Source organism: Neolamprologus brichardi, chromosome 3, assembly GCF_056152115.1.
Source record: "Neolamprologus brichardi isolate AB-2024 chromosome 3, ASM5615211v1, whole genome shotgun sequence".
Lineage (NCBI taxonomy): Eukaryota > Metazoa > Chordata > Actinopteri > Cichliformes > Cichlidae > Neolamprologus > Neolamprologus brichardi.
Genome location: NC_142106.1, coordinates 604,854 through 749,032, shown reverse-complemented (window position 1 = coordinate 749,032; position 144,179 = coordinate 604,854). Strand labels below are relative to the sequence as shown.

The following is a 144,179-nucleotide window of genomic DNA, read 5'->3' as shown; positions in this document are numbered from 1 at the left end:
GACACACTGATCTACCCCAACATCAGAAGCACCTTGAGGAACCACCTCCTGATCTGGACCAGAAGAAACAGCCTCTCAGACTGACCCTGCCGGTCGCCATCAGCCTGCAGGTGTGACAGGTGCTCTCACCTGTGCAGTGACCGGGCTGGAGTCACGCCACGCTCAGGTGCGACTGACAGGCGTCTCTGTCCGATAATGGAAGCTTATTTACGACAGGCTGATGCTAACAGCTAGCAGCACACAGGCTAACGCAGCTGTTAGCACGGAGAGCTAACGAGCAGCTAGCTGCAGCTAACCAGAACCAGAACCGAGCGCTGCTGGGAAACGGACCAAACCGGAAACACGACCAGAACCGTTAAGTGAGAGTACAGAACCGGGACACTCCTCACCTGCTAACTCCAGCTCTGCGCTCCTTTCTTCTTCTTTTACGCCACCGCTTCTTCTTCGCTGTCGGAGGTGGAAGGGCGTGAGGCCGGTGCGTTGGCGCCGCCTGCTGGTGTGGAGGACTGAGGCTACAGATTCCTGTTAAAGTCAGGCGGTCCAGCCTCGAGTCTGTGAAGCTGATGTTCTCCTGTCAGATAAACACAGAGCAGTCTCCCTGCAACACTGTGTTATATGATTGGTCTGTACTGAAGCACCACAGCATTAAAATGATGAGCGCACGCTCAGTTAACAGGGCGGCTGCAATAAACACGAACAAACACAAAGGTAAACACTGATAAATGTGAACTTTATCGGTGGTTACACCTGGATGCACCTGTCTGCTTCACTCTGTGGCCTCTGAGGCTGTGATTAGATAACACGATCTTTCCGTTTTCCAGTTGTGGACATGATTTTGGAGTAAATCTTTGCAGTAGCGATTGACCGCAAAGTAAAGCTACCGGAAATGTACAACCCCACATCCGGTCTCAAACCAGGAAGTTAGCATTTTCTCGTGCACAGGATCTATTACAGTCACTGGTCCTGTAGAGTTCTTTACCAGGTGGTGTTGAAGAGCTCTCATGGACCCGGGACATGAAGGTGATGTAAGTGGCCCCAGAGATCTGAACCCAGTTCTGCTGGGTCCACGGTCGGTCTGAGAGCACAGCTGAAGTTAAATATACAGGAGATAAAGTTTAAGACGTGTTTGTTTCAGCTCCTGTGGGAACATCTTGTTCCCTCGTTGGCCTCTGGGACGCCCTATCTTCTCACATGTTCTTCACATCCAGTTGTTGGCTCGGTGTCTCGGTGCAGGAGATATCTGATCGTGCTCTCGTCTTTGTCGCTGACGCCTTGGTTCTGCTCGCGCCCAACTCGGGTTTCTGTCCTCAGCTTTTCTAGTTTCTGGATTCTGTGTGTGGAGTGTCGTCCTCTTCCTGTAGAGCGCAGCGTCACCCTGATTGTACACATGTACATGTTGATGGTCAGTGGGCCGGACGAGTGAAGCTCCTCTTTGTGTCAGTGCAAAGATGTTTAAGTCCCTGTTGATTCCTGAGACATGTTAATATAAAGGAGCAGCTTCAGCAGCACGTCTCAGTGTTTCTACAGGACAAGGACGGCCTCTCCCAGTCACCACGGGGGGAGAGGTGGGCTTCCCCTGGACAGCTCTTCAGTCTGTCGCAGGGCGCTGTAAGACTTATTTAATATATTTAAACTTACAGCCCAGAAACTGATGCCCTGCTTCATATTTTCCAAAGCTGTCCAATGGGCTGAAGTCTTTGGCCGATTCTGGTCCCCGGGCCTTATGTTTGACAGCCCTGCTGTAGAGGAGGCTGCCACTTTAAAAACATTTAGTGTTGCAGAGTTTTCATTGGACCTATAGGATCGTGGCCACGCCCTGTAAGCCGAGTTAAGGCAGCAGCACAGTTACACTAACAGCAGTCTGAAACTACAGGCTCAACAAACACAGTCACACAGCAGGTTTACTCTCAGCATCTGCAGCTGAAGGCAGCGTATCAGGGCTGCAGCTGGACTGTGGTTGGCTCCAGAGAAGAAGAGCAAACACATCTTCTCTTCCTCCTGAATAAATCTCAGACGCAGCAGGAAGCAGCTGCTCGACCTTCTGCACAGTTACACGACTGCTCAGGGTCACAATGTCAGCAGAGAGCAGGAAGCAGGTGTGTGCTGGACTCCTCACATATCACAGGTGAGGGTCCGTGATAATAAAATCACAGGGATCCAGGTGTGTTACAGTTTAAACAGATGAATGTAAATCAGCTCCAGATGTTTGGATCTCATTCAGTCTCAGTTTCTTTCTCGCAGTTTTACGCTAGTTTGTCTCCTTCTGAGAGTTCAGCTCCGCTCACAGTAGTGACAGTGATGTTAAAGCTGATCACACATCACACAGGGATTTATTATGTTGGACATTTGAGACAAAGCTGGTGTGTGTGAAGTATTAATGATGTTTAGTGAGCGTAGCATCAATATGAAGACGAGGAGAATGTGAGGAAGAATCGTGTTTCATTAAATGAACGTTTAAATTTGAGTTTTGATGCTGTTTCACGCTCAGAGTAAACTTAAAAACAGAGTTCACAGGCACAAAGGTCATCAAAGGTCATCATCTGTCTGTCAGAGGCAGGATCCTATATTACTGCTTACAGAGCACACTGTTAGCCTTTGCAGTAATTTCCATAGCTTAGCAAAATCAACAGTACAAAACTCTAAAGGATGTTAGCAGTTTGTAATTTGCATGTAATTGTGGGAAAATTCCATGAAATTCCATTATTTTTACGGTAACTCACCGTACTCATGGAAACAGCTGTAAAATACAGCAAATGTAACAATTGGTGATGTTACTGAGATTATACTATTACACCATCCGGATTTCTGTTGTTTTCTACTGTAGATCTGAGAGTAATTACTTAAATCCTCATTCAGAGTGTATTACTATAAAATGCAATTCACTGTGAAAGTAGTATAACATATAAACTACAATATACAGCATCATTTTCAACTTAAGGAGTAAGTTGCAGCCACACTAAAATTTAATTCCTTGAACTGAATGGAACCTCATATATTAATAAATGTATTTGTTTATTCAAACAATGTGAAACATTATTAATACTATTAATTAATAGTATACTTGTAAGGTTAGTATTGTGATAGAGTCGAGTATATTTTAATTATACTCTTGTAGACATTATGACATTATGCTAGTACAATTATGGTGAACAAAAAGTACATCTAATAGTTAATTTCAAGAATACTGTTATGTACTAAAACGGGGGACAATGTAGTCCCAAGAAGCATTATTAGTATACGTACTAGGTAAGGTATACTTGGGAAATATAATTGAAGTATACTTGTTTGTTGAATGGCCAGCAACAAAAACTGATGGCTACTTTTAGAGTGATGTTTAAAAATGACTTCATTTAGCAGGGTGTTCCTTTTTTCTCTTCTTATTCTTTCTTATACTGGACCTTCATTTGTTTTGTATAAGGTGGTACTTTTTAAGACACCTCTGCCTACAGTGAACTAACCTAATAATATGCTCTGGTCGTCATTTTACACAAGTTAAGGTGTCACATCCATGAAACCTGCACCACTAACCAGCATCAGTCCTACAACTTCACTCTCAAAATTAATAAATTCTGGGACAAGCAGAAACTGTATTTTTAGCGGTGCATTATGTTGCAGGCCAGACTGCTATTAAATGCACTCTCCCAAAGAAATAATTCCTTTGTAGCACCACTTCGTCTTGGTTCAGAAGAGATGTCCTGGATATACGTGATAATGTAACACGGGTGTTTATGTTTGTTCATGTTTAGCGCGTTGGGTTGTGTTTTTAAAGCGATTGTTACGTTTTTAAAGCTTTTTAATGCGACAGGTGCGATAGCCGACTCCACACCTTCACCTGACGTACAACGTGACGTATGACGCACACGTCGGGTATTCACTTTCAAAACAACAATGGGATAGAAAATATTGCTCGAGGTTGTTAATGCTCCTTTCACTGGTTGCCAACCACCATTAAATAACAACAAGAAGAAAATATTGATCTGCTTCTCTTAGTTTTGCACGTTTAAGCCGCAAGTCAGACTCAAACAAAGCTGCAAAGCAGGAGAACAACATGACCATCAACTACTCTGTGCCACAGATCCAGTTCGCTGCAGCACAGAGTGATGATGAGACCGTTAACATGTGCAACTTAGAAGTAGTCAGAGGTAACTGGATGTTCAATCGGGTTAAATGCAAGGTTGATTGGATTATATCTGAAGATCGTATGCTATTCGTGATAACTCTGCTAGACTCCAAATTGCTCATCCATGCGCGAGTATCTCAAAATTAAATGAAACCACTTAACACTTTTTCCCTAAAACAGACTGACATGGGACACATTAAAGTTGGATCGGAACCAGCTAATCAGTCTGAAGGTAAGTGTGTTTTTTTCACCTATTCGAGAGAAGTCCGAAATGCGTTCTTATTACTGTTTGTTTTGACTTTCAAGCTACCCTACCAGGATATTTTCATTCAAATGCAAAGACAAAATGTCAATATCTATGAATGTGGAGACTCAAAAGACTAGTATAATAGTTGCCGATGGATTTATGAGACTTGATAGAAACTTGGACGTTTGCAACAGGTGAATCGGTGAGCTACCGAGGTTGGGCCCAAATGCTTAAAGCTGTTAGCTGGTCAGTGTTTTCAGGTGTGCTTGTACTACCTGTACGGTGCGGAGTGCTGACTAAGTCATGTTAAACCCATTAAAGCGTCGAGCTCAAATATCTTGTCATTTTTGTGCACTGTTCTCTTGTCGGCACACGTTTTCTGTTTATTGAAGCCTTTTGTGAATCATTTTGATCATGTAAAAACTGGGAATTGGTCCATATTGACAATACTCTTAATTTTTGCATTGCATGTGTCATTTAGGAAAGGTAATTGGTCACTGAACTTTTTGCAGCTATGTGTATTTCTAAATTTTGTGGCTTCAGTGCACACAAATTTATATTGTTCAGTTTGCATGTTAAAAGCCTGCCAAGCACCCCAAAGGTTAATTATGCTTGGTAAGAAGTCATTTATTAAATAGAGCTGATTAGATCATATTACAATCTCTGTTTGGCACAGGAGCTTTTCGTGGACACAGGTATCCAGTCTCTGTTTTGTTAGCTCAAATTTCCTTGATAAACCAAGGTTGTTGGACATGTGTCTCAGTGAATCCAGCAAAGTAACAATATCAAATTTCACATTACATATTACTGATCAACATAGTAGTCTAGCTACACCAACAGCAGAAATACTGAAGTCAATACTGTAAAGTTTAACAGCAGCATAAACTATAAACTCCAAAATAACCATACAGTTGATTCATCTCCGGTAATTTAATTGGGCTGACTCTTTGTTAGGTGTGTTTAATGTTCAGAATAATTCCCAATTATGTACAATTATAATATGTTAAAACGGACTTGTGTACATAAGGCCATTAATAATTAACTGTACGTAGCTATTTGCTTTATGACTATCTAGACAGTGTGAAGAAGTGAAGTATTGAAATTATTTTTTGTTGCATAATGACAATGACAATGTTGCCCCTATACATTTAAGGACAAAGTTCAATGACCACCACCTGCTGGATGGTGAGTACAGAGGGGCGTGTAATAGTTGAGCTGGACAAAGAGAACATCTTTGCTGATGCGATGTCATCCATCCATCCATCCATCCATCCATCCATCCAATTTTTTTGGAACCCTCCAGTCTCTTACAGTATGTTACTGTTAACTGAAATTACGGTCAATTACGACCTGTTAAACAGTAAATGGCTGCCTGTTGGGACACGGTGTCCTCTAGCAGAGATGAATATTTTTGGCACTGATGATGCGTGATGATGGTAAGTTACTGGTTAATATACTGCAGTTTATTACCTTGCAGCGGGCTTACAGTGACATACCGTGAATAAACGGTAGTATACCAATTTCTTAATCACAGTATGTTGTTACTTTGTTGACGTAATTTACGACATAATGACATAACGGTATCTCACTGGCGTCACTGTCGCCAGTGAGATACCGTAAAAAAGGCTACGGTGCGTTACCATAATTTGTCCAAGAGTATTATACAACACCAGCAAAAAACGGTATCGTCCTGCAGAACGGTAAGCTGCCGTAACACGGCGTCACGGTATGACGCTGGCAACAGTGACGCCAGTATGTTACCGTAAAGTGGCGATGAAAAGTCTAACAGTGTATGCTTTAGCAAAAAGGAAAGTTTGAAGCCTAATCTTGAAAGTAGAGATAGTGTCTGTCTCCTGAATCCAAACTGGAAGCTGGTTCCACAGAAGAGGGGCCTGAAAACTGAAGGCTCTGCCTCCCATTCTACTTTTAAATACTCTAGGAACAACAAGTAGACTAAAACATGTCCTGAAGCACTCACTTTTAGAAAAAAGAGACTCCAGAAGCAAACTTTAGGACCAAAGTTCACATATTTGTTGTTGTTTGGTGGTTTATAGTTCAAATTGCAAATTCTAAATGTTTTATTCATGTACATTCTGAGAGCCTTATTCTGTAAAATCTGTCAAATCTAAAATTTTCTTTTTGTAAAACAAAACAACTAACAGATGTTGAAAGGAGTAGTGATCCTGAAAAATGGACATGTAGCAGATTTGATGACACTTTTACACCTCAAACAACAAATTATTTCCAGGTGGCGTGTTTAGCATAAGATCGTTTAAAGGATTAAATTCAGCGTCTCTCTGCCGTTCTCTTTACCACTACACTCTCTGTCTTGGCAGTGTCTTATTCTAAGTGGGCGAGGAACGAGATATGTTCACTTATCTGTGTGTGAGAGAACTCCCTCAGTGTCCGTGTAGCACTGGTGTAACACAAGTAGTGGCCTTGTTAGACCTGTTAGTGCTACTTCGTGCCTTCTTTGCATGTGGTATAGGCAGTGTAGTTACATTTAACCACAGTCTGAGGACAGATGGGAAATATACAAAAAATTCCACCACAAAAGAAGATTTCAAAGGATTTTAATAGATTAGTTTCAGATTTTGAGCAAACAACAGAAATAAGTGTGTGATAACAACATCTCACTCCTCAGAATTATGTAAGAAGGCTTCATTTCGTAATGACAATCGGTTTTTAGACAGTAAAGCAAATACAGACAGATGTGTAGAGAAAATAATCACATAAAAATAATAACTTTGCTAATAAGAAAAACCCTCCTGATGTCCATAAATCTAGTGAAATAAAATGTTCTTAAAGTTATAAAGTAACATGTCAGGTAAAGTTCTTCATGTTTGTACTTGAACTTGAGTAAATGTGTTGATCTAGTTTCCAACAGTTGCAGCAAACACATGGAGCAACACAACGAGAACACACAGTGAGGTGAAGTGAGTGAAGTGGATCAGGTTTTCACCACTGCAAAACACACCCACACATGTCGGGGAAGTGGGAGGAGCAGTGGGAGGAGTGGTGGAAGTGGTGGGAGGAGCAGTGGGAGGAGCAGTGGGAGGAGTGGTGGAAGTGGTGGAAGGGGTAGTGGGAGGAGCAGTGGCAGGAGCGGTGGGAGGAGTGGTGGGAGGAGCAGTAGGAGGAGCGGTGGTTTGTAATGAACTGTCTGGGGAGGGGAAGGTAACAAAGCCTGGTGGTGTCCCTGTAACTGTGTCGCTGATCCATTTCTGGTACTGGGACACAGGAGTGTAGACTGAAGGATAATAAAAGCATCCAGCAACAATGATAACTCCACTCTGCAGCCAGACGGATCCACTCTGAGTCATCAGTGGTGCCCCAGCAGTTGACTGTGGAAAGACAGTGATAAAAGTTATCAGGACAGATGTGTAACTCTTAGAGGTCGACCTTTGTCACCCACTAAAGTTTGAACTTTGTTGGTAGTTTTGTTACAAACTGCTGAAATAAATTAAGTAATAAATAAATTGATCATCCCAGTATAACACAGTCAGTAACACTTCATGGATATCAGTCTGTCCACTGAGGAAACATGAACCACTGTGAATCCACTTCAGCTGCTTTGGTGCAAATGAAAGTGACGATTCCACAGACAGAAAGTTTCAGACAGCTCGTTTAAAGGAATCAGTTTCATCAAATAAATTAGAGGCTTTAGAAAAAACAACCTTTGATAAACATGAATATTAATATTTATGGTCAATTACAGCAAAACAAGTAAATCAAAGTGTGACTAAAGGTGAGATTATCTCAGTGACTGTCAACAACAGATTATAAGAAATAAACTTGTGCTCACCAAACATGAATCTGTCTCTCCAGTACAGATGATGCTGTCTGGGAGCCCTGGATATCTGGCTTTGCACTCATTGTTTCCCACTATTGGTACAATTGCCTCCTGCAGGTTATTGCTGTTTACTAGTTGGAGAGAATTTAAACATCAGGCTTTTCTAAAGACTCCAACACAATACTGCAAAGTAAAATAAAATAAAATATTTTATGATTTACCAAAGTCGATGGTCCAGCTGCTGGTCTCATTGTTGAAAGTGCTGTTTTGTGAGGCTAAGCAGATCGGCTGAATGTAGTCTGTGAAATTCACAGGAGCCGACAGCTTCAGAAGACAAATGTCGTTCTCACCAGTCGACGGGTTGAATCCAGGATGGCAGGTGATGTTTACCACTGTGCGATTCACTTCATTTGGGTTTGGACCTGAGCGGCTGTTGCGGCCCAGATAGACCACCATGCTCCTGAAATTCCTTCACACACAACAGATATTTTTATTGTGCCTCATGCTGATCATCAGCACAGGGAAAAGCAGTCGATGCCACGAGTTTCCTTTTTCCTTTCAGTCCTTTGTTGTGTGTGTTTCTGTGTGTGTGCGTGCACAGGTGGTTGAAAGTCAATCAAAGTCAACTTCTGCTGATCCTGAAGGTCTCTTTTAAATGCCAGCATTACAGAGTGCAGGCTTTGGATATCAGCCACAGAGCTCATGTAACATCTGTTTACATGTTGTTGAACTGAGCAGTGACTGTGACGTGAGGTCAGCTGATCACAGCTGCACACAAACAAAACACATGACTGTGACTTTTCCTCACTGAGTCTTTTCTCTCCAATCTCAGTTTCCCAGCATGTGTTCATTTTAGAGCCTCACAGGGGTGTGTAGTTGTTTTTAATAGCAGCAGCTTCCCCATTTAAAGTCTTTATGCTAAGCTAACCATCTTCTGTCATCAGTGGACAGAAAAATCAATGCTTCTCAAATACAATGAAATCTATGAAATGACTTTATAGTTGAAATTAAACTAATGTGGCGTCTGGTTTGATTGTTGTGCAGACAACTTTGCAGTTCAGCACTTTGGTCAACAGCTGTTGTTTTTAAATGTTAGAAGAAGTGAGGAAATATTAAAAATATCTCTAGTGCACATGAATGCTACACTTCACCTTCATCATCATATTAATATTCAACAAAGTGTAAACTTGCAGCACTGACTCACAGTGACATGATGGATGCAGCTGTCAGCACCCACTGGTCGTTGATCAGAGACCCTCCAAAACCAACTCTTATATCAGCGAACCAGGGCCAACTTCCTGGTGCAGCGACAGTAATACCTCCGATGCTGCTGCTGCTTTCCACAGTCCTGCTGCCACATGCTGACAAAGCAGAGAGAGCACAGCTAAACATTAAAACCACTGAGAGAGAAAACACTGATCAACGCTCTGCTGGGAGATCCTGAGCTCTGACATTCATGTGGAAGTTACTCAGACTGTGGTTTACATGTGATCCACAGATGTCCCTCCTCTGTGTCAGAAAAGATTTTACTGAACAAAAATCATTTCACAGGTTTATATGTGCTCATTGCTGTACAGCTGACAGAAGGAAGACAGGTTAAATGTCTTTGGATGCTTACCGGGCTGCTGTGAGTGACAACCTGAAAATGAGAAAACACAGACAAACCTGTGAAAGTAAGCAGTGATTGTTTTCTTCAACTTGAAGAACTGATCACACTAAACACAACACTTTAATGCTGACTGCAGTTACAACCTTGATGAACTGGTAGGTCAGAGTCACCTGTGTCGTTACTCTGGCATCAAACCTTTGCCTCGGTGTTCCTCATCAAATAAATGTTTTCAGTGTACTCAAACATCAGTAACTGTAATATAAAGTTACTCTCTGCTGAATATCAGCTCATCAACTGTTAGAAATCCAACACAACAAAGTAAACTAACGAACACGACAACACGTCTGTAAAAGAAACTGTTGATATCAAATAAAGAAGAGTGAAGACGTCCACTGACTGTGACTTCGTTACATTATCATATTAAATACGATGCTGAATGACATTAATGCTAAATGGACTCTTTCCTTGTATCCAGGAGCAACATTTCGTTTAGAAACATTTGTACCTGTAATTAATCTCGTTCTTCTTCCACCCCTGATAAAACCTCAGCAATGAGAGGAAGGAAATTCAAACAGTTTCTCACCTTTGCAGAAGAAAATGATCAGCACAGTGACACAGCACACAAACTGTTGCAGAGCCATGGTTAACTGAAACTGTTTCAGCTCATCTTAGACTTTAAATATGTCAGATGTATGCTCAGCTCCACCTGTTTCTAGAAGTCATCAGGGCCCCACCAAAGAATCAGGTCAGACTGGTTGGTCTTTGTGCTGTTTTCAGTGCAGTTATGCAGAAGGCACTGAAAGTTGGAGCAGGTTCAATTTTCAATCACAACAACAGTCAGCTGATGCTGCTTTATACTGTAAGGTAGACCCTACAGTAGCAGGTGAAAGTCCCCACACAGCAGACTGCAATCAGACCTGATCAGTTTGTTACTGGTATCATGTTTTTGGGATTTGTTACGCACACTTTGGGGCAAACATGACACTTTGTAGCTTACAAATAATCCTGTTAAATTAACACCACAGGAGAGAGAGGGGGGCAGTGTGAGTACATGGGTCTTTATGTCTTTGTGTGGGTCACTAGTGGGTGGGGTGGATCAGGGGCTGGCTGACCCTTGGCCCCAGTGGGATATGGTCACCTCTCCCCTCTGGACACTTCAGCCCCTCCCTGGGATGCGGGGGCTGGATTGTCCCCGGGGTCTCCCTCCATCTCCTGCTGGGATGGACACCTGGATGTCACAGAGATGTGTCGGGTCTCTGGTACTCTCGGGGGCTGTGGATGGTCCTGGTTCCATCTCTGTCTGCCTCCATCTCCTGCTGGGTGTCCATCCCTCATTATCACGTACATTTGTGACACTCTCACACACACAATAAGAAGATTGTTGGTTTATGTATGTTCTCATTTTTGTGTCCCAGGTGTCGTATCTTTGTTTTGGTTTTCGGTCTCTTACAGGTGCAGCAGTGGGCGATACATTTTATTTGTTTCTATCAGAAAGCCCTCAGACAGGTTTCCTTTTTGTTTTTCCTCTGCAATGTCTGCACTCTCTGTTCATATGAAATCATTTAAAGAACATATTTTAACATCGCACTCAACAACAAACAAAAAGTCTCTTCAACAGCTAAACTGCTTTATATTTCTTCACGTCAATATACGAGCCACCAGTAGGAGTGACGGGGGCTGCGAGTTTGAGACCTCTGCTCTAGAAAGTCCTACTCAAAGCAGAAAGGTGCTCAAAAAGCCATATTTAGTTTGCTGTAATGTCATCAAATGTCATTTTTGTCACATGTACCAAGACAGAGTAGAAAGCACTGACCACGGCACTCTTTCATGGAAGTTCAACACCGTGACCCAAACCCACTGCCAGCACCCAGCATCACACACCAAAGGACACACTGAGCAGGTCCACCAGAGCTCCCACCAGAGCTCCCACAGCTTTGCTCTCATGGGGTTTTTGCTGGTTTTGAAGCAAAACACAAACTGTGACGAGGAGACGTCCAGGTTACTCAACAACAGCCACTTCTAGAGGGAGGTAGGCAGAGTTTGTTGACACACACAGGTCTTTTTAAAGGAAAACAGCCATGATTAAGCTAGAGATTAATAATATTTTTCAAAGTGGACTGACAGGGTAGCATAACAGATGGATGAGCTTACAGATGACTGTGTTGCTTTGGTATTTAGTTTGTTACCAAGCTAATATGCAAATGAACGACTCTTCACATGTGCTGCCAAACACACCTGTGACAAATATCTGGAGTATCTGGTTCTGCACGTATAGTGAGATGTTCTGGCATCCTTTTAATGAATTCTCTGAAGTCTTAAACAGATGACGCATGCTTCTCATCTTGGAGGTTCAGAGAGGCTTTGGAGCCCTGAGTTTTGTTCAGGTTTTGAGGTGAGGGTGGTGGGGGGAGGACAGTGGGGAGGAACACATCATCTCGGGAAAATCACCAACCACAGGCTTATGCTGTTCAGCATTAACTTTATTTACACGCACAGTTGTTGTTCTAACACACAGCTGCAGCTCTCCTGCTACCAGCTCCACATACCAACAACAACACGACAGGACCCAGTTCAGTCTTTGTGGATGACCTGCAGGTTTGCTTGTAACAACTTTGCTTGTAAGCCACGAAGGAGCACAGAAGATGCAGCGCTGTTGTCAGTTAATACAGCTACACATCACTGACAACAAACAGATGCTCAGACAAGACGTTTATTTGTTGATTTGACTCTAAAACAATGAGGACACGCATTTTATTGCAGTGATTAATTATTCACTGGATCAGAGACTTTCTTACTGATCGTCCACAGAAAGTTTGTGTGAATGTTTTATCTGATGAAATCATTGTTAGTCCTGCAGCGTGTGTCAAGGGTGTGTCTGAGTAACAAGCTGAGCTTTATTAAAACTCGAGGGGAGTAACAAAGATCACAAGACGAAACAAGAAGTTATCTATAAGTTTTCAATTACATTTGCTACACACATCAGCAAAAGCACCACTGTGTGTTGGAACAGGAAGTGATGCCACAGAGAGAGCCAACACCAACTGACAGCACCATCCACTTTGTCCATGTGCTCTGGTGAAATGCTGACCTAATGAGGTCCTTGCCAGTGTGGTCAGACTGGACTTCCATTCACCAGCTGACTCCACGCAGGATGCCCCTCAAACCAATCTTTGTGTCATTGTGGGATTTTTGTGTTTCCACATGTGACACGTCTAAAACATGTGTTGAGAATAGATTCCTTGATATAGATCAGAGTTAAAGAGAATATAGTTTGCTTGCAACATTATAATATTGTGGTTAATGAGTGTAAGAATACAAAATAGAAAAAAAGGCCTGAGATGGGAACAAAGAACTGAGGTACAGGCAGGAGGACAATCAACCCCCAGGACAGTAGCAGGAGTTACTGACAGTGAGGAGCAGACAAAGGGCAAACGGACACTACCTTAAAAGGAGGTGGGGGTCAGGGTGTCAGCACCCTTGGCCACTGTACTAGTGTATTTCCATTGTGGGGGTGTTTACTGTAGGGGGGAGGAGACCAGAGGTTATAACTGTAACTGTGGAGTTCTTTAGATCAGCCTTCAGCAAAGGACTGCAGTGTGCTGATCTCCAGATGGATCTGTAAGAATAATGTTAATAAAAGGATTGTGTAAAACATGGAAACATCTCAGCGTGATCTCTACCAGGACCAAAAGAATCGCAGAGACCGGCGTTGTCTCAACACATGCACACAATTTGAACACAAACAGGGACTCATTTGTTAGCACAGCCAGATGCTGAGAGCCATTTCCTTGTAGTGCTGTGTCTATATATATGTACCATTAGATGTTATTGGAATGATTGTCAGCTTTGATAGTTTCATGTATGTTTAGCTGGACGGCTGTTTGATCCTCGACATGTTTAAAGGTGTCCAGTCCTGAGACACTGGGGGTGGAAACAGCTGTGATGTCATTGGACTGTCACAAAGACAGAAGTGCATGAAGTGAGCAGCCAAGGAGCCGCTGATGTTTTGGATTCAGCAGCATTTGAAAGGCTATGGAACGCCAGGACTGGACACGCCTTTGTTCTTGCTTCAGGCTCTCATGTGTTCACTCAGACTCATGCCCTGCTGTCCTATCATGCCAAAATATAGAAAACTGTCAGGTAATGAGTTGGAATAAAGTTGAATAAAACCTTGAAACACAGAGATGATGATATTTTATACTTCTTGCTTTATAAACAGTCAAAGCAAACGGGGTCATTTTTGAGCCCAGAGGACAACAGATGTGATTATTTGCTGCCAGTAAAAAACTTGTAGTTTAAAAACAGCTTCCTAAATTAACTTTGACATAAACCCGTCTGTGATCATCTGTTAAAGCAACCGACTCTGGTTGTGAAACGATAATCACGATAACTGATGATTTAATTTATTTTTTACCCAAAAACAAAGAAAAAATTCATTTTTATGAGGTTTTTATCAGACTTCAATTTGAAATGGAATAAAAAAAATGTTTAAAAATGTTTAAATTAAGTTTTAATTAAAAGTGGGGGAAAATCCACTTCATATTAATTAAGTATCAATCAAACCAGATGGGGACATTTTTGACCCCTGAGGACCACAGGTGTGATTATGTGCTGCCATTTAAAATTTATAAATGGTTCAAAAAAACCTTTCTCACTAAAGTTCAACATACAGCATTCTTTAGTTAGACAAATAGTCAAAATTATCTAAACAATTAAATATTTCATTTTCTTGTTTTATTTCCACTCCAATACACAGTGTACTTTATGTAAACAAGGTGTGGTGGCCCTAAAATGTAAAATGTTGGGTAAATTATGTGTTAGTGTGTTGGTCTTAAGTAAAACTAAGGTGTAACACTGAATTGATTGACAATTTATACTTTATACTTTAAAAAACAGTCAAATGAAGTGGGACATTTTTGACCCCTGAGGACCACAGGTGTGATTATGTGCTGCCATTTAAACAATTTAAATGGTTCAAAAAAAAAAAATCTCACTAAAGTTAAACATACAGCACTCTGTAGTTAGTCAGATAGTCAAAATTATCTAAACAATTAAATATTTAATTTTCTTGTTTTATTTTCGCTTAAAAAACAGGGTGTATTTTTTGTAAACAAGGTCCGGTGGCCCTAAAATGTTAAATGTTGGGTAAATTTTGTGTTAATGTGTTGGTCTTAAGTAAAACTAAGGTGTAACACTGAATTGATTGACAATTTATACTTTATACTTTAAAAAACACTCAAATGAAGCGGGGACATTTTTGACCCCTGATCACCCCAGGTGTATGGAAATCGGGAGGACATTATGAGGGTTAATTATTGACACATTTAATTAATTATTTAATGATATATTTATTTATTTCATTTTGGCAGTCCTGGCGCCTGGCTCTCACCATGAAATAATTTTATCTGTCAACCTCACCCATCAAACTCAGGGGGCGGGGTTAACGCTGATCGACTCAAAACCATTGCTTTGGCCTGGTGGCCATTGTTTTTAGCACACAACAACCAGCATGTGGAAACTAACAGAACTGAACTTTGAGAAACCCTGTTTGTGTGTCACCACCGGGATAGACCCGCTCGCCCTGCAAGCAATCGATCTGTTATTACCGCCGACAAAGCGCAGGCCCCGGTACACAGCTGTAATAATCCCCGCTGACACGGACTTATTTTACTGAGGTTATATTTATCAGGGTTTTATTTCCTGATGTTCTTATGTGTCCTACGTGTTTCAGTCGCCAATTCTGAATTGTAACTAACATTAAAAACATGTTTAAGGAGGAGAGAGAGCAAATAAATTTGATTAACAGCTGATCTTTGGGCTTTTGTTCAGTCATCAGCGTGACCTGATAAACGCATAAAAGAGATAACGTTGGTGTTTCCTCATGTAGTAACTGCTTTAACTGTACAAAGGTTGTTCGACACTATGACACACATACAGACTTCATGATGTTCGGCTAATATTTTTATTGTGAATATTAATCATGAGGGTAAACGGACCTGTACACCACAGAGCGAGGTCAGCATGTCCACGATATCTTCAGCTCTCTGAGGTAACACAGAGTTTCCCAGCTGACTAATCTAACTGTCATCTACAAATAATTCACGGCTCATATCAATATGATTTTACAGAAAATCATCCTTAATACTGCCAACTATTCCAGAGACGTGAACATCTACAGCATAAAGAACACACAAATATAGCAGTCTAACAACACTGTAACAGAGATGAACCGTCAGTTTGTCACAGATCAAAGTGGAATGAAAGCGATTGGTTGAACAGGTGTGATCTGTGTTTTCTACATTTTCATCAGCGTAAGAGACTCAGCAGTTATAACAGTTATTATTATACATTTAACTAGAAAGAGAAAATTTCAGAAGAAATTTAAAGTGTGCCTATGCCGCTGCTAATCAGTGTAGTTTGCCATTCATACGGCTACAGAGAGTAAAACTCACCAGAGCAGCTATTCTCCACCAACAAACACCGCTCACGCCTCACAGATGACAGCTTACGGTTTTGTGTAAAGATGAGGTGACTTCGTACAGCCCCGATTTGTAGACGCTGTGCACAGAGGTTCATGAGCAGAAGTCCCATTGTACCACGGCAGACCCGACAATGTTTGCATGAACACGCTTTGTAGCATTACTTTATTGACCACTTTTCACACATGGTTGCTGTACCCACACAGCCGGCTGTAGCTTTTCATCTCACAGCCCGACACACACCAAAAAAACACCCGAGAGAGCACAGACTTTACGCCTGAGAGGCGTGATTGCAGATGCCGCTGAGATGGGTCCACCTCCCCTGCAGCGGCACTGCAGACCACGCCACACACATCAAACACGTAAAATATTTATTCACTTATGCATTCACTTATTTTTACACAGTGTTCTGGATGATTAACAATGGCCTACAGCCAATCTTGTGTATTATTATACAAACTTTGGTTGTAAGATTCAGATAACTATTTAATAAAAGCTAAATATTTTATATGAGAGTAAGAAAGAAAAGTATTTCTTTGTGCCCCCCTTTCCCTGTTAATGCCCTACCTGCCCCCCTGGCAAAAGCTTTGCTAGATCCGCCCCTGCACAGTTACCAGCTGTCAGCTACTTAGAAAAGGATCCTGGTGTTATTCGTCTCTCAAAAACAGTTCATAACTTCAACTCATTCATGTCACCTAAAAGGTAAACCTGTTTCTCCATCACCAGTTCAGCTCTGATGATTCAGTAAGGACATCTCCTGGTTTGGACCAGCCCTTTCTTTCAGCTGTGTCTCCAGCAAACATCAGCTGATACTAGAAATTAAAATCAAAGGAATTCTAACAACAGCTGATCAAGCTTAAACGTGCTGCTGTTGTTTAGCTCGATAAACAAACAAGAGAGAAAAGCCGATCATTGATCAGTTTCATGACTGAAGTTTCAACAAGCGAGAGAATGACAGGAGAGGCTGTCATAAAGTTCAACATCAGTAACTTAGCACGCACACAGCTGTATAGAAACTCCGTCGTGCTACAAATAAACTACACCTAAACTCGGTTTATATCTGACCCAAATAGAGTGCAGTACATAACTTCTTACCTTCCTTTTTGCTAAGGCATATAGTTAGGGCTGGACCAGGTGACCCTGAATCCTCCCTTAGTTATGCTGCAATAGATGTAGGCTGCCGGGGGATTCCCATGATGCATTGAGTTTTTCCTTTCCAGTCACCTTTCTCACTCACTATGTGTTAACAGACCTCTCTGTATTGAATCGTATCTGTTATTAATCTCTGTCTCTCTCCACAGCATGTCTTTATCCTGTCTTCCTTCTCTCACCCCAACCGGTCGCAGCAGATGGCCGCCCCTCCCTGAGCCTGGTTCTGCCGGAGGTTTCTTCCTGTTAAAAGGGAGTTTTTCCTTCCCACCGTCGCCAAAGTGCTTGCTCATAGGGGGTCATATGATTGTTGGGTTTTTCTCTGTCTATGAAGCGCCTTGAGGCGACTTTTGTTGTGATTTGGCGCTATATAAATAAAATTGAATTGAATTGAATTGAATTGAAATTCAGTTCACCTCACGCTCCTGCCTTCGGTTTCCCTTATCCACGATTGAGCTCCGCGTTAGCCACCACCGGTCGATCGGCGGCCGCCTCGCCGCCTCGTATATCTCTTTCCCCACATGTCCTTTCTGTCAGGGCTAGCTGCCCTTTGTTGGAGCTCCGCGTTAGCCACCACCAAACAACTCAGTTATTTTTCCCACATCGACCAGCATCTGGACAACCACCTTTCACTGTTTATACCGTTACTAAAATTAATAAATGAATTATCGGCCATATAAACGAAAAATAAGTCCAGCTGAAAAACAGTCTCTTGGCGATCAATCGGGTGGTGAAACGAGTGTCAGCCGCCTCACTGTAAGCCAAGCCCGGGTGCTTTTTAGCGAAGAGACGCTAGCCACGCTAGCTACTTAGCCGCTAGCAGCAACATCGGCTACTTAGCCGCTAGCAGCAACATCGTAAATTGCTAATATGGGATGTTTTGACAAAATGAGCAGATATTTGACGTTTACACACCTACATTCTCACCTGAAAAAATCTTAAAAGTTTATTTTGTGACCTAGAAACAGTAATAAAAGCAATATATTAAACGAAGTGGTGGCCGCCATTGTTTCATTCGCTAGAGGCGTGCTATGAATTGTGGGATATGGAGTTTTCCACCAAGCATACACCCTTGAGGTTACCGTAACTATTCAATGGTTCGCGCAACCTTAAAAATTCCAATGGTTCCTGAAAGCAGCGACGCTGTGCGCGCCGTTGATGTTGTCGTCATTACGGTAATCCAAATACGGGTAGACAGGCCGTACCACCCCGACATACCACTAGAGAGAGCCAACACACCACAAATGAAGTCTGTTTCTATGGGGCCAAAAGTTGAATCTTTCTCATGGGCCTAGAAATGGGCCTAAATTTGCACTAAAATCTAAATATTTAAAAAACTATAAAAGTCATGAACACCAAAAGTCATAGCATAGTAGTCCAGAAAAGTCTCTTGAACAGCTAAACTGCTTTATATTTCTTCACGTCAATATACGAGCCACCAGTAGGAGTGATGGGGGCTGCGAGTTTGAGACCTCTGCTCTAGAAAGTCCTACTCAAAGCAGAAAGGTTCTCAAAAAGCCATATTTAGTTTGCTGTAATGTCATCAAATGTCATTTTTGTCACATGTACCAAGACAGAGTAGAAAGCACTGACCACGGCACTCTTTCATGGAAGTTCAACACTGTGACCCAAACCCACTGCCAGCACCCAGCATCACACACCAAAGGACACACTGAGCAGGTCCACCAGAGCTCCCACCAGAGCTCCCACAGCTTTGCTCTCATGGGTTTGCTGGTTTTGAAGCAAAACACAAACTGTGACGAGGAGACGTCCAGGTTACTCAACAACAGCCACTTCTAGAGGGAGGTAGGCAGAGTTTGTTGACACACACAGGTCTTTTTAAAGGAAAACAGCCATGATTAAGCTAGAGATTAATAATATTTTTCAAAGTGGACTGACAGGGTAGCATAACAGATGGATGAGCTTACAGATGACTGTGTTGCTTTGGTATTTAGTTTGTTACCAAGCTAATATGCAAATGAACGACTCTTCACATGTGCTGCCAAACACACCTGTGACAAATATCTGGAGTATCTGGTTCTGCACGTATAGTAAGATGTTCTGGCATCCTTTTAATGAATTCTCTGAAGTCTTAAACAGATGACGCATGCTTCTCATCTTGGAGGTTCAGAGAGGCTTTGGAGCCCTGAGTTTTGTTCAGGTTTTGAGGAGAGGGTGGTGGGGGGAGGACAGTGGGGAGGAACACATCATCTCGGGAAAATCACCAACCACAGGCTTATGCTGTTCAGCATTAACTTTATTTACACGCACAGTTGTTGTTCTAACACACAGCTGCAGCTCTCCTGCTACCAGCTCCACATACCAACAACAACACGACAGGACCCAGTTCAGTCTTTGTGGATGACCTGCAGGTTTGCTTGTAACAACTTTGCTTGTAAGCTACGAAGGAGCACAGAAGATGCAGCGCTGCTGTCAGTTAATACAGCTACACATCACTGACAACAAACAGATGCTCAGACAAGACGTTTATTTGTTGATTTGACTCTAAAACAATGAGGACACGCATTTTATTGCAGTGATTAATTATTCACTGGATCAGAGACTTTCTTACTGATCGTCCACAGAAAGTTTGTGTGAATGTTTTATCTGATGAAATCATTGTTAGTCCTGCAGCGTGTGTCAAGGGTGTGTCTGAGTAACAAGCTGAGCTTTATTAAAACTCGAGGGGAGTAACAAAGATCACAAGACGAAACAAGAAGTTATCTATAAGTTTTCAATTACATTTGCTACACAGATCAGCAAAAGCACCACTGTGTGTTGGAACAGGAAGTGATGCCACAGAGAGAGCCAACACCAACTGACAGCACCATCCACTTTGTCCATGTGCTCTGGTGAAATGCTGACCTAATGAGGTCCTTGCCAGTGTGGTCAGACTGGACTTCCATTCACCAGCTGACTCCACGCAGGATGCCCCTCAAACCAATCTTTGTGTCATTGTGGGATTTTTGTGTTTCCACATGTGACACGTCTAAAACATGTGTTGAGAATAGATTCCTTGATATAGATCAGAGTTAAAGAGAATATAGTTTGTTTGCAACATTATAATATTGTGGTTAATGAGTGTAAGAATACAAAATAGAAAAAAAGGCCTGAGATGGGAACAAAGAACTGAGGTACAGGCAGGAGGACAATCAGCCCCCAGGACAGTAGCAGGAGTTACTGACAGTGAGGAGCAGACAAAGGGCAAACGGACACTACCTTAAAAGGAGGTGGGGGTCAGGGTGTCAGCACCCTTGGCCACTGTACTAGTGTATTTCCAGTGTGGGGGTGTTTACTGTAGGGGGGAGGAGACCAGAGGTTATAACTGTAACTGTGGAGTTCTTTAGATCAGCCTTCAGCAAAGGACTGCAGTGTGCTGATCTCCAGATGGATCTGTAAGAATAATGTTAATAAAAGGATTGTGTAAAACATGGAAACATCTCAGCGTGATCTCTACCAGGACCAAAAGAATCGCAGAGACCGGCGTTGTCTCAACACATGCACACAATTTGAACACAAACAGGGACTCATTTGTTACCACAGCCAGATGCTGAGAGCCATTTCTTTGTAGTGCTGTGTCTATATATATGTACCATTAGATGTTATTGGAATGATTGTCAGCTTTGATAGTTTCATGTATGTTTAGCTGGACGGCTGTTTGGTCCTCGACATGTTTAAAGGTGTCCAGTCCTGAGACACTGGGGGTGGAAACAGCTGTGATGTCATTGGACTGTCACAAAGACAGAAGTGCATGAAGTGAGCAGCCAAGGAGCCGCTGATGTTTTGGATTCAACAGCATTTGAAAGGTTCACACAGACACATTTGCACATAGAAAGCTGAATTTGTCATATGCCACAGTGAACTCACTGTTCAGTGTTTTTCAGGAAGCTTCTTAACTGCCTCTGCTGCCAAACAAGCAGCTGATGTCCTTGAGAAGAAGCTGAAGAAGTCTTCAACAACAAATACAGGAAGTGGACTTTCAAATACTAGATTCACTTGAGACTCACACAAGAAATGACTCAACTAGCTGTGTTTGATTGACTCCTTTGACTATATGAAAGCTCAGTGTGTGTCTGTACTCAGACTGTTGTGTTGGACTATTATTCAGTTGTCTGCTGACTGTTTTCAAATGTCTGCATCTCAGTGTAGATGAGGCTGGGGGTCATGGGAGGCCACCATAGCAGTCTCTTCAACATCATGACATCATCATAAATGCTGGGGCCTTTTTCAGCTGTGGCCCGGGTCAGAATCAAAGCCAGGCCAGCTGCTCTCCACCTCGTGGCACATGGTCACCTGCTCATCCTAGTGAGCTCCACCAGCAGCCCTTTCACACAGTTTACACTGTCAAACACTGTGTGTGGACCTCAGCTAACAATAGGCTACATTTAAGTCTGGACTACATGCTTTTATATTGAGGAGATTTTTCACTGTTTTTATTCCATCAGCAGCTCAACATCATGAGCAGCTTTGACATAAAGACATCAAACTCAAGCTGACTTTAAACTACTTTTAATACAGGGGCTCAAAAACAACTAACATCTTTATTATATATCAGGACAGAAAGTCATTTCATCTCAAATGGAAAACAGCTTTATTTGGAATAACCAGCACTATCAACTGGTTTGGGATCTCCACCAGTTTCATGTCTTTACAGCTTCTCCAACAAAGTTCCTGTAAAATCAGCATTTTTGTCTTTATTGGTTTGATAGTGATTGATTATTCAGTCCCAATCTGCTGTCATCTAAAGAACAAAATGATGTTTCTATGAGTCAAAAAGCTCCAGATGTTGTTCACAAAGAAAACAAAGATTAGGAACTTAAACACAAAGTGTTTGGAGCCAAAATGTTAGCAAGCTGCTCTTTTTGAAATGGCAGAGGTACAGTGGTGTCTAACAGCACACTGTGGAAGGCAAACATGTTGTTGTTGGATGAAACTTCATGAATCCTTTGTAGATTTGAGCTTTTGGAGCCTTTCTTTTCTCTTCAGGTGTACAGATGCTGAGGAGGCAGGTGAAGCAGGTGGAGCTGTTGTAATGCTGGCAGAGGGTGTGTCTTAGTAACTCTGTGAGGTAGAACTGGATCCAACATTGTGGATGTGTTGATGTTGGAGCCATTAAGATTCTCTGGCCACACTGTAGGATTTCCCTTTGATTCACTGTGGGGGCATTTTGGAGTCTGTCAATGAAACTCTTCATATTTGTGTTTGACTCCAGTTTATAGAAACAGAGAAATGTGTCATGCTTTTGTTCGGCCTCCACAAATACACACATTTGTTCATTGGTTGGACTTTTTGTAAGGAGACACATTGAAAACCATGTTAATAAGATCTTGTTGTTTCCTGTGGATCCGACACAGAGAGTGGACTTCAGACAGAAACCGTGGAAGAGATTTTAGAGGCCGTGTGTGGCAACAGGAAGTTTGTGTATGTTTGCTGATCTTACATGTGGAAAACAACACGTGATGTTTGTGAAGTTCTACAATGATCATTGTTCTCACAGCATTTTGAGTGGGAACAGTTCAAACAGAGTAGTGGGAGTTATTTACTGATTGAAACAAGCTGAATGTTTCTGTGCACGATGAAGATCAGCAGCAGCAGCTCAGCTGATCAATGAATTGACATCTATCAGTCGTTTCATGAGATGAAGTCATCAGCAGACATTTGTTCTAACTGTGTGATAAATGTCAGAACGTCAGGGCTCTGCTTTAGTCACTACTTGATGATCATTGGCTCATTGTTGAATCCAGTGGCCCAGTCTGACCTCTGACCCTTTGCTGCAGGTATTCTGTGTTATCTCCACTTTCATGTCTGATCTTCTGCTGTATCGTCCAAAATAAACATCTGGATCATTTCCAACACTTCAGCAGATCTTCAGTATGGGCAGTACAGTACAAAATAACACATATTGTACTATACTGCCCACTTCCTGATCTTATTGGATCTGTGTGTGAGGTTGGTGAAGGAAACACATGTTTACTGAGTGAATCGCTGCCATTAGGAACTAGTTTTTATATCACAGCCTAGAAATCACACAGGACCATTTCTGCAAGTGAAAAGTCGTCATTGGAGGAAAATAATTGTGTAGTTTGTGCGACTGTTGTTTGTAAATGAAGAATTGTCCCAACTACATGTGCTGCTGACCTTTGACCTTTCCTTTAGGTGCACAGAGGAGTGTGTGGAAACATCCAGAACTGAGGCAGTGCTACAGATGTCTTCAAATAAAGTGGAGTATTATCCATGTTTTCTATGGATCATATCCAACATCCTGATCTAACAAGCCCCCTTTTTGTGGATTTTAGAGCCTCTTACTTTTGCTGCGTCTGCGTCTCATTTCAAGCACAAGAGCAAGAAGTGGATGAAGAAATGGGGCGAGTGGGGTCAGTGTAGTGCATGTCAGCTGTGCTCACACATGCTTTCACAAAGAACATGTGTATTCATTGGCAGCATTAAGGTGCACTTTAGTCTTCATAATAAAGTATTCTGACTTTATTCTTCTGAATCCTCACAGTCATGTTGCAGCTCTGCTTTGCTTTAAGAAAATGTTCTACCAGGATGTTACTTTCCTAAACGTGTTCTCCAAATGTTCCCAAAGACTTTGTTCTAAGTAGTTCTACATGATGAAACATTCACACTGAGTTTAAGAAGGACACACAAACACCATCTGTCCTTTCATCATGTGTACAAACATGTTCAGATGTCAAATGTACCGTGAATGGATGCAAATGTGGATCGTTGCAATAAAATGAGACAGTTTTGTAAGTGGATCACAGTTTGAAGTTCATTGAAACCTATAAGAACATGTTCCAAACCAACTTTATCCAACAGGAAGAAGCATCAGGGGAACAGGAAACATTCAAACATGTTTACTGTAAGAACTGCACAAAGGAAGGAAACACAATCCTACACACGACCACTTTAAAATGGACATTTAGCTTTTCAAACATCAGGGAGTGCTGCAATAACAACTCTGTGCCCATTCTGATCAGACTGAAAGATTTATAGAGATTTATCCATGTGCTGGAAAAGGATTTGATATCAACATATATGCAGATTAGTAGGAGCATTTTCTTCATATTGATTTAGAGTTCAGTTCTAGGAATATGTAGAATTAACATCTGTGTGCATGACGAGTGATGAAAATTCAAAGTCAGGCTTTCATAGGACATCAGAATTGGTGTCTCTATCTGTGACTGTCCCAGAGGAACCTACCTGAGGGATTATTACAGATCTGTCTATCTAGAAAGACTTGGATTGATCCACAGTGTACAATTCTTTCTGATCTATTAACATCTTCCTCCAAATCCTGTTTCTGCTGCATCAGAAGGGCTCAAACCTCCTGCTGTTTCTACTGGACCATCAATTCTACTTTATGATGATCTTCAAAGATAAAAACGTGAATTTATTTGTGAACTCTGTGAAATGCGTCTGATGTTTAGTTTGAACCAATCCTGTGTCAGCTGCAGCCACATCATTGCATACAAATGGGTGTGTTCCTGTTCAGACCTGCTGGCTGTCAATGGGCTTCATTCCATTTCAGACTGCCGGTGGTCGGCTGTAAACTCAACATGGCTCCTGTGTTAGAAGAGACGATGATTTAAATTTGCACATTGAATAGTTTCTTTCCAACACTATGGAGCTACCAGCCCAGTATATGTAGCCCACAGTAGATGGAGTTATCAAGCTGCACTGACAAACATCTGGACTCATGTAATCCCTACATGTGGACCTTTCACAGATGATCCAAGTGCAGATTCAACTCTGCATCACATTTGACTTCAGCTGTTACACACTTTCATTTTCTAGCTGTGTCACTTCCTGCTTTGTGGATCAGAGAGTTTATCCATGTCCACAAATGTTTGCTGCATATTTGTATCATCTATATTTCCAGTCTTCATACAGCCGATATTTCATGTGGACTCCAATCTGCCAGCTGCCATCACGTTTTCAGGGTTCATTCAGTGTTGAAATGTAGGACAAACAGCAGCACATGTTCTCTAAATGTTTGCAGTCATTTTAAATGAAGCTGATACTACATGAGACATTTTCCACATGTATTGTCTTTGAACAGAGAATAATAAAGCCATCAAACATATACAGGCTGTGCAAATACAAACTTCTGTGGTGCATTTGATGACCTGCAGAGGAGAACAAGTCGGGCTTTTCAGCCCTAACACAACCTCTTTGTTCTCAATACTACAAAACCTTCAAAGGCTGATATGCAAGTTTGCATGAATCACCAACACAGTTGTGTTTGTTTCTAGTATAGTTATAAATAAGCTGATCAAATATCTGCTGACTGATTAGATCCAGTATCTATTACAGATGAACTGGATATCACAGCATGTTGTTAATCCGTCATATCAAACTAAACAGTGTTGCTGGTGTAAATATCCTCCAATAAAGATGAGGGCTTCTGTTGCCAGGTAACGATGATGTCACACTGGATCTTCTGATCTTTAGCATCGTAGCGCTCGGAGTCTGATGTTGGCTCATGTGTTGTCACCAACATGACGTTCTGCTAGTCAAGGCCTCACCTTAACCCACTGATGCTGATCACACAGACCCACTAATAGAACTGTTTTATCAGGTTTATGCAGCGTCACCATTACTGTCACATTTAATCAGACAACATTTACATTACAAGCCCACTACAACCATTATCAACATGTTAAATTACATTATACATCTGCACTGATTTAAAGTATTTTAACCTGATTCATTTTTTCCACCTTAACAGTTCATTCCTCAAATCAAGCTTAAAGATATTTGACCCTCAAAAAATGTACCAACAAATAATTTTGCAATAAAATATTTTTCAACTTTTCCAAGTGAAATCAAACAAGTGTGTTTAACAATGAAACCAGAGGTGAAGCTGCTCATATAGAGTCCAACCCAGGCTAAAAGTAAGTTGAGTAGAGCAGCATCATCAAAGTGTCTCTGAACACGGTGCAAGATCGCCATCTGCAGGACTAAACTAGTTTTTCTCCTCGTCAACGTCAAGATGACGTCATCGTACAGCAAAACTTGCAGATCAGGTGACGTGACTGTCTGAGAGGCGGAGTTAAACTGTGGCAGGTAAGTATGTGGAGGAGGAGCAACAACATGACGCTGGAACATCATCATTGCATTATACAGTTTCCTCTCTAACTGGATGCAGCTGTGAACAAGAACAGCTGTGGAACCAGGGTCCTGAGTGTCATCTATGGATGAATGCAGGTCAGTGTGTTGCTGATGGAGGTGATGAATCACAGCGTCCATCTCACAGTGGAGTCACAGCTTTTCTTCAGCTGCTCTGCTCTTCAAATTTAAGGCATCGACGGCTCTCCTTTTCAGCTCCGTTGGAATATCACCTTCTTCATGAAACAAACCTGACAAAACACAAACAGCAGCAGTAACAGGAAATTGTACTTATAAACTCACTGAAAACCCACATTTGAACTCTACCTACTTGTTCATCAAGGCATGAGTACAAGGACAAGGAGACGTCACAGACATGTTGAAATTGTGATGTGAAGACGGTGGACTGTGGTGGCCACTGCAGACTGTTGGACTCCGTTACAATCTTCTTCAGTCTCCTGTTACAGTCGTGGATTTTCTTGGACAGATATATAAATATATATATAGATAAATATATATATATATATATATATATATATATATATATATATATATATATATATATAAAAAACAAAAACACCCAGCACGCCCCTGCGGGCGGTTTATCCTTTAAGCTCGGGTCCTCTACCAGAGGCCTGGGAGCTTGAGGGTCCTGCGCAGTATCTTAGCTGTTCCCAGGACTGCGCTCTTCTGGACAGAGATCTCCGATGTTAGTCCCGGGATCTGCTGGAGCCACTCGCCTAGCTTGGGAGTCACCGCACCTAGTGCTCCGATTACCACGGGGACCACCGTTACCTTCACCCTCCACATCCTCTCGAGCTCTTCTCTGAGCCCTTGGTATTTCTCCAGCTTCTCGTGTTCCTTCTTCCTGATGTTGCTGTCATTGGGAACCGCTACATCGATCACTACGGCCGTCTTCTTCTGTTTGTCTACCACCACTATGTCCGGTTGGTTAGCCACCACCATTTTGTCCGTCTGTATCTGGAAGTCCCACAGGATCTTAGCTCGGTCATTCTCCACCACCCTTGGGGACATTTTCCATTTTGACCTCGGGACTTCCAGGTTATACTCGGCACAGATGTTCCTGTACACTATGCCGGCCACTTGGTTATGGCGTTCCATGTATGCCTTGCCTGCTAGCATCTTGCACCCTGCTGTTATGTGCTGGATTGTCTCTGGGGCATCTTTACACAGCCTGCACCTGGGGTCTTGCCTGGTGTGATAGACCCCAGCCTCTATGGATCTTGTACTCAGAGCTTGTTCTTGTGCTGCCATGATTAGTGCCTCTGTGCTGTCTTTCAGTCCAGCTTTGTCCAGCCACTGGTAGGATTTCTGGATATCAGCCACCTCCTCTATCTTCCGGTGGTACATACCGTGCAGAGGCCTGTCCTTCCATGATGGTTCCTTGCCTTCCTCCTCATTCTTGGGTTTCTGCTGCCTGAGGTATTCACTGAGCACGCTGTCAGTTGGGGCCATCTTCGTGATGTATTCTTGGATTTTCGTTGTCTCATCCTGGATTGTGGTGCTGACACTCACCAGTCCCCGGCCCCCTTCCTTCCGCTTAGCGTACAGCCTCAGGGTGCTGGACTTGGGGTGAAACCCTCCATGCATGGTAAGGAGCTTTTTTGTGTTTATCTCAGTGGCTTCTATCTCCTCCTTTGGCCAGCCTATTACCCCAGCAGGGTACCTGATCACGGGCAGGGCGTACGTGTTGATGGCCCGGATCTTGTTCTTACCGTTCAACTGACTCCTCAGGACTTGCCTGACCCTCTGCAGGTACTTGGTGGTTGCAGCTTTCCTAGCGGCCTCTTCATGGTTCCCATTCGCCTGCGGGATCCCCAGGTACTTGTAACTGTCCTCTACGTCTGCAATGTTGCCTTCTGGTAGTTCAATCCCCTCAGTTCTGGCTACCTTCCCTCTCTTTGTTACCATCCGACTACACTTCTCCAGCCCGAACGACATTCCAATGTCATTGCTGTATAGCCTGTGAACAAGAACAGGCTATACATGAATAGGATGAGGGACCTATGGATATATATATATATATATATATATATATATATATATATATATATATATATATATATATATATATATATATATATATAGATATAGATATATAGATATATATTTATACGCCAGAAGAAATGCTTTTATTTTCTCACTTTTATGAAGCAGAAAACTATTTCTCCAGGCTAAATGATGATCTTTGTGAAACACCATTTCATCTCCAGCTTTCAAGTTATCTGCTTTAAGGTTTGAGAGCTATACCAGGGACTCAAGTACTTCTGATATGAAGCTCTCTTTTTCACGGGAGCTACAGTACCCAGAGTCACAAGTTTCTGTACTAACAGAAACTTAGAAGAGAGAGACCTAATGTTTAATAATCCACATTTCACTGTTTTACTCTTTGGTGCTGTCGTGGATACTGTTACTGATACTGGATACTCTTTCTTTGTGATTTTTTATGTTTAAGTTGTTTTTTTGTTGTTTTTTAGTTTATTTCTTGTCTGTTTGGGAGCTGACACAGTCTCTATGGAAATGAGGTTTTGGGGGGATAACAGGAGGAGAGAAGAGAGTCGTGTAAGACTGCATTTCTGAGAGACGACCTTAGTTCATGTGATGAGTCACATGATCAAAAGTGGGTCGGCAGCCTTCTTAAGGGAGAAATTCCACCAGGGCTTAAATACTCTCCACCATTTGGTCTTAGAAATGAAGAAGTGTCTCTGATGAAACCTCTTTAAGAAACCTAAAGAGGTCCAGTCCCTTCTTTTCCCAAGCTCCTCAGATTACCATGACCTGGATGACTGAGAACCTACGTAGACACTCAAATCCCCAATTCTGAAGAAAAAAAACCCTCTTTCAAATGTAAAATAATTCTTGAACTACTTCTAAGGGACAAAATCTAAAGAAATATCTCTATTAACGTCATTAAAAAAATCTGTGGAAGGAATCAGATGTTCCTTTAAATTTAAATAATAATAATAACAGGCTTCTAGACCATCTTCATGGGAGATGTTAATTTATACACTCATATCCATTGTACACATAAGACCACTATTTTTTATTTAAGTGGCCCAAAGATCCGACGTGTCCAGTACAAATGAAGGCAGCTGGATCATCAATGGACGAACATGAAACAGACCATAACCTGACACTAGGAGGCATCCTTGCACAGGATCCATGCAACTTGTAAAAATATCAGGCATGCAGAACGCTCTTGTAAGAAACCTTTATATTTATTCATTGTTATGAAAGACTATATCTTATCCATTTCTAATTTCTTCCTTAAAGCAGCCATCTTTTATATTTCAATTCTGAAAAATGTCCTGGTGGATCATATAAAGTGTCATCATTTACATATGTGGTGTAGTGGCTTTAGCCTGTAATGATGTGGTGGTTAATGAACTGTTAGATTCACATGTTATTTGTGTATTGATTATATGTATATGTATGTATATGTACTGTGTGGCTTGTATTTATATGTAAGTATGTGTGAGTCATTGTCTTAGCCTTAATCGCAGTCATTGTTAAGAAGGATTCATGTGATTATCAGAACTATAGATAGATCTCTGTTATTCCATTAAATACCATTGTAGCTGTAGTTAGGGGGATGATAATTTCCCAGGCATGAAATATCATTAGACATTCATAAACTGAGGGTGTTTGCAGATGATATACTTGTGTTGATTTCTGATTAGGTGAGCTCAATACTCTCATTGTTTTACACTATTAACACGTCTTTGGGGTTTTCAGGTTATAAAATTATTTGGAGTAAATCAGAAGCTCTTCCCTTAACATTACATTGCTGAGCTTCCAGGAGGGTACATTTAAATGGCCTAGGTAGGGTCAAAAATGTCTTGGAACTTCATTTCCCCTGAATGAGATGGTATTCTTACAGTTACCTGTGTAAGTGTCATAGAAATGGCTTATGTATAAAGACGTTTAATAGATGGTTGCAGCAGTTAAAATGTTCTTGCTTGTACATTTCTGTGGACAATATTGTAAAGGTGTGTTTATCTTGTATAGGAGACATGTTTATCTTGTCACAAAGAACAAGTTTTGTTACACCGCTATTATTGCGAAGTTTGGTCATGATAGTATAGCCTGTGAGCCCACGTTTAATAATCACGCTAAGGAGTTCAGCGAGCTATCTGCAAAGGCCTGGTTAGTCTACCAGCTGTACAAGGTATTTGTCATTTGCTATAACTGTATTGTAATGTGAAAATTTATAATGTATGGTGTTCTAATTATTTTATGTTTTAATTTAGAATGCGCAGGACTGTAAAGTTATTGTTCTAGGACCTCCGAAGTGGCAGGTGGCCACAAGGTAATTTTTTGTTGTTGTTAAAGCACAAGTGTTACTTATGATAGACCAAAGCGCTTAAAGCCTTTGTGTTCTGTGTTTGTAGTTTTAAATGCAGCAAAGCGCCCGTCTTGAAGAAGCCGTGCCTGTGTTGTCACTTTGGAGTTACAACCTGTAAGCCAAACCTTTTAATTCAGACAGGAAATATTGATGGGAATTGTTGGTCAACACTAAATTTGTGTCTATGGTTGAAAGATTGAAAGACAATTTCTTGTTTTTGATTTATGTATGTTTTGTTTTGTTTTGCTTTACTTTTGTTTCATATGTTGTTTGTTTAATTTAAGACTAAAAAAAAAAAATTAAATGAATGAGAGGTAAAACTTGAGGGGGTAGGGACAAATAAGTAAATACTTCTGCCTACTCCTTTTCAAACAAATAATGGAATAATATTTTGTAATGATTGTGAAGGCTCATGTTTGAAATGTTTGAAATAAAAATGAACTGAACTGAACTGAAGATCAATGTTATTAAAATAAATTTCATCTCCAGTATTATTTATTGACTTCATTCCATCTCTGTGAATATTGCAGATAGTTGCCACAAGAGGTCACATGACAGATTAGAGAAGCTAACCTGTGGGTCAAACTTTTCAGTTAAAAGTAAACTCCAATCAGCCAGAGACAAATTCACACAAAGCTTTACTGGCATGAGCAGACAAGACAGAAAACAGTCAGCTTGATGCTACATGTGGAAATATTTAGGCATAAATGTTACAGTGCAGCTCCTTCAGATTTGAGTTCAGAACTCATGCTCAGTGGTGACATCAGTGGTGACAGCAGCAGTGACATCATCATACATGGATATGGCAGGTTCCTCTCCTGTAGGCAGAGTTAAGATGTTATAATGGAGGTGGATTAGAGTCTGTGTTGGTGCATATCTGAGTTTTCACCTGAGTTCCTGTTCCTGCTACAGCAGATCAACAGCATCAGGATGGTGGAGATGCAGTACAGACTTACAACCAGCAGATGGCAGAAGACTCTGAGCATAGACACAGACAGAGGAGGAGAAGGAGATGTGGGATCAGGACGAGGAGCTGAGGAAGAGCAGAACACATGGAAATAAGGACAAGTTTGTGTTTCAGTCACATTGAGGTGCTAAATACTGGAAGGTCAACACTCTACTTCAGCATGAGCTGTCACTCAATCAGAAACAGGTGTTGCTGTTAGCTTTAAATACCTGCAACAGTCAGCCTGCTATGACCTGATACCATCACCATATCAGTGTAGATTACACTGCAGCTGTAGACGCCTTCATCAGACCTTTGCACATTATAGATGGTGTGGACTGCAGAGAAGCTCTCCCTGTCAGACTCCCTGTCGATGGACATGACTCTGTAACTGTCATAACGAGGTCTGCAGCTCAAAGTGACATTACTTCCTGCCATCACTGGCAGAGCAGGCATTTCTAGGATCACGTGATCTAAACAAGTACAGACAGACAAAGAAACACAAACTCATGAAGCTAGTGGATGATTGTACAGCAACTCTGTAACAGACTTATAAACAACATGAGCAGCAAATAAAAGCACCTGCAGCAGGTCAAAGTCTCAAATCACCACAAAAACAACAGAAAAAGACACCAAATCATCACAAAGATTCTGTACCTGATACATAGATGTTGAGCTCGTCACTCTTCTGTCCTGATCTGTCCTCACACCAGTAAGATGACATCGCTTCCAGATCTGAGATGATGCATGAGGAACCATCAAACTGGCCAAAGTCTTCACCACAGCTCTTTATTTCTATGTAATTTCTTCTCTTCAGGGTCCAACCATCAGGGCTGTGAACCCCCTCACAGGTCAGAGTCACAGACTCTCCTGAGAAGAACTGAGGACGGTTTGGACTGACATTCAGAAACACTGGAGGACACACACACACACACACACACACCATTGCACTCAGTATCAGGGTTGCATGTAGATGAACCATTAATTGTTTCCACTGGTGTCTATTAGGGATCATGTCCTGACTTCAAAAACCTAATTATCAGTCGACTGCCAGTGGCGGGTCGTGGTCTGTGATGCTGCTGCAGGCGAGATAGACGCATCTGCGCAGCACCTGCAATCATGCCTCGCGAGTGTTCTGTTCTTACAGAAGACGTTACAGGTCTGTGAGAGCCAGGGATTTTCCTTGTTTGAGGTGACCAAATACTTATTTTCCACCCTGATTTACGAATAAATTCTTTACAAATCCTACCATGTGAATTCATGGATTTTTTTTTCACATTCTGTCTCTCACAGTTGAAGTGTACCTCTGGTGCAAATTACTGACCTCTGTCATCATTTTAAGTGGGGGAACTTGCACAATCGGTGGCTGACTAAATACTTTTTTGCCCCACTGTATAAGTAAAAGTCAAAAACCTGGTTCAGTGTGACTGGCTGAATCGATATATTGTTGGGATGACCTTGAGGGCTGATGGATAAATGCTCATATGCTTATACACATAATTAGGTTAATCCTTTTGATTAGAGAGTCCCAAACATAATAGGTTGAACCAAGATTTAATAATTAAGAGAACAATTGATGAACATAATAAGTTAGGAAGGCGTAGCAGGGAAATGTGTTTTTGTTTTGCTTTTTCCAGGAGCAGGACCCTGAACAATTAGAAAAAGCAGATTTAAAAACACTTCATGTCATTTGTGCTCATTAAACTGACATCATGCAGTTCATCTTCTCACCAGCAGAGGGCCACAAATCACCATCAATGAAGAGTTCAAGGAGATGATAGGCTGCGTTCACTCTGCAGGTCTTAATGCTCAATTCCGATTTTTTGATCAAATCCGATGTTTTTGTCTGCTCGTTCACACTACAAATAAAATGTGACAGCAAACGCGCTCTAGTGTGAACCCTCAAAGCGCCCGCATGCGCAAAAGAAGACGTCACACACAACGTGCTCTGACCCAGAGCAAACAGTATTGACTGATGGCTCATATAAAGACTTGTTTCGGTGCTTCAAAGGATAGTTGCAGATTTCTGTCAGAATCTGCAGATTATACAGTACAAATAAAATGTTCACGTTATCTCCCCAACAGTTTCACTGGATGGCCAGGAAGCGTTCGCGATGTCTTCTCCGGAGCTGATAATTGGCGTCTGTCTTGTGTCAGTGACGTAAAAGACGGATTTAATGTGACGTGACCATCAAACAGCAGCTTTCTGAAACATCAGATATGTATCGGATTCAGCACCACATACGATAGTGACCCAGATCGGATTTGAAAATATCGGATTTGTGCCGTTCACACTGTCACACCATGATGGATAGATGGGTCGCATAGGGTTAGAAAAATCAGATTTGATGCGCTTTCGCCTGCAGTGTGAACGCAGCCTCAGAAGCTTCAGACGCCAGAGCGAGATCCGGTTTCTGGGTTTTCAAAATTAAGAAAAAAAATAAAATAAAATTCATACTTAAAATAATAATTAAGACCAGGTAAGTACATGTTTTTCCAGCTGTATTTTTAACTTTTATACATGCATCAGTACATTTCCATATTTTTATATCTATAAAAGAAAGTTGACACTTGTGAGACTTTATCAAAGGATTTTATAAAAATATATTCTGCAGTAGATCAAAAACAAAAGAAAATCATTAATCAACACATGAACATTACCTGATGCTGCTGAAGTGAAGCAGAGCAAAGTTACAGAGGTTTTAGAGACACAGCGTTTTGCAATTTTACATAATTTTAAAAAGTTTAAATTTGTTCAGTATTGAACGGCAGAAATGAGGCAGCGGCCGACAGTGCTGTAAACAACAGGTAACAAGCAAGCGAATAATACAGAAAACAGATTTTTAGACGGGAAACTGTTCTTGAAGTACAGAGAGAGAGAGAGAGAGATAGGTCGTGTCCAAATTCATGGGCTGCATCCTCCTGAGGACCCGGCCTTCGCGGTCTACGTGGGCCGGGTCCTCAGAAGGTCGGGTAGGCCGGAAGTAAACGGCTGTGAAATTGGACGGTCTAGCCTTCAGATCAGTGTCACCGCTGTCTCGGTGGAGTTTAATAAACTCGGCCGTCTGCTCCTTGCTATCTAACATATAACAGGACACTGGATTAAACTCTCGACCGTCTCACACTTTTAATCAGTTTTCTGTTTGACGTTTATTCAGCTGTGTGAAAATCCCGGAGGAACCCACCTGGGGGATTAATACATTTTTATTTTATCTAATTTAATCTAATAACTTTAATCTCAGCCAAACCGATTTATTCACAAACAAACAAAACACTGAAAAAAGTCCAACAATAACATTTTTAGGTTGTCTAAGTGACTTATATATTACGTTTAACCCGAGTAGCGAAACTCCGCGGTGATCTGAAAACGATGTGCCGGGAGTTGTGCCCCACTATGAATTCTGGGATATGGTAGGCCACGAAGGACACACCCGACCCATCCTTCAAATTCGGGGAAAAGGAGGACGCAACTGCATTCGGAGGAGTGTATGAATTTGGACAGCCTTCGGCGCGTTGCTGTGACGTAATCGGTCTACAAATGCAGCCTCAGGAGGATGCAGCCCATGAATTTGGACACGACCACAGAGAGCGAGAGAGCTGTGCATGAAGTGTGATTTTATTGTGGTGGAAGCAAAACAGCAAAAGTCAGAGCGAATTCATGACGATGTTTATGTGAAGTGTAGTTTGGATCTTCTTTTGCTGCTGGTTCAGTCAATATTGTTTGGAGAGAGATCAAACTAACAGCTTTAGAATCAGCGCAAAAAGGGTGCCGACATATCAGAATCGCCTTTCTCACCCGACGACTGTGTCCGTGCCGTCGGCTGAGAAAGGCGATTCTGATCCGTAAATGGTTTCTGTTTACGTCTCTGTGCAGAATCCGTGTTCCTGCTCTCATTTACTGTTTTAGCTGTTTGGTGGTTGTAGAAATTCTGTGAGGTTTAACCTGAGATTCTGGCGTTTCGGGCAAAATAAATTTGTATTAAAAAATTGATTCAGGATTTTAATGAATCGATATCACGTTATCCAAGCTAGAATCGATTTTAATCGATAAATCAATCATCAAAACCCACCCCTACTTGAGATGTCCGGGAATCCGGCTGCGGTGAGGAGCCCCGGCGGCACAAACGTCGTTTCCGTGTAGATGTCGGGTCAGGCTGTGAATCCACCGGCTGTCCGGGCCGGTGAGCAGCCTGAGTAGGAGAGTGGAGGGTTGAGAGCAAGAAGTTCATGACCATTGGTTTGAGATCGTCAACCAGCCAGGGAAATTTAAAAAGCGTCTCCTGCAGCCGCCTCTCCACGGCATTGATCAACAACCACTGATCAAAGACCACTGATCAGAATTTGCATAATTATGATTAAGGAACTGACCTCACAGCCCATTGTTCCTTCAGTGGGCTGGTTTCAGTCATTATGCAAATGTCCTGTTTATAAGTTTGGGGAAACCTGCAGTCAGCTGAGACTGAAGACGTCACCTGGATAACTGATGAAACGTTTCTCCCACAAAACGCTACGTCCAGATGAACAGAATCAACTTTTTGGAGATTTACTTCCCTGGATGATTGAGATGCATCAAGACAAACTAAGTAAACTGTGTGTCAGTGTGATGTAGTGCAGAAATATATATACGGATTTAGCTGGCAAAGAATTCAGACCTGAGCCTGTGTGTTTGTGTTCAGGTCTCCATTTCCGGAAATGTAAAATAAAGATCATTTTTTGAGCTGTGACCACTCTGAGTCCAGTCTTTCTCTGTCGCCAAAATAATTCAAAAGAACAGAATTTATTATTATTATTATTATTATTATTATTATTATTATTATTTAGACTGATTGGCTGGCATAGAAACACACAGGACACTCCATGCTCTGTGTGTGTTTCTCTTTAAATCCTTGTGTGTGTATGTTTGTATTGTTAAAGAATAAATATATGTTATTAGTAGAGATGGACCGATCCGATATTACGTATCAGTATCGGTCCGATACTGACCCAAATTCCTGGATCGGATATCGGAGAGAAATAAAAAATGTAATCCGATCCATTAAATATCAAAAAAGTACCTCACAAAACTTGCTACAAGGCGTAATCCGGCTCATAACCGTAGCACGTAGCAGCGTGGTCACGTGATAGAGCGGCTGTGTGCTACCAAACCAGCATTTCATCTCCGAGGACGTTTTCCCAGAGAGAAGTAAAGCAAGTGTGTAAGTTCATCTCTGAATGTCTGTAAAGCATTCCCACGTTAAGCTTAACAACAGATATATGGAGCGACTGCCTCTCTCTCTCTCTCTCTCTCCTGCTGCTACTTCAAACGTGAAACTGATCAATGATCAGCTGATCGGCTTTTCTGTAGCGAGTCCGTCTCTCTTGTTTGTTTTTGGCCCACTTTGCACCAAAAGAGGAAACCAGCGGCTGAACAACAGCAGCATGTTTAAGCTTGATAAGCTGTTGTTAGAATTTATTTAATATTATTTCTACACCAGGATCTTTTTCTAGTAGCTGACGGCTGGTAACTGTGCAGGGGCGGATCTAGCAAAGTTTAGCCAGGGGGGCCGATAGGGCATTAACAGGGAAAAGGGGGCACAAAGACATACTTTTCTTTCTTATTCTCATTTAAAATGTCGAGCTTTTAATAAATAATTATCTGACTCTTACACCCAAAGTTTTAATCTGATGTAAAAAAATATATATAAGTCCATTACTGTATATAGTAACTGTTAATTCTAATATACCCTAGTAAGCTGTAGTACTTTTTCCTTTGGGAACCATCTGTGCAGTCTGCAATTTTGTTGAAGAAAGATGTTGAATCTATTTAATTATTCTTGAAAAATAATTTATTTTTGTGCATTTTCCTCCCTGCATCAAATTAAATTTGATTACGTCGATTAAGCATCATGAGGTGGAGGGTGGTTCCCTATTTTTTTTTGCTGGGAGTTTGCAACCCTATTAGTTAGGTTGCTTAATATTTCTGCTAAGTACTCTTTAAAACACCAGAATAGGGAGGATGGAGCAGGTTTAAGTTTATTAGATTGATCAGTGTTGCTGAACTATGAAATATTTTGGGAGCAGTGTATTTTTTACATACAGGTATAACAGTATAGCTTTAGTGTTGTTATTTATTTAAACTTGAGTATAAACTTATACAAAATGCAGCAAGATATTAAAAAAACGTTTTATTGATTAAAAACACACTATATCGGATTCATATCGGTATCGGCAGATATCCAAATTTATGATATCGGTATCGGTATCGGACATAAAAAAGTGGTATCGTGCCATCTCTAGTTATTAGTGCTTATTTTCTGTTTATATTGTTTTATAGAGGCCAGAGTAGGAGAACGCCACTGTGAGTGGAATGTGGGTAGTACTGACAGGAAACTGCATGCTTTATGCAGAGAACAGGAAGCGTTGCAGACAGAAAGTGAAACTAGGCAGGGTGCAGTGTAGAGTTGTTTTGATCGAAACTGTGTGTGACCGTGTGTAACCTATGAGAGAACTATATATTCATTCGGCTTGTAATGCTTTTCGACCTGTTGATGCTTGCTAGCGTCCGCAGCTCTCCTTTTCCGGAAATGTAGAATAAAGATTTTTTTTGAGTCGTGTTCTCTCCAGAAAAGAATGAAAAATAATCGGATTTAATAGTATGTGTGTGTTTATGTTTGAATGTGGTCCATCTACCGGCTGTTTAGCTGAGTTGTTCTGGTGCTTTCTTACCTCTGTACATTTTCTGCCAATTTCTCCCCATTCAACAACAACTACTTACTGTTTTCCTTGTTCAATATTTCTGCTAATTCATTACAGTTCTGTACAAGTCTAGTATTTGTGCCAAATGTAGTGCTTCTGCTAAATTATAGTGTTCCTGCTATGTTATAGAATTAGTGCTAAATGTAGTTTTTTGCCAAGTCATAGTATTTTTGCTATGTTTAGTATATGGACTTGTTCTTATATAGCGCTTTTCTACTCTGTCTAAGCACTCAAAGCGCTTGACACATCTAATTCATTCACACTCTTTGACACTTCTGGAGGTAGTTCTTCCACAGCAGGGCCGTGCAGAGAGGTTTAAAGGGGCGGGTGCTCAAAGTTAAAAAGGGGCACATTGAACCAGGCTGAATAACAACAACACACATTCATCAAGAATCTAATATGGGCAACAAGGCAAAGCAAACGTAGCCGATGTTTTACCTGATGGGTACAATGTTGCTGTTGAGGGGTTGCTGCTGATAGTGCTGGAGGGCAGGGCTGTGTTGATCTGAGACAGTAGACAGTAAAAAGTCCATAGGAGAGATGGTAGCTGATTAAACAAGTATCATGAGATAATAACAAAATGCAAAGATTGGTGACAGCGCTTGGAACCATAAGGCAACAAAAACTGTGAGAAATAATTTAGGCTCTGCCTGTGAATCACTCTTTGCTTCTCTTCTTCCTTCCATCCCATCATCTCATATATCACTCTCCACTTGCTGTCTGTCTGAGAACAAGGCACAACTTGCTATTGCAATAAACTATAATCTAATTATCCACACCTAACAACTCAGCACTTAATCTATAATAAAGTGATGACAGAAAAATGTTATAGCCCTGCCTTTAGTAGCCTCACACAGCTCTACTGTTTCCTCCTCATGTCCTTACCAGCCATGTCTGCACAATGTTATATCATGAGTAATATATATATTTTTAATCCATCTAAATAAAACACACACATGCACACACAGTGACATTTTAGACCTTCTTCAGAATACTGTATATACTATGGGCATCATGGTGCTGATCCACAATCCTTACATTATTATTTATTACTAGAGCTACAATAATAAAGCAATGAGGAGGGGGAAGTAATAAATATGAAATAATGTATTTATGATGATTCCATTTGTTTCAGTATCCACTCTGTGCAGGGGCAAAGCTTATTACATTTTAAACTGTAGAGATACAATAATTTTACTGCTGTAAAATACAAATGTTGTCTTATTTAAAATATCAATCTAATATAATCAGCTTCTTAATGTATGTTCTTTAAAATACAGCGTGTGTTTTTTAATATATTATAATTATAATAATGCATAATTATGTGGACATGCATATTAGATCGTTTTTAGTGAAATATAATCCCTCCAGAAAGGCAGGAAAAGCCTGGAAACTTTAAAACTAAATCTGTTCCCTAAAACGGTGACAGAGCTACAGACCCATGACAGCCTTACACAGGTAGCCAGCAGCTGTGACCAGCACTACATGTGCAGTTAATAAAAGGACAGGTAATGTTTGTCACGCTGTTGCACACACAGCACGCTCGTTTGTTTCAGTTCGTCAGTTGCAACAAGACAGCTGACCAACGTGTACGTAATAAGCTAATACTCCGGTGTGCTATAGACTACAGTGTACGCTGTACAACTACTTACTGGTTTTGTCGCATCAGTCTGTGTCTCTGAGTTAATTTGTGTTTCTCCTGCAGCTCCGGACCGCAAAAAATGCGCGTGCTCTTTGTGAGCTCGTTCCCGGCTCGTAACCAGCGCGTTCTGCCGTCAAGGGCGATCATTGGTTAGATCTGATCATGTGACTGATGCAAGCCAGATCCTTTTATTTAGCAAAACTGTGATTAATAGTTAAATATTATTGTTGAGGGGCCCAGACAGGACTCCACACGCACACACACATAAAAAATAAATACTTTTTTTTTTTTTTAAAAGTTGCCTCAACAAAAGGGCACTTTGGGCACCCATCAGTAAAGGGGCGGGTGCTCAAGCCCCTCTAGCCCCCCCCTCTGCACGTGCCTGTTCCACAGTTAAATGTGACTGATTGTTTTGGTTCCCCAATAGGCATCAATGATGTGGGGACAGTAAAGTAAGTGTAAATATTTGTTGTAAAATGTTTAAATGGGTCATGCTTCCAAACTAACGCTAACTCCCACTAGCAGCCGACTGTGGATTATTTAGTAGTGGGAAATTTCACGACAGCACTTGCTGCACAGGTACCATCCTATCATGGTACCATGCTTCATTTCACTGAGCTCCACAGACCAATCTATTAGTTCACAATCTATTTGTAGAAACAGTTTGTATGCCTGGGTGCTGATTTTATAATCCCATGGTCATGGATGTTATTATAACACCTGCTGCGACCTTCCAAGTCTGCCACCTTGGATTTTAGCCAGTTGTTGTCTTTGCGAACCATAGAGCATTCGGACTCTAATTGGTCCAGACGTTGGTCAAATTCAGTGTATGTCGATTCCAAAGAATCAATGCTTTGACCGTGGTCCTGCACTGCAGACTGCACAGTGTCTAACTTAGAGGACAAGTCCTGAAAGGATGACTTGAAGTCCGCTAGCAATGCAGCTCTATGCTCCGCGAGCATTAAGCTAATCTCGGCTGCAGTTACAGGCGCCGCGAGTGTCGAGGTTTCTCGGTCTCGGTCTTGTTTGCCCTTTGACTTAGACATTCTTTAAATCTTCGATAGTCGACAAAGGCAAAAGACATCCAAAACTGGAAATCAAAATCTCAAAGAAGTAGGTTCGTTAGGTAAATGCTGAGCCGTGTAGCGGAGCGGACCTAAAACACGTCTACCCAGTAAACGCCATTACCGGAAGCCGTCCTTATTATAACACCTGAATTCAGTGATTAGGATGGATGACTGATCACTTTTGGCAATTTAGTGTATGTCAGAATGAAGATATGGAATGGAAACAGAGTCTTTACAAATTATGTGATTAATGTCTTTATATTTTCTCTTTCATATTATGACAAAATACACCAATAATAACTCGAGCTACTTAGTTGACCTTTATTAATGTGATGCATCTTTGTATTTTTTGACAGTAACATCAACGTTAACTGGTACATTTTAGCCTATTTAACATAAAGGATTAATGATTGCATCAGTATGAGGTATTTCAGCAAATAAATATAGCAAATCGTAAACAGTATTATCATGGGTTTACTGTATTAAAAATACTTAGTAGTGCACAGAAATTACAATTTTATTACTCAGGGATTGCATTGTTATCCAAATATTATACGTTTAGTAATTAGTGTTTCATCTTTACTTTTTTCCTGTACTGCTATTTTTAATTTCTGGCCCGTTGTTCCATGGATTTACATCTTCTCAAGGAAACATGGAAAGCTGTGAGGAGAGTAATTGTGATTCAGGATTAGTTCCTGGGGAAAAAATATTGCATAATCATTTGACTTTAATGTCTATTTAGATTACAGAAAATGGCACAGTTATCACTGGTAATTGCCTATCTTGCTCACATTTAAAGAAGTTATTTAGGTAATTGATTCATGAAGTTACACTTTGGATTGAATATTTAGAAGTTATCAGGCTTGGGCCTGTCCTTCGCGAATGATCTTCTTTCACCTAGAGAGCCCAAAACACAGTACAACATATATTAGACCACCGATGAAAACTTCACATATATATTTCTTTATCATTTGCTGATTATGGCCATGTGTAAGTTGAACTTACAGAATGTCACACTAATGAGCTCACCTGTTGGTTTCTGCGTAGACTTCCCTTTCGCCGGTTCAGGTAGGTTCATGTAAAGATTCTCATCTCGTTTTTCAAGATTAACCAGAAAGCAACTCGCTGCTTGCTCTCCTTTCTTCCTCACCACGTCAACAAGGTTGCGGGCCCGATCTTTTGAGACTTGAGTTGATTCAAGAATTTCATCTCTCTCTGCATCACTCAGGACTTTTTCTTGCAGAAGGTCATCCAGGAGATCCTTAAATGTTGATTTGCTTAGGCTTTCAACCAAATAGTTTCTGTTTTTGTTTAGTGTCTGTAGATTGTCTGTATAAATAAAAATGCAGCAGAATTAAAAGAAGCAAAACACAAAAGCCATTTGTAGAATAATACACATTTGACACATTTTTAATAACCAGTTTATCTCAAATAACAGCAAGAAAACAACATTTTAACTGAAACTGAAATGTAACTGAAGAGCACTGAACAGCAAGTGTGCATAGTCACTCCTTGAACACAAAGATGAACTATAATCCTAGAGGAAAACAACTTTAATATAAATACAGATTTTTATGGTCTTAAAATCTTTTATTTTATGTTCCCGATAACTTTTCTACCAAATCAAAAATAATGGACAGACATAACTGGTAAAGAAAAGATTCTGTATGTATTTAATAAACAGCATATGTGAGTCAAACTTTCTGGCCATACTTAATGTTTCTGTCTTGTCCTGCTCTGCAATATCACTTTCAGATTGAGCAGCTATTCATCAACTGAATTTAATTGTGCTCTTTGTGCTATTTTAAACACACAGCAGCAGGAGAGAGCATTTTCATTTTCAGCATAATCGTCAACATTAATATGTAGCATCAAAATAATTTTGACGAAATCTTACCATTGGCTGCCATTTCCAACCCTTCTTGTATCGCAAGCTTTGTATTACTTGCTTAAGAAGTTATGTTTGGAAACCTTTATAGGGGAACACTCCAAAACACGCCTCCAAGAATGCCGATTGGCTCTGATTAAAGTGAAACACAATTTAGCATGTGATCAATTTTTTTGTAGGTTCCTGTCCCTCTCCCTAATTTTCATGTGGAATTTTCTTGAATATTCTTTTTATTTTATCCAACATAGAGAAGACATTATTTGACTTCTTTGACTTCTTTGACATCTTTGACTCAAGCAAGTTGTCATATCAAAACCACCATTGTTTGTGTTTCAGTTCAACCTTGGTAAATGAAATGTTGTTATTACTGATTTACAAAGACCAGGTGTGCTGTGCATAAAATTCTACTGCTTGCGGCTTCTTGTTTATGAAGTCTGAAAACTTTCATTGAAGACAAACTCAGGCCAGCTGGGTGACTGGAAAGGAAGTTGAGTTCAAAACAGAAGACAGTGGGACACCACCAGCCTGTTTATGTTACCATACTTTTTCCCCACTAAGCAAAGACCCTAAACATACTAGTTTTATTGCTAGAAATATGAAGGTAGAGACTCATGTGACCATAGTCTGTTGGATCCCTGAGACCAGAATGGGCAACAGTTAAACAATTTTAAGGATTAAATTTATTAAGGAAAAGATTGTTTTTCCAAAAGTCAAATTCTTTGAACATCATTGTTTTAACTTTTCTCAAGATAGCAGAATTCACAGATTCAAGCACTGCACACATACAGATGTGGGTGTATGCCAACCAAACACCCTTTATGAAATGAGGCGTCAGCACTGCTTCACAGGAAAACAGGCGTGCTACCAACAGGAACTGCGCTGTCTGAGATTTCCAGTTTTTCCAGTCTGAAAACAACTTTGGAAGACGGTTTCCTTGGTATTTTACTGAAACATTCACCACGTCAACAACACCCGTCACACCCATTATCATGAACTGCACCTTTGTTTCACATGAATTTGATGTGCAAATCTGGCCTTAACCAGCAGTTTAGGAGCAACTGCAGACCTGAACTGCCCAGGAAAAACTGACAAATGGCAGACAAGATTTCTTTTAAAAATTGAATTGGTACTAAGAGGAGAATAGAGAAAAGACGTAAATATTAGACACATAAGACACATAATAGGTTCTGATCTACTACTACTACTATTATTATTATTATTATTATTATTATGACTAATAGAAGTAGTAGTAGTAATAAAAGTGCCCTTCCTTCTGACTTGTTTTTTTTTTACTGCTTTTGTCATAGCAGGGTACGCTTGGTGTCACAAATGGTGAGACAGAGCAATGATAATATACACAGAATATGCAATATTAGGATATATATGTAGCAATACATTGCAAATTTAAAGGTTATGGGTATTTACAGTTGTATTACGTTGTGTGGAATTGTGAAAAATTGCAAATTTACAGTTATGGATAAACAGTTTGACATATTCGGTGTTTCAGTGGCCTGATGGCCTGTGGATAGAAACTGTTTTATAGTCTGGCTGTCCTTGCTTTCACACTCCCGTAGCGTCTACCAGATGGCAGAGGTGTGAACAATGTGTACTGTGGGTGGGTGCTGTCCTTGATGATGTTGTGTGCCCTTTTCCTCACTGAATGTTGTAAATGTCCTGTAGTGGTGGTAGGGGTACTCCTCAGATGTGGTGTGCAGCCTTCCTGCCCTGATTAATGCAGTTCCCGTACGACACTGTGATGAAGTTTGTCAGGATACTCTCCACTGTGTATCTGTAAAGCTTGCTTAGCAGCTTGGAGGTTAATCCAAATTTTCTTTCTTTAATTTATTTTGGGAGGTGTGAGGATTGAAAATATTTGATTTATATTACTAAAATGAGCAGTTATAATCATTTTCATACATTTAGTGCAAATTTGCTTGTATGAGTTGGCACTCAATCTTTTGAATGTCAGAAGCTTCGTTCAGCATGACAGATTGAGATATTGTAGTTAGTTTGTTATTTTTGTAGTATAAAACCTGTACTGCCCGATTCACTGTGACCCTTTCTGTGAAGCATGCTGCCTATTCACATCGAGGTCCACGGCGCTGTGTCAACTTGAAATTTCAGCTGTCAAACCAAATTAAATCTTTTTTAAATGACAGATCTTTCTCCTGAGATTCCTTCCAAAAGATTCTGAAACTGACAGAGGGGACACAATCATTGGTGAAGCCGAGGATGTCGTCAGGGCCGGCTGCTTTTCGGGGGTTAGTTTTCCTCAGCATACCTCAGTTGAAGTCATAGAGAGTTAGAGCTCTGTGCTGCCTCTGCTGGTAGAATCCCTGGTAATCCCTGTAACAGTGAAGGGAAGATTTTTGTGTATAACAGTAATAACCCCCCTTTTATTTGTAGAGTAGGATGAAAAAAAGATTTGACCAACCCATTCTCTACAGTATTTTTTATGTTCCTCATCTGTCAGATGGGTTTCTTGCAAAAAAGCAACGTGAATCAAATCTTTCTTCAGAGAATTTAGAATGGACTTTTTTTCACCACATTGTTGGACCCTTTAACATTCCAAGTACTTAACTGACATATAAGAAGAGTAATATATATATTGTGCTGTTTACATATTTAACCAAATCTACATTTGACCAGTCTGAACCTATTAACAAAAATATAACTCTATACCTTTCTTTTTTTTCTTTCTCGTTTGGCTCTCAGTGAAGGCAGTCGCACTTTTCTCCTCTCCCTTATCTTCCCTGCTTAGCTTCTTATGTTCTTGTCTTGTCTCTTGCTTTTTTTCACTTTCCCTGGAACAATCTCTCACAGTCTGTTTCTTAAACCTAAAAGAGAATTATGGATTTGATCAACTGGTCTCTGAATGCTATTGACACCCTTTTCTCAACGAGAAGTCTGGGCTCGGGAGAGCCCGAGTGCCCTGAAGGGACTTTTCCTGTCGGATACACGATGGACGGGTGGTAGACATGGAGGGTCGTGTGCCTGGCGGGACTGTCGATCGAGGACGCTGAAGATATCTATTTATTCGGAACCATGATAACAGAGTTCTGGCTGATCGGAGCTGGCTTGGCCCTGGCTTATCGGAGAATTAAGAAAGTGGAACCGGCTGTTCAAATCCCCACAAGACTGCCCGCTGGGATTGAAACGATGGGACGAGGTGCGACTTCTTAGAATGGGCTCACTGAAGGCAGCATGGTTAAGATCTTGGAGAAGCTCACAGCTGCAGTGAAGGCTCAGAATAACACCTCTGAACGTACATTCGGTTACATCAAGGAGAAGTTCGCACAGGATAACACCTCTGAGCAAAAGTTGGATAACATCTTAGAACAGCTCACTACAGTCTCAGAATCAGCTCTCTGGGCACAAGAATGACAAGACCACAGAGAGCAAGCTTGATAACATGATGGAAAAGCTCGCGGCTCTCCGACGGGAAATGGAGAAACCAGTGTCGGTGTTGGAGTGTTAAGGAACAACTTCTCATGAGCTGTTCAGCATAAAAGAAAACCACCATCATAACTTGACTATCCCTTTGGCGCCAGCTGAGAGCTCAAGGCTGGAGCTGAACAACAACACCCTGATAACGACTGTATTTAGACTGTTCTTCCCACCCTATGCAAGGCCACCTGGGTTGGCTGGAAGACTGTTTACTTAGCCTGGCAGGGCGAAGGACACTGTCTCAGCTGAACTCTGGACACGCACACACATACAGTGGCTTGCAAAAGTATTCGGCCCCTTGAACTTTTCCACATTTCGTCACATTACAGCCACAAACATGATTCAATTTTATTGGAATTCCACGTGAAAGACCAACACAAAGTGGTGAAAGTCTCCATGTGGTCAACAGCAGACAACATTATGCCCATATCATGGCCTAAACCAATAACTTCTTAAAGCTGTACCGGAGCACCGACTCCGTGCTGCTACTGTTCGATCGATTTGTGTCACGCGTGTCTTTGCGCAGATGCGCAGAAAAAAAAATGATGCCCCACAGTAGTCCAATAGCACATGGTGGCGCCTGCCAGTGGCCCAAAAAATATGGTAACTTATCTTTCTTGTAGAAATGTGCTCAAAATAGAGAGCTTTGTGTTGACAGGTTTGTTAGTTAATCATTTATAAGTCAATATTGTCTGTATGGGCAGCATTTTTTTTTTTAAAAAAAGGGTGAACGTGTAAAGCTCCAGTGTTAAGCAAAGTGGCTGAAAAATTTGAGTGCACCTAACTTTTGTGCTGGTGCGCCTAAGAAAAAGGTTCGGAAAACCAGTGCAACCGTGGCAAAAAGTTGTTCTACAGCCCTGCCTTCACTATTCCTGCATCCATTGAACCTGAGGTTTTGGAAAATGAATTTCTTTGCAAGATGTGAGCCTAGCCTTCCACAGCTGCTTTTTTGAGGTGAACTTCTTCCCACCCTGGTAGATCTTTTTGGGAGTTCCTGCCCAGTAACCAACAGAGGTGTTCTTTGCAGCATGAGATGGTGCATTGTCATGTATCAAGATAATTTTGCCACAAAAAACACTGCTCTTCTTTTTTTTTTTTTTTTTTATCATGGAAGTGGTCAGTCAGAAACTCTATATACAGAGCAGAGGTCATTTTCTTACCTTCAGAAAATATAAAGGGACCCACCAACTCTCTCCCAACGATTCCGGTCCAAAATATGATTCTGCAATCTCCTTCTGGGCCCAGTACAACCGTTGCCACTTGTGATTATTGGTTTGGGATAGCCGAATGGTAGCTTCATGCACAACTGAAAGCCTCTGGAAGATCCTACCCCTATAGGTTTGTGGGAGTCCAGGGACAACAGCAGCTTCAAATACCTGTTTTCTACTTTGTAATACAATTTCAGCAGGTGCTCTTTTAATTGGAAGAATTTGTCTTGTAGAAACTTTCCTCATTTTGAAATGAACTGCACGAACCCATCTGTGCTCTGAGCTGCAGCAGGCAGAGACTTTTTCTTTGATTGATCATTTATTTCGAGCATATGCGAATTATGTCCATCCATGTTACTAAGGCAAAATTATATCTGTCAGACAGATAGCAAAAAAGTTAGCTCTGATGCATCCGTCAGAGTATGATTGTGTGTAAATGTGTAGTTCTCTGAAGCACTTTGGGACTGTAGAAAATCATTATATAAGGATCTGGATGTGGCAGGATGAGCTAATCTGATGTTAACCAGAATTTCATTGTTTCGTGTGTCCCCCCCCTAATATTCTAAAGTTCTGTGCCACAATCAAACTGGATACATAAATCATGAGCAAAAGAAAAATTCAAAAGCAACCCAAGAGTTTCTACAGGCAACAAAACTGGATATTTTTCACCTGCATCCATTAGTTCACTTACTTCACTTACTGCAACACAACATTAAGCGATGGCACAGGTTTCTAGACTTCAGACAGTCAGTGACTGCAAAAAAAAACAAATGTTGCTCTGGTTATCAGAAGCAATCCTTATTTTAAAATTCATAGAGTTTGTCAAATGTCTTTTGAGCCTCTGAAAAGGACTGTACGAAACTGTCTGTAAGTCCTAAAAGGTCCATGGACAATTAACTGTCGTGGCGTCAGCACTGCTTCACAAAACCCAGGCGTGCTGCCAACAGAAACTGTGCTGTGTGACATTTCTAGTTTTTCCGGTCTGAAAACATCCACGGAAAAAGATTTACTTGGCAGAAAACCAAAACCATCAACATAACACCTCTGACATCCATAATCATGACCTGTACACTTGTTTTGCATGAATTTGATGTGCTAATCTGAACCAGCAGTTCATTGTCTTCTGACTTTGTTTTCTGCTTTAAATTAAACAGCTACAAAATAGCTAGAAGGAGTTTCTGCTGATAGTTTCTTCCTGTTAAAAACGGGTGGGGTCACCAAGTGATTCTTCATCGGGAATTGTCTGACTGGTCTTTGCTTTTTTTCTCATATCTCGTGGTCTGTTGCTTACAATAATTTGTTTTTTGCATTAACAGTTGTGAAATGTCACTATATAAATATAACCGACATTTATTTTTTTGCACTTTTGTGTAATTGTAATTGTGATTATAATTGCAGTTACCAAAGCAAACAATCTAAATATACAACAATAAACATATTTAAATGCATTTCTTCTTTATGTAATCCACTTTTCTCAGGACCATAAACTGCACATCAACACATATGATATTCAGTAATTTGTGATTGAGTTTTGTTAGGTTCTTAGATGTGGTGACTAGTTTTTCATAAACTGAAAACCGACCTGTTTTTTTACACGCAGAGAGAAAATAACCAACCAATGAACATGATTCAAATCAGTCACATGAGGGCGGGTGAGGCATTTACATTCCAGCATAAATGCTATTAGACTGGGCTCATATGATAGAGCAAGCGAACAATGGCAGGTAAGTGATGTTATAATCTTTAATGAGACTCTTTCTTAGATTATATATTTCTCCTTTGACTATTCCAGCATGTCTTCTTCATTCTTTGGCACTTAAAAGACCAAAATGTGAATTATATGTATCATCATGTTTCTTTTATGCTTCCTATAGAGAAGGAGTTTGCCAGGTTAAGGGCAGAGTTTATGTCAACTGTGTCACAACAAAATCTTAAACAACTCCTTGAAGCACTTGTCACTGATGGTATTTTGAATGGTTTAGAGAAATAATCCAAAGTAGAAGATAATCAATCCAGAGCAGATAGGGTACGCTGTTTCACTGACACAGCAAAAGAACAAAACAAAAATGGGATAAAGCCTGCAGGATAATAATAATAATAATAATAATAATAATAATAATAATAATAATAATAATAATGTACTCTTCGCTGCATGTGTCCACTTTTCCATCTGTGCAGAAAACTGAGGATTTCTGTAAAATTCGTTTTTCTTCAGCTGTTATTGTAATGCATTTTTCATGTTTTCTCTCAGACAGCACAGATGGTGGGAGACGCGGTAATAATGTATGTGTTGCATGTGTATGTGTGCCTGAGTAAACAGCATTATACTGTATTTTTAAATGTTTGATCTCTAATACACATTAAAATGATTTGTTGTTTTTAAAAGTAATGTTAGAAACCTAATCAATTCCTGTAAATAATTTTGTCTTTTAGAAATATCCAGTGACTGAAGAGTCCATTTCCAAGCGTGTAGCCCTGCTGATCACTAACAAAACTTTCAATGGGTATTCAACCAGACATGGAGCTGAGAAAGATGAATATGAAATGCACTGCATGCTTGCAGATCTGGGTTACGATGTGGTGAAATATAGGAACTTGACTGTAAAGGTGGTTTTAAAGGCTAAAAATAATTCACTTCTACTTTGACATTTCCCAAAACTGAGAAAATGATACATTTATTTATACAATTTTTTTTGATTTTACAGGAGATTGAAAAAGCTCTACAAACGTTCTCAAAACATCCACATCTGGTCCACACGGATAGTGTGTTTGTAGTTATCATGTCTCACGGATCTCTGCAAGGTGTCTGCGGCACTGACTGCAAACCTTTCGAAATTGAAAACATTTACAAGAGCCTAAACACAGAGAATTGTCCTGCACTACATAACAAGCCCAAGGTGATCATCATCCAGGCTTGTAGAGGAGGTGATTCCCATTCATTCATCCTAGAAATTTCAAGCTGCATTTACAGTTACAGTTTCATATAGAAATGGCGTGAGCTTAAATGTCCTATAAGCAAGTTTTTCGTGGATGCATTATTATGTTTGTTTCTCTGAATGGATGCTCACACTTTGTGTCTGATAGAGTTTTTTAGGTATTTACAGGCTACGTCCACATGTTCCCGGGTATTTTTGAAAACGCTGATTTTTCTATGAGTTTGCACCTTTCGTCCACACGTAAACGGCGTTTTCGGTCACTGAAAACGGAGATTTCTAAAAACTCCGGTCAGGGTGGATATTTTTGAAAACTCAGTTTTTGCATTTACGTGTGGACGAGAAAAACTGAGAAAACGCAGCGTCAAAGGTGTGCGCATTTCTTGACGTCACACTGTGCGCCACGTTATTGTTTCGGTGAAATGAATTTCTACAATACTGTTACTGTTAATTGTCTCTGCAGTGTTTAAATGCTTACATATACACACACAGTTACTGTCCCTCCACACATACGACTCGGTTCTGCTTCTCTGCCCCAGCTTTGTTTACTTTTTCCGACCGAGGCTTCTAGACTTCTGATTGGCCAACATTTCTACACGGTTAGGAATATAGCGCCACCTGCTGCTTTGGCATGTTCCTAGCAGCGTTTTCCTTCATTTCTGCCTTTACGTGTGGATGGGATTATTTTTTAAAACGAAAACGGAAAATCTCCGTTTTCAAAAACACCCGTGGACGTGTGGACGTAGCCTCAGTCTGAAGATGGCCTGTTTCACTTCAATCAGAGCTCGTTTCACCACATCATAGTTCTTCACAGAAACAGCTCAAATGACTATCAAAGGCTTCACACAGGAATTTTTATGCAACATATCAATGTAAAGCTGACATTCTCAGCTTAATGCTCACATTTATTTTAAAGCTATGAATATCTTTTTGGAATAAGGCTGCCATTACAAAAAACATGTCAGTGTTCAAATACAAAAAGAGTATTTGCTGCAGGATCACTGCTGACCTGTAAGATGATCAAGCTAAATATTATTACATATTTCTGGGTAACCCTGTATGGTTGTTTTAGGTCAGGCGGGTTCGGTGGTTTTACATGATGAAGTTTTAACCACAGATAATACCACTATTGGAATAAACATCGAGACAGATGCTGTGGTACACAAAGAAAAGGACTTCATCTCTCTTCTGTCCTGCACCCCCAGTGAGTGTTCCAGTAACAAGTAACTCCAGCCTTCAGTAACGAGTCATTGATACTGACCAAATACCAGCAACACAAATTGTCTGTTTCTTTTGGCTTGCAGATACGACTTCATACAGAGATGAGTCATATGGCTCTTATTTTATCCAATATATTGTTGAGGTATTCAAAGAGTTTGCTGATGTGGATCACATTGAGGAACTGTTCAGAAAAGTGAGCTCAACAAGTGAATTATTTTATTTCTTCATTTGAACTCCATAAATTGGATAGGCTAAACGTTTTGATCTAGAAAAGACAACAGTCAGTGATGAAGCTGCCTTTTTTTCAATCCTAAAGGTCATGCAGCGCTTCGAGGAATCTGAGTTTGGTGAAATTCAGATGCCAAGCAAAGACAGATGTACTCTGACAAAGAACTTCTACCTGCTTCACTACTAAAAGAAGACAAGTCTCAGCAATGGTAAAAGATGATTGCAGGTATACTTGCTCTTCTGCTTTGGGGTTTGTATTTTTATTGTTTGGTAAATGGTCTGTTTTTGTACTGTGTGTATAACAGAGCAGGTTTAGTGATGAATGAAAAATGTTCATATACTCTCTTCTTTTAATGCCTTACCAAGATAATGAGTGATATGTATAATTGAAATATTCTAAATATGGAAATTAAGTCTAAGAGAAAATTATGTTTTATTATGTATCTTTTTAAAGCTTTTTTTTTTAAATAAAGAAACTTTGATCTTTTTTCTGGCAAGTGGGCAGAGGAGGTTTATGATTCCAGGTGTTCTGTTGTTGTTGTTATTTTTTTTCATTCTCCTACAGATAAAACTGGTATAAGTGCAACCTTATAATGTAGAAGTCTCTCTGTTTAATCTTTCAGCATTCACCTGTGTTATGCCAACAGCGAAGCTTTGTTTGTAACTTTGTATTGTGTTTCATCTTCATGGATAGTAAATAATGCATATGTTATTAAATTGACTAATATTTGCAGATGTGTAAATATGAATGTCTACATCTGTTTGGCATGTGTAGTAAACATGTAATTCTTTATTTGCATTGAGAATATTTCTTCTTTGTATTTTTTGTAGTTAGGAAGGAAAAAGGCCTTCTACTTTACTTTCAGTTTCAGTCATCATTCAATGCTGTCAGTCCCTACAGCACGTTTAGCTTTTTGCCACTTCATGTAGAGATTCACAACCAAGGGACAGAAAATGTTATATTTATTTAACACTTGATTATATCATGTGCAACCAGCAAGCAGAGGCTGTTGCGTAAAAAGAAATAAATAAATTACACCCGATGGACATGTGTTTTTCCTCACTTGTTTGAGCATCACATGCAGCATGTATCATTAGTTATACTCATATAGCTACACAGTCCTCAACACAGTTATTGATCCAAAGGGTAGATTCCTAGTTTTAAATTATCTACACTTAACAAAAAGCTATGTATTGTCAGTATATATGGCCAGTACATGAGAAACTTTGGTCTTTACGATGCATGGCGCTCCCTTCACCCCAACAGTAAGGAATAAGCAGCTCACTTGTGAGCTGCTTATTTTTGAGCCCCGTCAAATAATTTACTTCCTAGGAAGTAATATAGTAATTAATAAAAGTGTTGTGGAAGGTCTTAAATAAAACTGCTACTATTAGTTAAACGTGTCTTTTAAAGTGTCAGGGGAGACATTAACTAAGGAACACATACAGGAACCAGAAAGCAGAACTCTAATAAGAGAGAAGGATGCGACACTGAGGATGTGGAAAAGTGGGGGAAGAATCTGTCTGACAGACAGCTCACCCAAACAGAGAAAAACATCCTTGCTAAAGGATTTAATTTTGCTGTCACACCGAGACAAATCCCACTAGTGGAGCTGATCACAGCCACAGAAACAGCAATTCGAAACAATCTCAAACGCATGACGATGTAGGTAGGAGTGAGTTTCTTGGACTCTGCTCTGTGGGGAACGAAACGTGTGGAGAGCCATACCTTCTATCCCAAAGCATATTCGGGTGCTGGAATCGGTTTGCGATCTGCAATGTGCTTGTTGTAGTCCTTGGTGCACAGCAGGGCAGCCTGGGTAGCCTGCGACACCCACCGACACCTGTGCAGGTGAGCTTGGACTGAGGGCATGGAATGCTCACCCTCAACTGTGGGAAACAAGGAAGGTTGAAATCCCAGGGAGACCTACGATAAGATAAGATAAGATAAGATAAGATAAAACTAAACCCTGCTTAGCTCCTCATGTCCTTGTCTTGTCTCGTGTTTCTTATTACTTTTCCCTGGAACACTCTCTCACAGTCTGTTCTCTAAAACCTAAAAGAGGAAATATGGATTGGATCAACTGGTCCCTAAATGCAATTGACACCCCTTTCTCAACGAGAAGTTTGAGTGCTGAAGATATCTACCTATTCGGAACCATGGTAACAGGGTTCTGGCTGATCGGAGCTGGCTTGGCCCTGACTTATCGGAGAATTAAGAAAGTGGAACCGGCTGTTCAAACCCCCACAAGGCTGCCCGCTGGGATTGAAACGATGGGAGAGGCGTGAGTTTCTCAAAATGGGCTGATTGAGTCAGCACGGATAAGATCTTGGAGAGGCTACGGCTGCTGTGAATACTCAGAATAAGATCTCTGACTGCAGACTGGATACATCTCGAAAGGGCTCGCTCGAATAACATCTCTGGGCACAAATTGGATGACATCTCGGGGAGGCACACTGCTGTGAGTTCTCAGAGTCGGCTCCTTGAGCACAAGAAATGACAACATCACAGACAACATCATAAATCCTGATGGCATGACGTGGGCATAGACCCACCAAAGCAACACTCAGCTCACCTCATTCCAGGCGCTTGTCTGCTGGAGACCATGAGCCTTGTTAGTCACACATTAGCACCGTGGTAGGAAACAGCCTCCATCATTTCATTAGATCTGAATTTGGACTGTTTCCCTCTGGATGAACCAAGTCTGTCAAATCTATTGATCCAACACAAACTATCAAACACATTGGCTCACAGTCAGATTGGCTTTGTATGGATGGTGTAACAGGGGGCTGGGAAAGGATGCTGAAAGCTGAATATAATACAGAACAATAACAGGACATATAATCATGTAGCAAACATGACCTTCAACAGGCACACTTCTATTATTCATGATCACAAACACAAAGAACTTGTGCAGCCCTGATATCAGCCCTAATATATGAGTGTGTTTGCCCAAAGATTGAAACAGCATCAACATGACCAGGGCTGTGCAGAGAGGTTTAAAGGGGCGGGTGCTCAAAGTTAAAAAGGGGCACATTGAACCAGGCTGAATAACAACAACACACATTCATCAAGAATCTAATATGGGCAACAAGGCAAAGCAAACGTAGCCGATGTTTTACCTGATGGGTACAATGTTGCTGTAGAGGGGTTGCTGCTGATAGTGCTGGAGGGCAGGGCTGTGTTGAGCTGAGACTGTAGACATTAGAAAGTCCATAGGAGAGATGGTAGCTGATTAAACAAGTATCATGAGATAATAACAAAATGCAAAGATTGGTGACAGCACTTGGAACCATAAGACAACAAAAACTGTGAGAAATAAACTCGGCTCTGCCTGTGAATCACTCTGCTTCTCTTCTTCCTTCCATCATCTCATATATCACTCTCCACTTGCTGCCTATCTGAGAACAAGGCACAACTTGTTATTGCAATAAACTATAATCTAATTATCCACACCTAACAACTCCAGCACTTAATCTATAATAAAATGATGACAGAAAAATGTTATAGCTCTGCCTTTAGTAGCCTCACACAGCTCCTACTGTTTCCTCCTCATGTCCTTACCAGACATGTCTGCACAATGTTATATCATGAGTAATATTTTAAAAAAATTCATATACATAAAACACACACATGCACACACAGTGACATTTTAGACCTTCTTCAGAATACTGTATATACTATGGGCATCACGGTGCTGATCCAGAATCCTTACATTACTATTTATTACTAGAGCTACAATAATAAAGCAATGAGGAGGGGGAAGTAATAAATATGAAATAATGTATTTATGATGATTCCATTTGTTTCACTATCCACTCTGTGCAGGAGCAAAGCTTATTACATTTTTAAACAGATACAATAATTTTACTGCTGTAAAATCCAAATTTTGTCTTATTTAAAATAGAAATCTAATATAATCTGCTTCCTGATGTATGTTCTTTAAAATACAGCGTGTGTTTTTTAATATATTATAATTATAATATTGCATAATTATGTGGACATGCATATTAGATCGTTTTTAGTGAAATATAATCCCCCCAGAGAGGCAGGAAAAGCCCGGAAACTTACTTTAAAACTAAATATGTTCTAAATACTTTAAAACTAAATATGTTCCCTAAAACGGTGACAGAGCTACAGACCCATGACAGCCTTACACAGGTAGCCAGCAGCTATGACCAGCTCTACCTGTGCAGTTAATAAAAGGACAGGTAATGTTTGTCACGCTGTTGCACACACAGCACGCTCGTTTGTTTCAACTTACCAACGTGTACATAATAAGCTAATACTCCTGTGTGCTATACACTACAGTGTACGCTGTACACCTACTTACTGGTTTTGTCGCATCAGTCTGTGTCTCTGAGTTAACTTGTGTTTCTCCTACAGCTCCGGACCGCAAAAAATGCGCGTGCTCTTTGTGAGCTCGTTCCCGGCTCGTAACCAGCGCGTTCTGCTGTCAAGGGCGATCATTGGTTAAATGTGATCATGTGACTGATGCAAGCCAGATCCTTTTATTTAGCAAAACTGTGATTAATAGTTAAATATTATTGTTGAGGGGCACAGACAGGACTCCACACGCACACACACATAAAAAAAAATAATATATATTTTTTAAAAAGTTGCCTCAACAAAAGGGCACTTTGGGCACCCATCAGGAAAGGGGCGGGTGCTCAAGCCCCTCTAGCTCCCCCCTCTGCACGTGCCTGAATGACAGCTGTAAGAAATCTTCTCTCAGCCTTGTTTGGCAGAAGATCCCTGCAACAAAGATTGTAGCTGAAAGATGACGTGTGTAAAGTTTGCTCTTTGGGAGGGTTGAGGCTGTTTTTAGACCTTTGATAGTTTCCAATCCAGTTCTGAAAGACAGAAATAAAAACAACATCATTAAGATCAGATCATGGAGCTGTTTCCTGCCTTGTTTCTATCTTCACATTACAAGACTTTACTACAATAAAGATGCTAACATGTATCTGTAGCAACAACATCATTGGATCTAGAACAACTGGAGCCAAACCAGTGGCCTCTGCTGGGATCACTGGTGAGCCAACACTTCCTTGTTGGATGCAGATTTCAGGGCTTCCTTTTGCTCCTCCGTTATAACTGTTCTCTCTTCTCAACAAATGATGACACAAAGGAATCAGCAGTGACAAAGATGATGCTGAAGAGAAGCACACATTTCACACATATAACAGACCAGTCCAGTTACACACACCTCTGCTTGACATTAGGCCTCAAACAAAGACACAAAACACTAACTTGACTCTAAATAGAAGAAACGAGCAGCTTTTTCTGTTCTGTGCTTATTTATATTTGACACACATGCTTCTCTTTGTGCAAACACACATTGCACTATAAGGGTAACCTAGCACACAATGATTGGACAGCACAGTGATGATGCTGGGAGATCCTATACGAAGCAACACAGAAACACTGAGAACAATGAAAGTAAAACCTCCAAAACTGATCATATTGAGATAAGTAGCCTACCTGGTCTAGATTAAGACAAGCAGCTGGGACCGGTTGTCACAGCTTTTGTTCAGTTTGAGTGTGTGAGCGAAGAACCCAAACGCAGGCACTGGCTGGGATGAGAGAGAGTTTTATTTTCCAGCGGAGAGACAACGAACAGAAGCATGGTTGGCCAGGATAGAAACTAAAGAAAACCTTAAATGGGGAAGCTAAACTAAACATACCTTAAATCCTAATATGCAGGGAGAAACACGGGACGACACACAGGTAACAAGCCGAGGGCAAATGGACGGACCAGTAACCAGATACTGACGGAACACGAAGGGCACGCTGAGCACAGCGACAGAAACGACATGAGACATGACTGACTGGGGAACATGACAAACGATCGTGGCTCAAGAGTTGGGAGTTCGTCTTGTAATCAAAAGGTTGCCGGTTCGAGCCCCGGCTCGGACAGTCTCGGTCGTTGTGTCCTTGGGCGAGACACTTCACCCATTGCCTGCTGGTGGTGGTCAGAGGGCCCGGTGGCGCCAGTGTCGCCTCAGTCAGTGCGCCCCAGGGTGGCTGTGACTACAATGTAGCTGCCATCACCAGTGTGTGAATGTGTGGATGACTGGTTGTGTAAAGCGCTTTGGGGTCCTTAGGGACTAGTAAAGCGCTTTACAAATACAGACCATTTACAACATGCAGTTAATTTGTCTTTGATATGCTGCTCAGAGATGACTGTCAAAGAGCTACAAAGGACAACAAAAACAAAGTGCTTTACATTTACCATTTTACCAAACACAAGGACAGAACTAAACTTACACTAAACATGGAGGCACTGGAACAAAACCTAAGAAGTAGAAATGCCAGAAGAGAAAACTAGAAGTCTAGAAATACAAAACAGAAACCAAGGCAGAAACAGACATAAGCCATCATGAAAACAAAAGTAAAAGTACAAAACTCAAACCACTGGGTCACCAACCCAGGACCATGACACCACTGCTGTGCCAAAAAGTGATCATCTGACAAAAACTGGGGCAGATTTATTCAGAGCACAGTCTGTCCTGTGATTGGCTGGAGCACACAGTTGGGGGAGGGGCTAATAACCTCTTTAAAACTGTATTATGAGTACAGAGGGAGGAACAAATTTCTCCTCCTTAGACAGCACCCTCTGCCTCTCTCCTGGTACTGATGCTTTCTGGACACATTTGTCACTTTGAGGTCTGTGCAGCCTGGATCTGCTCCAGCATCTGCTCAGAGAATGAAAGTCACGATCCGATTGGCTGTGAGCAGCATGTGGGAGCAAAGCTGGAGCACCTGAGGACAGGTTTGAAGAAGCAGGCAGTCAGTGCAGACAGAAAGCCTCAGAGCTTTGAAGGAGAGGCTGCAGGAGCCCAGAGCATAGACTGGATATCAAACATGGCCTGTTTGGAGTGAGTGTATTTGGAGCGGATGGTGGAGCGCTCAGTTTCTCAGTGGATTCATGTTTCAGTCCTGGACGTTGATGCTATTTTGTTTGAAAGCACTGATGAAATGAAATTAAACTAAATGGACTTTTTCTCCTTTATTTGTAGGAAAGTGTAGGAGAGCAACAGATGAACAAGCGTTACTGTAACAGGAAACACAAACACGTCATCAGAGGATCTTTATGTTCATCATCATCACTGTTTCCTTGTTCTGTCACAAACACTTCCTGCTCTCTCTCTGATGGATCTGATTGGCTGTTTCATTCACAGGAGGTCAGGGTGTCACACAAACAGCTTTAACTGCACAACGACAAACTTTAAATCATCTACAGACAAACCTGTGTGTTTGATTTATGAAGAAATAATAAAGAAGTGTGTACAGCTGTTCATAAAGCAGCTTCTCACACAAACTCTGACACTCCAGTCACTTTAATTCCTGCAAAGCTGCGTAATAAAGAGCTGTGACTGCTATGAGCTGCTTATGATGACTGCATGAAGCTCTCAGCTGAAGCTTCTTTCATTTATTTTAATGTTAATGTTGCCTTTTTAAGTCTGTGTGAGGATTTTAATGACACACATTAAAGGAGCTTCTTTGATTAGAACCAAATTCATGTTGATTTTCAGCCTGAAATGATAAAAACTTTAATAATTCTGTTTATAATCATCAACCTGGAGACTAATGAAAAGTATAATAGTGATAAAAAGCCTTTATTATTGAGACAGAGACAACACAGAGCTGTTGATGACAGTTTGACATTAACTGAATTCAAAACAAAGTGCTCTTATTGTGAAAATCTGCCTCCTGCTTGCTTCAAATCATTTTTATTTATTTTTTAATGTCACAGTGAAACATTGAGGCATTAATCTGACACAGTTTCACTTTGATTTGTTCAGACTGAGCAGAGAGAAGTGGCTCTCTGTGTGCGCACTGCTGATAAACAGAAGCTCATTTCTGCTCTGTTTCATGAAAACAGTGTTATAGAGGAACAAGAAGTACAGCCTCTAAACTCTCAGCGTGAGGACTAAGTGAAGAGTTTCAGAGCAGAGAGTTTTGGCTCACAGCTTTTAGCGTCGACACAAATAGGCGATTACACACTCGTTCTGAGAACATCTCCACCTCCTACAAACAAACTCTCCTACTAGCAGCTGTCACAACCACAACAGGCAGAAGACGGGATTTCTTCAGGTCAGATTTCATGCAGTTTGCAGTAAATTGTGTGTCACAGACTTTGTAGCTCACATTTGTGTGACTCTTTTAAATCTTCTCCTCCTGAAAGTGAAACTCTTACAAGCACACAAGGACACAAACTGCAGCAGGTTAATGATTGATCTAAAGCAGGGGTGTCAAACTCCAGGCCTCGAGGGCCGGTGTCCTGCAGGTTTTAGATCTCACCCTGGGTCAACACACCTGAATCAAATGATTAGTTCATTAACAGGCTTCTGGAGAACTTCAAGAAATGTTGAGGAGGTCATTTAGCCATTTAAATCAGCTGTCTTGGATCAAGGACACATCTAAAACCTGCAGGACACTGGTCCTCGAGGCCTGGAGTTTGACACCTGTGATCTAAAGGCAGCTGACCTTTGAGCAGTTTACCTTATTTCTCTAAGCACAGATAAATTTTGGACTTCATCAGAAATGAATGTAATATCACTGGGATCAAGTGTAAAGTGACACATAGAAGACTTTTTTTTAATAATACTTAAAACATGGTTATCAAATAGAAACACAGCAGAAGTCCAAATGTTGCACTTGAATACAGAGAGCACAGAAATGATGCAGGAATCATTTAGTTCCACTCAGAAATATGAACGCCAGGTTAATCAGACGATGGACTGAAGATGAATCAGAAACTATTTCCATGTTTTTCCTTCTTAATCATTCAGTCAAAGAAGAGAAACTGGATGCTTATTACATTTACAAGAGTTTGAACAAAACATAATTTGAATATGAACATAATTAAATCATATACAATCTGCAGGAAATGTAACAGTTCTTGTTGAGTTGATGTGATACAGTCTAGTAACAGTGGTTCGCTGCCTTAAAGGCAGATGACTCACAATATCACAATATCAGGTGAGATTCCAGACCAAGGGAAAATAATTAGGGTGATCTCAGGAAGAGGCAGAGAAACATAGACGTGTTGGACCTCACAGTCATTTTGAAAAGATAAGAGTGAATCTGTCTTCATTCATCTACATGGAAATATAGAACTAAAAACCAAACCAATAATACAACCAAATCACTCCCAGTTCAGGACTTCGGTTATTTACAACATTTGAAACAAACAGTGTAGCTCAGTCAAAACAGCCCAAGGCCAAGTGAATGTGCTGAGAGGGAAAAGATAATGATTAATGATTTATTTAAAGGTCAGGGTTAGGGGCTAGGGAAACCATTATGTCAATGAGGGTCCTCACTAAGATAGCTGAACGGAGTTGTGTGTGTACATGGTTACATATCTCTGTGGGGAACAAGAGCCCTCATTGGGATAAAAATGGAGTTTGAAGGCATTTTGGTGTCAGGGTTATGGTGAGGTTATGGTCAGGTTTGGGCTCAGGGTTAGAGTTAGGCATTCATGTTTGATGGTTATGGTTAAGGGAAGTGGCTCGGGAAAGCATTATGTCCTCACTAAAATATACAAACATGACTGTGTGTGTGTGTGTGTGTGCTTTCGTCTAATGTCTATTTAGTGCTGACTCTCTGCCATCACACACATCACTGCTGTGTGGGGACTTTCACCTGCTACTGTCGGTGTTGTTGTGTAAAAATCCTTTTCTTTTAATCGGTCCTGGTCAGTGTTTAGTGTTCTCTCTGCCTCCCTCATGTTTGGTCTCTGTGTTTCTTATTTGCTCTGTCTCCCCGGTCAGCTGTGTCCCCTGTCAAGTCCATGTCTCAGTGTTACATTTCCTGTTTTACTTTGAAGGTCTGTGTACTGAGTTTTGCTCCCCTTGGTCTTGTCGTGTCTGATTTCTCCCAGCTGCGTCCCCTCGTTATTCCCCAGTGTATTTTAGCCCTGTGTTTCTCTGTGTCAGTGTTGGGATGCCCTCATGCTGTGTGTCTGGTCCTGTTTGTTTTGTTAGATTTTGCCCAGTTTAGGTTTTGTGTGGTTTTTCTGTTCAGCAATAAAGCTGCTTTTTGACTTTCGCTCCCGCCTCAGTTGAGTCTGCATTTGGGTCCTTTTCCTGCCTGCACACAGCCGTCACATGACACAATCTCTCCTGTGTGAACATCGTCAACAACAAGTGATGCTGTTAGACCTGTTTTATTGGCCTGACAGTGGGATGTCTGTGTGTTTCTGAGAAGCTGAACACAACATGAAGATGTTTGTTTTACTTTTTGCAGAATAAATGTTTTAAAACACAAAGTTCATCCAAAGAACACTGCTTACTGACAGTATGAGTCATTTTTGTCAGAGTCTTGGAGGAGAAACCGACTAACTCTGCACAAACATGGTGGACAAAGGTGATAATGACACATTAAAGAAGAGAAGTGATTAACACAATATGGCTGTGATAAGTATCAGGTGAGGTTGACTGCAGAAAAATGTGCATTTGTTATACTTTGAGAAGGGATTTTGATGAAAACCACTGGTGTGCCCAAACATAACACGCAGTAACACTGATAAAATCGACTTTGTGTTGAAGCACACAGCCGGCTGTATTTCAGACAAAGTTCCCAGAATTCATGATTTAAAATACAAATTTCTGTGGATGAATTTGAAGTGATTACAACATAATCCTGTGCAGATGTGACCACCTGCTTTTCCCTGTGTGGATAAGTAATGTCTGTGTAGCACTGAATTTAAATCAGTCACACAGTCAAACAAAAGCTGAAGCTCTGTTAGCACCTCGTGCTGTGAACAAGCATAAGACACTGAGAAAGACATTCAGAACAGCAGATCTAGAGTTTTATGGTATGACGAACGCCTCTCTCTAACATTTCTCATTTATAGCAGCTGTTCTCTTACTCATCTGCCTCCCTCCTGCTTCTGTGTGTGTGTGTGTGTACATGTTTACATGTCTCTGTGGGGACATTTTTGAGACTCAAATTTTTGTTTGAGGGTCAGAGTTACAGTTGGGTTATGGTTAGGAATTTAAAACAGTATGGCTCAGTTTACTTCTCACTGAATTTGTTCTGACTCTAAGTCGGCTGTGCTGTAAACTTTAGGAATTAATCTAAAAAAGGAGAAACAACCAATTCCAAACAACACGTCTCTCTGTCTGTCTCAACAGAAGAGTAATTTATCATTTTTGTTTTTATCCTTTTCCAAAAGGAGACTATATTCTCAGATCATGAAATTGTTAGAATATCACCTCAAATTAAACAATTCCACCTCTCAATCAGAGTTTCACACTTTATTTACAGTCACACATAACATGTCGACCCAGCGAGGGGAACTTGTATTGCCTGGATTTATTATCCTTCAAACTTATCTCTGTATATAGTAATTATATTTGATGTCATGTGTTATAAATTTGTATTAAAATACAACTTTATGTAAGATTTATTAGAGGCTTGATTTTTGGGGGTGGGACTTTATTGTCCAGTTGTTAACAAAGGAGCATTGACACAATGTTCCTCCTAACTCGTTGTCGTCACTCGTATAGTACCCCACTGATGGGCCGGACTAGGCCGTCATTCAATGACAAAAAATAATCCAAGGTCTCTATTTGCTAAAATACATTCATAACAAAGAAAATCCCTACAAAACACCCCAGAAAATTAACAGTGTATCTGTGGCGAGGTGTGGTCGATGGTGCGGCTGCAGATAAGGCAAACGCACCTGCAGGTCATCCGCAAAGACTGAACTGGGTCCTGTCGTATTGCTGTTGGTGGAGCTGGTAGCAGGGGAGCTGCAGCTGTGTGTTAGAACAACAACTGTATGTGTAAATAAAGTTAATGCTGAACAGCATAAACCTGTGGTTGGTGACGCTGTCACCAAAATATGTCAGTAAACAATCATTTACTGACAGCATGTCTGATGGAAATAAGTGCAGATTATGTATGAAGTATAACTGCACACAGTAACTGTATTACAATAAGGACTTAGCAGCGCCCTCTGCTGGAGTGTTTCAGTACTGCGTTAACTAGAATACACCACCTCCTCCTCCTCCTCACACCACCTGCTACAGCTCTACTCTTCTATGACTACAGTCATCCACAGCACTGATGTGAGGTCACATGGTTCATATGTAAGGAGCACAGAGACGTCCTAGCAGCTGACCTCAGGTCAGTTTAATGACTGTGAGCAGCAGCTGTGTTATTGTCACTGTGACAGGGAGACACTCTCAGACACAGCGCTCATGTCAGCTTGTTCTCATGCAGGAGGATCAGGAGCTCCATGTTTGTCTTTGTGTTTGAATCATGATGTGTTTGTGCCATCAGAGTCTGTCATGAGTACTCAGGGTTTCCCAGCAGCTCTTCTGGATGCTGACGAGGACTCCAACCTCATGTTTCACCTCTCTGAGCTTCTGATGTCTGTGAACACTTGTGTTTCTTCTCTGGGCTCATCTGGACAAAAACACCTTTCTGTGTTTGGCTCCAGCCTCATTCTGACTGACAGGAAGTGTGTTATCCATGAGCTGCACTTCTGTGAGAAAGTTTCCTGCTGTGTTTCCTGTCTGTGGACAAACACGAGTGTTTCAGCTGAGGACTTGGTTCCTTCCACCTGTCCATACAGGACATCACGCTGTCTTTTCTCTTTAAATGCAGCTCCAGGTCCTTCCACGTGCTGCTCTGTATTTGTGCAGTTTGTAGTGTGTCCTGGGAAACGTAGCACACATGGTGTTCTTCTGTTGTTTCCTCCTTTCACTGAGTGTGAAACACTGACGCTGTGCTGTTGTTCACAGAGGGGAGCTGATTCTAGCTGCAGCTGGACTCTGTCATCTAACTGAATGTGTTGGTGCTGATCACGGGGCTCTGAGGGGGGAGCAGCAGGAGGACTCTGGATACTGACGTCAGTGTATCTGTGGAAGCTCACACAGCGTGTCTCTGTCATTCAATATTGTGCTATATATTGTATCTATGCAAAGATGAACAGACTGTGTATTCACTGGTCTCTGTGCTGCTGACTGCTTTGCTGCAGCTCTGATGTCATCATCACTCCCTCCTCCACCCTCAGCAGTCCCAGCATGCTGCTGTGGTGCACCCCACCCTCACTCTACACCTGAGCCATAGACCACACCCTCCACCTCAATATACACCACAGTTTTCTCTGCTGTGGAAATGAGATCAGGAGGAAATCATTATTATTATTATTTAATAAATACTCACATTAATGTGGGCTTATTTGTTTCATATTAGAAACATTAGTTGAGTGTTTTTAGTATAAAATGGTGAAAGTCCCTCTTTTTGCTCCTCCCCTCACCTGTGGATGGACGGTGCTGTTACCGTGGTGACAGCTTGGATGTGTTTCAGTCCTGCCTGGTTATCACTGCAGGAATCTTTACTTTCACATTTATTACAGGTAATAACTCTGATTTTTCTGTGTATTATGAACTAAATGTATCCTGATACACACAGAGATGGATGAGCAGAGGTCACATGATGAAAGAACAAACATGGAGTCTTTGATTTATTTAGATATTTATTGATGAATGCAAACAAACCCTGACACTGAACCATCGTCCAGCTTTCACACAACAAACCTGATCACATGACCTGCTGACCCAAACAGTGAAAAGCTCCATGGCAACAACAACAAACAGCCTCACATATGTTAACAGAGGCTGTTAGAAGCACAGAGTCTTTACAGTCTTTCTCCTGTTTGTACACAGATCTCTGCACATCTTCATCACAGTTACTCACAGACGTGCAGAGTGTGTGGATATCAAAGCTAAGTTTCCACCATGTTTGTAGTCTGTACTGGGACTCATGGAGCATCTCTCTATGAGCACTCAGTTCTTTAACCAGTGAGTCCCAGTTTAACCAGCAGCCTTCACATCACACAGACATGGAAACTTAATATTGTGGAGACTAACATTCAGTGATCATGTGTTCAGACTCATAATGATTCCTCTCATAAATCCTGATCTTTGTATTTACTGTGTGTTGGATCAATAACTGAGATTCATCGTATCACACAGCTGTGCTGCTGCTGCTGGTGATGTCAGCACATCTGGAACAATACGAGGTATCTGCTACCAGACTGAGCAGGACGTGAGACCTGTGGACTGTTTAAAGCTGTCCCTCCACAGCTCACTCAGACCTGATCCACACCTTAGTGATATTCTCTGACTTCCTCAGTAGAGACAGAAACCATTCAGATCTGGGACGATCAGCTGACTGATGATGTCACACAGACTGTGTTTTTCAGGAACAGTGATTCTGATGTGAGCCTGCTAGCTGACAGCAGACCTGATGAAACCACATGTTCACATCTGTGAGGACAGACTGGACTCTTTGACTGCACCTTGGTTCTCCTCAGAGGTCTGTACAGGAGCATGTCCACCCCCACTGAAGATCTCAGTCACTGTGAAACATAGAAAGCTGCTTGTGTAGCCTCTGCCTCACATGTAGATACAGCTACAGGTTTCTCTGTCAGTCAGACTGAAACAGTGTCCTGATGCTGCATCATTCAGCTCTGTGCCCCAGTCAGCATCACTGTGAGCTACCAGTGTCAGTGTTTCTGCCCTTTTCCTGTAACACTACACTCAGCACAGGCTCAGCTGCTATCCAGTGTTGGACTTTGGCTTCAGCTGCTGTGATAGATCCTCTAACATAGATCAGCTCTGCTACATGTTGTTAGATAAGTGCAGCTGCCTGTCATGTCCTGATGTTTCTCTGGCTCAGCAGCTTCTCCATCAGAGGTTCACATGGAGCTGATCCAGTATCTCCAGTAACTGTGTTCTGTGCCTCACTGGTTCATCCTTCTGTCTGTGTGACGTCAGTCAGATGTTGAAGTTAAACTCTGTAATCTTCACTGTGTCACAGAGTTCAGTGAGTCCCGTTATTCACAGTATCAATCAGATCATCAGAGAACAGCTGATCAGCAATCAGTGGTGCCAACAGCACCTCCTGTGGTGAGAGGATGCAATAATGCAATGTAGCATTTTTACACTCAACACTTCCAGTCATGGAAACTGTCTGTTGGATCTGTTTGACGTTGCTTTCTTGTGTTGCTTTCTTGGTTAGAGTTCCTCACAAATGTCCAGATTATTCTTCTAATGAGGCGTCGACCATGTTTTCAGTTCTTTGGAAGAAAACATCGCCCTTTGCCATCCTTACTTTTCTTTGACTTCTTCAAATGCAGCTGAACTCCAGCTGGTATTTTATTGGACTTTGCAGCTGTTTCTGGTCATCAGTTCATTCCTGCAAACCTCTGAACCTGAACAACAATGATGCTGCATTGCTGGCTGATCCCAAAAGGTTGATTCTGTTCATCTGGACGTTTTCAGAAACGTTTGCTCACTGATCAGGTGACTTCTTCAGTCTCAGCTGACTGCAGCTTTACAACCTTACAAACAGCACATTTGCACAATGACTGAAACCAGCAGCACCTGATATATATGATACTAATATAATACATATACATATATAATCCATACTAATGATGAAGGAACTGAGCTCACAGTCCATTGTTCATTCAGTGAACTACTCAGTTTATTTTGGGCCTCAGAAATGCTCACTCTGTTTGTACATCACTGTCAGCAATAGACTCATTCTGCTGTGTGGACAGGAACACATGTGACATCACTTCCTGTTTGTTTGTGACTGAAGAGGAAGAAGTTTACAAGGAATCATTTAGAAGAGTTTCAAACATCAACTGATTGAATCCATGAATCTGAAAACGTGTTTGTGAGTGAAAGAGACAGACATGTACAGACTGAACTATCTGTTCAACAGTCAGAGTGTTTCTGTAACAGGAGACACTCTTTACACCCCACTCAGCACAGGGACACTGAGGAACCAGGAGACCAGAACCTAAACCCAGGATAAAGAGTTTGAGTGAATGTGGTGTTGAAGGTGTGGAGGTGGATCAGAGTGTCAGAGGAGACTCTGTAGAAGGACAGAGTACCAGCAGGACAGTCCACATACACTGCTGCTCTGTTAGAGACAGAGGAGGAGGAGGAGGAGATAGGCGTGTCTCTGTTATTGTGAAGGACATAACGAGGACCATCATCAGAGCACCTCAGACTCCAGGACTGATCATTGTGTCCAAACAAACAGTCATAACTGCCTCCTTTCCTTCTGATGCTTCTGTAACTCACTGATATAAAAACGTCTCCTCTCCACTCGACCTCCCAGTAACAGCGACCAGTCAGACCATTTCTACACAGCAGCTGAAGAACATCAAATCTGTCTGGATGATCAGGATATGACTGAACCTCCTCCACACGTGTCACCTTCCTGTTGTTGTCAGACAGTTGGAGCTTTGTGTCCACTGTGTTTGTGTCGATTGTGAGTTGACAGGAATCTGATGGAGAGAACAAACACAATCCAGCTGCAGTTATTGATCCATCATCTGTTCATTGATTGACACTTTGATGATGACTCCTGACATGATGAAGATGGTTGAATGTGTGCTGCTTTGTTTTCATGAATCCCATTAAAAACACACTTACACTTCCTCAGACCTGGTGTCAACCATCGGACTCCAGCAGGCTCCACCCTGAAAGGAGGAGGGGGGTCAGAGCAGCACAGTCAGCATGCACACATGGACATTACATGGCTCTCATACACACACTGTTACACACTGAGCTCAAAGCTCGGCTCCACTGTTTTATTCAAAGAAATCTACATTTATTTATCAGCACATTTAAAAACAGCTTGAGCCAAAGTGCTGCACAGAGTAGAGAGAAAATAGGAAACATACACAGTAATTACTATAAAGACTCGTCAGAATTGAAAGCTACAGAGTACAAATGTGTTTCCAACCGGGTTTTAAAAATGTCGAGTGTTGGTGACGACCTGATGTGAAGGGCGACTGTTCCAGAGTTTGGCTGCAGCGATCGATAAAGCTCACCTCTGTTTTTACGTCTAGTTCTGGTCAGAAGCTACTTATCTGCAGACCTGAGGGCTCCACTTGGATTACTTTGTTAAAGAGAGATAAGATGGAGCCAATCCATTCAGAGATTTAAAGACAAACAACAAGATCTGGAAGTGGATTCTACCACGTACTGGTAACCAGTGGAAGAAGCTGGAAAAAGCTGGTGATGGGTCGTCTAGCACAGACCCACCGCTGGAACCAGACAATTCATGAGGGAGAGAACTGTGACAGCGCCGTTCCTTCACTTGACCTCAGTCGCTCTCGTCTGCTCCCTCGTAACACTGCTCTTTATTGAGGTTACATGAATATGCATAAGTTCATTAACATATGACGTCTTACACAGGTATGAACAAAGAGTACCAGTCTGTGCATAGTGTAGGTATGTGTGTGTGTGTGTGTGTGTGTGTGTGTGTGTTTGTGTGTGTGTGTGTGTTCCAGATGTGACCCCAAAGCTGGTGCTAAGAGTCCAGCGGTCCCTAACAAATGGCTCTTATACTTAAGCAGATACAGAGTAGGTGTCCTCCTACACCATAAATCAGTAAGAGAAGGTACGACCTCTCTTATGACCCCAAGTTGTTTGTGCAAAACACACACAACTTTGTTTGTGTGTGTTTTGCCTCTGTTCAAAGATGGTCGCTCACAGTGGACATAGATGCTTCTTTCACTCCTCTTTCAAACCATCTGTCCTCTCTGTCCAAAATGTGAACATTGGCATCCTCGAAAGAGTGACCTTTGACCTTAAGATGCAGATGGACAGCTGAGTCTTGTCCTGTGGAGGTGGCTCTTCTGTGTTGTGCGCTTGTGAAGTGGCTGTTTGGTCTCTCCGATGTAGAGGTCTGGGCATTCCTCGCTGCTGTACAGCAAACACCACATTGTTAAGTCTGTGTTTTGGCGTTTTGTCTTTCGGGTGAACCAGTTTTTGTCTGAGTGTGTTGCTGGGTCTGAAGTACACCGGGATGTCATGCTTGGAGAAAACTCTTTTTCTGATACACCGGCTACATAGGGGATGACAACGTTGTTGCGTCTGTCTTTCTTATCCTCCCTCGCTGGTGTCTGATCTTCTTTTCTGTGCCTCTTTGCTGACTTTATGAACGCTCAGTAAGGAGAGCCGCATGTTTTGAGTGCTTCCTTTGGATTATGCCCTCTATAATCCTCTATAATCCAGTTTTGAGTTCTCTCCCCAGACGCCTTAACGCCCACTCACATCCTGGGCCATCTGACCTCAGGAATTTACATGACAAGGTGGGGCCAGGCTTCACAATGAGCTCACCCGAAACCCTGGCTGATTAGGTCCCACACCCGCTTTCACACCTTGGCTCATGTGATTAGAGGATCATCAGGAGGTCCTTTGTCCCTCTGTGGGGGGAAACTCCCACTAGGTTTAAAAATGGGACTCTCGGCCATTTGACCTTAGAACTGAAGAAGCTTCTCGGATGAGAGGTGAAACGTCTTCAAGCAACTTAAAGAAGTCCAGATGGTTTTCTTTGCAAACTCCTTTGACTACGATGACCTGGATGACTGAGAACCTTCACAGACATAGGTTGCTGTTATTAGCTAATACTAATTTGAGGTGAATTAGCATTATCCGCTTATGCTAACAATGTTTTTTCGTATTTTTAACAATATGAGTACCTAATGTGAACTCTATTTTTCATTCAATTTTAACTTTTCCCCTACGATGTGAAGAGTTAATGCTAAATAGGCTACCATTAGTGGCTATGCTATTTTTAGGTGAATAAGCATTGGCAACTAATGCTAATACCATACTCTCTTGATTTCTAACAATGTGAGCGGCTAATGCTAAGTAGGGTGCCGTTATTACCTAATGCTAATTTATCCGCTAATGCTAACAATGTTTTTCTTACATTTTAAAAATATGAGTATCTAATGCTTATACTATTTTTCCTTCAATTTTAACAATGTGATGTGTGTTACCGTTAATAACTATTGCTAATTTGATGTGACTTAGCATCATCCGTTAGTGCCAACTCTTTTCCCTTGCATGATAATAATGTGAGCAGCTAATGCTAAGAAGGCACTGTTATTAGCTAATGCTAATTTGATGCGAGTTAGCATTACCCGATAATGCTAACACTTTTCCCTTCACTTTTAACATTGTGAGCAGCTAGTGCTAGGTAGGCTGATGCTAGCAGCTAATGCTAATTTGATGTGAATTAGCATTATATTAGTCGGGATTTAATGCTAAGTAGACTGTCATTACTGGCTAACGCTAATTTTAGGTGAATAGGAATTGGCAGCTAATCCTAATACCATATTTTCTTGCTTTATAACAATGTGACCAGCTAATGCGAAGTAGATTGAGGTTATTAGCTAATACTAATTTGAGGTGAATTAGCATTATCTGCTTATGCTAACAATGTTTTTTCTTACTTTTTAACAATATGAGTAGCTAATGTGAACACTACTTTTCATTCAATTTTAACTTTTCCCTCGATATAAAGAGTTAATGCTAAATAGGACGCCATTAGTGGCTAATTCTAATTTTATGTGAATAACCATTAGCAGCTAATGCTAATACTATATTTTCTAATTTGACCTGAATTAGCATCATCCGTTTATGCTAATTCTTTTCCCTTGCATTATAAAAATATGAGCAGCTAATGCTAAGAAGGCTGCCATTATTAGGTAATGCTAATTTAATGTGCGTTTGCAATATCCGCTTCTGCTAGCAATTTTTTATCTTACTTTTATTACTTTTTAACAATAGCAGCAGCTAATGCTAACACTACTTTCATTTCAGTTAAGCCTATTTAGCATTAATTAACTTTATTTAGCATTAAGAAGTTTATGCTAAATAGGCTACCATTAGTGGCTAAAGCTAATTTTAGGTCAATAAGCATTGGCAACTAATGCTAATACCATATTCCCTTGCATTAAAACAATATTAGCAGCTAATGCTAAGTAGGTTGCCATTATTAGCTAATTCTAATTTATCTGCTAATGCTAACAATGTTTTTTCTTACATTTTAACAATATGATTATCTAATGCTTATCCTATTTTTCATTCAATTTTAACTATGTGATGTGTGTTACCCTTAATAACTATTGCTAATTTGATGTGAATTAGCGTTATTAAATAATGCTAATTATTTTCCTTTGCATTATAACGATGTGAGGACTTATGCTAAGTAGGCTGCCATTACTAGCTAATGCTAATTTGACGTGACTTAGCATGATCATTAATGCTAACTCTTTTCCCTTGCATTATAACAATGTGAGGAGCTAATGCTAAGAAGGCTCCTTTTATTAGCTAATGCTAATTTGATGTGAGTTAGCATTACCCGATGATGCTAACACTTTTCCCTTCCATTTTAACAATGTTTGCAGCTAGTTCTAAGTTGGCTGATGCTAGCAGCTAAAGCTAATTTGATGTGAATTAGCGTTATACTAGTGAGGAATTAATGCTAAGTAGAATGCCATTAACGGGGGACATGGACCCGTACAAAGCCGCGTCATATAACGTGCGGAAGGCGGTGAAAGAGGCGAAGCAGCGCTACGGGAGGAAACTAGAGTCACAACTCCAACAGAGTTACTCTAGGAGCCTGTGGCGGGGACTAAGGACAATAACGGATTATAAAGCACCAACAACCGGTATGACGAACACGGCCGTGACTCTGGCAGATGAGCTGAACACTTTCTATGCTCGCTTCGAGGCTGTAGCTAAAGTCTCCAACGATGCTAGTGCTAGCGGCGCTAACGGCTGCAGACAGGAAGATACTGCCAGCACCGGAAACGTGCTCGTCATCTCCGAGCATGAAGTAAGGAGAGCCTTCAAGAGAGTGAACACCAGGAAAGCAGCAGGACCAGACGGCATCCCAGGTCGTATCCTCAGAGACTGCGCATACCAGCTAGCTCCTGTGTTCACTGAGATATTCAACATCTCTTTATCTCAGTCGGTGATCCCCACATGCTTCAAAGAGTCCATCATTGTTCCTGTCCCAAAGAAACCCCACCCTGCTTCTCTCAATGACTATCGCCCTGTAGCCCTCACCTCAGTAGTGATGAAGTGCTTTGAACGCCTGGTCAGAGACTTCATCATTTCTTCACTACCAGACACACTGGACCCACTACAGTTCGCTTACCGTCCAAATCGTTCCACAGACGATGCCATCTCTCATCTCCTCCACACATCACTTACTCACTTGGACACTAGAAGGGGGAATTATGTTAAAATGCTCTTCATAGACTACAGCTCTGCATTTAATACCATAATTCCCTCCACACTCACCACCAAGCTGGAGCATCTGGGACTCAGCTCATCTATGTGTCAGTGGATCTCCAACTTCCTAACTGGCAGACCACAGGCAGTAAGGATGGGCGGACATGTCTCAGCCTCCACCACTCTCAGCACTGGAGCCCCCCAGGGGTGTGTTCTGAGCCCCCTGCTGTACTCCTTGTACACATATGATTGTGTGGCCACTACCAGCTCCACCACCATCATCAAGTTTGCTGACGACACCGTCGTGGTGGGCCTGATCTCTGACAACAACGAGACGCCCTACCTGAAGGAGATCAGGAATCTGGAGAACTGGTGCCAGAGGAACAACCTCCTTCTAAACGTCAGTAAGACAAAGGAGTTGATAGTGGACTTCAGCACTAAGCAGGAGAGGAACTACCAGACCCCCGTCATCAACGAGTGCCCAGTGGAGAGAGTGGACAGCTTCAAATACCTCGGAGTTCACATCACGCAGGACCTGTCATGGTCCTGTCACATCAACACCGTGGTGAAAAAGGCCCGACAGCGTCTCTACCACCTCAGACGCTTGATAGACTTCCGACTGCCCCCCAAGGTGCTCAGGAACTTTTACTCCTGCACCATAGAGAGCATCCTGACGGGAAACATCTTAACCTGGTTCAGGAACAGCACCATGCAGGACAGACGAGCTCTACAGAGGGTTGTGCGATCAGCTGAGCGCACCATCCGCTCAGAGCTCCCTGACCTGCACTCAATCTACAGCAGGCGGTGCTGGACCAAGGCCAGGAAGATCGTGAAGGACCTCAGCCATCCCAACAACAGACTGTTCTCTCTGTTGAGGTCAGGAAAGCGATTCCGCTCCCTGAAGACCAACACAGAGAGACTGAGGAGGAGCTTCTTCCCGCAGGCGATACGGTCTCTCAATCACACCACCACACAGGACTGACCCACACATATAGTTCTTACACACACACTGGACACTCTGGACATTGTTTTCACTTCATCACTTAAACCACTTTAAGCATATTTGCACTGCACAAGACACTAAATAATGTGGATTGCACAACACTGGACATTATATTCCTCATTTCCAGTTAATATTTGTACAGCTGCTGTTATTGTGTGTGTGTATATATATATATTTATATTTCTTCATACATTCTTATATATTTCTATACTGTGTATTTTGTTGTACAGTTATTTTATTTTCAACTTTAATTTATATATTTTATCTTATTCTTTCCCAGTTAAATTTACCCTTCATTCTAATTTGTGTTGTACAGTTATCTCATTCTTAACTTAATTTTTATATTTTATTTTATTTTATTCCTTCCTGGTTAAATTTACCCTTTTTTATTTTCATATTTATTTATTTCCTATCTTATTCATAGCCTTCTCTTTTTTTCTTTAGGTCACGAGCAGTTGTCCAAGCATTTCACTGCATATCGTACTGTGTATGACTGTGTATGTGACAAATAAAAATTTGAATTTGAATTTGAATTTAATGGCTAATGCTGATTTTAGGTGAATAGGAATTGGCAGGTAATGCTAAGTAGGTTGGAGGCTGCAGGAAACAAACAGGAAGTGAGTGAAGGACACAGGAAATGTTTCGATCTCTTCCTCCTCTATCAGACATTCTCTCCATACCTGAGAGTGTCCAGTCTCCAGCCTGGATCCTTCAGTCCAGCCGAAAGCAGCTTAATCCCTGAGTCTCCTGGATGATTGTAGCGCAAGTCCAGCTCTCTCAGATGGGAGGGGTTGGAGCTCAAAGCTGAGGCCAGAGAAGTACAGCCTTCCTCTGTGATCATACAGCCTGACAGACTGCAGACACACAAAACAACAATCCATCTGTCAACAATCATTTTCTCTTTGTCACAATAACATCTATCCATTTACATCCATTCAATGTAACTTTATGTATAAGTGACAATTCCCAATAGACATCAACAGTCATCTCAAGCTGTTTAACAGTATAAGGTAACAGCCTACAATATAGAGCGAAAGCCCCAACCATCAGACAATCCACTGTGAGCAGCACTTGGTGATGGTGGGAAGAAGAACTCCCTTTGACACAAAGATCCTCGCAGTGAAAACAGGATCCAGGAGGAGCATCTACCATGACTGGTTGCAGGGTGAGGGGAAAGAGAAGACATGAGCTCAGAGAGACAAGAACAACACACAAACTAATGAGAGAGAAGACAAAAGTTAAGGACATGCAGTAGTGACATATAAAAGCACCAGGAGTGAAAAGAGGGGAGTGGAGAAGAAAGCAGAGCATCATGGGAAGTCCACCAACAGCCTGAGCCTATAGCAGCATAACTAAGGGATGGTTCAGGGTCACCTGATCCAGCTCAAACAATAAGCTTTATCAAAAAGGAAAGTTTGAAGCTGATCTTCAAAGTAGAAAGGGTGTCTGTCTCCTGAACTCAAACTGGGAGCTGCTTCCACGCCAAGTCCAACATAGCCAGGCTGAGTCGTTAGATTAGTCCAAAGTCAGAAAGTCATTATTTGTGTCAAATGTAGAAATAACTTAAAAAATCTGTAATGAAAACAGAAAGAGTCAATAAAAGCCTCTTTAGAGGGTCACCAGTTTAAAACTCCGACATTTAAACTGGTGATTCTCCTTCTCTGCTCCATTTCCTTTCTATACCTCCTGTTCCTAGGAGGGATTTGATTGGCTGAATGTCCTTTTAGCCTTTCTTTAGTTCTTTGGGTGGTAATCAAAATGTATGAGTCATGTGACGTGACATAAGGAATTCCATAAGGAATGGAATGATGTGAAAACCATCACGGGCCACAACACCAAGAACAGCACATTGGGGGGGAATGTGGAGAAGGCAAACAAACTCAACTACGTCTTCAACAGGTTTGACGTCCTCCGACCACGGGTACAGCATGCCCAGGACCCACAGTTCGCATACAAGGCGGATGTCGGAGTAGAGGATGCCATCCTGATCAAGAAGAGGAGCTCCTGAGGATGTTTTACCAGTCGGTGGTTGCTGGAGTACTTTTCTATGCTGTGGTGTGCTGGGGGAGCAGCACAGCAAAGAAGGACTCATCCAGGCTGGAAAAACTGATCAGGAAGGCTGGCTCTGTGGTCGGCTGGACACTCTGGTGACAGTGGCAGAGAAAAGGATACTAAAAAAAACTGCTGGACATTATGGACAATGCTGGGCATCCTCTGCACACGGCCATAAACAACCAGCGGAGTCTGTTCAGTGACAGGTTGCTTCTCCCAAAGACAAGAACCAACAGACTTAAAAACTCCTTTGTCCCACACGCCATCAGACTGTTTAACTCCTCTCTGGAGGGGAGAGGGAGGGGAGACAGGAGGACAAAGGAGGGGGGAACAACTAAGCTGTAGTGCCTTTTCACTGTGCAATACTTTTTGTTAATAACCAACGGTGCAATAGACTTCAATACTTGAAATGTGCAATTCCCTTGTATTCTTATTCCTATTTCTTCTATTTATCCCTTTTGTATACTCTTTATTTATATATGTCTCTGTATTTATATATGTGTATATATGGTATTCTGCTCACATTCTGTAACTTCTGTCGGTGCTGTGCTATTTGGAAACCGAATTTCCCAGAGGAACCCACCCGAGGGATTAATAAAGTTCTATCTTATCTTATCTTATCTTAAGCAATGCTCTGATTGGTTGGGATTGACAAACTACGGTGCTGTTTGCAAGCTTAGCTTTGCAGTACCGTGAAGATCTCTTAAATATGGATGAGACGCTCCACAGTGACGTTTCCACACTTTGGAGCTTCTGAAGTGCAGATGTTTGGAAACGCTGCTCCAATGCGTATTTCAAAGACTCAGATCACGTGGCCTCAGCTGCCACAGCTGGCATACCTGCTGCTTCCAGGCATCGCCAGCAGTTGTGGTTTTAGATACGGGCAACACGGGCAGTTGCCCAGGGTGGCATCATGGTGGGGGGCGGCATCACGGGCATCAGAAAAAAAATTGCTCGTACTCATGCTGCCCCGACATCATGCCAGCGCATAATGGGAATGGCATAGTCACCGATCGGTTTTCTATCGCCCATTTGCTGGGAGTAAGGGCGCCCTCCGTTTGAGTGGTGCGCCTGCTGCTTGCGGCACAGGGAGGAGAGGGAGGGGCGGCGGGGGCTTCTCTGGCTGGCTGGAGCAGCAAAAATTACCAACTCGCAAAATAAAACAAAATAAAAACAAACCAACAAACACGAAGACACCAGACATCATGATACAGACTTAGAATTTGCACCGATGTTTTTTCAAAATTCTATACGCGAAAACTGAGCGCGAGACTCAGGAATTCCCATTTTTGATTGACTGGTCTTTTGAACTGGGCCTGTAATGACTGAATGATGCTTTTATAGCACTGCTTCAGTTTATTCCAGACACATTCAGTCCTATCAGCAGAGAGAGAGCCACACACTGTCTGTAACATCATTAGAAGATCTCAGTAAAAACACCACCTCTGCTTCAAGGACTAAATCAACCAGGCACCAGTTTTCAGCTCTGTCGGCGCTCTACTTTTTTCTACTGTAAACAGAAAATAGGATTTACTGCATTCAGAAATATCGTCCTCACTGTCAGCCGTTACTCACACACTGTGTGTAGAAATACAGAAAATATTGATCCTATAAAAAGGAAAGCTAGAAAAACTCCATCCTTGGGCTCTAGCGACTGTGGAAGTCGCTACAATGTGCATGAAATGGAGGCTTCTGATTGGTCAGAATGAGAAATCAGAATGAGAAAATGGGATGAACTTTGTATAAAGAAAGAAAACACATTAAGTCTTTTCATGGAAATCTATCTTTTTAAAAGTGATTCCAAATCAAAGCTAACGCCATGCCAGCTTGTAGCTTTGATTGACAGTGTGTAGAACAAGCTTGATGACACAAACTCCCAGAAAACCTAAAAACCAACATAATGCATCTCAAGGACTCAATTTTGCCATTTCTCCACAACAGTTGCCCATAGTGGACCTCATCACAGCCACAGAATCTGCCATACGGATTAATAAATTATCACAGACAGAAGCAGAGCAAATCCGGATGAAAGTCTCAGCCACCCTCTCCAGTGCCAAAGTCCCTCCGTCTAACCTCACAATACAGGAAAAGAAGGCCGTCGCTTCCCTGAGCAAAGACCACAACATCACTGTTTTACCAGCGGATAAGGGAAGATGCACCGTGGTCCTAAACACTACAGATTACCATACAAAGATCACTACTCTCCTCAGTGACAACAATACCTACGAAGCCTTAAAGCGAGACCCCACAAGCAGCTACAAAAAGAAAGTTATAGCTTGCCTTCAAGACTTGGAAAAGGATAAAATCATTGACCGCCTTACATATCACCACCTTTACCCAGTGGATGCCATACCCTGCATTTACAGACTTCCTAAAATCCACAAGGAAGCTGTCCCACTCAGACCCATAGTCAGTAGCATAAACTCAGCCACTTATAACATTGCAAAACACCTTGCTACCATCCTTGCTCCTCTTGTGGGGAACACCCCACACCACATCAAGAACTCCACCGACTTCACTGACAAGGTCCAGAAACTTACCCTGGATCCAGATGAAACCATGGTGTCCTTTGATGTAGTCTCTCGCTTCACTTGCATACCCACCACGGAGGCCGTGGAGACTGTCAGAAAACGACTACAAGAAGACAGCTCCTTGGAGGACAGGACCAACTTCACACCCGATCAGTTTTGCACACTGTTAGACCTCTGCCTCACCACTACATACTTCAAATACAACGAAGGCTTCTACAGACAAAAACATGGCTCTGCCATGGGCTCCCCCGTGTCACCTATTGTAGCCAACCTTTACATGGAGGAAGTGGAAAGGAAGGCTCTTGGCTCTTTCAAAGGAAGAGTAGCCAGCCACTGGTACAGCTATGTAGACGACAGCTGGGTCAAAATCAAGACACAAGAAGTGGAATCCTTCACTGCGCACATCAACGCTGTGGATAAAAACATCAAGTTCACCAGGGAAGACACGAAGGATGACTGTTTGCCTTTCCTGGACTGCGCTGTGCACATTGAAGAGAACGGCAACCTCAACATCGAAGTTTACCGGAAGCCCACACACACGGACCAGTACCTCCCGTTTGACTCCCATCACCCTCTGGAACACAAACTTGGAGTAATTAGGACCCTACACCACCGGGCAGAACATGTTCCCTCTAAGCCTGAAGGAAAAAGAAGGAACACACACATGTGAAGGAAGCACTCAAAACGTGCGGCTATCCTAAATGGGCGTTTTTAAAGTCAGCAAAGAGGCACAGAAAAGAAGATCAGACACCAGCGAGGGAGGATAAGAAGGACAGACGCAACAACATTGTCATCCCCTATGTAGCCGGTGTATCAGAAAAAGAGTTTTCTCCAAGCATGACATCCCGGTGTACTTCAGACCCAGCAACACACTCAGACAAAAACTGGTTCACCTGAAAGACAAAACGCCAAAACACAGACTTAACAATGTGGTGTTTGCTGTACAGCAGCGAGGAATGCCCAGACCTCTACATCGGAGAGACCAAACAGCCACTTCACAAGCGCATGGCACAACATAGAAGAGCGACCCCCACAGGACAAGATTCAGCTGTCCATCTGCATCTTAAGGTCAAAGGTCACTCTTTCGAGGATGCCAATGTTCACATTTTGGACAGAGAGGACAGATGGTTTGAAAGAGGAGTGAAAGAAGCATCTATGTCCACTGTGAGCGACCATCTTTGAACAGAGGCGGTGGTTTACGACACCAACTGTATGCCATCTATAATCCAGTTTTGAGTTCCCTCCCCAGACGCCTTAACGCCCACTCACATCCTGGGCCATCTGACCTCAGGAAATCACATGATAAGGTGGGGCCAGGTTTCACAACGAGCTCACCCGAAACTCTGGCTGATTGGGACCCACACCCACTTTCTCACCTTGGCTCAGGCGATTAGAGGATCATCAGGGGGTCCTTTTGTCCCTCTGTGGGGGGAAACTCCCACTAGGTTTAAATCTGGGACTCCCCACCATTTGACCTTAGAACTGAAGAAGCTTCTCGGATGAAGGTGAAACGTCTTCAAGTAACTTAAAGAAGTCCAGACGCTTTTCTTTGCAAGCTCCTTTGACTACGATGACCTGGATGACTGAAAACCTTCACAGACAAACATAATGCATCCAAAGTTTCACGGATGGGAGCAAAACATGAGGCCAACAAAAAGCCGTAAACCTGTGTGCTTATTACAGTAAACACAGCAGTCTGTTCTGTTTGACTAAAATGATTTATTGTGTGTCTGTAGTTGTGTTTTGAACTGTGCTAGGCTCGTCTGTGTCCCCGTTTCACAGAACAGCATCTTCAAGACGGCACAAATGCTTCCAATGTTTCAGTTTGATGAAGACTGGCTTTGCCCATCGCTGCTTTTAAAACAGTGTTTGTGCTGCCAAGGACAGCTTGTATTGGTCTCATGTCATGAATGGGAGTGTTTCAGGAGGCAGATTGAACCTTTGATGAGTTTGGTGTCTTAATTGAGGAATAAAAGGACACGAAGAACAAACTAAAGAGAATCTAAAAGAGGCCGGCAGCACATGAGGAGGAGAAACTGACAATGACATAAAGATTGAGGGAAGGACAGAGCCATTTATACACCTGAGGTCATCACAGGAGGGTCATGTGACACAGCTGAAACTTATCTAGACAACGTCTGACACCAGAGACCATACTTACCAAAATAAAACAGGTTATAATGAACAACCATGAGTGGAAGAGCGGAGTGAACTGAGCAACAGGAGGGAGGGCGTTTCTCCAAAACATGTGTCCATCAGAATTATGGACAGTTGTGTATAATAAGTAGACTTGTTCAGATTGGTCTAACACTTTTGTCTGTCAGTGTTTTACAGAATATCATCAAAGAGTCATGATAGTGACCATTAGTGTCACTGTGGAGATGCTTATTCCAGCATCACTGACTTCATGGTTCCAGTTTCCATCACTAAGGACTACATGTACTGATGCTGCTGTTAGCCATCTTAGCATGCTACCTCCAACAGATGGGCAGTGGGAGAGCAGAAGATGATATCAGTGACATCCAAACAAGGAAGGAAGAGACTATTGAAGGCAGCAAGCTGTGACTGCTGTGAACAGTGTTCTCACACTATTTTCTCCCTGTGTCAACATACATGAGGCTGTTTCAGCTGCTTAGTTATTCAGTGCAACACACCACGAACTCCTTTATATAACTAAGTATACTAAGTATGCTGAGAGCACACTGCTGTGGTTGCTGTTGGAACCATCCATATATTCAGCTGTTTTGGGGCCGAGTCTGCTTCCTCATCCTTGGAAAAAACTCTTAAAGTTTGATGTGTTTTTGACTTGAATTGTGGGGATTATATCATTTCTATATTATGTTTATTTTTATATCCTGTTATTAAGCTTTGAGCAGCGGCATTTGATTAAACATTTATTACATTTATTAATCATACAGTTTCAATCATGTTATTACACCTATTGGAAAATGTGCTTACAAAGGAGTTGGCCTTTTGTCTGGTAAGAGGTTACAAGCTTTATCTGGTGAGGTAATAGGTGAGAAAGAGTGCAGTGAGGTCGTGACAGCTTGCTTGCGTACACAGACATTATATAGACACATTTCTAGGTTAGAGTTAAGACGTATTTTGCTTGTAACTGCATTTTGTGCCTGCATAAGCAACAGTTTTTTGTAGGATGTGCTTCTGATGTTCCAGAGATAAGCGAGAATAAGAAGATCAACAGGAAGCACCTGGCGTGGAGACGGAGAAATGTCTTTTTGAGTGTGCGTCAAAGGTTGTCAACAGAAAAGCTGTGGTTACTGTAACTTATGCATGTTATGTATCTGCTTTGACGCATGAGGGGGCGTGATACCCTGACATTTAAAAACATTTTAAGTATGCTTTTTTGGGGGACTTATGCTGAGGATTGTGACGGTGTATTTCCTCCATACGTGTGTTTAATAAAATCATTGTTTTGACACACTTGGACCTGTGGTCATCTGTCTCTCACCTCAATCACGAATTCGGGACAGATGTGTGCCAAAATTGGCCTTTCTGTACATCGTCTACATATTTATTTATTAACAGTACTGTTATTTTTCACTGTTTCACTTTAGAAACATAAATCTTTACAAAGACAGTGTTGGGGAGTAACAGAATACATTACATACATTACGTATTTTAAATACAAAATATGAGTATCTGTATTCAGTTACTGTTTAAAAAGGTGGTATTCAGAATACAGTTACTTTGTTGAAATAAATGGATTACACAGTGATCTTTTCCTGTTTCATATGTTAGGCTATGTCCTCTCTATTTTTGGTAATTTTATTTTTAGATACCACACACACACACACACACACACACACACACACACACACACACACACACACACACACACACACACTCCATGTTCTTCCTGGTTCTCCCTGCTCTGTTTTCCAGTATGTGATAGAAATATGCCAGCATTAGACAGCATCACTTTCTCTGGGACCTAATCCTTGCCTCGCTGAAAGCTGTTTATATAATTACCCATTCTCTTTAAAAGATGGGATGAGGGAGCCCTGTGCGTCTGTGCATGAAAAAGTCTGCATGCGTGTGAGAGAGTGAATGAGAGACAGGCGGGTGACTTGGCTTAAACAGATGAGTTAAGTATATGGAATCAAACAAAAAGACAATCAGCACTGGGACCAAAGTTAATGGTATTTTGTACCACTGGGTATTTAAATTTAGTAATTCCACGCCAAAGCCCACTGATCAATGACCATGAGTACCATTCACAGAGAGTTGGGGAACGGCTGCTTTAACAGCACTGTAAGATGGCGAAGGATGTACCAAAAAGTCAAAGGAGCTTGCTAAGAAAAGCGTCTGGACTTCTTTAAGTTGCTTGAAGACGTTTCACCTTCATCCGAGAAGCTTCTTCAGTTCTAAGGTCAAATGGTGGGGAGTCCCAGATATAACCCTAGTGGGAGTTTCCCCCCAAAGAGGGACAAAAGGACCCCCTGATGATCCTCTAATCGCCTGAGCCAAGGTGTGAAACTGGGTGTGGGTCCCAATCAGCCAGGGAGAGGAGGTGAAAGGTGAAACGTCTTCAAGCAACTTAAAGAAGTCCAGACGCTTTTCTTTGCAAGGTCCTTTGACTACGATGACCTGGATGACTGAGAACCTTCACAGACAGATGTACCAAAAAGGTGTTTGACTTTACTGAGAACGCTTGCTGTTTCGGTGGCTGTGATCAGCTCCACTAGCGGAATTTGTCTCGGTGTGACAGCAAAATTCAACCCTTTAGCAAGGATGTTTTTCTCTGTTTGGGTGAGCTGTCTGTCAGACAAATTCTTCACCCACTTGTCCACATCCTTGGTATCACATCCTTCTCTCTTCTGGCCACTGAGGACACTCTCCGTATTTTGCGGTGGTTTCCGACGTACAAGAAGTAAGTCAAACTTCCTTTGTTGCCTGGTCTTAGACTTCTTGTGCTGTGCTAGACGAGCCTTCTCAGTTAAGTCAAACACCTTCTTGGTACATCTTTCGCCATCTTACAATGCTGTGATTGCAGCCATTCCACAACTCTGAATGGTAGTCATGGCCATTGATCAGTGGGCTTTGATCAGTGGGTTTTGGTCAGTGGTTGTTGATCAATGGTCATGAGAATTTTCATAATTAAGATTAAGGAACTGACCTCCCAGCCCATTGTTCCTTCAGTGAGCTGGTTTCAGTCATTATGCAAATGTACTGTTTATAAGATTGGGGAAACCTGCAGTCAGCTGAGACTGAAGACGTCACTTGGATGAGTGATAAAATGTGGACTTTTGGCCACTTGTTTGTCAAAGGCAATAAATAAAAGAACCCAGCTTTTAAAGAGGAAGTAACCATTGGTACGATGTCCAGAGGCTCTAACAGGACCAATACCCTATGAAGGTGCTGGGAATGGAGAAAAAGCACTGTCACAATGCAAGTGACAAGTGGTTAGAGCAGTGGTGTCAAACTCCAGGCCTCGAGGGCCAGTATCCTGCAGGTTTTGGATCCCAACCTGTGTCAACACACCTGAATCAAATGATTAGTTCATTAACAGGCCTCTGGAGAACTTCAAGACATGTGGAAGAGGTAATTTAGTGATTTAAATCAGCTGTGTTGGATCAATGACACATCTAAAACCTGCAGGACACCGGCCCTCAAGGCCTGGAGTTTGACACCCCTGGGTTAGAAGGACAGCCACATTAAGTGCCACAGAGGTAAAAGCGGCAAAGAGCAGACCCAGACTTTCCTTGTCCCATTGGCAGTTATCAACAGGGTTGTCTGCCTCACCAGTCCTGGGCTAGTGAGGGACCGAGTGGACTTAAAGAAAAGCTGCTCATGCTTCTTCAGGGCAAGAGAGGCTGGGCAGGAATCACCTTTAGTGTGATGTTGCTAGCTCATCACTGCAGAAAAAAGTTTCTCATAGATGCATTTTCAATGTTTATAATGTAGTAGGGAAAAAAAGGTCATGTATCGTTACAGTTAATGTATGAAACATTGAGTGAAAGGAAGATTATACATTTAACGTGAATATTTGATTTGTGAAGTAATGAGTATAAATATACACTGCCCTGTGATGGACTGGTAGGCTGTTCAAGGTATACCCGAACTCCAACTCTATAACATCACGGAGCTCTTGTTGCTGCTCTAGATAAGTGGTTAGGAAAATGGGTGCCTGAATGGATGGATGCTGTGAATTATAATAAAGACTTGAATACATCAAAGTGCAGTAATCAAAGCAAAGGGGGGATATTTTGAACAATCTAAATTGTGAAACATGTTTTGAGCTCAAGAGGTTGTGAAGGGTGAAGGCAACAGTGGTCCCAGTGGTAATTGCAGCACTCAGGCAGAGACCCCTAAACATGGGTGTGTGACTCCAGCAGGTTCCTGATAATTCCATTTTTGAGGATAATATGAAGTGACAGTTCAGCTGAAAGTTCTATTAATAAGTCAATTAATAATATAATTCACATTTTAAATGATCATATGTGGAAAAGTTTGAATCCTAACCTGAGAGTTTCCACTGCACTCTGTGAGCTCTTTAGTCCAGCAGACAGAAGGTTCACTCCTGAATCCTGAAGGTCAGAGTTACTCAGGTCCAGGTCTCTCAGACTAGAGGACTGGGAGCTGAGAACTGAGGACAAAGCTTCACAGCTTCTCTCTGAGAGATTACAACCAGTCAGTCTAAAAAAATAAAAGATAAACTATAAAACAAATACTCATGTAAAGTTTGTTATTATATTACTACATTACATGCGGCACCTTTTTTATTTTTAAAGGAAACCTTAATATTCTAAGACACAACATCATATGGATGAACATGGACAAAATCTTTAATTGGTTCATTTAAAAAAAAACAAATGACATTTGATCTGACCTCAGAGTATTCAGTTTACAGTTTAAACTTTGTACTCCAGCAGACAGAAGCTTTACTCCTGAATCTTGCAGGTTTTTGATGGTCAGGTCCAGCTCTGTCAGACTAGAGGACCCAGAGCTGAGAACTGAGGACAGAGCTTCACAGATTTTCTCTGAGATTTCACAGATGTTGAGTCTGAAAATAAAAACATTAAGAAAGACTGCTGTTAAAGTGTAATCAAGGTGTAATAACCTATCCTGTTTGTTATGTGCTGAGTAGGTTAGTAAAACTTCACTTTAACATAGAAATGGATAAAAATTGTACAAAACAACAATAAATGGTAAAGTTTACCTTTACTGGCTAAATTTTCTCACTTGATAAAAAGAAAAAACAAACAAACATATAAACAAACAAAAGAAAATACAAATTCTGATCTGACCTCAGGATATTCAGTTTGGCGTGTGGACTCTCCATTGCAGCAGACAGAAGCTTTACAGCTGAATCATTGAGGCTGTTGGTACTCAGGTCTAGCTCTCTCAGACTACAGGACTGGGAGCTGATGACTGACAACAAATCTTCACAGCTTTTCTCTGAGAGGTTACAGCTGCTCAGCCTGCAAAAAACAACAAGAACGAGAACAACAAAACAATATTTATCATCAAATATAATCACTTTATATGTTGAACCTAGGTAATCCAATGAGTACAAATGAGTACACTACAATGCAAAATTAAATTAAAAAAATGTTCAAGAAGTCTAACAGAAGAAAAATATTTCATTTTAAACACAATTATACCAGTGTATCTAAATGGGAACCAGAGAAGAGCGGGTAGATTTAGTGACACTAGTTCAGTGTCTGCTGGCTCAGGCCTGTGAGTACTAGAGTACTACAGTTACTACAGTACTAAACTTACTACAGTACTGTTGGTCACTTTATTAATTCTAATATCTGTGATTACAGTAAATGTGGCTGTAAATAATTGCTCACATGATGGACTTGGTGCAGACTCTTGTTTTAGTTTTTGTCAAAAACAAGCTGCCTTTTAAAATCCTGCCCCCCCTAAATACCAACGTGTTTTCGATTGGACAATTTCAGTTACTGACAAGAAACAGGACTTTGATGGCAATTTTAATTATGATGCCCAAGGTTTTTCCTCTATACTGGATATAATCAGGACAGCCATAGCAGAGAATTATATAAAAAAAAATGAGTGTGCACTTAAGGTGAGACAGAAACCAGAACTTGGATTATAAACATCAGGAAAAGATACAATCTTGTAACTGGTGGCAGATTTCTTTTCTCGTGCATTAATCACATATTTTAATCATATCTCTTTAGTTTAGCAAGATGACTCCTGACACCAGTTGTATGCATGTAGAATGTTATCACAATTGGGCCTTAGGTTTTATTGCACCTTCACAGACAGTCCACTTTAGACTTGAAGATCTCCAGACATCCTGCTCTTAATGAGGTGATGGGTGGTCATAACGTTTGTTAGAGTAGGAGGGGGTAAAGAATGAGCTGGACTGAAGGTATAGAGATTTATGATATACTATGGAATGTTCTTTGTTTAAGAGTGTTTGGGCAGATATAAAATATTTCAGGGTGATGTGCTTCGTCAGAAAAATGTTTCGTGATTGATCTGAACGTTCTCTCCACTGCAGTGTTTTTCATCATTCTTTCTTTTAATAAACCTCACTTCAAAAGACACACTTAGCTGGTAGTTGCAGTTTTATTTAAGAGTTTCCACAACATAACATAGGTATATGCTTTAGAAAAAAATAATTAAGTGAGTAAGCTGAGGATAATGAACCCGTAAGAGGGGCTGAAGGATCAGAGCCCATAGTCTTATAGGCTGGGTCTGGATTGTCCTTTGATAAGAGCTACAGAAAAAAATTTCTCAGAAATGCTGACAGGTCCAGCTGGACTGAAACATTAAAGGTATCATAGTTGACCAAGTGAGTGATGATCATTTAATTCCCTATATTTATGTATTTTTTAAGTGTTCTTTGAACTGATCATGCCTGATTTAATATTACTTACAGAGCGTTGTTGGAGGCTTTGACCACTGGCAGCAACCTCAGAAGAGCCTCCTCTGAAGCAGAGTATTTCTTCAGGTCAAACACATCCAGATCTTTTTCTGATGACAGTAAGATGAAGACCAGAGCTGACCACTGAGCAGGAGAAAGTTTATCTGTGGAGAGACTTCCTGATCTCAGGGACTGTTGAATCTGCTCCACTAGAGAACGATCATTCAGTTCATTCAGACAGTGGATCAGATTGATGCTTTTCTCTGAAGACAGACTCTTACTGAGCTTCTCCTTGATGTACTGGACTGTTTCCTTATTGGTCTGTGAGCTGCTTCCTGTCTTTGTCAGCAGACCTCGTAGAAAATTGTGATTGCTGTTTAGTGAAAGACCTAGAAGGAAGCGGAGGAACAAGTCCAGGTGTCCATTTGGACTCTGTAAGGCTTTGTTCACAGCACTCTGGTAGAAGTGTTTCTCTGCAGACTCTCTTGTTTCTGATTGCTGGAAGGTTGTTTGTTCTTCCAGCAGATTGAGTCCAGAGTTGGTGAAGGTCAGATGGGCATGAAGAGCAGCCAGAAACTCCTGAACACTCAGATGGATGAAGCAGAACACCTTGTCCTGGTACAGTTGTTTCTCCTCTTTAAAGATCTGTGTGAACACTCCTGAGTACACTGAGGCTGCTCTGATATCGATGCCACACTCTGTCAGGTCTGATTCATAGAAGATCAGGTTTCCTTTCTGCAGCTGATCAAAAGCCAGTTTTCCCAGAGACTCAATCATCTTCCTGCTCTCTGGACTCCAGTGTGGATCTGTCTCAGCTCCTTCATCATACTTGATCTTCTTTCTTTTGGCCTGAATCACCAGGAAGTGAATGTATAACTCAGTTAGAGTCATGGGAAGCACTCCCTCTCTGGTTTCCAGCACATCCTCCAGAACTGTAGCAGTGATCCAGCAGAAGACTGGGATGTGGCACATGATGTGGAGGCTTCGTGATGTCTTGATGTGGGAGATGAACCTGCTGGCCTGCTCCTCATCTCTGAATCTCTTCCTGAAGTACTCCTCCTTCTGTGGGTCAGTGAACCCTCTGACCTCTGTCACCATGCCAACACATTCACGAGGGATCTGATTGGCTGCTGCAGGTCGTGTGGTTATCCAGAGGTGAGCAGAGGGAAGCAGTTTCCCCCTGATGAGGTTTATCAGCAGCACATCCACTGAGGTGGACTTTCTAGGGTCAGTTAGGATTGTAGTTTTGTGGAAGTCCAGAGGAAGTCGACACTCATCCAGACCATCAAAGATGAACACAACCTGGAAGTCTTCAAAGCTGCAGATTCCTGCTTCTTTGGTTTCAGAAAAGAAGACATGAACAAGTTCCACCAAGCTGAACTTTTCCTCTTTCAGCACATTCAGCTCTCTGAAAGTGAATGGAAATATGAACTGGATGTCCTGGTTGGCTTTGTCTTCAGCCCAGTCCAGGGTATATTTCTGTGTTAAGACTGTTTTCCCAATGCCAGCCACTCCCATTGTCAGCACTGTTCTGATTGGTTCATCTCTTCCAGGTGAGGCTTTAAAGATGTCTTCTTGTCTGATTGTTGTTTCTGGTCTGTCTGGTTTCCTGGATGCTGTTTCAATCTGTCTGACCTCATGTTCATCATTGACCTCTGCAGTCCCTCCCTCTGTGATGTAGAGCTCTGTGTAGATCTGATTCAGAAGGGTTGGGTTTCCTGCTTTAGCGATCCCCTCAAACACACACTGGAATCTCTTCTTCAGTTCTAACTTGAAGTTAATCTGACACTTCTCAAGAGCCTCTGAAATAATAAACAAAAGCGGTTAACATGTCAGTATCAATGCCTGGGCAGAAACAGTCAAAACATTTGTACCTGACCAAAAGGGTCCCTACATAGAAGATACAGATAAAGTGTATCCACAGCCTTTCACTTATTTCACATTTTGTCATGCATTATTTCAAAATGTGGTAAATTCACTTCTCAGGTCAAATTTTTTTTTTTATAAAATACCACATAATGACAACGTAAAACACGCATGCTTGGAATTCTTGTAAATGTATTAAAAACTAATAAAATTTTGCCATACATAATAATTCATAGTCTTGCTGCACTTCTTTGTGGATTTACATCTGGCAGCAATTACAGCTGCAAGTCTTTTTGATTATAATGCTTAAAGCTTGGTAAACCTAATTTTACGCAGTTTCTTTCAATCTTCTTTGCAGAACTGGGTCGGTGTCACACCCTTGAAACTCCCGTACCTAGTCAGGCCCCTGTAGTTAGGGAACAAGGAAACATAGGCCACACTAGCTCTCCCTCAGCGGAATGTGCCGAGCAGCCAGGGAAACAGGCTGGCTGGGTGACGGTGAGGAGGTAGCATATTCTTAAACAGAAGCCCCAGGTACACCACCAACCTGTTCATGTGTCTAACCGTTCTTCCCCACTCGGCGACACACCCGTCTGGTAATTGGTGATTCTGTTCTCAGACATGTGAAGATAGAGACACCGGCAACCATAGTCAATTGTCTTCCAGGGGCCAGAGCAGGCGACATTGATGGAAATTTAAAACTGCTGGCTAAGGGTAAACGTAAATTCAGTAAAATCATAATTCACGTCGGCAGTAATGATGCCAGTCGGAGGTCACTAAAATCAATATTGAATCTGTGTTTAACTTTGCCAAAACAATGTCGGACTCTGTAGTTTTCTCTGGTCCCCTCCCCAGTCAGACCAGGAGTGACATGTTTAGCCGCATGTTCTCCTTAAATTGCTGGCTTTCTGAGTGGTGTCCCAGAAATGATGTGGGCTTCATAGATAACTGGCAAACCTTCTGGAGGAAACCTGGTCTTGTTAGGAGAGACGGCATCCATCCCACTTTGGATGGAGCAGCTCTCATTTCTAGAAATATGGACCAAGTAATTAAACCCCCCAAAATATGACTATCCAGAGTTGGGACCAGGAAGCAGAGTTGCATTCTTACACGCCTCTCTGCAGCTTCTCTCCTCCTGCTACCCCCCCAAAAACCCATCTCCATTGAGACTGTGTCTGCTTCCAAAAAGACAAAAAACAAACTAAAAACCAGCAACAAACAACTTAAACATAAATAATTACAAAGAAAGAACAATACAGTATCCACATCTGAACCAAAGAGTAAAACAGAATCAGAATTGAGGTGAACAAGAGACCAGTCTAAAAAGATTTAAAGGTAGGCACAGCCTGTTCAAAAAAAAAAAAAAGCAAATTGTGCAGATTGGTTGAATTCTAAATTATCTGGTCGCCGAGTTAATGATCCTTACCGTTAAATTGGCTCAGTAGTGGTGAAATTAAAGTAAATTATAAAATCTGTTAAGTACATTTTGGGTGACATGTCCATGGTGATTTTGGGTAATATGTGATAAATAAAAAGTAAAGTCTAGGGAATATTTGATGAAAACTTATTGTTGTTAATGCTGGGGTGAATTTTAAAGTTGATGTGACGTGTGCTTGAAGTTGATGTGTTATGTGTGTCAATTGTGTTATCTTAGACAAGGAAAGAGATTAGATTAGGACATTTGATTAAGGGATTTATTTCCCAATTGACTAGAGGGTGGGACCCGAGCATCAGATAAATAAACTGGCGGTTAGAGTCCACAGTGGTGCTTCTAAAGTTATTTAAATTAATCTAAGACTGGAGTTGAACTCCAGGGGTGCAAAAGGTTCGGGGTTGGTTCCCCGACTTTACTGCAGACGCGCGTTAGAGACCTTCGGCGACAGGAGATCCCGGGTGATTCCCATGACCACTGAGGTCGGTCATTAATAATCAGTGGTCGCGGACTTCCGGAGTGACGGTAGAGCAGTATGGTCGCGTAAGTACAGAGCTCCCGCAAGCCAAGTAGATAAACTCCGCTAAAACACGAATTGAAGCGTGAGACAAAACAACTTTGGAAGATGAGCCGAGGGACAACAAAAGCAAAGAATAAAAAAACTATGGACACCCAAGGTAAAGACATAAAACATCCGAACAACGAGGACAAGCTAGCACCTGAAGCTAATATGGCCGCGTTTCAAAACGGACTGGATTGTATTAGCAAACAAATTCAATCCCTCCAAAATGAATTGAAATCAGACTTCACGACGTTCAAAGAAGAAATTACTGGCCAAATGAGACATGAACTGTCTAAATTCAAAGAAGACATCGACCAGAAGTTTAAGAGCATGACTACAGAACTTAAAGAACAAGAAGGGAAATTAGAAGCTGCGCTGACGCGCACGGAGGAAATAGAGACGTGGAGCCATGAGGCCAATCAAACCCTGACAGAACTAATGAGAGAACAAAAAACGATGATGGCCAAATTGGATGACTTGGAACTGCGATCCAGATGTAACAATGTGCGGATCTACGGAATACAAGAGGGAGCCGAATCTAAGGCAGAATCGCTGGCCCAGTTTCTGGAAGCCTGGCTCAGAGAGGAGCTTAATATTAACATCAATCTCCAGATTCAACGTGCACACCGAGCATTAACCCCGAAACCGGCAGCGGGTCTCCCCCCAAGGGAGTCACTCTGGACGGAAGCAGGGTTTATTTTGACCACGACTACTCGGCGAGAATGGTGCAAGAACGTAAAGCATACGTGAATATCAAAAAGTTATTAAAGAAAGAAGGCATCCGTTTCCAGACTCCTCTCAGCAAGATTCGAATCCACTGGCCAAATGGAGTGAAAACTTGTGGCAACGCGGAGGAGGCTGCTAACGACCTGCAAGCGAGAGGATACAACGTGGAAAAAGGGATAAACAGCCGGGAGAGAGAGAGCACCCAGGGACGTCTGTCAATCGGGGCAGCGACATGGAAACCGGAAACATGGACATGGAAACAGTACACAATAATGACTAGTATGAGTGTGACAATCTTTCATGAGTCATATCTCATTACTGGAGGGGGGCCCTTTCAATATGAGAGACATACCCCCCAAAAACAAAGAGAGGAACAACAGGTGGGGAAGATGGCTGGTACCTCTTTATTGAAGTCCTCTTATCTGTACATAGTTAAACTAAGTTGTAACTTGTTGATGAAAATGTTTTGTTTAAACAAGGGTTCAATGGGGTGCCTGTGGGGGTCTCAAAAGATAGCCGGCAGATCACAAAAGGATAATGCTCACTACACATGAAGAAATAAAGTGTATGTCCTTAAATGTTAATGGAATTTGTAACCCAGTTAAAAGAGCCAAGATTATGAGTAAACTGAAAAAGGAGAAGACACAGATAACTTTCCTACAAGAAACTCATTTATCAAAAATAGAACACAAAAAATTGAGGAAATTTCGGTTCAAAAACACCTTTTACAGCTCTCATACAAACTCTAGGAAAAGAGGGGCTGCAATTCTCATAACTAATTCCCTTAAGTTTCAATCTCACAAAGAAATAAAGGATAAGGAAGGTAGATATGTCATTGTGAAGGGTGTGATTAATCAAACAATGGTCACATTGATTAATGTGTATGCCCCCCCTGAAAGTAATAAGGAATTCTTTAAATTAATTTTGATATTCTTGTGCTAGAAGCAGAAGGTATATGTATATGTGGAGGAGATTTCAATGTGATATTAGATAGTGACTTGGACACAACCAGCCTGAAGAAAAATAAAAATTCAATTCCAAAATTAGTAAGATGTACAATGGAAGACATGAACTATTTTGATGTCTCTTAATTGGACTCACACTAAACATGTGATTCCCCCCTCTTGGAGGGAGGCAATTATCACGGTGCTGCCAAAACCACAAAAACAAAGAGAATACTGCCAAAATTACAGGCCTATATCAGTGTTAAATGTTGATTATAAAATCTATACTACAATCCTATCAAACAGGCTCCAGTCTTTTATACCAGACCTGATAGATGAGGACCAAGCAGGTTTTGTCAAAAATAGACAGGCACAAGACAATATTGGAAGGACTCTACACATCATACACCAAATACATAAAGACAAGATACCGGCTGCATTGATAAGTTTAGACGCAGAAAAAGCCTTCGATCGAGTCAGCTGGGACTTCCTGTACCTAACCATGGCAAAGTTCGGATTCACTACAAAATCAATCCAATGTATTAAATCTCTCTATGACAAACCGACTGCAAGACTAAACGTTAACAGCTCATTGACTAAAACATTCCAACTAGAGAGAGGAACTAGACAGGGTTGCTGTTTAAGTCCAACCTTATTTGCCTTCTATATTGAGCCATTGGCACAAATGATTAGACAAGACTCCCTAATAACAGGAATAGAAATCAATAAACAAGAGCATGTAATTAGTCTGTTTGCTGATGATGTGTTGATAGCCCTCAAAAACCCCACAAACTCTTTTATGCAGCTTACAGAAATGTTAGGAAAATTTGGTACGCTTTCTGGCTACAAAGTAAATATACTTAAAACCCAAGTTCTAATGTTTAATTGTATTCCAACTCAAAATCTTAAGGAATGGGAAATAAAGTGGGAGGCAAAAACCCATAAATATTTAGGTATAAATATAAACTCGTCAGCTGAGTATTGTTAAAGTCCAGCACTAGGTCGGTAGGCCAATGACATAAAAATCCAGACCCATACGAGCAAGACACAGATCCTGCTAGGCCACATCACGGACAGTCAGATAAGCCAAACAGTCAGGTGTACTGATCCAAGGGAGAAAACGGCCAAACAAACAGGCAGATAGACTAGACCCAAAAAACTCGGGCACTTCTAAAATTCGCTAGATTGCCAGTAAGATGTATCAAAGAATATATGAATAAATAATAATAAATAACAAATATGAATAATATATGAATAAAATATAAAAAGATACCAGGGAGTAGCGGCAGCAAGCCGCGCCAGCGTTCACTCAACCGGAAACCTGAGGATCAGCAATATGTAGCCTATTGGCTAGATGATACAATTATAATGGCAATTTGGCTGGAAATGGAGGGAGAAGACTGTATGCCTTACTCTCGTGGTGCAATCGCATTGTCTCCTATTCGTTTTAAAAAGACATACTAAAACTGCAATCCAGTTATTCACAATACAATTCAATTTGGAGAAAGATAGTGAAAGAGTATAGTCTCAGAGCATTCCCGTTTTGACACCTATTACAGCTAATCCCGCATTTACACCCTCCATTTTAGATGGGACATTTGAGTGCTGAAAGGAAATGTGGTTGCAAAATGTGGTACACCTGTATTTCCAGGGGTTCTTCACTTCATTTCAACAGCTTAAGGAGAAGTACAACTTATTAGCCTCTGATTTCTTTAGATACCTTCAAATAATGAGTTATGCAAGGTCCCAACTCCAAAAATTTGAGTCTGCAACTGCAGGTAAGCTTGATCAATGCCTGGTGGATTGTATAAAAGAAAAGCATGCTGTTGGTTTTATATATGAGATATTACAGTCACTCCGACAGAAGGATACGGGTAAAATAAAATCAGCTTGGGAAAAGGAATGAGGCTCGGAAATTCAGAATGATATCTGGGCTAAAGGGCTACATTATGTTAATTCCTGCTCTATCAACGCGCAACATAGGTTAATTCAGTTTAAAAGTTTGGGTTGTCCCCCCCCCCCTTGTTTTTTGGTCACCCTTTTTGGTACTTTCCACTGTCTTGTTTGCTTTAATAGTTAATTATATGTTATTGACTGGAAACAGGCAATTTGGATTTTGCATCAATCCTGCTTATTACAGAGAAACTACCATGTGTGTTTCTATGTAATAATCTCAAGTTTTAAGCATAATAGTTACATTCTGTATTATTGCATTATGTATTATATGGAAACAATATACAAACATGCTAAAACATCAGCCAGTAGCACCTTATCAATGTAATGAGATTATTCCAATTAAAACTGTATAAACATGTAAAGATACAAACTCACAGACATTATTTCCCTATTTCACACAGGTTATCATATTGTTACCCAAGTATTACGATACTCTTACTAACTGCTTTTACCTCGTGGACATCTCTTTATTTACACATTATTACTCTGAGTATTTGGGTCCAGTTACATCAATTTCCGTGTAATGTTACTCAACTGTAACCACTGTTATGCCTACGAATTTCAAATAGGAGGCATCAATAGTGTGGAACAAAAGTAACAAATAAAAATGTTTTATAAAGACTGGCACTGCTGTATTTTATTACTTTTGGAGATGTTGTGGTACCTGTTTGTCTTATCTTCTTTAAAATCAAGCTGGTGACCTTCATCACATCATCAGTATATGTCTCCACGATCAAATCCACTGTCTCCAGTTCATCTGCTGTCTCCAGTTGGGACTGTTTGATGGCTGGAAAACCACCAAGTACCTGAGGATCCTGAAGATACCTGTGGAAGGCTTTCAGCTTCTCCTCACCCAACTCCTCCAAAATATCCAGCAGCTGTTCATCTACAGGCTTCTCCATCTTTCTCTATAAAAACAGGAGAGGACATTTTCAATGCAAAGGCCAACATGGAATAGTGTGTCCCATGTGACTCATCAACAGTTTTCACACATTACACCCTGGTCTGTTTCTGATATGTGATTTATGACCCTCTGTTTTTAATCCTCAGTTCACCATCATATTTTAACACAGCAGGAAGATACAATGGTCTCTGTCAGGACCCTGGAAACAATCACACAAAAACAACTATTATAAAAAAAATGTCCCTCTATTTGTTTTTGTTGTTATCATAAAATAGTTTTACGTGCTGACAGGTTGCTTCGTATTTGTATATGGAGTAGCATGCCCGCATGAGTCCTCAGCACAACAATAATTTTACACGATTGTAAAGTTTATGCTTGTAGATCATGTCATGTGCAATTTCAACTCTACATGACGTCTTAATTTTTATTCTGTTTTTGAACCATCATCTAAACACTTCTGATAGAGACAGGCAGCAAACATCAGCAGCAGTGATTAATGGTCTCACAGTGCCCTCTAGAGAAATGGAGGTGTAATATATCACAGACTGTAGCAGAGGGAGAAGCTGTGTGGATTTCGGTTAACTGGTGAGTCTAAACTGGCTGCTGTTGTGAGCGAGATGAGTGCTCAAAGTGTTCAGGATAAAGTGCTGTACTGTATGAATGTGGACTGTGATCAAAGTGCTCTGAGAGGTTAGAAAGAATTGCTCTGACTGAATAGAAGTACATTATAGTATATTACAAATATGTACAAAGTCCTCTGTAAAACCTTCAAGGTGTAAAGAAGGTGAGGTGAAGGTGTAAAGATCAGGACAAATTCTCCACAAACACAAATCTTATGATGCATTTGTCTTATATGTGTTTTTAGATGTGATGTCTGAGAGCTGCAGTGGTTCTGATAAAGAGTGAGCAGTCTGAGATGTCAATGAGCAGTAACAAGGAGAAAAAAGTTTTCTGCCTGTTGAACAGAAACACTTTCCTAGACAAATGAAAGCTGAATGATCAGAGAGACTTACAGCAGCGATGCTGAGTCCTGGTTCGCCTCACAGATCCAGGAGTTCACGGAGTGGAGCTGAAGACTTAACTTCACCTGAGCTGGATCACCTCACTGGCAAACACTGACACAATAACTGTCAGAACTTCCTGTCGAGCACAGCAGGCTCCACCTCAGCCTCTAAAACCTGAATGTTGACTTCTTGGAACAAACTGGTTTGATCTGTTTGTGTTTCCAGTTAAAGGGAGAGACAGTGTCACTTACACACTTAAAACTGTTTTATCAAAACACTTGTGAACAAACACTGGAAGAAGACGTCCAAAATCCAGCACTTGGGATCTGTTGTGGTACAAGTACTGCACCACCACTGAGTTAGTGTTTGTATAAATGTGGTGAAGCAAAGCCAAAAAGCAAAACCCCACCATCATGTGTATAAAAATAATTATTGGATAAATAATGAAAGAATCAGCACAACATACCAAAGAAAGAAAAATGAGGTCAGGGCCTCAGACAGAAATGACAAAGATATAAAACATGACAGTTGTATAGGAACACAGGTCTGAACAGGTTGGTCCTCATCTGCTCATTAAAATCTGCATTATCTCGCTTTTTCATCTTTAATCACTGGTGAAATAAAGCTGCTTTGTTTGATGATGATTGATGTGGTTATGTTTCCTGCTTTGAGTCTTCCAAGGAAATTTTCAGACTAGAAATGCTAGAAACCGCCTGCAACACAGTTTCAGTTGGCAGCGCCCCTGCTCTTTGTGAAACAACAACAACAACATGTTATTTAACAGATCTGTAAAAAGACTAACACAAACCAAGAGTTTAACTTCAAAACTGAATTAAACACATTTTAATTCAGACTTTTCAAAGGTGTCAGGGTTACTTTGTCCATAGTGTAAAACATATTTCCATTCTTCTTTATCTATCCTGGGAGTTTCTGCAATACCTGAATGAGCAGAGGAATGTACAGTTACAGCTCCAGGCTTCTCAGCTTTAACCCCTGCATGAGTGACAGTCAAGTATCACTCCTCAGGCTCCTTTCAGACTACGTGGCTCGCTCAAACTGAAAGAAGTCAACTTGTTGGTGCAAAAAGGTGATTAGCTGAAAACTTGGCATATCTCAAAATGGTGTGCAGTGTGTCCTTAAAGATCTGAGAAAGAATAGAATAGAGTAAAATGTAGTGTTTTACTTATAGGCCTTACAAGCCTATACTGGTGTTTTTAAAAGTCATGTTTGACTTCATGCTTTTCTGAATAGTTTCTGGGATGCTTAGAACTCAAATTGCACTGCTTTAAATAGTTTATTTTGATGCACATACTGTTTTCTTTGAAAATTTGCATTATACTATTTATTTTCGTTTTTTCTGCAGTATATAAAAATTGGTGTATCTCAAAAATAAAATTATGAACACACTCAAAATAAATTTCCCTGTTGTTGTCAACTATTTTGTGCAACTTTTTTGTATTTAAAGTTTTGAGGGATAAACCTCTTAACTTTCTCTAAGTAGAAATATATGTAAAAAAAAACCAAAAACGATTTTCAGTTTTTTTTTTAGTTTATTGCACTTTTTTGCAATTTATGTAATTACTATGGACTTAATGCATACATATTATTAAAATTTGGGTATATATATATATATATATATATATATATATATATATATATATTGATGTATAGCAACTTGAAATGCTCCCAAAAAAATGGCACTACAGCATGTAAAAATATAAAGTAAGCTCTGGCGTTCTTGGTTCTACGGTAGGTCTTAAAGGGGTAATGTACTGAAGTAACTTTCAGGTATATGTACTTTACTTGAGTATTTATTTTTCTGACTACTTTTACTACCTACATTTTTAAGCAAATTTCTGTAGTACTTCCTACTCCTTACTCCTGTGCTGTGCTTATTTCTGATACATGATGGTTTGTAAACAACTTTATTCTTTGAATTTGTTCATATTTAGAAAGTGTATATTTGTAGGCTGGAACTGTAATGGTGAACCTGAGGTAATGGTCAACAGAAAATAAATATATGTTTTTGAAAAAGATTCAAGTAACAGTTTGATCCTTTGGAGTGTGTGGAGGCTGTACACACAATTCAAAGCCCACTTTGTTCTTAAAGAAAAGACCTTTGCCTTCTGCTGCAGTGGAGAAATGGTGCAGTAGGCTCGATGACCAGTTCCAGTTAGGCTTGGGGCCAGGTGGAAGGGATTTCATTAATGAATACTACTCTCTTTAGAATTAATGTGAGGACCACTCTGGGCTGAATTTTTTACCTTGTTACCTTCACATATGTCATTAATAATGTTTACTTGCTGGAGGTTTGATAGATCAGTTGGATGATACAATCAAAGACAGAATATACACAGCCATCTTTGCATTTGCTAGAATCTTAGTTGGATTTTTGTTTTCATTCATATTATTAAACCAAATATTTAATACTACTGACTACAGACCTTGACCACCTTCACTGAAAGATCTATCCGTGCCCCAGACTCTATCCAATCCTTCAAATCAAGATTGAAAGCTTACTTATTTAAGCTGGCTTTCCCAACCAGTTAATACCCTTATTAAACTTATAATTAATTTTACTGCTGTTTTTGTAACTTGATATTTGGTATTCATGAACTGACCTTTCTCCTGAATTGATGTTCAATACCTATTTTACGTAACTCTTCCGGTCTATTAGTGCCTCCTATCTGTCTGTGCTGGTGCTAGTGGCTGGTCTGTAAATTATTTAATTGATTTATGTTGTTTTTTGTATCATTGTGAAGCACTTTGGTGTGCCTTTGGTTGTTTTTTTTTAATATGCTCTAAAAATAAAACTGTATTGTTATGTAAGGATCCTAGGACAAATCCCTGCCCCACCATGACCCTGGGTAGATACGTGGTTAGAAAATGATAATAATATGAATATTACATGAACATCAAATTATAATATAAATTCCTATGTGTTTGTCAAATCCAACAAGAGTAATATGGATTACATATCTGAATTGCTAACCCTAACCCTAGCTCAAAAAACAACTATGCCTGGATTGTCTGTATTATTACACCCTGTGAACATCTATAGCTTTGATCACAGTTTCAAATATAAAAGAAAAAGAAAATACAAACAGAAAAAAGAGGAAAATAGAACAAAAGCTTAACATTGTGAGGTCATTTATTCCCAACTGAAAAAAGAGGTTCACATCACACAGAACCTGTGTGAAAATTTAACAATAACCTGCAACACACCCAGTGAGCTTGATTTAAAGTGAATTGTGGTCACTGTCCTTACATCTTATATACAGAAACACAGACAAAGAACACAAACTCTTACACGTTGGCCCCTCTCACGGGGGGCTATACCTTCTCCCTCACAGAGAAAATTGTGACCTTGTTTTCTGCTTGGCCGTCACCTAAGGATTTTTTTATTATAACCTTTATTTAACCAGGAAGATCCCATTGAGATTAAAAAACTATTTTTCAAGGGAGACCTGGCCAAGATAGGCACCAGCAAGAATACCGACCAGCATGTTTCATTACAAGCAGGGAACATATATAAGAAGGCAGCAACCCAAGTATCGCCTTATATATAAAACTGTATAAATGAGAGTTCCTCCAACTTTCCAAAGCTGGCCATCCTACCTGAGAGTATAACTCACAGTGGTGAGTCTGAAACTTACAGTTAGTGATGAAACTCAGAGAAGCATGATACACAATATCAACCATTCGAAGACATTGAGCAGAAGCATTCATATATAGAATATATCCATAATCCAGGACAGGCATAAATGTTGCAGCAACAAGCTGCTTCTTTGTATTAAAAGAAAAACACAACTTATTTTGAAAATAAAATCTCAGTTTCTAACTTCAGATTTTTCAAAAGATTCTCTACATGTGGTTTGAAGGTCAGCAAGTCATCAATTAATATTTCAAGATATTTATAGGTGTGGACCAACTCTATTTTATTACCTTCAAGAGTGGTTACTGGTGGGATTGTTTGGGCCCAATTCCTTGAATTAGAAAACAACATGAGCTTTGTTTTGTCTACGTTGAGAACAAGTTTACGCTGAAGTAATGAGTGCTGGACAGCAAAAAAGGCTTTCTGCAAGGAGTCAATGGCTTGGACAAGAGTTGAACCACAGCTGTAAATAACTGTATAATCAGAATAGAAGTGCAAGTTTGCATCTGGCACATTTAGACCAAGATTGTTTAGATAAATGATAAATAGAAGGGGACCTAATGCAGAACCCTGTGGCACTCCGTTGTGCATTGTAACAAAGTTAGAACATAAACCGTCAGATTATATGCACTGAGACCTATTACTGAGGTAGTTTGATTTATATCCCTGATAAGCAGAAGGAGTCTCACTATCTGTTTAATGTCTCCCATTACAACGGCCTCACTGTGTTAACATTCCACATGCATGTAAACTAGTGACAGGAGTGCTCTTACTATAGTAAAGTGAGAAAGTGATATTACTATAACTAATGTGATATGATTAAATATGTGATTAATACATGAGAAAAGAAATCTGCCACCACAACCGTCACATCAACACTTTCTCGTCTCGTCTTCCTCAAATGACTTAGAGCAGGGGTCTCAAACTCACGGCCCGTGGGTCAATTGCGGCCTATGTCTCTTCAACTTGTGGCCTGCATATTGATGGGTGTTGTGTGTGTGTGAGCGTGAAGGAGGGAGAAAAAGGAGAGTCGAAAAGTACGAGTTGTCAGAAATGGGAGATGGAAGCATTTAAATATAATAATAACCACTGCAGCCAAAAAGAGAGCCTGACGAGTCCAGTTGTAAGTAAGCTATAAAGATCCGACTGTACACTGTGTTCTTTTTTCCCCTGAAACAATAAAGTTCCTTTGGAGCAGCCTTTCAATGCCTCTCTCTGTCTCTCGCTAGCAAAGTTGACCCAGACAGTAAAGCTAGTTCCCGGCTACGAGCCAGACACACAACCCGATGTATTAGCTAGAAATCTCTTTACCACGGTTTGGAGCCGCAGACGTGGCCGAGGTAACGACAGAGTACAAACATGTGATGTCATTAGACTACAATGACCTGGATGACCGAGAACCTTCACATACAGTAATGATTTTGGTTCCCCCACTAGTAGGAAACTCAGTTTGGTTTAGTTTAGGGTTTTAAGCTCTGTGTAGTACTGATATATATGTTGTACTTTCACATAACTCTTATGACCTTCCTTTTGTCCCCCTATCAGTGCCTTTAAAACCAGTTACCAGTGTGATTTTCACACTGCAGTTAATCTCTTCTTATTTGTACCTTTAACTCGAAACAGCCGGAACAAACAGATCAAACCAGTTTGTTCCAAGAAGTCAACATTCTAGTTTTAGAGGCTGAGGTGGATCCCGCTGTGCTCGACAGGAAGTTTTGACACTCAGTGTGTCAGTGTTTGCAGGTGAGGTGATCCAGCTCAGGTGAAGTGAAGTCTTCAGCTCCACTCTGTGAACTCTTGGATCTATTCAATTCAATTCAATTTTATTTATATAGCGCCAAATCACAACAAATGTCGTCTCAAGGCGCTTCATAGATACAGAGAAAAGCCCAACAATCATATGACCCCCTATGAGCAAGCACTTTGGCGACAGTGGGAAGGAAAAACTCCCTTTTAACAGGAAGAAACCTCCGGCAGAACCAGGCTCAGGGAGGGGCGGGGCCATCTGCTGCGACCGGTTGGGGTGAGAGAAGGAAGACAGGATAAAAGACATGCTGTGGAAGAGAGACAGAGGTTAATAACAGATATGATTCAATACAGAGAGGTCTATTAACACATAGTGAGTGAGAAAGGTGACTGGAAAGGAAAAACTCAATGCATCATGGGAATCCCCGGCAGCCTACATCTATTGCAGCATAACTAAGGGAGGATTCAGGGTCACCTGGTCCAGCCCTAACTATATGCTTTAGCAAAAAGGAAAGTTTGAAGCCTAATCTTAAAAGTAGAGATAGTGTCTGTCTCCCAAACTGGAAGCTGGTTCCACAGAAGAGGGGCCTGAAAACTGAAGGCTCTGCCTCCCATTCTACTTTTAAATACTCTAGGAACAACAAGTAGACCTGCAGAGCGGGAGCGAAGTGCTCTAATAGGGTAATATGGTACTACAAGGTCATTAAGATAAGATGGGGCCTGATTATTTAAGACCTTGTATGTGAGGAGCAGGATTTTGAATTCAATTCTGGATTTAACAGGAAGCCAATGAAGGGAAGCCAAAACAGGAGAAATATGCTCTCTCTTTCTAGTCCCTGTCAGTACTCTTGCTGCAGCATTTTGGATTAACTGAAGGCTTTTCAGTGAGTTTTTTTAGGCATCCAGATAATAATGAATTACAGTCGTCCAGCCTGGAAGTAATAAATGCATGAACTAGTTTTTCAGCATCACTCTGAGACAGGATATTTCTAATTTTAGAGATGTTGCGCAAATGGAAGAACGCAGTCTTACATATTTGTTTAATATGTGCGTTGAAGGACATATCCTGGTCAAAAATGACTCCAAGGTTCCTCACAGTGTTACTGGAGACCAAGGTAATGCCATCCAGAGTAAGAATCTGGTTAGATACCATATTTCTAAGCTTTTCAGCGCCGAGTACAATGACCTCAGTTTTATCTGAGTTAAGAAGCAGAAAGTTAGTGGCCATCCAAGTCTTTATGTCTTTAAGACATTCCTGCAGTTTAACTAATTGGTGTGTGTTATCTGGCTTCATGGACAGATAGAGCTGGGTGTCATCTGCATAGCAGTGAAAATGTATGCTATGTCTTCTAATGATGCTGCCTAGGGGAAGCATGTATAATGTAAACAGAATTGGTCCTAGCACTGAACCCTGTGGAACTCCATAATTAACCTCAGTGTGTGAAGAGGACTCTCCATTTACATGCACAAATTGGAGTCTATTAGATAGATATGATACAAACCACTGCAGTGCAATACCTGTAATACCTACAGCATGTTCTAATCGCTCTAACAGGATATTATGGTCAACAGTATCAAATGCTGCACTAAGGTCAAGAAGGACAAGCACAGAGATGAGTCCACTGTCAGAGGCCATAAGAAGATCATTTGTAACCTTCACTAAAGCTGTTTCTGTGCTGTGATGAACTCTGAAACCTGACTGAAACTCTTCAAATAAACCATTCCTCTGCAGATGATCTGTTAGCTGTTTGACAACTACACTTTCAAGGATTTTTGATATGAAAGGAAGGTTGGAGATTGGCCTATAATTAGCTAAGACTGCTGGGTCTAGAGATGGCTTTTTGAGTAAAGGTTTAACTGCAGCCACCTTGAAGGCCTGTGGTACATAGCCGATTATTAGAGATAGGTTGATCATATATAAGATCGAAGAATTAATCAATGGCAGGACTTCTTTGAGCAGTTTTGTAGGAATGGGGTCTAAAAGACACGTTGATGGTTTGGAGGAAGTAATTATTGAAGTTAACTCAGAAAGATCGATTGGAGAAAAAGAGTCTAACTTAACATCAATGGAACTAAGAGTAGCTGTAGATAATATTACATCTGTGGGATGATTATTGGTAATTTTTTCTCTAATGATAAAAATTTTATTTTTATCATTAGGAGTCTGGACTGTGCAGGAGAAAGGATGGTCCTTGGCTCCATCTATTTGGTACAGCAAGTTCCTTTAGCTTCTTCCCACGTGTCACGTCATCAGCTGGATTCCTTCCAGAGTCGAAGTATCTCCAGGAGTGCTTGTCTGTCAGCTCTTGTATCTCCACATGTTTCATTAACTCACTGACCTGAGGTGCCACAGTTGTCAGCAAGCACTGCTGCGGTTGGGCAAGCTGGCTGACTATACTTGCTGGCCCTTGTAGCACCCAACCTAGCCTGGTACGAATAGCAGCAGGCCCTCCTGGATGTCCCAGACTGACTGGTTCAACGGGGGGATGGTCACTGCCAATGAGTAGCAAGGGTTTCACGTTTCTCAAGGTGTGGATTGGAAGGCCAATCAGGTGTTTATACCTTTCTCTGAGTTGCTCCATGGGATAAGTGTGGCCTGCAAGTCCAATGCGTGCAGCAGTGAATTCCACAGCAATCTTGAACCTGGTCTTGGGCCTTGAGGGAGAGGAAACAGAGAACGACACTGACTCACCTCTGAGGGTCTGCATGTCCTGCCTAATCGTGCGCAGTGGGACGTCCTCTGGGATCCCTTGCATGCCTAATTTATGGCAGCCTCTGGTAGAAGCATTGTCCTCTCTGACCCGTCATCCAGTACGGCATAACTGCTGATTGTTCGCTTGCCATAATGAATTTGACGATCTTTAGAAGGACTCTGCAGCCTTCAGTGGGTCTGTCTAGATACGGGACGTCGGTTGCCGCCTTCGAGTCACCGCTCACCACCGCTGTTGTTGGTGACTCTTTAGGTGTTGACATCATGACATCATGCAGTGCCTGCAGATGATTCCCTTGGCAGAGGCTGCATGTGTTTCTCAGATTGCACTGGGCCGCTTGGTGTGACCGTGCACAGCGCCAGCAAATCTTGTTATTCTTTATCCACTTTGTTAGCTGGTCAACCTGGATATCACTGTGCACTGACTGAGATAGTGCTCTTCCGTGTTACAGAATGGACTGTATGGTTTCTTCTTGCTGGCCACACCACCTGGCCTCACAGCCTGTGGCTTTGCCGTTACCTCCTTTCTCTAATGAAGGACTGTGATGGATCTCTTACTTTTGCGCACCTCAGGCCTGGGCCACTGTTTCTCCCTTGTCCCTTTCGCTGCTGGCTGCCCTTCAGAGTCTTGGTACCAGGATTCATACTTAAGCCACCGTGTGAGATCTGCCAAGGTATGCATCCTCACACCTTGCATCCTCACAATAGAACTATTCTATGAACTTTGGGGCCTTTTATTAGTCCTGCCATTAATTAATTCTTCAATCTTAAATATGATCAACCTATCTCTAATAATCGGCTTTCTACCACAGGCCTTCAAGGTGGCTTTACTCAAACAGCCATCTCTAGACTCAGCTGTCTTAGCTAATTATAGGCCACTATCCAACCTTCCTTTCATATCTCTACTTTTAAGATTAGGCTTAAAACTTTCCTTTTTGCTAAAGCATATAGTTAGGACTGGACCAGGTGACCCTGAATCCTCCCTTAGTTATGCTGCAATAGACGTAGGCTGTCGGGGATTCCTATGATGCATTGAGTTTTTCCTTTCCAGTCACCTTTCTCACTCATTATGTGTTAAATGAATCCTATCTGTTATTAATCTCTGTTTCTCTTCCACAGCATGTCTTTATCCTGTCCTCCTTCTCTCACCCCAACTGGTCGGCGCAGATGGCTGCCCCTCCCTGAGCCTGGTTCTGACGGAGGTTTCTTCCTGTTAAAAGGAGTTTTTCCTTCCCACTGTCGCCAAAGTGCTTGTTCATAGGGGTCATATGATTGTTGGGTTTTTCTCTATATCTACTGAACAATTTAAAGCACCTTGAGGCGACTTTTCTTGTGATTTGGCGCTATATAAATAAAATTGAATTGAATTGAAGTGAATTGTTCACTACATCTACAAAGGCAAAATGAAGCAGAATGTGCTTAGCACTGAAGCAGTTTATGAGTCACAAACATGTCCAGTTGTGGCTAAAGAAATATCAAGTTTTGTGGAGCAATTTCACTTGGGAGGAAAAATAATTGCTGCCACTGTAGACAATGCCAGCAACATGGATGTTGCTTTGAAAAATTTGGACTTTCTAAAAGTGGGATGCTTTGCTCATACCCTCAACCTGGCAGGAGAAAAGGTGTATTACATTCCTGCAGTTTCCAGCTAGTATGCCAAAATCCATTCAGTTGTGGTGCAGCTCAAACGTTCATCCTTGAGCAAAACTGTGCTCAGAGAAAAGCAGCGATTCCTGAGTAAGTAGTGCATGCAGTTACATATCAAGAAGTGTTGTTATTCATATTACCTTTTTTATAGTAATTTAAAATATGTTTTTGTCTATCTGTGCTTTAGATTTGCCAGAGCAAAATGTCACTATTGATGTTAAGATGCGCTGGAATTCTCTCTTCCTGATGGTGGAGAGATTTATGTAGTATTTTGATGCAATCCAGGCAGCTGCTCTGGATCAACAGCTGAGGAAGCCCATGGAGTGAGTGAATGACCAGGCCGTTCTCACTCCTGAGGCATAAGATCCCGACGTTTTGTCACGTCCCCTGGGGTTCCTAAGGAATGAAAAAGGTTACCTTCCCTGTTCTGGTGGTACGCGCCGGGTTATGGATATGGATAAAATCATATAAGATCCAAATCAGATCCAAATCAGAGGAGTTTATTAAGTGCATGCAAGTCCTGTACACATCAACCATGTGTATGTCAAGTGACAAGTCTCCTACATGCAGCCAAATCTGTCATGGTCCCTGTGCCTCGCTGGTCAACCCTCTATTAGGCAATATGTTTTTTTGGTTTTTTTGCTCTCTCCCTCCTTCCCTTCCCCTCTTGCTCTCTCTCTTTCCCCCCGGCAATGCTCACTGCAGGCTCTCGTTGCTGGCCCACACACCTGCTGTCATCACCGCACCGCTGACCCCAGCTGATTGCAGTGCTACTTAAGATGGCGGATCTACGCTAGTCTTTGCTGGATCGTTGAGCTATCAGCGTCAGTCAACTTGTGCATCTGCAAACCTGAATCTTTAAAGCTTTTGTGACTATCCCGCTAACCTGACCTTTTTGTGTGTAGATCGTTTCTAGAACCTGATTACGAGAGGAGTGGCAGAGGAGGACTTGGAGCTTTTGTACAGAGAGTGTGGAGCACCTTTTTCCCTAAACGCTGTTTCCCCACGGACCCTGGCGACCTGGACCCCTTTCCCCTGCACATTGTATATAGCCACTTGCGTTCACTGTAAATAAATGCACTGTCTTTCGCATAACGGAAAAACCTGGCCTGTGCCTGAGTCCCTTTCAGAATCCCTATCAAAATGATCCCCATCCAGGCCAAGGTGGAGGCACGTTTCAGATGATGAAGACAGTGTTTTCACCTCTTCAATAAAAGAGAAAGTCTGGGCTAGTCTGCAGAACAGATATCAGGTATTTGCAGACAAAATCAATGAAAAGTCATGAAAAATGGGGGTACCTTTTTTCAGTATCAGCTCCTATGTTATATCTTGTTTTACTTAAAGGATGAAAACCTTCAGAAATTTCTGAAGGAAGCCACGATGATGGACCCAAGTTTTAAAGGTAGGCTAGGTGGTGAGGCAGCTACTGACATCTGGGACAGGTTGGAGAAGGCAGCAGTTGCAAATGCCACAGTAGCAGTTGTACAGGTATTTTCACTGTGTGTGTACAATCTTGTCCTTTTTAATCATGATGTAGTTTCTATGTTGAAGGAATGCTCTTTTACTATCTGTGTGTCCAAAGCCTCCAACCAAGGACCCCAAAGCACACAGCGAGGTGGATGATGCTGAGATGGACAAGCCAGACAAATATCAGAGTTTTTCTAACACAACCAATACCACTACATTCTAAAATTGATCTTTATTTATTTTGCAAACCTCACACTTGTTTTTTTTGTTTTTCAGTTTAGAAAGGGCAAGAAGTCACCCTTAGAAAATCTGTTTGAGGATGCGGACAGACTGCTTCAACAGGCTGCTTCTCAAGCGGGTAGAGTCCCCTTCATCACAGAGCAGGTACAGAAGGAGCTTGAAATATACAAAGGAGAGCCAGGAATTCCCTCTGGACAAGACCCTGTGGCCTGGTGGTGGAGTAAGAGGTATACAGTCCCAAATTTATCTGCCCTATCAGAAAAATACTTTTGTGTCCCGGCCTCATCAACGCCTTCTGAAAGAGTTTTCTCTTGTGTTGGGCATGCCATCAGCCAAGAGCGATGCCGTATAGCTCCAGAGAGCACTGCTTCCAGCAAAAGGAGGTATGTTGTATCAACAATAAAGGCTAACTTGGTCATCATTTAGCAGAAAAAAAGAGACTGCTAAAAATAAAAACATGAGAGGTTTTTGGACAAAGTTTGTGTTCTCCATTCTTTAAGCACTGGTTCGAGCACCGTTTAAGCACCGGCACCATTTCAAAAGTACCGGTTTGGCACCGCTATTGGCGGATAAAACCTAAACGATACCCATCCCTACACCCCACTGCTGTGTAATCAGTTATTGTAAATGTAAATGTTATTAGGAAATGATCAGACAGGAGAGGGTTTTCAGGAAACACTGTTAAATGTTCAGTTTCTATGCCATATGTTAAAACAAGATCTAGAGTGTGATTGAAGTGGTGGGTGGGTTCTTCTACATTTTGAGAGAAGCCAATTAAGTCTAATAACAGATTTAATGCCATGTTGAGGCTACATGAATGTTAAAATCACCCACAATAATTATTTTATCTGAGCTGAGCACTAAATCAGCTCACTTTTCAGCTCAGATCTGGCTGCACTGTACTGCATAATATCAGCAGATCTGAAAGCAGTGTCACGTTGCTTTAGCGGAACCTGGACCTATTTATTCATCCGGGGTTTCTGGTTGGAATACACCTGAAGATGTTTGTCCACAGTGACACTGTTGACAAGAAGTTAATATATGAGATGTGCACTTTGAGGTCCTGATGTTCAAACATACTCCAGTCTGTGTTTTCAAAACAGTCCTGCAGCTGATGTGATGCACCTTCTGGCCAGGTTTGCACAGTTTTTGTTGCTGGGAGGGCTTTTCTCCTAACGGGAGTGTATGCAGGGATCAGTAGCATGTACATGTGGTCTGACAAACCTAGATGTGGTAGAGGGGTTGCTCTGTAGCCTTTTTGGATGTTGCTGTAGGCTTTATCCAGTGTGTGTTTCCCCCCTTGTTGCACATTTAATATATTTTTCAACGTTGGGGAATACTGGCTTAAGTCAGCATGGTTGAAGTCCCCAGCTATGATGTGCACTGCGTCAGGATGGGAGTTCTGCTGACTACTTATTGTCTTCTGCAACTTCTCCATGGCCAAGTTAGCATTAGCATCGGGTGGTACATACACGGCTGTTACCATGACAACAGTAAACTCTCAAGATATGTAGACTGGTCTTCACTTCACAGTCAAATATTCCAAATCCACAGAACAGTGGCTGTCTACAGTTTTTGTGTTTTTGCCCCAGCTGTCATTGGTGTAGATGCATAATCCCCCTCCTCTGTTCTTACCAGAGTGGCCGTCCCTGTCGTGATGGTGGACCGTGCGGAGTCCGGAATCCATAGCTGTAGCCCAGACTCAGTGAGTAGTAAAATTCTGCTGCACCGTACACGCTTGTTGACTGCAATCTGTAATCTCAGTTCGTCAATTTTGTTGGTTATGGACCTGATGTTGCAGAGGAAGATAATCTGAAGTGGTGGCTTAAATGGTTGTTTCTTTAGCCATGCTAGCGGGCCCGCCCTGCAGCCATGCTTTTAGATTAGATTAGATTAGATTAGATGAAACTTTATTAATCCCTCTGTTGGAGGGATTGAAATGGGATGAAATGAGGCCACAGACAGAAATATTAAAGGTATAAAATGAGACAGTCAAACACAATCAAGTCTGAACAGGTTGATCCTGGTCTGCTCACTAAAGTCATTATCTTTACCATTCATCTTTTATCTCACAAAACTGCTTTGTGTGACGATGATTGATGTGATGATGTTTCCTGTTTTTAGTCTTCCACGGAAGTTTTCAGACTAGACAAACCGGTACCTGCCTACAGCATAGTTTCAGCCAGCAGCACTCCTGTTACCACTGATGTAACAATACCAGTGATTACCAACAAAGATTAATACATATCAGGGCTTTGACTTAGAAACTGTTTTATTCATATTTCAGGCATTTCAAAGGTGTCAGATTAACTTTGTCTAAAGTGAAAAAAAAAAAAAACAGCTCGGTTCCTATTCTGCTCTATCAGTCCTATCAGTGTCTGCCACACCTGAATGAGCAGCAGAGGAGTGTACAGTTGAATTGAACACACCCACATGAATTACAGCTTTCGGCTTCTTGGATTTAACCCTTGATGTACTGACAGTCAAATATCACGAGGCTCTTTTTGGCCTTTTTGGTCAGCTTGACTGAACTGCACCTGGTGTGTAGATTCAGATGAACACTTTTTTTTTTTTTTGCTTAAAAGTAATGCTGCCTCATATGTAGTGTTGGGAAGGTTATTTTTTAAATGTATTCCACTACAGATTACACAATACATGCCCCAAAATGTGTTTTTTAACATATTCTGTTACGTTACTCAATGAGGGTATGTGAAGTAGTCAGACTCGAACGTCAAGGAAGGTGGTAGGGAAGCAGACTACGCAGACATTTCAGATTTCCAGAGGTGAGCAATTTATTTAAAGTGAACTTAATTTAATGTAACTTAACAAAACTTCCCCCCAAATCAATTCAGTTAACAAAACTCAACATAACATGGATCTGGTAACACAGCTCACCTCTCCCCTCTCCTGCATCTGGTAGAGACTGGCTTTAAATAGGGCCATCAATTTCCCTCCAATTGCCCAGCCTGTACCACTCACTCAACTGAGGGATCTAAAACTCTACACAGATTATCTAAAAACACAAAACCTCTACACACTTCTAACATGCACATTTACACAACTAAATGGCAGTATTAATGAAAGGAAAAACATTCAACAAATCCCTTTAAACCTGATGTCATGTGTGACATCATCAGGACTTTAAAATGAGGAAATGACAGGCGGGCGTTTAACCACACCTGACCCTCATGAAGACTGAAAAGACAAACAAAGTAAGTATGAACAAATGACTTAATCTCTAACATAATAAAGTATAAAGAAACATAACTTAGTATTTGTCTTAATTTGCAGAATGTTTGATTTGCCGGCAACACAACGCTTACACAAACAAACCCGGGATAGTGAGTGAAGCAATGTTACATGACAAATAGCAAATCATAGCAAATACATGGAAACAGAATAATGTGTACAATGTGCAAAAAAGGTAAACACATATGGGACAAATGGAGAACATTGCAACTGCTCCTCCACTTTGTCACAGGGTAACATATTTTCAATACGTTTAATTACTTAATATATTGTCATTCTTTTTACGACTTTGTTGTGTGATTTATTTTTATTACTGAAGGTTACTCGCCATACCAATACCAACTAGATTTTTAAATCTTAATATAAAATGAGTAACTGTAGGGTGGACATTAGTTAATTCTGCACTTTTTGCAGTGATCTTTAAGTCATCACTTCCGTCTGAATTGAAAAGGTCAGAGTCAAATTCCATTCAATGTCCCACCTGCATGTGACTCAATTTTTGCGATAGAGCTTTTTCTGCAAACACAGCCCTGACCCATGGAAGAAAGGAGTCCTTTAGACACCCAAAGTATGCTGATGTCAGCAAAAGATCCTTTAGGTCCTGTAAGTTTCCAGGTTAGGCCTCCATGTTCTGTCTTCTCTGAATAGCTACCCTGTACACTCTAACCACTGTGAAAAGACAGTATATGTTCCCAACATGTTTTGAAGACAGGGACGAATAAAAATGATGATTTCTCTGACCAAGGAGACCTTCTTACGCCTATAGAGAACATAGAGACACTGAGGAACCAGGAGACCAGAGTCCAAACCCAGGATAAAGAGTTTCAGTGAATGTGGTGTTGAAGGTGTGGAGGTGGATCAGAGTGTCAGAGGAGACTCTGTTGAAGGACAGAGTGCCAGCAGGACAGTCCACATACACTGCTACTCTGTTAGAGACAGTGGAGGAGGAGAGGATGGTGGTGGTGATGGATGTTTCTTTGTTTCTGTGACAGACTGAGTAACCACCATCATAGTAGAAAAGACTCCAGGACTGTTCATTTCCTCCAAATACACAGTCATCACTGCATCCTTTCCTTCTGATTCTTCTGTAACTCAGTGATATATGAACCCTTCCTTTCCACTCGACCTCCCAGTAACAGCGACCAGTCAGACCATTTCTACACAGCAGCTGAGGATATTGGTCAAATCTGTCTGGATGATCAGGATATGACTGATCCTCCATAACATACATGGCCTCATTGTTGTTGCCAGACAGCTTGATCCTACTGTGTACTGTGTCTGAATCAATAGTGAGTGGACAGGAATCTGATAGAGAGAACAAACAAAATGAAAGCATAAAAATGTTCATTTATATTAACAAAAAATCATTCATGAAATAACAATGAAACAAAGTTATAGTAGAAAATAGACAGTCCGAATACAGGGTGTATCAAAAAGAATTAAATGCAAAAGGGTAGATGCATTCTCAATCATCCAGGAAAGTAAATCTCCGAAAGTTGATTCTGTTCATCTGGACGTAGCGTTTTGTGGGAGAAACGTTTCGTCACTCATCCAAGTGACTTCTTCAGTCTCAGCTGACTGCAGGTTTTCCCAATCTTATAAACAGTACATTTGCATAATGACTGAAACCAGCCCACTGAAACAAACAGAGTAATATAGTGTACGCTATAGTGTGCCAGGAGAATTGCCAGGATTTTTACATCGGGGAAACCAAACAACCTCTAGCGAAGCGGATGGCACAACACAGAAGAGCTACCTCGTCAGGCCAGGACTCTGCAGTCTATTTACACCTAAAGGGCAGTGGACACTCTTTCAATGATGAGAATGTACACATCCTGGACAGGGAGGAACGCTGGTTTGAGCGCGGAGTCAAGGAGGCCATTTACGTGAAAAGGGAAAGACCGTCTCTGAATCGAGGAGGGGGCCTAAGGGTACATCTGTCACCATCTTACAATGGTGTGATTGCAGCCATTCCCCAACTCCCTGTGAATGGTACTCATGGCCTTTTATTAGTGGTATTTGATAAGTGGTTGTTGATCAATGGTCATGACAAGTTGCATATTAATGATCAAGCAACTGACCTCCCAGCCCATTGTTATAATAATAATGGATTGCATTTCTAGGCACCCAAAGTTCTTTACTCTCACATTCACACACTGGTGCAGGCAAACTATAGTTGTAGCCACAGCTGCCCTGGGGCAGACTGGCAGAAGCGAGGCTGCCATATCACACCATCGGCCCCTCTGGCCAAAACCAGTAAGCGGCAGGGTAAAGTGTCTTGCCCAAGAACACATCTGCCGGGACAGAGGGAGCAGTGGGATCGAACCGGTCCCACTGCTCGGTTACAGATGAGATTTCCAACCCCCCTGAGCCATGGTCGCCCTTTTTCCTTCAGTGGTGCTGGTTTCAGTCATTATGCAAATGTCCTGTTTATAAGATTGGGAAAACCTGCAGTCAGCTGAGACTGAAGAAGTCACTTGGATGAGTGACAAGACGTTTCTCCCACGGAAAATGCCACGTCCAGATGAATAGAATCAACCTTTTGGGAGTTTTAGAAACTGTTTATTTAAATATACTTACACTTTATCAGACCTTGCCTCAGCCATTGGACTCCACCAGGATCAAATCTAAAATGAATTGAGGGGAAGGATGTAAGCACAAAATGAATTGAAAGACAGAGAGTGTTGAGTTACTAAATCTAAAATATTTTACTAATAAGCTTTTCGTCAGCTTTTTCATCCATGGATGCTTGTTATTAGCATTAACATTGGTTTTCAGTGCTCAGTGGGGGTTTCCACTCTCAAACTTGACTGAAGAGATCATTTATGATTGTAAAGTGAGCCATTATGAGGACTTTAAAATGATAACACATCTATTGTAAATGTCTGTATTTAAACTCAGTCAGACTGGATTTCTATGTGTAGCTGAGGTATCAGCTACTTTCCTGTATTTTTTTAATATTCTCCTGCTTTTCAAAAATTCTCATTCTCAAATGTTAATGCTATAATTTTGTTAAACTCTTGACCCTTGACACTTCAAGCATGTTTGAGGTTTGATGTCTGTCCAACAAATTTTTGTCCAAAGTATAAACACAGATACAGATTTGATCTTTCTCCCTGTTTAAAATATGTTAATTTGATATAGTCTGATTGATCTTAACCTAAGAGACTCCAGTTTACAGCGTGGACTCTTCAATGCAGCTGACAGTAGAAATTCTCCTGAATCCTGCAGGTTATTGTTACCCAGATCCAGCTCCCTGAGATTAGATGATTGAATAACTCTGATCAGAGCTCCACAGCTTCTCTCTGAGAGGTTACAGCCACTCAGCCTTAGAAAAGTTATTGAATAAGAGAAAGAAATGTAAGAGTTAAACATCCACAATGAAGCTGCACACAAGGAACATAGATTTTATTAAATGGACATAGACCTGCATTTTAAATCTGATGAAATATAAACAGTTACCAAAATATAACCTATATACTACAACTGTGGTAGATTAGCTTAAATGGCTTCACATTTCAATAAATATAATATGTTAACACACTAAAGATGCAATAAAGGACCAAACCGTGTTTCATATTTTCTTCCTTAGTCAAAAATATTCCTCAGCTTCAATGTAAAAAACAAAACAAAAAACATCTATCTATTTATCATATATACATATACATACATACATGCATAAATACATACACATATATATACACATATACATATATATATATATATATACACATATATACACACACACACACATATATATATATATATATATATATATATACATATATACATACACATACATATATATATACATACACATACATATATATATATATATATATATAAACCATACCTGAGAGTTTCCAGTTTGCAATGTGGACTCTCCAGTCCAACAGACAGAAGAGTTATTCCTGAATCTTGCAGATCATTGTTGTTCAGGTCCAATTTTTGCAAACTACAGGTGCGGCAGCTGAGAACTGAGGAAAGAGCTTCACAGCTTCTCCCTGTGAGGTTGCAGTCACTCAGTCTGAAGAGACAATAATACATTTATAAATCTAGAAATAATTCGAACAATGTATAAGCCCAGGTATCACTGTACGTACAGAGCTGTGTTGGAGGCCTTGACCACTGGCAGCAGCCTCAGAAGACCCTCCTCTGAAGCACAGTATTTCTTCAGGTCAAAGACCTCCAGAGCTTCTTCTGATGACAGTAAGATGAAGACCAGAGCTGACCACTGAGCAGGAGACAGTTTATCTGTGGAGAGACTTCCTGATCTCAGGGACTGTTGGATCTCCTCCATTAGAGAATGATCATTCAGTTCATTCAGACAGTGGATCAGATTGATGCTTTTCTCTGCAGACAGATTCTCACTGAGCTTCTCCTTGATGTACTGGGCTGTTTCCTGATTGGTCTGTGAGCTACTTCCTGTCTGTGTCAGCAGACCTCGTAGGAGAGTCTGATTACTCTGCAGTGAAAGACCCAGGAGGTACCGGAGGAACAAGTCCAGGTGTCCATTTGGACTCTGTAAGGCCTTGTTCACAGCAATCTGGGTGACGTGTGTCTCTTCCAGTTCTTCTCTGGTTTCACACTTAATGGGTGTTGTTTGTTGTTCTTGCATCAGATTGACTCCAGAGTCTATGAAGGTCAGATAGACATGAAGAGCAGCCAGAAACTCCTGAACACTCGGATCGATGAAGCAGAACACCCTATTCTGGTACAGTCCTCTCTCCTCTTTAAAGATCTGTGTGAACACTCCTGAGTACACTGAGGCTGCTCTGATATCGATGCCACACTCTGTCAGGTCTGATTCATAGAAAATCAGGTTTCCTTTCTGCAGCTGATCAAACGCCAGTTTTCCCAGAGACTCAATCATCTTCCTGCTCTCTGGACTCCAGTGTGGATCTGTCTCAGCTCCTCCATCATACTTGACCTTCTTCACTTTGGCCTGAACCACCAGGAAGTGGATGTACATCTCAGTCAGGGTGATGGGCAGCTGTCCTCCCTCTCTGGTTTCCAGCACATCCTCCAGAACTGTAGCAGTGATCCGGCAGAAGACTGGGATGTGGCACATGATGTGGAGGCTTCGTGACGTCTTGATGTGATAGATTATCCTGCTGGCCTGCTCCTCATCTCTGAATCTCTTCCTGAAGTACTCCTCCTTCTGTGGGTCAGTGAACCCTCTGACCTCTGTCACCATGTAAACACAGTCAGGAGGGATCTGATTGGCTGCTGCAGGTCGTGTGGTTATCCAGAGGTTAGCAGAGGGAAGCAGTTTCCCCCTGATGAGGTTTATCAGCAGCACATCCACTGAGGTGGACTTTCTAGGGTCAGTTAGGATTGTAGTTTTGTGGAAGTCCAGAGGAAGTCGACACTCATCCAGACCATCAAAGATGAACACAACCTGGAAGTCTTCAAAGCTGCAGATTCCTGCTTCTTTGGTTTCAGTAAAGAAGTGATGAACAAGTTCCACCAAGCTGAACTTTTCCTCTTTCAGCACATTCAACTCTCTGAAAGTGAATGGAAACATGAACTGGATGTCCTGGTTTGCTTTGTTTTCAGCCCAGTCGAGAATGAACTTCTGTGTTAAGACTGTTTTGCCAATACCAGCCTCTCCCTTTGTCAGCACTGTTCTGATTTTTTGAATTCTTTGTGGTGAGCCTTTAAAGATGTCTTCTTGTCTGATTGTTGTTTCTGGTCTGTCTGGTTTCCTGGATGCTGTTTCAATCTGTCTGACATCTGCAGTCCCTCCCTCTGTGATGTAGAGCTCTGTGTAGATCTGATTCAGTTGGACTTGGGTTGGATTTTCAGCTCTGACACTTCCCTCCAAGACAATTTGGAACTTCTCTCTGAGCTTACACTTTAGACACCAATGACACTGTAAAAGACACTCTTGGCGGGGGGGAGGGGGGGGGGAATGGGGGGGCAAAAACAAATCTAGTGAGTATGACAATGTTAGCCCAGTAACTCGCCTCACTAATGACAATGGTCACATGACAGGGTGAGGCAATGCCTCCCGCAGATTTCACCCAAAACATCTGTTGATGATGACCCACACCCTTTTTCGCACTTTGGGTCATGTGGTGAGGCAAATGATTAATAATTGGTCAACGGCCCTGTTAACCCTTTAAAGCCGGTCGGAGCGGGCACGCTCTGTTTTGCGTAACTATTTTTAAGTCCCGGTAGCTCTGCAACCACGTAAGCTAGCGCAATAATTTTTTTTTGCATATGAAACTGGAGGAGTTGTACTTACATCTTATGCCATCAGCGAGTCCTAGGTCACGATTACCTCCCACATATAGCTTTGCAAAAATTGCATAAAAACCACTTGCAGCAACAAAAACATAATATTCCAGAAACAAACTTTGCCAATCCGATCAGCGGTTCGTAACACTTCCTACGTCCATCAGCGCGAACTATCGCATGTCCGCCATGACCTGCCCAAAACAGGAAGTGACATCATTTTGCGGAAATGTCGGTTTTTACCTTCAGGGCCTTAGGAGCCTATGCTGGTGTTTTCAAAAGTTATGTTTGACTTTATGACTTTCTGTATCATTTCTGGGATGGTTAGAACTCAAATTGCACTGCTGGAAATACTTTATTTTGATGCATATGCTGTTTTTTTTGCAAATTTGCATTATAATATTCATTTTCGTTTTTCCTGCAGTATATAAAAATTGGTGTATTTCAAAAATAAAACTATAAAGACACTCAAAATAAATTGTCTGTGATGGGAAAACAATTTGTGCAACTTTTTTGTATTTACAGTTTTGAGGAATAAACCTCTTAAATTTCTCTAACTAGAAATATATGTTAAAAAAAAAAAAAAGATTTTCAATTTTTTTGTAGGTAATTGCTTTTTTGCAATTTATGTAATTACTATGCACTTAAATGGTAAATGGCTTGTATTTGTATAGCGCTTTCCTAGTCGTAAGGACCCCAAAGCACTTTACACATCCAGTTATCCACCCATTCACACACACGTTCACACACTGGTGATGGCAAGCTACGTTGTAGCCACAGTCACTGGCCTCTTTCAGTGCGCCCCGAACCGGCAACCTTCTGATTACAAGGCAAACTCCCAACTCTTGAGCAACGATCACACATAAAATAAGTTTAAGTTAGATATATATTTCGATATTGAGTTTGGCTTTTTTTCCTCTGGCAGCAGGGAGTATGGAGGGGAATTATTGTTCTTTAGGGTTTCTTTTTCTTCTCTTTTTACCTGTCAGTTACTCTAGCTCGGTTTCACAAGACCCAGTGTTTTTCCCTTTCCTGATTCACTTATGTGATTCACTATATGAGGTTAGCCAAATTTTATGCAAGTCTTTTATAAGGTTTTTCTATTTATTTTCCATATGGGTAAGGGGTTATTAGGAGTTGCTTTTGTTTTCTTCTTTTTTTCTTGTTATGTAAGGTTTTTGTTTTTGTTGCCTATTTTTTTTCTCTTCTTTCTCTTTCTTTTTTGTTTTCATAATTTAACTAAACTTCAATTCAATTCAATTTTATTTATATAGCGCCAAATCACAACAAAAGTCGCCTCAAGGCGCTTCATAGGTAAACTCACCTACATTCTCTCTTATGGAAATATATATATATGCCCTTGTGTAGTTGTGAACCCCAGAAATGATGTTTTACACAGCATGTTATAATTTTTTTTTTTTTTATGTTGATATAACGGACCTTAAAATAATTTTCTTAAATGTTAAAATCACCTGTCCAAATCATGGACAAACAGCATCCCACAATTTTTTTCTGCAGTATATAAAAATTTGTTTGTTTTTGAACCCATTTTGCACAGAGAGGCCTTTTTTAGAAAAATGTATTGATAGCAGTGCTGAATATTATTACACAGGGAAAAAAAACAACTACATGTAAAATAATTACACCATGACACCTCTACCTTTCTAAATGGAGTGACAGTAACTGCGTGTGTATATGTAAGCATGTAAAACCTGAAGATAATCAGATTAACAGTATTTTGTCTCTATCCGCCATTGTAGAAATTCATTTCATGTAAACAATAATGTGACGTGAAAAAAGGCACATACCTTTAATGTTGTGTGACGAACTCTGTATTCCTCATCCACACTTAAATGCAAAAACTGAGTTTTCAAAAATCTCTTTTTTTGGAGATTCGAAACCCCGTTTACATGTGGATGAAAGGTCCAAACGCATAGAAAAAGCTCAATTTTCAAAAATACCCGTGTAGGTGTGGACATAGCGTAAAAGAGTTAGTAGTTTATTTTTTTGCTATCTGTAATTTATTGCAGTTTACTTTTATTTGCTTTTTGTCTGTCTACTAAATGTTTGAGGTGTGAAATAAACTGCAATGGAGTTGAGTTTAAAAACAAAATATGGATGTGGAGGATGTGTTTGTGCCTGAGGAGGGGGTAGGTGGTGGTTTGTTTTTTTGTAAAACAAAGGGGCCTAGCATAAAAAGTTTGAAAACCACTGCTCTAAGCTATTAGTGACGAGACTGGAGGGCATTCTCCCCTTACCCTATAAACCCTGATCAAACAGGTTTAATTTAAAACCAGTTTTCATCTACAAATATCAGGCGATTGTTAAATGTTACACAACATTCAAATCAGACAAATTATAAAGCCTATGTCAAATCTTTAGATGTCGAAAAGGCATTTGACAGAATCGAGTGGACATACTTATTTTACATATTAGGAAGATTTGGCTTAGGACTTTATTGGATCGATAAAAACTATTTATGATCTCCCAGAAGTTTGTCTTATTACACATGATGTACAATCACCAGCCTTCCCACTGCAAAGCGGTACGAGGCAAGACTGTCCTCTGCCCCTCCTCCTTTTTTGCACTAGCACTTGAACTGACATTCAGCAGGATCAAGATGTGCATGATATAACAATGGGTGGAACAATCCATAAAATAGCATTGTATGCAGATGATATTCTTTTGGGGCGATCGTGGATCAAGAGTTGGCTGTTCACCTTATAATCGGAAGGTTGCCAGGCAAGACCCCAGGTGCAGGCTGTGTAAAGATGCCCCTGAGATAATCCAGCACATAACAGCAGGGTGCAAGATGCTAGCAGGCAAGGCATACATGGAACGCATAACCAAGTTGCCGGCATAGTGTACAGGAACATCTGTGCCGAGTATAACCTGGAAGTCCTGAGGTCAAAATGGGAGATGCACCCCAAGGGTGGTGGAGAATGACCGAGCTATGATCCTGTGGGACATCCAGATACAGACAGACAAAATGCTGGTTGCTAACCAACCGGACATAGTGGTTGGTTAGCCATAGTGGTGGTAGACAAACAGAAGAAGACGGCGTAGTGATTGATGAAGCGGTTCCGAATGACAGCAATATCAAGAAGAAGGTTCACAAGAAGCTGTAGAAATACCAAGGGCTCAGAGAAGAGCTCGAGAGGATGTGGAGGGTGAAGGTAACGGTGGTCCCAGTGGTAATCGGAGCACTAGGTGCGGTGACTCCCAAGCTAGGTGAGTGGCTCCAGCAGATCCCAGGAACAACTTGGAGATCGTTGATTGTTGGGTTATTCTCTGTGTCTATAATACATTTGGTGCTATATAAATAAAATTGAATTGAATTGAAAAAAATCTCTGTCCAGAAGAGCACAGTCCAAGGAACAACTAAGATGCTGTGCAGGACCCTCAAGCTCCCAGGGCTCTGGTAGAGGATCCAAGCTTGAAGGATAGACTGCCCGGAAGGGGGAGCGGAGAATTTATTGTTAATATGGATTTTAAAAGTGACTTTCGAAATGATATTTCTTTTAAAATCAATTTTTGATTTGAAGTATTTATTGATGGATAAATAATTGATAATATGGATGGATAAATAATTGCTTTATGATTGTTCTTTTTTAATTTTAAATTGAATGATCATATAATGAATTACTCTACTACTGTCTGAATGAATAAAAAAAGAAATCATTAGTAAATTAATTTATTAATGAATATTAATTTTGCACAATTCATTACTGAACCAGAAAAGTTGATTTTGATGTGTTTTCGTGTTTAAATCTTCAGCAGATTTTCTGTAAACTGCCTATGTTAAATTTGAGGGGTTTGCTTCACATTTAAATTGACTATGTAACTGCCTACACTAAGGCTACGTTCACACTGCAGGTCTTGATGCTCAATTCGGATTTTTTGATCAAATCCGATTTTTTTTGTCTGCTTGTTCACACTACAAATAAAATGTGACAGCAAACGCGCTCTAGTGTGAACCCTCAAAGCGCCCGCATGCGCAAAAGAAGACGTCACACACAACGCGCTCTGTTTAGACCCAGAGCAAACAATATTGTTTGACTGATGGCCCTTAATATAAACGTACTTTACGTTTCCCAATTTTTGCTTCAAGTTATTTTGTTATTTATATAACAATGTGAATAACCTAATAATGATCCTTATTGCTGTTTTAGAGCAGCGCTGCTTCAAAGGATAGTTGCAGATTTCTGTCAGAATCTGCAGATTATACAGAACAAATAAAATGTTCACGTTTCTCCAACGTTGTCTTCCCAGCAGTTTCACTAACATCTACACTGGATGGCCAGGAAGTTTTCGCATTGTCTTCTCGGACGCTTCTCCGGAGCTGATAATTGGCGTCTGTCTTTTGTCAGTGACGTAAAAGACGCATTTAATGCGACATGACCATTCAAACAGCAGTCGCTTTCTAAAACATCGTGTACATATCCAATTCAGTACCACATACAAAAGTGACCCAGATTGGATTTGAAAATATTGGATTTGTGCCGTTCACACTGTCATACAATGATCGGATATGGGTCGCATAGGGTAAAAAAAAAAAAAAATCGGATTTGATGTGCTTTCGCCTGCAGTGTGAACGTAGCCTAATACTACAGCAGCCAGAGAAATACCAGATTGAAACAAGAGCTCTGATTGGTCACTTTCATGTGTTGAGACCTTAGTGACATTACTTCAGACTGTTAAACTCTTACCTTCTGATAAAACTGTATGGACCACAACGTGTGAAGGTTTATCTGTTGGAGGAAATCAGAAATCATGAACAGGTCTTTGGAAATGTTTTCATTTTTCATGATTCATGCACGATTTTTATTTATCTGTGAGTGTGTGTGTGTGTGATACAAGATATGATAAATTTTATAGAGACACAATAGCAAGGTGTAAAAAGAATAGAATAGAGATTCAGTTCATAAATATACTTTATGAAAATCATTTCTCATGTTATCTGTACACCACACCAAGTGTTTCATGTTATTTCTTTGACTGACTTGTACGAGTCTTGACTTTGTCCAAAATCTTTTTTGTGACTCCCACAGCATTTTCAGGTTTGTATTTATTGATCATCAAATTCACGATTTCCAGTTTATAAGCTGTCTGAAGATCACTCTTTGGGATGGCTGGTAAACCCTCCAGTGTCTCAGGTTTCTGTAGATACCACTTAAAGAGCTTCAGTTCCTTCTCTGTCAAATCCCCAAGTGTTTCCAGAAGCTCTGTCTGCAGACATTCCTTCATCTTTGCTCTGTAACAACACAAGAGTACAAATCTGAAGAAACTGGAAAGATCAGAGTCAGAGTGTTTTAAAGTTTAAGAAACCAGTGTGTTTGTTTAATCAGGATCCCCATTAGCATAAGCCTTAGCTTTATTAATCCTGTGGTTCACTCAATCCAACACCACAACAAAAAACAAGCAGATTCTTAACAAACAGATAGCAATTCATTTCAAATCACATGAAATATATTCCAGCCCTAACTACAGTGGCTTGCAAAAGTATTCGGCCCACTTGAACTTTTCCACATTTTGTCACATCACAGCCACAAACATGAATCAATTTTTTTGGAATTCCACATGAAAGACCAACACAAAGTGGTGAACACGTGAGAAGTGGAATGAAAATCAGACATGATTCCAAACATTTTTTACAAATAAATAACTGAAAAGTGGGGTGTGTGTAATTATTCAGCCCCTGAGTCAATACTTTGTAGAACCTCCTTTTGCTGCAGTTCCAGCTGCCAGTCTTTTAGGGTCTGTCTCTACCAGCTTTGCACATCTACAGACTGAAATCTTTGCCCATTCTTCTTTGCAAAACAGCTCCAGCTCAGTCAGATTAGATGGACAGCATTTGTGAACAGCAGTTTTCAGATCTTTCCACAGATTCTGGATTGGATTTAGATCTGGACTTTGACTGGGCCATTCTAACACATGGATATGTTTTGTGTTAAACCATCCCATTGTTGCCCTGGCTTTATGTTTAGTGTTGTTGTACTGCCAGAAGGTGAACCTCCGCCCCAGTCTCAAGTCAAGAGGTTTTCTTCCAAGATTGCTCTGTATTTGGCTCCATCCATCTTCCCATCAACTCTGACCAGCTTCCCTGTCCCTGCTGAAGAGAAGCACCCCCAGAGCATGATGCTGCCACCACCATATTTGACAGTGGGGATGGTGTGTTCAGAGTGATGTGCAGTGTTAGTTTTCTGCCACACATAGTGTTTTGCATTTTGGCCAAAAAGTTCCATTTTGGTCTCATCTGAGCAGAGCGTCTTCTTCCCCATGTTTGCTATGCCCCCCACATGGTTGTGGCAAACTGCAAACGGGACTTCTTATGATTTTCTGTTAACAATGGCTTTCTTCTTGCCACTCTTCCATAAAGGCAGGGCTCTAGACTAACTTTTTGCCATGGGCGCACTGGTACGCCTAACTTTAAAAAGTTAAAAAGCACTCAAATTTTTCAACTGCATTACTTAACACCGCAGTTTTACATGTGCACTTTTTTTTTTTTTTTGGGGGGGGGGGGGGGGGGGAGTTGCAGTCCATACAGACAATATTCATTTCTAAAAAATTTTCACTAACAATCTTGTGCTTAAAGTGCTTTTTGCTGGTGTTGGCCAGAGGGGCTGATGGCGCGATATGGCAGCCTCGCGTCTGTCAGTCTGCCCCAGGGCAGCTGTGGCTACAACTGTAGCTGCCTCCACCAGTGTGTGAATGTGAGAGTGAATGAATAGTAGAATTGTAAAGCGCTTTGAGGGCCCCGAAAAGCGCTATATAAATGCAATCCATTATTATTATTATTATTATTATGTCAATATTGTAGAAAATGTTAAACTTCATCATCATCTCGGCTCCTCTGATGACCTGTTTGCTGCTGTCTGCTGCTGAAAGGCAGTGGGGAGAGGGGACACTTGGGCATTTATTGCAGCATATAATGTGTTTCCTGGATACACTGCTGCTTTTTCAGCATTCAAAGATTGATGGCACCATGTCAGAGCTGGCTATGAATTTCAGACAGATCAGGCCTTAACTTAACAAAAAGGTTATCAATCGTTCTTTTTATCTTTTCTTATTACCCACAGCTACATCCACTTCTGTCAGGCCTAGGCTGCTCACTAGGGCTGGGTATCATCACTGATTTCTATAATCCATTCGATTCCGGGTCTCAAAGTCTTGATTTGATTTGATTTCAACTTAGCCTCAGACAGTCAGAAATATTATAATTCTGATCATTTATCAGCACTGATACATGTGAGACTTCATCAGAATTGTGAACATCACAGCAGATGTCTTTGTGTGAAAGTAACTGAGAATAAAACACAGAAAAACATTAAGGAGATTTTTTCTGGCCAGGTTTTTTATAGCAGATAACCTTCAAAATATTCTGCAATATTCTGCAATTTCGCATAAATTTAAAAAGTTTAAATTTCTTCAGTGTTGAACAGCAGAAATGAGTCTTTCTTGTCTGAGGTCATTTAAATAAAAAAAGAAAAAGACAGCGCTGTAAACAACGGTAGACCGGTGGGTAATAAGCAAATGAATAATGCAGAAAACAGATTTGAGAAGGGAAACTGTTCCTGAAGTACACAGAGAGAGCTGTGCATGTAGTGTGATTTTTATCATGGTGGAAGCAAAACAGCAAAAGTCAGAGGGAATTCATGACGACATTCATCAAATGTGAAGCGTAGTTTACTGCTTCTTTTGCTGCTGGCTCGGCGAATTTTGGTTGGAGAGACAAAACCTGCAGCTCAGAATCAGCGCAAAAAAGACGTAAACACAACGCGGACCCGACGCATCAGAATCGCTGAGCTCCGACAGCGTGTCCGTGTTCGGGCCGTCGGGTGAGAAAGCCGAGAAAGAGAAAACTGATGCGTCGGGTCCGCTCTGTGTTTACGTCTTTGTGTGGAGTCCGTGTACCTGCTCTCATTTGATGTTTGGTGGTTGTTGAAATAGTTTTGTGAGCTTTAATCTGAGAATCTGGCGTTTCTGACAAAACACTGTTATACTTAAAAGTCAATTCAGGATTTAATGAATTGATATCGATTTCTTCAAGCAACTCACCTCCCTCTTCCAACTGCACTTTCAAATGCCAACTTTGTGCAGTGCAGGACTAATAGTTGTTCTATGGACAGATTCCCCCACCTGAGCTGTAGATCTCTGCACCTCGTCCAGAGTCACCATGGGCCTCTTGGCTGCATTTCTGATCAGCGCTCTCCTTGTTCTGCTGTGAGTTTAGGTGGACGGCCTTGTCTTGGTAGGTTTACAGTTGTGCCATACTCCTTCCATTCCTGAATGATCGCTTGAACAGTGCTCCGTGGGATGTTCAAGACATGGGAAATCTTTTTGTGGCCTAAGCCTGCTTTAAATTTCTCAATAACTTTATCCCTGACCTGTACTGTACTGACATTAGATTACACACAGGTGCACTCTATTTAGTCATTAGCACTCATCAGGCAATGTCTATGGGCAACTGACTGCACTCAGACCAAAGGGGGCTGAATAATTACGCACACCCCACTTTTCAGCTATTTGTAAAAGAAAAAAAAATGTTTGGAATCATGTATGATCCCAGCCCTATGTTCCTTCAGTGGGCTGGTTTCAGTCATTATGCAAATGTACTGTTTATAAGATTGAAACCTGCAGTCAGCTGAGACTGAAAAAGTCACTTGGATGAGTGATGAAACGTTTCTCCCACAAAATGCTACATCCAGATTAACAGATTCAACTTTTGGAGATCCAAAAGGCTAGATTCCCTAACATAAAGGCCACAGAAGGTTGCAGTAAAGTTTAAAATCTTAACCCAAATGCAGACATCTTAAAGAAAAACACACCTCGATTAACAGAATGTCCAAACAAGGCAATAAAAAAAACAAAAAAAACCCCAAAAAACAAAACAAACAAACAGGCACAACAAACAGACACCAGGCAGGAACGCTCACAGGAAGAAGCCTAACAGACAGTTTAACAAAGGTTAGTACCTAAGCAACAGCAAGTAACTCATACAAACATCAACTGAAAGTAAGTGAAACAATGGGGAAGGCAGAAAACAAGAAGATCAAAAACAAACAAAAAAAAAAAAAAATGCATTAATATAATTCAAATCAAAACTATAAATAATTACACACAAATAACAACAACAACAATAATAGCAGCTTGATTCAAATTTAATTTACATTTACTATCAGGTAAAAATTACTAAAAACATTACCATCAAGATAAAGTCGCACAGATCAAATTAAAACATCCCATCCTATCTTGTAATCCAATACCAACTACAGGGTGGGCCATTTATATGGATACACCGTAATAACATGGGAATGGTTGGTGATATTAAAGTCCTGTTTGTGGCACATTAGTATATGTGAGGGGGCAAACTCCTCAAGATGGGTGGTGACCATGGTGGCCATTTAGAAGTCGGCCATCTTGGATACAACTTTTGTTTTTTCAATAGGAAGAGGGCCATGTGACACATCAAACTTATTGGTAATGTCACAAGAAAAACAATGGTGTGCTTGGTTTCAACTTCTAAATGGCCACCATGGTCACCACCCATCTTGAGGAGTTTGCCCCCTCACATATACTAATGTGCCACAAACAGGACTAATATCACCAACCATGTTATTACGGTGTATCCATATAAATGGCCCACCCTGTATTACTTATATTAAAGTAGCATGTATTATAAAGTGTTTTTGACTAACAACTGCAGCAATAGGTACAATAAATTAATATTAATGAAAGTAGGGTTAGAATACAAACGATCAGCTTTAACTGCATCATAAACATTTGGATCATCATGTAAACATATGTTTTTTACCACATGACATCATCAGCCAAAGATCAGAGGTCACTGTGTGAGAGCAATAACAGGACATTTAATATCAGACATTTATGTTTCTGTGTAACTGTGAATATCCAGCTCTGACCTTATGAAGCTCTGCTACAAACCTATGCAGAGAGATCCACACCTGTTACAACTTTACATGTCCCAGCACTACTCTTTAATATTCACATAACCACTAGAGGTCAGTGTGAGCAGAGGGAGGAGCTCAGCTAGATGAGCATAAGTAAAGACAAGTTTAATATTCTCCTTGTCTCTCACAAAGTAAAGGAAAAATGAAAACTGTTAGAACCTGTTTGATGCCTGAGAGCTGCAGTGGTTCTGATAAAGAGTGAGCAGTCTGAGATGTCAGTGAGCAGTAACAAGGAGAAAATGTTTGCTGCCTGTTGAACAGAAACACTTTCCAAGACAAATGAAAGCTGAATGATCAGAGAGACTTACAGCAGTGATTTTGAGTCCTGGTTCGCCTCACAGATCCAGGAGTTCACGGAGTGTAGCTGAAGACTTCACTTCACCTGAGCTGGATCACCTCACCTGCGAACACTGACACACTGAGTGTCAAAACTTCCTGTCGAGCACAGCAGGCTCCACCTCAGCCTCTAAAACCAGAATGTTGACTTCTTTCAACAAACTGGTTTGATCTGTTTTCCTGCAGTGTGAAACTCACACAGTTAACTGGTTTAAAAACACTGACAGAGGGAGGGAGAAAAGCCACACCAATGGCACCACACCAAGGCCTGTGCTGCTAGAAAAAGCTCAGGTGCATTACATCGGGCGCCGTGCTGTTGATTGAAGCCCTCTACACCTCATTGGCCAATGTGCTAGCAGAAGCCCTCTGCTAGCAAGCCACCAGGACCTGAGCTTCTGGCTGGAGCCTTACTTGCCATCCTAGGTTTGTGCAGCCTATTTAATTCAGTATCAACAATCATTGTGTGTTTTGGACAATGGCTTTCTTAATAACTTTACTTATTGGATCTGGTGGACTTTGGGATACTCAATTTTTCTAAGGTGAGCACATTTAACAGGTTCATTCAGTTAATCAGGTAGTTAGCTAGTTAGATAGTTGATTTGCTAGGTAGGTAGATAGGTGAAAAACCTTTAAACACAAAAAATAAAGAACATTTCATTAATCATTCAGATTAATTAAATGCATTATACAGAATACAAATAAATAACAAAAATATACACTTCAGTAAAGCCATTTAACACAGACAAAAGTATTTAGCTTTAGCTAAACTATCATTTAACCCAGTTTAAGTTAGTTTTACATTCATTGGTTTTTAATCACAGAGCTGAGTAATTTCAAACAACGAAGATGAAATAAACTGTGGTTCTTAAATACACAAAATGTGTCTACCTTGCATTTTACACTTTTTATAAACGATTACATTTTTAAAGTATATATTGTAGAATTTGCAAATATTTTAATAGAGACTTTAACCAAGGATTTTTTACAAAGAATTATTTTCCTTAAATTAAACCAAACATATTTACACTAGTTTTAAGATTTAACCAAAGATTTGGGGTAACTGTGTTTAGTATTAATTAATATAAATATGTGGGAAACACTATCTACATAAACAATTTATTCAAACTTAAACATTCATTTTAATATCAATATATTTTTTTAAACTTAAATGTAGTGATGTGACGTTCTGTATCGAGGCTTCAAAGCTTGTGTCGAGTAATTGAGGGGGCGTTTCCGCGATGCGCGTATCGAGGCTTGCTTCATTTATGGGAGGAGCTGAAAATGATGACGTCCGAAGCCTCGCTGCCCGGCTGTACCACGTGACTGGTTCATAAAGTGGTTCGAACTTTGCCGCGAGCTGTGACAGAGATATAAACCCCTCAGACTTCATTCAAAATGTAGGTGTTTGATGGAGAGTTGCGGTTAGTGAGAGTTTGGAGACAGTTTGGAGGTTTATGAGAGAAAGTCAGGAGAGAATGGAGCCAGCTAAGAAGAGGAGGATGTCCTCCCCTGTGTGGGAACATTTTGATTTTATTCCTCCCAACAAGGCATGTAAATTTCTACAGAAGATGTATTTTCATAATACTGATGGTGCAATAATTTATGTTAAGCTGTCGTTACTTTTGTACAAGGTGTTTGCTGTGTGCCAGGGAGCTGGGATATAACAACAACACCTCATCCATGCTGAGGCACTACAGAGCTTTGCATGAGAATAAGGGGAACACCGATTGTGGAGCAAGACCAGGTGAGCCATCAAATGCCATGATAATATAGCATGCAGTAATGTTACTAAATGATATAACAATATTATACAGCTGTAATACGTTACGTGTGTAATATTTATATGTGTGCTTTGTTTTTATTGTCTTTTATCGGAGATGAGCCCTTCATTGTAGGCAACAGTGCATGGTCTCAGAGCATCGTGGAAGTTTTTATCCACCCACGGCTTCTGATTCGGAAATGTTTGGATGATAGTTCTTTCCACTGTATTATCCGCTAGTTTCCCGATAAAATCCACAACTGCTTCCATAAACATGTAGATGTCATCAGAGCTGCGCTGAAACATGTCCCAGTCTGCGTCATCCAGTGCGGTCTGCATTGTCATTGAATGGTCATCCAGTGTGTGACCTCCCTCCTGATTGGTCCTTCCTGCTTTAGCCTTTGTTGGTAAACAGGCATTAGGAAAATGGCAGGGCGGTCCAATTTTCCAAATGCCAGCAGAGACTGTGCTTTGTAGCAGTTCTTGAACGGGGTGTAGCAGTGGTCTAATGCCCTAGTGCCCCTGGTGGGGCAGGTGATGTGCTGGTGAAGGTTATGAAATGTGCGTTGGAGGTTTACTCTGTTAAAATCTCTGATAATAATAAGCACAACGTCCTGGTGAAGTGCCTGTTTTGTGTGAGAGCCTCATGTAGCTCACATAAGGCAGTGTCCGAGTCCACGTAAGGCGGAATACAAACAATGCAGGCAGTGACCGCAGTGAATTCCCAAGGAATATAGAAAGGGCGACTTTTAATCATCAAAAATTCCAGATTGGGTGAGCAAGAGCATGTGAGTGGAGAAATACTGAAATCCTCACGCTGTCGCACCATCTGTTGTTCACCATCAAACACACTCCACCACCTCTTTTCTTCCCCGATCCATTATTCTGTCCATGCAGTAAAACCGAAAAGAAAGGAGGTTGCAGTCCCGAATATCTCCCTGGAACTTAAGTCTGGCCCTGAGGTCATCAAACTTCTTCTCGATGGACTGAACATTGGCTAACAGGATACTGGGCATGGGTGCATGGTGTGCGCAACCCAGTAGCCTGTTCCTGATGCCAGCTCGTTTCCCTCAAGGCTATCACGTAGGGTCGCGTCCTTTGTTCTCTCTCAGGATCTCTCTTGGCCAGTTTGGGTCCGGAGTTGAACACGATGAAATGTGTGTAAACCAATAGAAACCAGAGTGTCTCTACTGTAGTGAATTTGTGTGTTTTCCATAATGCCTGTGCACAATTGGAGCAGGTAGAGCATAAAGTAACAAAAATCAGCAAAAAATGGAAAAATTGGGTCAGAGCATCCAGCACAGCAGCTGACCTCACCGGGGCCATTGTTATCACACAGATTAAAATTATTTTGTCCAAGAAGAGCTATTTAACTTTAGGTCTTCTATTTGTGTTTCAGTAAAAACTTTTTCCATCCATGTAGCTCAGGAAAACTGCAGCTGCTACAGTTTGTGCTTATTGATCACAAGCAGATATTTCTGCTAACGTAATGTGATGTTTCACATTAAATATAACATAATATACATAATTTTTTATAAAACGTAGGATTTTTTTCATGTTTCTGATATGGTTGATAGAGCACGATGATCTCTATTTGTTCACTTCACCATCTACTAGAAACACACTGGAGAAGCCATCATTGGCTAATCCTGAAAAGTGTTGTATGGTTCCTTTTCAGCCTCTCTTTAAATGCTTTCATAAGTCTGTCTTTTTTTGTTGTCATGTTACACTGTCCAGCAGCTGAATTCATGTGATCTCACATTAGTATCTGTAGAGCAGCCAATAGAAAAGTTGCCCTCTATGAAAAAAACAAAAACAAAAACCAAACAAAGCTGTGGTTGGTCAAAGTTCCCTGTCACTGGTTAGATTCTCTAAAAGCTAATCAGAGCTCAGATGGGCTACAGTGGACTCCAAATTTACCAAAGAGGCAGTCAAGAGAGCAGGCGTGAAACAGCAGCAGTAGGTTTATTTCTGTGTTCACACTGAAGAAATCAGGAAGAGGAAGCTGGGCGAAGGGGTGAGGTGTAATTGTTCAATCTTTATCAGACACCATGAAGCCTGCATCAGTCACTCTGCTCCTCGGTGAGTCACATACAGAACTTCTATGTGGATTTGTTCATTTATGACAATGATTAATAATGATTATTATCTTTATTATTACTGGTGGAATTGCTGCAAAGCATCACATCCCATGATATACATGTTATATTTTTCTTGTTGTTACCCCCCCACCCCACCCCCCGCCCGGAGGTTTCTATACTAGAAAGTAAAAACAGGGTTTTGTGAAGTCATCAGAAGCATAATAATAAATAAATATGTAGCCCAATAAGTGTAAAATCCAGAAAGCTACACAACATGGGGTGGCTGCTTAACAAACACAAGTCTAACTTGAGTTTCACTCTTTTTTTGGTAGAAAAAATGAAATTGTTACTTAAATTTACCCAAAATGTCAGAAATCTGCACTGTCATGAACAAAAATTTAGACCTAATTTTCCATGATTTGTTGGGTTAGCCCTCTTAGGTCCAAAATATAACTGTATTTCACCTTCAAATTGTTTAATTATTTTTTTTCCTGCCTTGCTTGGTGTCATTCTTTTCAGCTCAACCTCACATGTCCAAATTTACAGTTGCTTTTTCTTTAGCTTACTGTAGTAACACAACTGATCTGAAGTCACACAAAAAAAGCAACGGGTGGCAATGAGTGAGTCTGTCTGCGACTCACTCATTGCCACTCTTCCTCCTTCCATCTCCTCATCTGATCTATCACTGTCCATCTGAGAACAAGGCACAATTTGCTATTGCATGAATCTATTATTTAATTATCCACACTTAACAACTCTCACACCTAATAAAGTAATGTTAGAAAATGTTATAGAACCAAAATATTGTGTGTATCATTGTTTTTATGCTTGAGTAATCATTTCAAAAATCTATACACATAAAACTTCTGTAAAAGCCCTGTAGCTGAAATGTGTTCCCTAAAACGGTGGACAGAGCTACAGAACCCTGACACCCTTACCCAGTGAGCTAGCAGCTATGACCAGCACATGTGAGCAGGTAATAAAAGAACAGGTAATGTTTGTTGCTCTGTTGCACACACAGCATGCTCATTTAGTGTTCAGATTCACAGCTGATGGAGATCTGAGTGACATTGTGTTGATCATCACAGAGCTGCTTTTTTTTTCTTTGAATAAATAATGAAAATTAATGAAGGAATCACATATATGAAACACAGTGTTCCTGTTGTGTGTCTCTTCTGTGTGGGTAAACAGCCTCTGGCCTCAGTTTATTTCAGGTTCTCGAGTTTTTCAGTTGAGCTGAACTTTACTTCCTGTTCACTTTGTTCCTTCCTTAAACAGTCGACTAATTAAAATTAGAAATGCAGAAAGTTCTCAGTTCTCTTATTTTTTCCTTCCTTACAGCTGAACTCTGAGAGCTGATTAATGCTTGAGTGTGATGAACCTGCACCTTATGATAATATTACTGTATATGAATGAATCTGTCCTCCTGTTGCAGGTGTGGATATGCTGCTGCTGTCTGTGCTCACAGTTTCTGCAGGTGAGTCCATGGAAGATTAAAGATTTAAAAACTATCTAAATTCTTTCATCTGTATTAAAATGATCAGCGTTGCTGCTTTACCAGGTGTAACAATTAAGTTTAACATCCAGGCATCCATGAAAACAGAAGTTATTAAATCTAACGGAGTTAGAAGTTAGCAGGAAGTTAGCTCGCTAGTTTCAGCTCTGCTATCACTTCCAACATAATTGAAGACAGAAGTGGCTCATTATCTGATGCCGTCTCCAGACCAGTATTAGACATAACCTGAGAGGTTGATGGCTCCGTGTCAGAGCACTGGCTATGAATTTTGGACGGATCAGGCCTTAACTTAACGAACAAGTTATCAATCGCTCTTTTTGTATTTTCTCATTATCCACAGCTTCTATCGGGCCTAGGCTTCTCCTCTCTCTATCTGCCTGCACCTTCAAACATACACGCACGTAGGCCTGCAGGAATATATGGACCACAGTCAATCAGAAAGGTCCTGCCCCTGACTATCTCTGATTGGTTTAGACCACGATATGGGCACAATGTGTGTCTGTTGTTGATGACACAGGGACTTTCAGAATTGTGGAGACTTCTGTTTGTTTTTTTTACTCAAACGGTGTGATCTAAGATTTTTTTTTTATCAAATTGGTCGTACTTCAAAGCCCTGTGTCAAACTCCAGTCCTCAAGGGCTGATATCCTGAAACTTTTACATGCGTCCCCGCTGCCACACACTTGAAAAAAATGAGTAGGTTGTTGACTAGAACTTGAGAGCATGTTGAGGTGGCAGTTCAGCCATGTGATTCTTCAGCAGGCAGTCAAGTTTTATACAGTCTTGCTAATGACCTACTCATTTTATTCAGGTGTGAAACAGCTAATGATATGAACAGAGCTAGCAAGCTAGTGCTGCTATTAGAATGACCACAACAAGGAGCCAATTGCAAAAAGCCATCGCTTTTTAATTAATTAATGCCAATTAATTACATTTAATTGCAGAGGAATATTTGCCCCAAAAGCACAAATGTTTTTGTTTGTTTGTTTTTTTTTAAATTTAAATAGGTTTTAGTGGGTGAAAGAATAAATAATAGACATGGACACAAATATTGTTTACCCCCGCGCTGTTTTTATTTATGGGGGGGAAAAGCATTTAAACTACATTTCAATTCAAAACAGAGAAAAAAAAACAATATCCCCAGCCAAAACTGGGCAGTCTTAAAAATAAAGTGCTATTTTAAGTTTTTTAAGTACATTTTCAAAATGGTATTGTCTTTAAATAATAATATAAATTTTCAACATAAAGTGCAGTTTTTCTTCTTAATAAAATAAGGCAGCAACATGAAAGGTTATTTGACCAGCTTCACCTTTAAACTCTGAGTAACATTAGCCAAGATTATTTTTAAAACAGTGTGATCATTTTAGTGCAAAAACTAACAAACCCATTGCACTCACAATATCTCCATGCTTATTTAGAGTCTGTCTCTTTCAGCCAGTTATTTAGACAAACTAGCCTCTTCACATTTTCAGAGCTCAGGGCAGCTCTCGTTTTGTTACTATGTGACCTGCAGGTGAGAACAGTCTCTCACATGGGACAGAAGTGGCAGGACTAATCAGACAGGCCAGGACAGACAGTTGTGGGTGGGTCCCTGCTCGACTGGACCATCACTGCAGCGGTAGTCTGTCTGGCTGCTGGTGGATTTTGCTCTGTACAAACTCAGGGCCCTGTTACACAGGGCGTCCTTATCTGAATCACAGAGGAGCAAGCTCTTTGTCTTTGCTGGCTCCTTTGTGGTAGCATTGTTACACTGTTCCTGCAGCAGGACCTCAAGGCTGCTCCAAACCTCTTCTCGCTCTTTCCTTGATAGACACTTTAAATCCTTAAAGTGTGGGTCGAGCACTGTAGCTATCTGGAGCCACTGATGGTTGAGTGTAGCTACACGTTGGGATGTGCAAAGCTGGTAGAGACATACCCTAAACAACTGGCAGCTGTAATTGCAGCAAAGCTGGTTCTACAAAGTATTGACTCAGGGGGCTAACGCACACCCCACTTTTCAGTTATTTATTTGTAAAAAATGTTTGGAATCATGTATGATTTTGGTTCCACTTCTCACGTGTTCACCACTTTGTGTTGGTCTTTCACGTGGAATTCCAATAAAATTGATTCATGTTTGTGGCTGTAATGTGAAAACATGTGGAAAAGTTCATAATACTTTTGCAAGCCACTGTATTTTGAGTCATCATCGGAACATGAGACGTATGTCTCACCTGCAAGAAGCTCAGTCACAAACCTGTAGTAGACAGTTCAAGAAAGTAATTTTTAATCTACACAATAACTGTCAACTAAAGAGCTTTTTGAAGAAAGAGTAACAATAAGTTAAAACAGTTTTATTTACCTGCATGGCTCAAATACAGTCGCCAGCTTTTGGATTGTTACCACTTGCTACTGGTGTATTTCCTCCATACTAGTGGGGCTATCTGTAATGCATCTAATTTTGCTTTTTTTTTTCAGTGTCATAAAGCTGTTGAATATTACTTGAAATAGTCTTTTGGCACAGCAGTTGGAAAGTTGGATCACCTGATGCTAACTTCAGCACATTTTGTCCGATGTTGACTTACTAATTTAGGTCCTGAAGCCAGTCCAGGTTTGGGCTGCCAAACTGGGACTACTAGCGCTAACAGCTCCGGCAGTTTCTGTGCTCGCTGCAAAGTGTTTTGCATTTACATGGTACCGTAACTGTCACGGTCTGCCGGGGCAAGCCGTGTGGTGATTATTTAGGACCCGGAAGCGGCAGCTCTGGTGCAGGTGAGTATTTATTTACAAAAGTAAATACAACAGAAATGGCACGGGTGAAGCTGTAACAGAAAATCTAAACTGTGCAAAGTAACAAAACAAACCAGAACAAAGATGCAGGGAGGTCCGGGGAAATATACACAGAGAGACGGATGGAGAGACGCAGGGAGACCGAGGGGAAACAACACAGACGAACCAGCAACGACTAAGACAGAAGACACGACTTAAAAACACTCAGAGAACACAGGGAGATTACACACAGGTGGGGGACACAGCTGGGAGTGATAAACGTGACGAGACTAGGGAGGCAAACTGAAAACACTCACATAAGACGCAGACCTTCACAATAAAACAGGAAACACACACACGCAAAGACACAGACTAGGAAACGCGGACTTAACACAGGAATAGATGGCAGAACAGAATAACACTAAACAGAAGGAACAACAGAACCAAAATCACTAATAGAAAACACAAAACGCTGGGTCAACAGGACCCAGGATCATGACAGTAACGTTGAAGTGCTTCGGTGGTATGCAAACTCATTTTTGCACAGATTGAACAAAACCACGCTATAATCAAGGCTTCCATTGTTGCTTCCATGTTTAGTGGGTAAAAAAAAACAAAACTTCACATTTTAAAAGATGTCTACTACCAGTTTCTGAATGGTACAGAGCTGTATTTCACAATATTACAAAATAAGAAATTTGTAGTGAAAACAAAATGAAGAAAATACTGTTTGCTGTATAGCCTAAAGAGCTTGGAAGCTGCAGCTTTTTTTGCACTATCCTACTGTATATCCTGTATACTAGTATACAGGATATACAGTAGGATATACAGTAGTGTATTACTGTATACTAGTATTCTTATTGTATATATTGTATGTCTTATTCCTCTGTCTCTCTTGCTGCATTGAGCATGTGTATGACAAAAGAATTTCCCTCGGGATAAATAAAGTTCTTCTTATCTTATTTTATCTTATATGCTATATAAATTTTCATTGAACTCTCATGCTGAATTGAGTAAATATGGCAAACTGTACTGCAAAACTATTTTTTTTAAATAATATTTAACTAAATATTAAATATTTAAATATTTAATATTCAAATAAATAAATATTTAGTCAGAGTTAAATATTTAACTGTTTAACTTACTTTTTGAGTTATAATTACAGAACAATTTGGAAACCAAACCATATTGAATTTTGCACTACCTGGACAGGGCAGTGTAAATGACCATGGCAGACCCGATCTCATTTGAAAGCTTTCCAGCATCTTTATTAACACACGGTTGCTGAAACAGAACACTCAACGGCTGCAGCTCTCCCACTGCCAGCTGCACACATCACCAAGAACGACAGAAGAAAAAACCACAGGAAAGAACAGCTTTTTATGCCGGCGAGGCATGATTGCAGGTGCTGCGCAGATGCGTCCATTTCGCCTGCAGCAGCATCACAGACCACGACCCGCCACTGGCAGTCTACTGATAATTAGGTTTTTGAAGTCAGGACATGATCCCTAATAGACACCAGTGGAAACAATTAATGGTTCATCTACATGCAACCCTGATACTGAGTGCAATGGTGTGTGTGTGTGTGTCCTCCAGTGTTTCTGAATGTCAGTCCAAACCGTCCTCAGTTCTTCTCAGGAGAGTCTGTGACTCTGACCTGTGAGGGGGTTCACAGCCCTGATGGTTGGACCCTGAAGAGAAGAAATTACATAGAAATAAAGAGCTGTGGTGAAGACTTTGGCCAAATTGATGGTTCCTCATGCATCATCTCAGATCTGGAAGCGATGTCATCTTACTGGTGTGAGGACAGATCAGGACAGAAGAGTGACGAGCTCAACATCTATGTATCAGGTACAGAATCTTTGTGATGATTTGGTTTCTTTTTCTGTTGTTTTTGTGGTGATTTGAGACTTTGACCTGCTGCAGGTGCTTTTATTTGCTGCTCATGTTGTTTATAAGTCTGTTACAGAGTTGCTGTACAATCATCCACTAGCTTCATGAGTTTGTGTTTCTTTGTCTGTCTGTACTTGTTTAGATGACGTGATCCTAGAAATGCCTGCTCTGCCAGTGATGGCAGGAAGTAATGTCACTTTGAGCTGCAGACCTCGTTATGACATTTACAGAGTCAGGTCCATCGACAGGGAGAGGGAGTCTGACAGGGAGAGCTTCTCTGCAGTCCACACCATCTATAATGTGCAAAGGTCTGATGAAGGCGTCTACAGCTGCAGTGTAATCTACACTGATATGGTGATGGTATCAGGTCATAGCAGGCTGACTGTTGCAGGTATTTAAAGCTAACAGCAACACCTGTTTCTGATTGAGTGACAGCTCATGCTGAAGTAGAGAGTTGACCTTCCAGTATTTAGCACCTCAATGTGACTGAAACACAAACTTGTCCTTATTTCCATGTGTTCTGCTCTTCCTCAGCTCCTCGTCCTGATCCCACATCTCCTTCTCCTCCTCTGTCTGTGTCTATGCTCAGAGTCTTCTGCCATCTGCTGGTTGTATGTCTGTACTACATCTCCACCATCCTGATGCTGTTGATCTGCTGTAGCAGGAACAGGAACTCAGGTGAAAACTCTGATATGCACTGACACAGACTCTAATCCACCTCCATTATAACATCTTAACTCTGCCTACAGGAGAGGAACCTGCCATATCCATGTATGATGATGTCACTGCTGATGTCACCACTGATGTCACCACTGAGCATGAGTTCTGAACTCAAATCTGAAGGAGCTGCACTGTAACGTTTATGCCTAAATATTTCCACATGTAGCATCAAGCTGACTGTTTTCTGTCTTGTCTGCTCATGCCAGTAAAGCTTTGTGTGAATTTGTCTCTGGCTGATTGGAGTTTACTTTTAACTGAAAAGTTTGACCCACAGGTTAGCTTCTCTAATCTATCATGTGACCTCTTGTGGCAACTATCTGCAATATTCACAGAGATGGAATGAAGTCAATAAATAATACTGGAGATGAAATTTATTTTAATAACATTGATCTTTCAACCATAGACACAAATTTAGTGTTGACCAACAATTCCCATCAATATTTCCTGTCTGAATTAAAAGGTTTGGCTTACAGGTTGTAACTCCGAAATGACAACACAGGCACGGCTTCTTCAAGACGGGCGCTTTGCTGCATTTAAAACTACAAACACAGAACACAAAGGCTTTAAGCGCTTTGGTCTATCATAAGTAACACTTGTGCTTTAACAACAACAAAAAATTACCTTGTGGCCGCCTGCCACTTCGGAGGTCCTAGAACAATAACTTTACAGTCCTGCGCATTCTAAATTAAAACATAAAACAATTAGAATACCATACATTATAAATTTTCACAATATTACAATACAGTTATAGCAAATGACAAATACCTTGTACAGCTGGTAGACTAACCAGGCCTTTGCAGAAAGCTCGCTGAACTCCTTAGCGTGATTATTAAACGTGGGCTCACAGGCTATACTATCACGACCAAACTTCGCAATAATAGCGGTGTAACAAAACTTGTTCTTTGTGACAAGATAAACATGTCTCCTATACAAGATAAACACACCTTTACAATATTGTCCACAGAAATGTACAAGCAAGAACATTTTAACTGCTGCAACCATCTATTAAACGTCTTTATACATAAGCCATTTCTGTGACACTTACACAGGTAACTGTGAGAATACCATCTCATTCAGGGGAAATGAAGTTCCAAGACATTTTTGACCCTACCTAGGCCATTTAAATGTACCCTCCTGGAAGCTCAGCAATGTAATGTTAAGGGAAGAGCTTCTGATTTACTCCAAATAATTTTATAACCTGAAAACCCCAAAGACGTGTTAATACTGTAAAACAATGAGAGTATTGAGCTCACCTAATCAGAAATCAACACAAGTATATCATCTGCAAACACCCTCAGTTTATGAATGTCTAATGATATTTCATGCCTGGGAAATTATCATCCCCCTAACTACAGCTACAATGGTATTTAATGGAATAACAGAGATCTATCTATAGTTCTGATAATCACATGAATCCTTCTTAACAATGACTGCGATTAAGGCTAAGACAATGACTCACACATACTTACAGATAAATACAAGCCACACAGTACATATACATACATATACATATAATAAATACACAAATAACATGTGAATCTAACAGTTCATTAACCACCACATCATTACAGGCTAAAGCCACTACACCACATATGTAAATGATGACACTTTATATGATCCACCAGGACATTTTTCAGAATTGAAATATAAAAGATGGCTGCTTTAAGGAAGAAATTAGAAATGGATAAGATATAGTCTTTCATAACAATGAATAAATATAAAGGTTTCTTGCCTGATATTTTTACAAGTTGCATGGATCCTGTGCAAGGATGCCTTCTAGTGTCAGGTTATGGTCTGTTTCATGTTCGTCCATTGATGATCCAGCTGCCTTCATTTGTACTGGACACGTTGGATCTTTGGGCCACTTAAATAAAAAATAGTGGTCTTATGTGTACAATGGATATGAGTGTATAAATTAACATCTCCCATGAAGATGGTCTAGAAGCCTGTTATTATTATTATTTAAATTTAAAGGAACATCTGATTCCTTCCACAGATTTTTTTAATGACGTTAATAGAGATATTTCTTTAGATTTTGTCCCTTAGAAGTAGTTCAAGAATTATTTTAGATTTGAAAGAAGGGTTTTTTTTCTTCAGAATTGGGGATTTGAGTGTCTACGTAGGTTCTCAGTCATCCAGGTCATGGTAATCTGAGGAGCTTGGGAAAAGAAGGGACTGGACCTCTTTAGGTTTCTTAAAGAGGTTTCATCAGAGACACTTCTTCATTTCTAAGACCAAATGGTGGAGAGTATTTAAGCCCTGGTGGAATTTCTCCCTTAAGAAGGCTGCCGACCCACTTTTGATCATGTGACTCATCACATGAACTAAGGTCTTCTCTCAGAAATGCAGTCTTACACGACTCTCTTCTCTCCTCCTGTTATCCCCCCAAAACCCCATTTCCATAGAGACTGTGTCAGCTCCCAAACAGACAAAAAACAAACTAAAAAACAACAAAAAAACAACTTAAACATAAAAAATCACAAAGAAAGAGTATCCAGTATCAGTAACAGTATCCACGACAGCACCAAAGAGTAAAACAGTGAAATGTGGATTATTAAACATTAGGTCTCTCTCTTCTAAGTTTCTGTTAGTACAGAAACTTATGACTCTGGGTACATCATCATTTAGCCTGGAGAAAAATTTTTCTGCTTCATAAAAGTGAAAAAATAAAAGCATTTCTTCCAGCATATAAATATACATATATATATATATATATATATATATATATATATATATATATATATATATATATATATATATATATATGTATATATATATATATATATATATATATATATATATATGTATATATATATATATATATATATATATGTATATATCCAAGAAAATCCACGACTGTAACAGGAGACTGAAGAAGATTGTGTAACGGAGTCCAACAGTCTGCAGTGGCCACCACAGTCCACCGTCTTCACATCACAATTTCAACATGTCTGTGACGTCTCCTTGTCCTTGTACTCATGCCTTGATGAACAAGTAGGTAGAGTTCAAATGTGGGTTTTCAGTGAGTTTATAAGTACAATTTCCTGTTACTGCTGCTGTTTGTGTTTTGTCAGGTTTGTTTCATGAAGAAGGTGATATTCCAACGGAGCTGAAAAGGAGAGCCGTCGATGCCTTAAATTTGAAGAGCAGAGCAGCTGAAGAAAAGCTCTGACTCCACTGTGAGATGGACACTGTGATTCATCACCTCCATCAGCAACACACTGACCTGCATTCATCCATAGATGACACTCAGGACTCTGGTTCCACAGCTGTTATTGTTCACAGCTGCATCCAGTTAGAGAGGAAACTGTATAATGCAATGATGATGTTCCAGCGTCATGTTGTTGCTCCTCCTCCACATACTTACCTGCAACAGTTTAACTCCGCCTCTCAGACAGTCATGTCACCTGATCTGCAAGTTTTGCTGTACGATGACGTCATCTTGACGTTGACGAGGAGAAAAACTAGTTTAGTCCTGCAGATGGCGATCTTGCACCGTGTTCAGAGAGCCGACACTTTGATGATGCTGCTCTACTCAACTTACTTTAGCCTGGGTTGGACTCTATATGAGCAGCTTCACCTCTGGTTTCACTGTTAAACACACTTGTTTGATTTCACTTGGAAAAGTTGAAAAATATTTTATTGCAAAATTATTTGTTGGTACATTTTTTGATGAACATATATCTTGTTTGATTTGAGGAATGAACTGTTAAGGTGGAAAAAATGAATCAGGTTAAAATACTTTAAATCAGTGCAGATGTATAATGTAATTTAACATGTTGATAATGGTTGTAGTGGGCTTGTAATGTAAATGTGTCTGATTAAATGTGACATTAATGGTGACGCTGCATAAACCTGATAAAACAGTTCTATTAGTGGGTCTGTGTGATCAGCATCAGTGGGTTAAGCTGAGGCCTTGACTAGTAGAACGTCGTGTTGGTGACAACACATGAGCCAACATCAGACTCCGAGCGCTACGATGCTAAAGATCAGAAGATCCAGTGTGACATCATCGTTACCTGGCAACAGCAGCCCTCATCTGACTTTATTGGAGGATATTTACACCAGCAACACTGTTTAGTTTGATATGACGGATTAACAACATGCTGTGATATCCAGTTCATCTGTAATAGATACTGGATCTAATCAGTCAGCAGATATTTGATCAGCTTATTTATAACTATACTAGAAACAAACACAACTGTGTTGGTGATTCATGCAAACTTGCATATCAGCCTCTGAAGGTTTTGTAGTATTGAGAACAAAGAGGTTGTGTTAGGGCTGAAAAGCCCGACTTGTTCTCCTCTGCAGGTCATCAAATGCACCACAGAAGTTTGTATTTGCACAAGCTTGTATATGTTTGATGGCTTTATTATTCTCTGTTCAAAGACAATAACTGTGGAAAATGTCTCATGTAGTATCAGCTTCATTTAAAATGACTGCAAACATTTAGAGAACATGTGCTGCTGTTTGTCCTACATTTCAACACTGAATGAACCCTGAAAACGTGATGGCAGCTGGCAGATTGGAGTTCACATGAAATATCGGCTGTATGAAGACTGGAAATATAGATGATACAAATATGCAGCCAAACATTTGTGGACATGGATAAACTGTCTGATCCAAAAAGCAGGAAGTGACACAGCTAGAAAATGAAAGTGTGTAACAGCTGAAGTCAAATGTAATGCAGAGTTGAATCATCATTTTGTTCTTTAGATGACAGCAGATTGGGACTGAATAATCAATCCCTATCAAACCAATAAAGACAAAAATGCTGATTTTACAGGAACTTTGTTGGAGAAGCTGTAAAGACATGAAACTGGTGGAGATCCCAAACCAGTTGATAGTCCTGATTATTCCAAATAAAGCATTTATGATGATGTCATGATGTTGAAGAGACTGCTATGGTGGCCTCCCATGACCCCCAGCCTCATCTACACTGAGATGCAGACATTTGAAAACATTCAGCAGACAACAATAGTCCAACACAACAGTCTGAGTACAGACACACACTGAGCTTTCATAGAGTCAAAGGAGTCAATCAAACACAGCTAGTTGAGTCATTTCTTGCGTGAGTCTAAAGTGAATCTAG

The 144,179-nt window shown here is 40.9% G+C and overlaps 5 protein-coding genes and 2 pseudogenes across 7 annotated transcripts; 3 read left to right on the top strand and 4 right to left on the bottom strand.

The window, feature by feature from the left end:
* Positions 1 to 6,924: 6,924 nt before the first annotated feature.
* LOC148103079 (chymotrypsin-like protease CTRL-1) lies at positions 6,925 to 10,482 on the bottom strand (annotated as a pseudogene). The gene is made up of 6 exons (XR_015718620.1): positions 10,353 to 10,482; positions 9,779 to 9,799; positions 9,365 to 9,521; positions 8,173 to 8,629; positions 7,510 to 7,711; positions 6,925 to 7,383 (listed from the first exon to the last, which is right to left on the bottom strand). The product of XR_015718620.1 is annotated as a chymotrypsin-like protease CTRL-1 (transcript).
* A 21,016-nt stretch (positions 10,483 to 31,498) lies between these two features.
* LOC148103078 (Fc receptor-like B) lies at positions 31,499 to 32,838 on the bottom strand. Its single transcript, XM_087839058.1, has 4 exons — positions 32,481 to 32,838; positions 32,054 to 32,296; positions 31,767 to 31,910; positions 31,499 to 31,695 (listed from the first exon to the last, which is right to left on the bottom strand). Exons 1-4 carry the CDS (start codon positions 32,836 to 32,838, stop codon positions 31,616 to 31,618), a joined length of 825 nt encoding a protein of 274 aa, XP_087695184.1. The 3' UTR covers positions 31,499 to 31,615.
* Positions 32,839 to 46,005: 13,167 nt separating this feature from the next.
* LOC148103077 (uncharacterized) lies at positions 46,006 to 46,633 on the top strand (annotated as a pseudogene).
* Positions 46,634 to 49,497: 2,864 nt separating this feature from the next.
* Positions 49,498 to 52,496, top strand: LOC102793916 (caspase a-like). Of its 2 annotated transcripts, XM_035915848.2 has the most exons (7): positions 49,498 to 49,534; positions 50,062 to 50,093; positions 50,244 to 50,417; positions 50,516 to 50,735; positions 51,816 to 51,947; positions 52,048 to 52,157; positions 52,281 to 52,496. In XM_035915848.2, exons 1-7 carry the CDS (start codon positions 49,528 to 49,530, stop codon positions 52,377 to 52,379), a joined length of 774 nt encoding a protein of 257 aa, XP_035771741.2. In that variant the 5' UTR covers positions 49,498 to 49,527; the 3' UTR covers positions 52,380 to 52,496. The 2 variants fall into 2 exon arrangements, with proteins under 2 accessions (XP_035771741.2, XP_035771740.2); XM_035915847.2 differs by lacking the exon at positions 49,498 to 49,534 and having other exon boundaries at positions 49,984 to 50,093.
* Positions 52,497 to 67,328: 14,832 nt separating this feature from the next.
* Positions 67,329 to 97,223, bottom strand: LOC102794208 (protein NLRC3-like). Its single transcript, XM_087831065.1, has 9 exons — positions 97,123 to 97,223; positions 95,870 to 96,113; positions 87,733 to 89,521; positions 86,128 to 86,301; positions 85,710 to 85,883; positions 85,343 to 85,516; positions 74,957 to 75,130; positions 68,669 to 68,715; positions 67,329 to 68,520 (listed from the first exon to the last, which is right to left on the bottom strand). The coding sequence occupies exons 2-9, from the start codon at positions 96,105 to 96,107 to the stop codon at positions 67,991 to 67,993; spliced, it is 3,300 nt and encodes a 1,099-aa protein (XP_087687191.1). The 5' UTR covers positions 96,108 to 96,113; positions 97,123 to 97,223; the 3' UTR covers positions 67,329 to 67,990.
* A 14,180-nt stretch (positions 97,224 to 111,403) lies between these two features.
* LOC118455848 (protein NLRC3-like) lies at positions 111,404 to 128,451 on the bottom strand. Its single transcript, XM_087831070.1, has 8 exons — positions 128,347 to 128,451; positions 123,071 to 123,321; positions 122,777 to 122,818; positions 115,931 to 117,716; positions 115,681 to 115,854; positions 114,988 to 115,155; positions 114,408 to 114,454; positions 111,404 to 113,132 (listed from the first exon to the last, which is right to left on the bottom strand). Exons 2-8 carry the CDS (start codon positions 123,312 to 123,314, stop codon positions 112,588 to 112,590), a joined length of 3,006 nt encoding a protein of 1,001 aa, XP_087687196.1. The 5' UTR covers positions 123,315 to 123,321; positions 128,347 to 128,451; the 3' UTR covers positions 111,404 to 112,587.
* Positions 128,452 to 132,184: 3,733 nt separating this feature from the next.
* On the top strand, positions 132,185 to 139,314 carry LOC148103076 (Fc receptor-like B). The gene is made up of 6 exons (XM_087831118.1): positions 132,185 to 132,215; positions 133,650 to 133,691; positions 138,071 to 138,325; positions 138,510 to 138,758; positions 138,902 to 139,045; positions 139,117 to 139,314. The coding sequence occupies exons 1-6, from the start codon at positions 132,185 to 132,187 to the stop codon at positions 139,194 to 139,196; spliced, it is 801 nt and encodes a 266-aa protein (XP_087687244.1). The 3' UTR covers positions 139,197 to 139,314.
* Positions 139,315 to 144,179: the final 4,865 nt, after the last annotated feature.

Coding starts and splice junctions, on each gene's coding strand:
- LOC102794208 (XM_087831065.1), bottom strand. CDS start 96,107: ATGGAGAAGCCTGTAGATGAACAGCTGCTGGATATTTTGGAGGAGTTG. Junction 85,517..85,709: donor TGTAAACTGAATACTCTGAG/GTCAGATCAAAT, acceptor TTATTTTTTTAG/ACTGACTGGTTGTAATCTCT. Junction 68,521..68,668: donor GACACCAGGTCTGAGGAAGT/GTAAGTGTGTTT, acceptor TCTCTCCATCAG/ATTCCTGTCAACTCACAATC.
- LOC102793916 (XM_035915847.2), top strand. CDS start 50,037: ATGCATTTTTCATGTTTTCTCTCAGACAGCACAGATGGTGGGAGACGC. Junction 50,736..51,815: donor CATCCAGGCTTGTAGAGGAG/GTGATTCCCATT, acceptor TGGTTGTTTTAG/GTCAGGCGGGTTCGGTGGTT. Junction 52,158..52,280: donor TTGAGGAACTGTTCAGAAAA/GTGAGCTCAACA, acceptor TCAATCCTAAAG/GTCATGCAGCGCTTCGAGGA.
- LOC148103078 (XM_087839058.1), bottom strand. CDS start 32,838: ATGATCCCTAATAGACACCAGTGGAAACAATTAATGGTTCATCTACAT. Junction 32,297..32,480: donor GCTCAACATCTATGTATCAG/GTACAGAATCTT, acceptor GTACTTGTTTAG/ATCACGTGATCCTAGAAATG. Junction 31,696..31,766: donor TAGCAGGAACAGGAACTCAG/GTGAAAACTCAG, acceptor CTCTGCCTACAG/GAGAGGAACCTGCCATATCC.
- LOC118455848 (XM_087831070.1), bottom strand. CDS start 123,314: ATGAAGGAATGTCTGCAGACAGAGCTTCTGGAAACACTTGGGGATTTG. Junction 117,717..122,776: donor CCATACAGTTTTATCAGAAG/GTAAGAGTTTAA, acceptor CCCCCCGCCAAG/AGTGTCTTTTACAGTGTCAT. Junction 115,855..115,930: donor AAGGCCTCCAACACAGCTCT/GTACGTACAGTG, acceptor TTGTCTCTTCAG/ACTGAGTGACTGCAACCTCA.
- LOC148103076 (XM_087831118.1), top strand. CDS start 132,185: ATGAAGCCTGCATCAGTCACTCTGCTCCTCG. Junction 138,759..138,901: donor TAGCAGGCTGACTGTTGCAG/GTATTTAAAGCT, acceptor GCTCTTCCTCAG/CTCCTCGTCCTGATCCCACA. Junction 139,046..139,116: donor TAGCAGGAACAGGAACTCAG/GTGAAAACTCTG, acceptor CTCTGCCTACAG/GAGAGGAACCTGCCATATCC.